Genomic DNA, 144,179 nt, shown 5'->3' on the forward strand with positions numbered 1-144,179 from the left:
GCGTCTCTAACATTTAGAGCAACGGCTCCGGGCTCAGACTTGGGGATCAGATGGGATGGTATCTGATCCTATTATGAGCTGTGTAACCTTGGAAAGCTTTTGTTACTTCCCCTCTCTAAGCTGACTTGGTTGATGCGAGGATTATTGAGAAATAGTATTGTCCATAATTATTGAGATAATCATAATTACTATTATTAATGCAAGTACTGCATTTAATTCAGTGCCTGGCTCAATCAATCACAGTTAAATAAATGGTTCAAAGTTCATAAAGGCTGATTTTTCACCCTCTTCTTGCCTGTATTACTGCCTTTGCCAGGAAACTGTTCCAAGAAATGATACGTTCAGCTACTTATTCTAAAACTCTCTTTTCCTGCCTTCAGATTCCCGACACAGACCTTCCAAGTTCTTCTAGGGCTTCGAGTAAATGGATCTCCGATTACAGAATTTCTCTGGCTTCTCCGTCCCCACCGGCACCCTCTCTGACGACACTGGTTTGTCCGTGTCCTCCGTGGTAGAGATTGGATCGCTGCCGCAGCCATCGGCACCAGCATGATGCCACTTATCACTTTGCCCGTTGCATTTATGTCACTTACGCCCATGTCTCATTCCTCCTCTGGTCAAAAATAGGAGAATACAGTCCATTGTAGAGGATATTAAACGTGCAGAAATCAAACTAGGAAATTTCAAAGTGAAATTTCAATTATCTTGAAAAAGAACAACTGCAGCGTGGATTTTTGAAGGATTAGTCAAGACTCTATAGAAAAAAAAAAGAACAACTTACACCCAAAGTAGAAAATACATGAAAACCTGCAAGATTCTGTTCTACCCATGTCTGTAGTCCAGAGTTATACACACACACACACACAATAATTTCCATTTTCAAGAAAGAAAAGAAACAGATTTTCCTATCAAGAAAATCAAGCTAATAAATGAATAAAGTAGTGAATTAATGAGAAGATTCAAAAATAAAATTTTTAAATAACTTCTAAAAAAAAGAGAAGTCAAACCACAAAATTAGAAGATGTATAAGTTAGCATTTAATAATTCAGCCAAGGAAATAAGGTAAATAATGTTCTAGAAATCTCTAGGTTGTGTATGTGCTAAAGCGTCAATTTCATCACAGTAGACAGGGCAGCCAATAATTCAAACCAAAAAGAATCTGCTTTGCATCCCCAAAGACACAGCAGAGCTAGCCCTGTGTCCGCACTCCCTTCCCCCACCTGATCCCGTTTCAAGACACCACTGGTATGTGCTTGCAGACTTCAAGCACCCAGAGAACCAAACCCACTGGATCTCAGAGCTAGCAACGTGGGTTCAGATCTCCTCACTCCCACTGCCCCCTAGCCCCAGCCCGGTCAGCTCCTTGAGTGCTACCTAAGCTGACCCTGTGAGTGATACGGCTAATGATTATGGCTAATGGGAGTGTTTATCACTGCATGTGCTGAAAGTCAAGTTCGAATGGGTCTAGTCTGGACTGCTAGGAGTGTAGGGTCTAATTCCTGCCTTAAAAGGCCATACGCTTGTGGTAATGACAAATGTCAACACACGGCAGACGGCAAAAGTGGCCGTGTCAGGTTCTGACCCATTTAACATTTTGATTAGGGATCCAGGAGAGTGTAAATGGCATGTCAATAGTATCTGCACATGGCAGCGTATGGACAGCGGGCCCTGAGAAGGTGATGCCGCAGACAGTCCCAGGGGCTCGAACAAAGGAAGAAAACCAAGAGTCAACCTGGCCGAGAGAGAGGTGAGTTAATAGGCTTAGGAAGGATGGACAAACCACAGATAATGAACGGGCTGACCGGCCAGCACTGAGGATGGAAACTCTGGGCGTGAGTCGTGTCCACACAGAGCAGAAGCTGGCTCTGTCAGATCACTGCGTGGGTCCCCAGCTCAAAGCCCCACCGGGGAGGAGAGTGTGCGCTCTCATAGTAAAAATAACTGGAATGATGAGTCTTGGTGGACGGGGGCGGGGGGAGCATGAAGACAGGAAACTCTGGAGTAGTGGGGGAGGAAAGGTCAAGGCATTCTGCAAAGGTCAAGAGTACAGAGCATACACTCCCTCTGCTTCCCTTGCTGCTCACACGCCCTGACTTTGCTTCTCAGTCACAAGGTGAATGAATGAACCTCACACGCTCACTCTCAAGTTGGCACAAGCAATGCATACGGTTTGGGGGTCCACAAATGTTAAACCAGCCTCTAGGGTTAGGCCAGGTTCTCCTCTACCTGGCTCTCAATTTCTCAAGTATAGGGCCTAACCATGAACGGAACCCCTCTAGATGAAGAAATACATCTCTGGGATTAGCTGTAAGTCTCTTTGCCCTTTATTACCAACAATTAAAGAACACCAGGCTGTCTTCTCTGGAGGTGTATGAGGACGATGCCAACAGCTATTGCAAAAACCCCAGAGAGAGAAATGGGGTGGGATGGGGTGCAGGTCTTCATGGGAGCCAGTGGCAGAGCAGCTCCCCTCTAACCTGTTTAATCGGGTCTACAGAGTTCATGGATAATTTGCTATTAACAGGTTTGAAACTCTCTGTTGTCATTGGTTTCCTGCCTTCATTCATCCTTCTTTGTCTGCAAGCCCTTCCTCAAGCAGTTAACTGCTCATTAACACCTTCACAGAAAAGGAATGAAAGTGAAAAGAGATGGGGGTAAAATGCTGAGTCGCAACTTGACCTGAGACAGAGAAATGGTTCAGTTGATATCTTAGGCATCACCTAAAATAACAATCTTATAGATCTAACTCTAGAATTGTCCTTAAAATCAAGGTAAGAAATAATGTTTCCTCCTGTTTTCCTTTCATTTTTCTTTCTCTTTTTTCTTAAATGTTTGTGTTATGACCCTTGATACTCAGAATCTTGGGATACTATCTGTCTTAATGATAATCTATCTTCCAATTTATAGAAAGGAGTACGAACAGGATGAATCTTCTCTTACTGAGGCTTTGTCTCTGTTTAAAGTAGTTTTCTATTGGAAACCTGCAGTGTTCCAATTCTTGACGGCAATGGAAGGGGGTGAAGAGACAAGGGGGACACTTTTCTGAGTCGCCAGAGAGCCTGGGGAAGTGGTTACTTCTGGGAAGACACCCAGGCCCCCGGTATCTAAGTCATCGTCACTCTGTAAATTAGGTAGTGACAGCAGGAACCCTCTAAGGGGAAACAAGAATTTAGCAGACAGGCAAAGACTCCGGTTTTGAATTAAGAAAAAGCCCAGAAGCCTCTCTCAGCCATTGGATGGGCCCAGCCTATGCCAGGAACACCTGAGATGGAGGCCCGTTCATGAAAATCACAGCTGAAGAAAGTCAGGCTTCTCCAAAGGGAAAAACCAGCCTCAGCAAGCAGCAAATACGGATACTGACGCGAAATGAGTGGGACAGGCTGGATGTGCAGATTTTAGGACCTGGGAACATGAAGATATGTAAGTTTAGCTTTGGAGCACCCCTCGTGGAGATAATAATCCTCCCTGATGAAGCCATATTGGTTTCTGTTTCCAAACCAACCCCTGACTCCTTGAGATGTCAAAAAGTCATCTCAAAATTAACATGTCCAAAATCTATTCACATTCACCACCCCCATCTCAACCGAAACCCTATCATTTCAGTTGCTCAGGTGAAAAATCTTGGAGTCTCTCCATTGACCACTGTGTCTGTCTGTCTGTCTCTCTCTCACACACACACACACACCTGCTGGCTGACCTTCCTAGTTCCCTGACATTCCCAACACTTTCACCACCAACTGGTCTCCTTCCACACTCGCCCCAGTACAGTCAATTCACTGCACAGCAGCCAGAATGATCCTTTGAAAACTTAAGTCAGATCATGTTATTTCTCTATCCAAAGACTCTCCAATGGCTTCTCATTTCATTCAGAGTAAAACTCAGAGTCTCTCCTAGGGCCTATAAGGGCCTGGCACCCTGGCCCCTCTGCTGCTTCTTCCATCTCCTCGTCCATTGAGCAAACCTTCCCCTTCCCACGGCTCCTGGCTGTTCCTACACCTCCCAGGCATGCACCATCCCTCACGCCCTCCAGATCTCTGCTTACATGCTGGCTTATTAGAGAAGCCTTCCTTTAACACCCTACATAAAATAGTCATCACCCACCCACACTCCCCATCCCATTTGCCAGACTTTACTTTTTTTCTCCAAAGCATTTCACCACCGAGTGTATCTGACTGTGTTTCTTATCTGTAGCTCCCACTACAGAATGTGACAAGTGCTTTGTTTCACTGCCGTAACCCCAGGACCCAGAACAATGATGAATGCATCACAGAAACCCAACACGTCCTTGATGAGTGAATAATACCCCCCATTGCTCTATCTATATAGTTTCCTTGCTACTTCCTTGGTGTGATTTGTTTTTGTCCGTTAAAAAGTCCTCCTGAAAAATTTCTACCTTATCCAGGCTGGTCTAATGGAACAAATGATCTGTCTACACGAGGCTTGAGGGCAGAGAAATTATCCCCTGAGAGGCCAGGCCTGGTGACAGCAGGGGCCATGCCAGGCTGCGGTCCTAGAAGGAGTGAATGGAACGGAGGCGGCGGGGCGGGGAGCAAGTCCAGAGAGAAAAACAGGAAAGGACTCAGGGCAGCTCAGAGCACCGATCTCTCCTCCCTGTGGTTTTCCTCATAAAGTTAAACCCAGAAAGAGTAAGTGACTCGCCCAAGGTCACAGACATATGTACTGGCAGAGCTGGAAACACAGACCAAACCCCTCACTGTGTCCTGGGCTTATTTCCCTCCAAAGTGCATTTGTGAAAGGAAAAAAATTATTTCTAAAAAAATTGTTAAGCTTATTTTATTTCTGGGTGTTAATTGACGAATCCATTTCAACACCAACCCTTTTATGTTCAACATGTTTTTCATCAATCTGCACAATGAAAAAGAAGGCAAGCTTCTCTCATTTGCATGTGACATAAGCCTGGGGGAAAATAGCTAATGTAGTGAATGACAGGACCATGATCAAAAAGATGATGAGCGAAAGCAATGAACCAAAACTGACAAGATAAAAATTAGCAGGAGTCTCAAAATTTAACTACAAAAACACAGGAAGGAAATGTGATGTAGCAGCAATGCTTATGAAAACTACGGGGGTGCTTCAGGCCACTGCAGAGGTTTAACCAGAGGAAGCCAACGGAGTACACAAGCCTGGGCCCCAACCCCGATTCAGGAGATTCCGATCCAACAGGCCCAGTTATCAGTATGCTTTCTAAATGTCACAGGTGATTCAGAAGTACACCCGAATTTGAGGACCACCAGTTAACAGCAAGATGAGGGTCAGTCACAAACGCAGCAGGGTCGCCAGAAACACCAAGGTCGTCTTGGGTTACATTAATATAGATAGGAATATAGACTCTAAAACAAAGGTGATCCTACTTTCTTGTACATAGATAAAACCTTTTTGTTCATTCATTCATTCATTCATAAAATTTTGATGAAGTGCCTTTGAAGAGTCAGGCACCGGGTTTACAATTAAAAGACCTAGTCCTGTGCTCACAGAGCTTACAATCTAATGGAGAAAGGCCATGCCGCGTAGCTGGTGTCCCAGGCTTTGCCAGCCTGTGGGTGCACGAGGACAATGCTACAAACATTACACTAGATTCTGATGCGCCTCGTCTCCATATGTTTGCCTCACAAGAAGTCCAACCTTTCCCTAGGATTTCTCACTCTAGGCATTTCCAACAGTCTCCAGGAGGGTTTATAACTGTCCGCAATTCACTCCCCTTTTCTTCTCACTTCTTGGTGGGAGAATAGGGACTTAAACTTAGCCCAAGGAGCCAGACTCTACAACCAACGGCTTCAGTACTAATCGCAAAGGATATTTCCAGCACAGCCAGTCTTTCATCCTTATGGTGCTGTGCCCTGTCTTTTTTTTTTAATAAAATTTATTTATTTTTGGCTGCATTGGGTCTTCGTTGCTGCACGTGGGCTTTCTCTAGTTGCGGCGAGCGGGGGCTACTCTTTGTTGCGGTGCACGGGCTTCTCATTGCGATGGCTTCTCTTGTTGTGGAGCATGGGCTCTAGGCGAACAAGCTTCAGTAGTTGTGGCACGTGGGCTCAGCAGTTGTGGCTTGCGGGCTCTAGGCGCACAGGCTTCAATAGTTGTTGTGCCCTGTCTTTGAAGTGGAGCAGAACATGCTGCTTCCCTAAGCAGGGGGAACATCGCAACACTTTCCATCGCAACACTGCCTGTGCCTCTAAGTGTCACCCCTCTCGTAAGCCACATCCAGAAACACCAGCTCCGCCCACCATAGCCTGGGGAGGTCAGGAAGGGCTCCCTACCCAGTACTATCCACCCCTCCAGGCATCTGGACCTGACACTGAGGGTCACTTGCAACTCAACTCTTCTTGTCCTTACAGCGAGTTCCTCCCAAGGGCCCCATTCTCCTCGTCTGAGCCGCCTCGGTCTGTTAGACATGTTTTTATACCCTTGGACCAAGGTGGGAGTCAGAGTCACGTACTCTCTCCCAGGGACCTCCCAGGGCCACACGTAAAGACGTGGCTGCAAACAGTCAGCCTCACTTTCCAGAATCAACTCCATCTCCCAGCCCCCTCCCAGCCAAAGGCCTGTTCAACTCCAGATACTGAAGTCAGTTCTGGGGGCCAAATTTTAAAGGGTGGTGAACAAGCTGGAGTTTTTGTGGGTTTTTTTTCAAAAGAGAATGGACAAGAAAACATGATAGGGGCTTCTCTGGTGGCGCAGTGGTTAAGAATCCACCTGCCAAGGCAAGGGACACGGGTTCGAGCCCTGGACCCGGAAGATCCCACATGCTGCGGAGCAACTAAGCCCGTGCGCCACAACTACTGAGCCTGCGCTCTAGAACCTGTGAGCCACAACTACTGAGCCCATGTGCCACAACTACTGAAGCCTGTGTGCCTAGAGCCCGTGCTCCGCAACAAGAGAAGCCACCGCAATGAGAAGCCCATGCACCACAACAAAGAGTAGACCCCGCTCGCTGCAACTAGAGAAGGCCCATGCGCAGCAATGAAGACCCAACACAGCCCCAAATAAATAAATTTATTAAAAAAATAAAAAGGTAGAGGGATTTCCCTGGCGGTCCAGTGGTTAGGACTCCACGCTTCCACTGCTGGGGACTGAGTTCAATCCCTGGTGGGGGAACTAAGATCCCACATGCCTCGTGGCACGGCCAAAAAAAAAAAAAAAATCATTAAAAAAAAAAAGGAAAGAATTAGATGTGTTAAGCCTGGTTGCTTCCGAATGTGGGTTTCTCTGAATAGCAGGAGGAAGCAAGCTTTCGGTGGATAGGTTTGCGTAAAGGTGTGTAGTCTGGATCAGCTGACTGAAGCACGGGCGGACAGCAGGAAACAAAACTGAAAGGGACAGTTAGGCCTCAGAAAGCCTAAGAAAGTCTTTTTGGGGTTTGAAGGACCCTGAGGGACTCATGGAGACTTGTGTGTGGAATCCAGACCTGCCCAGGCCTGGGCTGTGGTCCTCTGTCAGAGGACGGATTTATAAGTGCACGGCAGAGACCAGAGACAGAGCAATTGGTTAGGACACCATCAAAATGCCCGCAGTACCAGACAGGGAGCATCTGAACTAGACAAGGTGTGATGAGAACCCCCAAAAATAGGATTTGAATGTCTACGAAAGTAGATTTCAGCCCCCGAGTGGATGGCAGAAAGGAACCCAGAAGAGGAAGGAGTCGGGACTCTTTCAAGTCCAAGTCTATGGGATCAAGTAACTTAAAAATGAGAAAGAGATTTAGGTTGGGGGAAGGGAATGGGGAGGGACTGAGGTCTGTAAGTAAAGAATATTTATTCCATTTTGGACATTTTGAGCTTGAGATCCTGGTAGGCACCCAGGTGGAAATGTCTAGAAGATCATGAGAAGGTAGAAATGATGCCTATTGGAGGAGGCTAAAGTTGAGGTAAAAAACACTCAATTAAATAAGCAGGTGATCTTTGTAACCCTGGAAAGAACAACTTCAGGAGAGACTGGGGAATGAAAGGTGGATGGCAAGGTTTAGCAAAGGAAATAGTCAGAGGAAGTGGAAAAAAACAAGACAAACAATAAGATGGCCTTTTTATGATTATTAAAATTAATACCAATTTTTGTATTTCAAGGACATATAAAGAAGAAAATTTTAATTTCCCACCCCAGAGATAAACACTATAAACATCCTGACATTTTTTTATATGCATATTTTAGGGAGGTTTGTATTTTTTTATTTGGAATCATACCTTAATGCAGGTTTATTCCTGATTGTTTCATTCAAATTCTATCTGGAGTATTTTCCTGTGTAATTAGGTAGTTTTCAAATGCTGTGTTTAATTTTTTGAGTAATAGTGCACCTTTCGCCTAAACCAAAATGTATGTCAACAGCTAGGACAGTCAGGGTAGTTTCAAATCTCTTCCTGTTATACATAAAGATCCATCTTTCTTGATGTTGGAAAGAAAGATAAAGACAGGAAGTTTGCTCCAGGGTATGGCAGGTTGGGGGGAAGAGTGATTTTGAAGGATTTTGTTTTTAATGCAAAAGAAAACTGAATTTGTTTGAAGACAAAGCCAAGAGAAATTGAGACAGAACACTGAAAGAGGAAGGCTCTGGAAAAGGCGTGAGTTTAGGGGGAAGGTGATGTTTTTGAGCCCCAGCCTACAGACAACAGCCCCAGGAAGACCGTACACAATCAGGGTCAACTACTACGTGGCAACGCTTCTGTCCAGCCTCCCTGCCCTCCCCTTTGGGGGACTTGATTTCCTGCTCAGGAAACCAGGCGGTACTGGGGGAGTCATCCTCACACAGCTGCCCTCGGGGCTAGTGAGAGCACTTCCTCTGAGCCCCTCAGAGAAAAAGGCTACCTAGATTCAGGACCAAATATTCTTCTAATTATTTCGATCGGAGCAAAATAATTATGGGCCACGTTTCTTCCTCGCTTCCTGTAGGATGATCAATCCAGGCTCCAAGGGCTCAAAGCTATTTCCCTTTCCCTCATTTTCCATCCCTCCCAGGAGCCCGTGTATCAATTCCTTCCTTGCCTCTCGGCCTTCCTCTGGTCCCCTCCTGGTCTAGTCCCCATCCCAACCCAAAGGAATAATTAAGATTGCCGAATGCCACGGTCCAGGTTCAGCTCCCATGCACTTGAGCAATCCTTCCAGTTTGCTTTTGCGGCCCAGATCCCCCCACAGAGGTTTTGTTTGAGCGTCCTCATATGCTCCACTGCAAACTCTCAATATCTTTGTTCTTGAAAGCACCCAAATAGTGCTTGCCAGAAGAAAAGGAAAAGACACAAGCCTCCAAGGGGTGAACATCCCCTTTGCATTTCTGATCGTCTGAGACTATCATGCCAGGGAGTAAATGAAGCACCATTTATTAGGCTACGTGCATTGGTGTCAGGGCCAGTTTCCCTGAGACGATGCTAGGGAAACAGGAATGGGAAGAAGCAGAGCTATTCGGTGGCCACGAGCGCCCTCTAGTGTTCAATCAGAGGCCTTAACTCCCCCACGACCTGACAAGAGGAATACAACAATATGTGGATACACAATGGATATTCTCTCACAGTATCTTAATTTTTCATTGCATTACTGTTACCAAGCTAGGTCACACAAAGAAAAGCTGTCTCTGAATAATTACCAAATTATTCAGAGTGAATAAAAAAGTTTTAAAGGTACCTTGGGTCATTTAATTCACTAGCCATTAGCTCCAGTTACCATGTTTAAACACTGAGCAGAGTTACTCTACATTAGTGAGCTAACCCCAGAAAACGTTTTCACGGTGACATCCAGTACTGTCAAAATTGTAGAAAAACGGATAAACTCATACTTTGCTGGCGTCATTATATATTGGAAAAGCAACATGACAGTATGTTTAAGTATCATGAAATATAATACATTTTGATCCTGATTCCAGGAAATAATGCAACGGAATTTTTTTAATTATATAGACAGGAATGTGGACCACAACCTTATGTGCAACAGCATTTCACTATTATATTACTCAGACACTTAAAATAATGACTTTCAAACCTCTGTATGTGGTTTGATGTGAAATGAAAAGAGCAGATTATAAATTGCATTACAGTATAATTACAAATTGTAAAATGTGTATATTGTACGGATATGTACTAATACCAGCTTGGAATATAAAATAATGAGAACAGTTGTGTTAGAGGATTGATAGTCTTTTGTTTTTTGTTTTGCTTTTAATTTTTAATTTCATTTTAACTGCTTATTAACAGATATTTAGCTTAGGATAAAATTTTTAAGTCTACAGGACCCTTCCCCAGTCAGGACTAAGCTGTTAACTCTCAGCTTGTAGCTTGGGGCCAAATGATCATTTCAAGGCTTTTGCTTCTAAAGGTCAAGGACCCTATTAATTGGAGAGAAAACACAATAAACAGACAGTAAAAGAAAAGAGTATATGTATAGCTGATTCAGTATATGTATAGCTGATTCACTTTGTTATAAAGCAGAAACCAACACACCATTGTAAAGCAATTATACTCCAATAAAGATGTCTAAAAAAAAAAAAGAAAAGAATTACTAAAAACAAAACAGCCTATCAATAAAATCACACTATATGAATTGCATGGCTGTCAGGGATGATTGTAATGCTGGTCATTATTGAATGTCTAGGTGAGTGTAATGTTGATACAAATAAATTGGAATAGAATCTTAAGAAAATTACTAGAACACAAAATTATATATTCATACCTATTCATGACAGTTTAGTCACTGGTATATGTGCACACAGATCAGAGACAAATTTGAACTGCTTCATGTTAATGAAATTGTTAATGTTTACTCTTCTTTTACTCTAAAGTTCCTGTGATTCAGAATTTTTGACGACAACTAACCCTAGAGATTAAGAACACTCGGGTCAAGCACACTTGTGCTTAGTTCTGCTCCCGGCTCGGAAGACCCCATGGTCCCAGCAATTTCTGGAGAGACGCAGAGTATTTTCAAAAGCAGGGAAGCAACAGGTGATAGTCTGAAAGGCAGCCTTACAATGGCCTCTGGGAGAGCACCAGTAACATCCAGTTCAGGATTTGGGACAAAGGTAAAAATTCCAGGCAGGGTTTTGGTCTCTCCCTGAAGGTTTGATTTAAGCCCCTGGAGTGGTCATAGGACAGACTGGAAATCACAAGTCATGCTCATGCCCGTACAATCTAAACTAACGAGATACCATCCAAATAGCTCTAGATTCATGATGTGGGGATAGAGACCCAGCCCAGGGAATGTTTCAGAAACAGCCACACCATCCAAAGGCAGCACAAATAAATGTAAGGTATGTCCTCAAAGCAGGCCAGACTGTGGTTCAGGGACAAATAAATCAATTTGGCAAATAACATTAGTGTCCTCACAGATGTCTTCCTGGCTGAAATACGTATGCAAATCAATAACAGTAGAAAGATAAGGGGGGAAATGGAGCTTATTCACAATCAAAGTGAATAAAAAGCCTTCACAAAGATGAACACATTATAATTAGAAATAAACCCCTGGGGAAATAGGACTAGTTCAGCATGTAAGAATATGCATTCCACTTGCCAGTGAAAAGATTACAGTCGTGGCAAATGTAATACGTGACTATCCCTGCCAAGTGGGTTGAGTATCTGAGTGGGAGTTCCCTTTAGCTTCATGGTGTAAAATTCCATGAGGGTTATACCCAGGGGAAAATAGGGCTTTCTTTTCTTTTGCTGAAATAAATTCCTCTCTTCTACTTCAGAACCAGTGTTCAGAGTTCTAGGCTGCTTCTCTTTCCTTCCAGTTCCAGACTCCTCTCCTCTTTCCTTCTTGTGACATCCAAACCTATAAAAGTAGGGAATCCCAGACGGGAGTGTTTGGGACAGACTCCAGTCTTATGCAAGGGCCTGGATCTTTTCAAAGCTGTTTTCATTGCCCTTAAATACACCACTGAATGCTCACTTTAAATGGCTTACCTGGAAAGCTGACAGCAATGGGTGAGGGTGAGGGACCCAGTGCCAAGTGGGTAGCCCCAAGACAGAGGGGAAGTTTTATGTAGGAAGAGAAAAAGGCCTCAAGGTAGCCAGCAGAAATAAACTGGGTTAAATTACTAAATGTAGAAGAAACTGAGCAGAACTGAGCCAGACCATGTAGCAAGAGACAGGAGGTGGGGAAAAGGAAAAGATAAAAAGCAGAACTATGGAATGCTTTGCATCTGTGACTTCAAAAGTCAGAGGAATATCCAACCACGGCTGAACCGCATTGCCCACTGTTAATAGACCTGGTGCCCATCCCCCTTCTTTTGGCAGTGGCTTTCTGGTCAGAATAAAACACATTCCAAAGAAGAAAACAGTAATGTAAGTCTAGGTTCTGGGCAGACTACTTGGCTCCATCTTGGATGGAGAGGGAGTTGTTCCAGAGAGGAGTCTGGAAGAGTTTGTGCTTTGGGCAAAGAATGAACAGAAGGCTCTGATGTGTGTACTCAAGGGAGAAGTTGGACCTCTGAGGGCTACTGACTTGTTGCTCCTCCCACTGGTCAACCAGGGAATAAGTTGTGTGATTACACATCCATAACCTCTCCTAGTTCTACACATGAGCATCAGCCTGGAAGGCACCACTGTCTGGGAAATGGTGAACAATCATTCTCCCAGGGTCCTGGTTAATTGGTCTGGGTTAGAAGCAATCTATACAGGCTGCTGTTAGATTGTACTCTATTTGTTAGAAGTTAGCTTGGAGCAATCAACAAAGAAATAAACAATCAAAAAATGTTAACAGTGGCTTCAACAAATCCAGGTAAATAATCCAAATTTCAAAGTTTGCTCCACTGTGACAGGAACCCAGGTTCCTTCTATCTTGTTGCTCTACCACGTGGAGCCTTGACCTGGTGGTCCAAGACGACAGCACCTTCCTTTCAGGCAGCAAGATGAACAAAGGTTCTCAAAACCTGCTAAACAATATTTCCACTTGCATCTCCTGGGCTACAATTTAGTCACAACGTCATACCCAGCTGTGAAGGAAGTTGGGAAATGCAGTGTTTATTCCAGACAGCTATATGCCGAGCTAAAAATTGGGAGTTCTGTTACCACAGAAGATGGGGAGAACAGATATTGGGAGAAAATTAGCAGTCGGTGCCTTCCTCTCCTTGACCTTACCATTATCCAGATGGAATGGGGAAGGGAGAACAGGGAATAAACGTACAGCAGCAGGTGTATTGATTTTAGAAACATGAGTGCCCAGACAGTGAGAGGTTTGGTCCAATGTCTATTTTAATTTTAATGGCTAATGTAGACCAAGAACTGACCTTTTAGAAGAAAGGTGTCTCTTGCCTGGTTACTGCCATAGCAGCTGGAGATGAGTTAGAGGAGCTTAAAAAACAAGAGGACAGCAGGAGGGTGCTGGGAACCTAAGAAGATAGATCTTGGGCTTCCAGGAGAAGAAGAGGAACAGAGATGGAGGAGAAAAGGTACCCAGATGTCAAAAGCAACCATCATCTCCATGTATGCACCATACTTCTCTGAGTGTCTTGGGTGCGGATACCCAGTTAATTTTAAACTTCACTTCAGGCATCCTTACCTCCCAGAAGCCAGGCCTCATCTTTGAGAAACACCAACAAGGATTATCACTCTGAAAACAGAAGAGCAAGCCCAGCTTGACGGAGGCTGCCGTGGCAGGAGTCTGAGGGAGTGGCCCTGTGGCATCAAACAGCCATGGACCACACACAATCTCTTGTTCCTTTTTCTACCAATAATGTGTTGTCATCTTCCAAGAAGTCTCCTGGATTCTCTATCCTACTTTTTCCTATTTATATAAGTAGAAACGATATTTCTGCCCCCTGGCCATCTCTTAGATTCACAGGAAGGGTAAAACAGATAGTACAGAACTTGAAGCGCCTTGGAGATAAGATAATTTATTATATAGTTATAATCATATATAATAGATAATCTATAATAGCTATAATTACATAATATAAAGATTTATATCTATATTAATTATATCATATACCACATATTATATAAATGTGTGTCTATTATTAATCATATAATATATAATATAGTATGTTAATTATATTATATAATCACATAATATGTTATTATAACTACATATTATCATCACATAATTTATTGTGATTATATAATAAAATTACATGATATACTTTATTACTATATAACTATATTATATATACTATATTATATAATATAGTATTTCTACTTAAAAATAGGAAAGTTTAGAAAATACATATTATTATTTATAATATATATTTATATATAATATAAAATAGTCTCACACAATTTACATGGTTTCCACTAACCAGAGGTTTGAGAGAAAACCTGGAAGTGTAAGAGAAAACGGGCAGGCGCCAGGCGCCGACCTCCGTCCGTCCCACCCGCCAGACGCAGGGCGCCGCCTTCTCAGCCGCCATCACGGCCCAGGCGCTCGGGCTGCAAGGCGGGCTTTCCTTAGCTCAGGCTGGGCCACCCAGGAACCCCCTCACGAGCATTCTTTTCGAAAGAAGTCCTAAGCCGCTGACCTAAGTTGCCCTGCAAACGTTTATGGCCCAGACGGTGCCTTCTGTGGAGGGCACCCAACCCGGAAGAAGCCACGGGGGCAGGTTCCACTCCACGGGGGCAGGTTCCACTCTGGCGGAAGAGCCTCTGCCCGTTGCCCCAGGGGCCAGCCGGCGCATATCCCCTTCTGGTTCCTCTCACCCGGTCTCTGGGTCCGCGACGGTGCTGAGCGACCCAGTCCCCGCAGCCAGCTCTCATCCCGCCACGGCCACGGCCATGGGCCTCCGAAGACCCCCTTCCCGCTGCCTCCCCCCTCGCCCCCGCCGGCAAAGGCCGCTGCGCCCACCCTGCGCCTGCCGCCGACCCCCTTCCATCACTGCCCCCGACTTCTCTTACCTGGTGCAGCTGAGCTCGCCGCCGTCGCGGAGAAGTTCACCCAGCTTGCGTGCGGAGCGGAGAAACCACGCTATCACGTGACGTTCTTAAAGCGAGACTCTGCGGCCCGCAGCCGCTCAGCTCACTTTCCCAAGGGCTGAGGGTCTCGCGCCTCCGCATTTCCTGCCTCCCTCACCTCGGGACCTCCTCGGGGTCTCCAGCTCGCCTTTCACCAGAGCACCTCACGGTAAGAGCCAAGAGGTCACCGTCCCAGGGACTTGGTGGAGGAGGTCATGCAGAGGACGCGACTGCCGGTTGACCTGTGAGCCCGAGCGCAATGGGAGGCTTCTCACGCCCTCCCCTGTCCAGAACTTCTGAGATTCTACCGGGAGATGCCGAGATCTACTCGTCTCGCAGCAGCCCAAGGCAAACCTGTGTGTAAGTTCCCTTGCTTATTGAACCTGCCACCTTGCAATCTGCCTCTTTCTTGGTCTCTCCTTGCCCTCCGTATTCAGGTCCAGTTTCAGATTCCACCCCGGAAGCCCCTGAGGCTTTGAGTCAACAGGACCACAAGGCCCTGTAGTCACCATTTCCACCCCTGCCCTCCTCCACCCTCACATACTCCCCAAACTTGGTCCTAACAGACCCTGCCTCTGGTGCCAGAACACCTGAGACCCACACTTCCAGAGAGAGGAAGAATCCGTACACCAGATGCTTTCCGAGAAGAGAGGGGAAACCTGCAGTTGCATCTGGAACCATCAAGCCTGACCTCTCCTTCCCTCCCCACATCCTCCTTCCTAGGACCAGCAGCCACTCCTCAAAATCCCCAAGTGCGCCAAACCTTTGGATTACAAATTACAGATCCTTACTTAAACCTCATAGGTGAATAGCACAAGTACATCCCGAACACTACAGAAGAAGTTGGTTGTGTGTTTCTCTCCAAAAGCTTACAATCCAGTTGGAGAAGCAAGAGTGGCCCACATAAAATAGAGCCAGAATAAATAGCATAAGGGAGTATAACAGTTAAGCATTGCATGTAAATCAGTGTTTCTTTTTTTTTTAACATCTTTATTGGAGTATAATTGCTTTACAATGGTGTGTTAGTTTCTGCTTTATAACAAAGTGAATCAGTTATACATATGTTCCCATATCTCTTCCCTCTTGCGTCTCCCTCCCTCCCACCCTCCCTACCCCACCCCTCTAGGTGGTCACAAAGCACCGAGCTCATCTCCCTGTGCCATGCGGCTGCTTCCCACTAGCTATCTACCTTACGTTTGGTAGTGTATATATGTCCATGCCTCTCTCTCGCTTTGTCACAGTTTACCCTTCCCCCTCCCCATATCCTCAAGTCCATTCTCTAGTAAGTGTGTGTCTTTATTCCAATCAGTGTTTCTTTAGCACCCATCAGACCACCTGAAAAACTTACTAAAAACAGATTAAAACTTCTATTTATAAAAAAGTAAAATAAAAAACAAATACAAACCATCGCACACACAAAAAAATTTGTATAGTAGGTCCAGGGTAGGCTTGTGATCTTTCTAAGAAAACCCCTGGGTGATTTTGATGCTTGAGGGCCAAGGATACAGCACAGAGATATGGCACAATAAGCATCAGTCGTTAGTTAGCAGTTCTGTTGCAACAACCAAATAACAACGAAAGCTATTAAAACTATGTTTTCTCTACCACCCGGTTCTGTTACTGTACCAGTCACCACTCTTAGTAAAACCAATTACTCTATTTCAAAAAGTAGAATCAGAGACTACAGGAGAAATGCCGCTCTGTCTGGAAAATCTCAAACTCATTCCTTGACCTACAAAGCACATGAAAAGAAACAAAAAGCCCATTTTGTACCTCTGAGCATCAGGCAAAAAAATATATTCACGTTTTCTTTGGAGAAATTAATAAATTTTGTTGCTGTGGGTTGACTTAGGTATCTGGCGCAGCTGCTTTAGCTGGTACTATGAAACTCGAATATTTTGAATTTATTCAGGCCTTAGAACCTGAGAGCATCGGTAGCCACCCCACCTCCACCAAGTCTTCCTGCGACTTCAACACTTTATCAGCAGGACCCAGCTCAGCATCACTAGAGGGAGAAACATTCCGATAAAAGAAAACCATAATTTGGTTCCATCTGTATTTCCAGCTCAAACAAGTTCTTAATAAATGTTCTTTACTATAGGAATGAGAAAATTTTACTCTAAGTTGCCCAAATTATTTTTCTCTAACTGAAAGACATCTGAAAAGAGAAGAAAAAGTGAGTTCAGATTAATTTTTTAGGGAGGGTCAGATTAATTTTTTTGGTTGACCCAGTGGTAGAGGAGACTTCTGGCTTCTGTGGTCTTGATCAATCTGCTCAGCCCTCGGGGCCATCAACCTTAGAGCCAGAAACGAGGCCACCCATGCTGCCGCATACCCACCCAGCAGACTCTCCTGCGAGCTCTTAATGCCAACTGCTAGGACAGAACCTTGCAATTCAAAGATGGAAGACATTGTGGTCATCCATCGTTTCACCTTTTACCAACCTCTTTATTTTACATGTAAAGAAACAGATGCTTGGAGATTCAAGGTCGCAGAGCTAAAGCCACCTCTCCTGGAAGTGGGAAGGGCCCTCATGCCCCCTGCAGCCCAAACTCGGTGACTCCAACTTTCTCTCTTTTGGAAAGAGGGTTACAGAGATGGGAGTGGGTTTCTCTTGCCACTTAGCCTTGTGTGTTTTGAAATCATCCATTAATCCACTTGGCAGCCTTGTGATGACAATATATTTAACCCTTCCGGGGGCCCAGTAAAACTTGCTCACTAGTGGGGATAGGGCTAAATGACTTGCAGTGAGTGAAATGACTCCCCAGGGAGACAGGACGCCAGGAAGGAAACGTGCATTCGTGGGGCCACCATCTCCCTACACAGAGCCCGGAGCTAAAGGAAACAGGGAAAGCACCCGCACAAGCAAGGGATCAGGTTAAGCTTTGGTTGCAGGCTTCCTCTCTCCGGGTGTTAGGAGCCTGCAAGAAAGAGGGGGAAAAAAAGAAAGAGGGGTGTTGGGGAGAGCTCCATCTACACCCCAAAGGACTAGCAGGGCTGGGTTCGCCTAAGCGCACAGAAGAGTCTCAGCGTCCAGTGTAGCCTAGAGCCGGTCTGGGGGTCTGGGCGGTCGAGGGCTGGCAGGGCCAGGAAGGGAGGCTGGGCTGGCCTCTGGGTTCCAGTGCCAGCGGGGTGGGCAGGCGAGGAAGGGGGAGGCTCTTTCCGGCTGACTCACCTCCCCCCCTGCAGCTGCTCTCCCTCCCCACCCTGCCCTCCTCCACTCCCACCCTTTTCCCGGTCTGGGTTCAAACCTTAGCAACTAGCTCCGGCAGCTACCAACACCTGCTTACTCAAAAACCTGGCACGCCGTCAAGGGACCGGCACAGAATCTACTATTTTGACACCGCACCTTCCCGCGATGCCAAGATGCTGGAGAGAAAGAGCACAGCCCAGTGGACTGGCCCCCGGCCACGTGGCCACCTCGGACGCTCACATTTGCATCGGCTGCCTCGGCCCCCCTCCCCTCGGGCCCCGTCAGTGGGGCGCACAGAAACAGGTGGCAAGCGCGGCCCCTGGCGGATGCGCTGAGCGGCCAAGGCAGATGCAGCGTCACTCTCCTTGCAGGTTTCTTGGCATATTCCGGCCCTTTCTGAGCCAGCGGCTCACAGGAGCTTGCTTCCTGGGGCGAGATCCAGCCCCTTCAGCGTAACTGTCCAGGGTCTGGCACTCACCCCACAGGAAATGGGCACTGCGTTTTCTAGGTCATGGAAACCTCTGCCTACACCTCATTGCCTGCAGCTCCTGACGGGTCACAGAGACAGCCAGGTACAGGAGAGACCCAGATCATGGAGGCCTCGAGGAGGAAAATCATCGTCCCTGGGCAGGGCAACGGCAATAGCAAAAGGAGAATTCTGGGACCCTCTGGAATACAGGTCTCCAAATCGAACCACTTACTTGTCCCACCCTGGACCAGCCAAATGACGCTCAATTTTCACAGAGCTCTCCCCACACTCGCAACGGTTTGGATTTAAAAAAAAAAAAAAAAAAGATTTTTGTTTTCTATTGAAATGGCTATTGAGTTTTAGCTTTTAAATTTCAAATCTTCAGATCACTGGAAATTTCTGTGCATGAAATCCAGTACCTGACCTCAAGGCGCCTATGTTCTCATAAGAAAGGTGGGCAACTATAGGTAATATATGTGTAGCTGGTTCACACAGCTCCATGACACAAGAGGCATAAAAAATGCCTATTTATCTTTTAGTCAAATTAAATCTAATGAGACCCTCCTTTCCAAAAGTGATGGAAAGTCTAGCGTCCGTCATTTCAGAAGGTTCTTTTCCCTCCCTTGAGCATAAGAAACCATGGAGCTTATATGATTTAAAAAAAAAGAGGATCCTGACCATCACCCCAGGATGATATATACAGCCTTGCTCCTCGTCCAGGCTGTATGCTAGGTGTATTCAGTGACAGGCAGTTTTAATCCCTCCTTTATGCCAAGTTCAACCATGAGGGAGAGTCCGCACACAGCCCAGCAGCCGCTGCCTTTGTAGGTCTTTCCACCTCTGAGATGTTGAATTCAAGTGAGCTCAGCTCTTCCCTGTTTATGAAACTCACAAGCCTCTTTCCAGCCCTGGGGGACGTAGCCACTGCCTCCCCGTCCTTCCAGGCCTCAGCTCAAACAGCTCCTCCTGGCACTCTGTATCCCGCAGCCCTGTCATAGCCTCTTCATAGCACAGATCAGTATCAGAAACCATTTGATTTATGGACTTTTTTTCCATAACCACTTTGTTATGGTTTTCTGGGTTCTTCAGAAGAACATAAATTCCATGACAGCCGAATTTTTGCCAATCCTATTTGCTGATATATATCCAATGCCTAGAAAAGTGCCTGGCACACGCCAGTGATAAATATCTGTTGAATGAATAACTGAGTATGCCAGGTCTCCAATCTCCTCCTTTCCTTATACTATCCACCGTTCTTCTGCCAACAGACCCCCACCCCTAATGGACCTACGTCTTCAAAAACAGCATAACTCGGGTGGAAAATGCGAAAGTGTTTTTCATGCTTTCAAGCTGAGTCCACAGCAGAAGAAAAGTTAATTTTTCAATTGCTTATCACACACACATATATATACAGATACATCTTTCATGTCAGGATTATCTTAAGGGAATAGTGGATTAGGGTCTGAGCCGGACCACATCACAAAACTGATCTGATTTTCAGAATGGTGATTTGGACTTAGTTTAAGGTTATTTTTGCTTTTGTTTGCTACCTAGCTACCCAATGAGCAGTGAAGTGAATATGCACGAAAATAAGCTACGGTTGAGTCGAATACTCCTGTTGCCTCCTAATTCCTCACAGGGAGGCCCCAGAACTGAGTGGTTTCATCAGGTCAAGTCGAGTAAGGAATCCACCAAGATGGAAGAGCCCAGAATCTCAGTTTGTTGACTTTCATAGGAACTTCCTAAGCCATATGGGAAATTCCTGCCGCACAGAGGGATATATGTCTGTCCTCTATTTCTAATAGCACCAGTGGGCCAGCTTCAGGTGTGGCAGACTAGGCTTGGTCATAACCCACCATAGAAATTACGGTAGAAAATAGCTTGGTATCATCAAAATAATAATAATAATAAATTATTGGCTTATTATTTGAGTTGATGTATGGTTTAAGCAAGGAGAGTAGTGTGCTATGGAAGACAGGAAGAAGAAGATGCCTTCAAACCTAACCTATGACGTGGTTTTGTTTAAAGACTTGGAGAAGAGTAGAAATTGTGCAGAGGGGAATAACCCACAAAAGTAAGCCTGGCTCAAAAGCCGGCTGTGGGCAGGGGTTTACATTGAGAGAATAGAGCCACCTGGTGGAGAATATTGAAAACAACCAAGAATAATAAGAATCAGTGGAAAATCTGCTAGTGAAATCAAATCCCAGAAGTGGTGACTATAAGAGACCATTTATTTTCATATGTGATGAAATTGAGACCCAGGGAATTTAAGTGCTTTGCCTAAGCTGAAAGAATCAAGTAATGGCATTATTAAATGGGTCACACTTTGATATGATTTAAATCCAATATGAACCAAAAAGTGGAGATACTGTTTTGTTTTTTATAAATTTATTTATTTTATTTATTTATTTTTGGCTACATTGGGTCTTCCTTGCTGCGTGCAGGCTTTCTCTAGTTACAGCGAGCGGGAGCTACTCTTTGTTGCGGTGCGCGGGCTTCTCATTGCAGTGGCTTCTCTTGTTGCGGAGCACGGGCTCTAGGTGCATGGGCTTCAGTAGTTGCAGCACGTGGGCTCAGGAGTTGCGGCATGCAGGCCCTAGAGCACGTGGGCTTCAGTAGTTGTGACACGTGGGCTCAATAGTTGTGGCTCGCGGACTCTAGAGAGCAGGCTTAGTAGTTGTGGCACACGGGCTTTGTTGCTCTGTGGCATGTGGGATCTTCCCGGACCAGGGCTCGAACCCATGTCCCCTGCATTGGCAGGTGGATTCTTAACCACTGCGCACCAGGGAAGCCCGAGACACTGGTTTTGAAGAACCTCAGTTATCGGGGGGGTTTTGTAATCCACCCTAATACTTTTCAACTCTTGTCTCTCCCTTAAACCCAGGAATCTATAAAAGATCAATCATGATCTCTTAGTCAGTCTTGATTCTTTACCTGGTTGATCTCCGAGATCACACGCCGGATTCACGGCTATTTGTCATAACTTCACTGCCCAGCCTGAAGGACTCCCAACAGGGAGGGAAGCAGAGGCAGCAGCTTCCTTGCTGGAATGAAGATTGCTTTCTCCACACCACCTCTTATCATTTGTGGCAATAATAAGATTCCAAATAAACTTCTCTCGATGATTAGATGAGCCTATCCTACCTCAACTGCAGAAGAATTATGAAAATGTACCTTGTTCGGATTTACAGAGCTGCCTTTGGGCCTGAAACTTGCAGAATGGATCCACTGGAGACATGCTTTTGTACACATGTGAGCACAGGCTTGTTTTAACACAAGTAGAGCATGGAAGCTACTATGCAGACAGGAATAAAACACCATTACTTATTTCAGTAGAGATAGTCTCTGAGGCCCTATCTTAAGGAAAGATACAAGTAACCAAAAGAAAAAGGAAAGCTATAACACTCAGAATTTTTAGCTACAACCTGTGAAGTCCACTCAGGCTACTTAAGCAGAAAAGGAACTTGCTGAAGTATATTAGACAGCCAAGAGAATTCCTGGGAGGGGTAGAAGGCCAGGCACTGAAACTATGCGGGCAGGAACAACACCCAACCACATTGCAGAGACTTCTGGTGAACCACCTTTGCCACATGGCTCATTCCTATGGCTCTCAAGGCTGAACATTCAAAAGCTCACTATCACTTTCCCAAGAAACCAGCCATCTCTCGCCACGCTAGTCAAAAGAGCAATTCCACCATGTCGCAGAACCCCTGTGCACTCACCAAACCCATGACTAGATTATATTTCTGTTGCTGTTAGGTGTGGTATATACCTGAGTTCTGGCCAATAGTATGTAGGAAGAAAAGAAGCATACCACTTCTGGGAAGAGCCTGTAAAAACCTCCAACAAATGGTTCTCTCTGGCTTCTTCAACTGCCAGAGTTTCTGAGAGCCCACGTGGAAGTCTGCTGCGCCAAGAGCTCCGATATCAGACTTTGTTATGAGTGAGAAGCACGTGTATATTGTGTTTCAGTCCTGAGGAAAGGATTTATCTGATACAGCAGCTACTGTGACCCTAAGGATACCACTCACATTGCTCACTTCTAAATTGTCTTCTATGGGGAAAACCTAGGTTAAACTGCACCCTCACTGCAAGAAAGCCTGGGGATGCAGGTTTTCTGACATCATTCTTGTGAAAGCAGGATTCTGCATGTGGACAGTTATCAAGATGTAGAGAAAATACTTAGAGCAGTGATAAATGAAGCATGATCCCTACAGAAAGGAACAAATGGTTCACAGAAAATGAAACCTCAATGGCCAGTAAATATGTGAAAGGATTGTCAATTTTACTATTAATCATGGAAATACAGATTTATACCAAAAATAGAGTATTGCATAGCCAATAGATTGCAAAATGTTCTAAATTTTTCACAAATTGGGTGCTGATGTGGAGAATCACATTTCTCATCACCTTGGCCAAAATGTAAATTATTACAACCATTATGGAGAGCAAAACCGGACATTATATAATAATGTTGAAGTTGTACATGACAACACAACCCAGCAAGTCTGCTTCTAGACATATATCTTAGCAATGGAGTGCCTCACACCAACAGATAAATGCTGCAGCCCAGAAGTGACAAGTATTGCTTTTATTCACATACCATTAGCCAGAACTAGTCAGATGCAAGGGAAAAGGGAGAGTATTCCTCCCAAGTGTCCAGAAGGGGGAAGAAAACTGGAGATCACTTAGCACTAGAAATCTCTGCCACACTTTTTCAAAGAATGTCAATGTTGAAGCCTTTCTTGCATGAATCAGTAACAATAGCCTGACTGCAAGAGCTTCTCACAAAGCAGAGACTTGTTGTCACTGAAGGATTGCAAGAACTTTTGATTGAAACAGAACCCATAGTGGGGTTCCATAGAGGAATGGTTAGCCCTCGAGACTCTGAAACAGAACCCGTAGTGGGGTTCCATAGAGGAATGGTTAGCCCTCGAGACTCTGAAACAGAACCCGTAGTTGACCACTCTTCCTGCCTCCTGCTTCCGCTGGAACAGAAGACTCTCCACCCAGTAAGGCTGTGTGTGGAGAGTCCAGGAGCAGAGGGAGCAGGTGATCTCTCTGAAACTTAACAGAGAAACCCAAGAAACGGAGGGGAGTGTATTCATGGATAGTATTATAGAATCACAGAATATGCATATTCATGGATAGCATTATAGAATCACATATTCACAGATAATATTATAGAATCACAGACTGACCCCTAGAGTTAGAAGGGGCTTTAATTTCACACCTTCATTTAACAAATGAGACCCAGGGTTGCCGAGATCACTGATAGAAACAATCACTCTTTTGTTCGTTTTTGCTCTTCCATTGCAGCTCTTTCTCCACAGAATTCAGTCATGAGACTATGAGGCTGGCGGGGGGCGGGAGCAAACCCAAGAACAGACCTCAAATTGTGCTCAGAATCCCTTCTTCTCTGTCACTTTGCCCATTGTTTTTGAAGGAAGCATGTACACATGACTTTTTCATCCCTAAGGATGAGTTCTTTGCCAAGACGTATGTCTGCCCTCACAAAATGAACTCTCAATGGGCTCATTCACTGTCCTCCACCATGTGCACATCTGTTTGACTTTCGGAGTAGATAAAAGTTGGACTTTCAGGCTAAGACCTTTATGACATGAGAAAAATCCAACTAGCCACCAGTGAACCAACCATTCACCTCTAACTGTACCCTAATGGGAAACAAGTCTCACCTTTCAGCCAGTCATGTGTTCCTTGGGTGAAATTCTCTGGAATGCACTGGTTGGTAAAAATATTTCCCTAAATCAAAGGAATTAACCACACACACACAAAAAATCAACCAAAAAGTTATCTTGCCTACTCCCTTCTTTCCTATAACAATAGAAGATGGATTTTTATAGCTGCTTTGCAAGCTACCAGCACACAGTTTCTTTTAAATCAGAAAACATCATATTCTGAAAATTAAGCTAACAAACGTTAACATAAGATGGGTGATATTAGTTATTAACTGAAATACCCCAGTCTTATAGATTGCAATTCTATTTCTATCTCAGCCCATGGAAGGTCATCATATAAAGATAACTGAAGTAATCATCACATACTAATGATGTGCATTTATCATTGGTTGAGTTGTAGTCTACAAAACATCTAGAAAAAGGGTGGAAGAAGAATGGGTCCATCTTACTTACAAGGAACAGAACTTCATCTTACTTACAAGGAACAGAACTTCCTTCCTAGACTGTGGGTCTGTATAAAATAGGAATGACCAAGCCTTCACCGTTCCATGGCAGAATCCCCCAGATTATCCAAATCCACATTCTGACTCTGCAGATCAAGTAAACATCTGGTATTAATTTAGTTTCCTGAAAGAGGCAATATATCATAGGATTCCATTACTGAGTAACATCAGTGTAAGTGGTAGAGTAGGGAAATCTAAAAGTCCATCTCTCCGTAAAAGCAATGAATAAACTGGCAAAATTTGTCAGAATCCAGTTTTTCAGAATGCCGCAATCTAATCAGCTTACAGTAACCATTAATCAAGAAAAAAACAGCTGACCCTTGGGAAAAAGAGCTCTGTGGCACTTTTAACTTACCCTGGCCCCATCCTTGAGTGGCCCAGCTTGGCAGTGGCCTTGAAGGCAACAGCCCACATTCCCAGTACAGGTACCTAGTACTGGAGGGGGGAAGAGCAGCTTTATTCTTAAAGATTGTGGTTGTTTGTTTCGAACTGTCGGGTAGTTCCCTGAAAGACTAGCTCAAAGGACTTGCCTTTATTTCAAGAAATTCACAACTTTCCCAAGGCTGAGACTGCTACCTGGAGCCGGGAGAGTGGGTGAGGGACTCATTTGTTAAAAACATTTAAAAGAAAATATATTAGCTGATGCCACCTGGGGCAAGGAATAAACACTGGAATAAACAATAGACAAACTGAAAAGCTTAGGAGGAAAGGCTGGGGTATGAAATGCTTTGTGGAATAAGGGCTTTGAAAAGCTCCCACGTATTCCTAGGAACCTAGGAGGCTACACACATGTCCAGGGCTGGGACATGCATTCGGAAAAGACCTGAGAAAGCTCTGATCTCTCACTTCTGGCCGGTGTTCGGGCTCTGCACAAGCAGGAACTGAAGGATAAAGCAGGGCTGTAAATGCCCTGGCGGAGCGCTGAAGACATTACCCAACATACCCAGACCATCTCCAAAGAATAGGAGATGTTTGTTATGGTTCCAGACGTGAAAGACATCTCTGTAGAATCACTGGTTGATCATTAAACTAACAGCAGAGATTTCATTGGCTACAATGACGAAGAATATAGACTTTATAAAATTAGTCCATAAAAGTCACTAAACAAGCAACAGCTCCAACAAGCAGTAACAAAATACCCTAGGTAGTGGGGGAGAATCAGATTAGCAGAGTTACCATGTGCTAATATCCAAAATGTTCAGTTTTCAATTAAAACTAACAAGGTGTGAAAAGAGAGAAGAAAGCCAATAAACAGGAAATAAGGAAATTAACAGAAATTTCCCCTGAGGAAGCCCGAGTTCTGGACTTACTAGACAAAAACATTATATTAACTATTTTAGATACGCTCAAGCGGCAAAAGAAATTATACACAAAGAAATAAAGGAAACAGAATGGTATCTCGCCAGAGAATATCAGTAAATGCCTAAAAATTATAGAAAGGAACCAAACAGATATTCTGGAGGTAAAAATAAAGTACAATAATGAAATTAAAAATTCAGTATTATCAGTCATTAAGGAACTGCAACTCAAAACCACAGTGAGAAAAAAAAAAAAAAAACCACAATGAGATGCCACTTCACACCCACTAGGATGGCTGTAATTTTTTGAAACTGGGGAATTCCCTGGTGGTCCCGTGGTTAGGACTCTGCGCTCTCACCGTTGATAGCCTGGGTTCAGTCCATGGTCGGGGAACTAAGATCCCACAAGCCACGCAGTGCAGAATACAATAGGATAGAATAAAATAAAATAAAATAATTGGAACCCTTATACATTGTCAGTAGAAATGTAAGATGGTGCAGCCACTGTGGAAAACAGTTTGGTGGCTCTTCAGAAAGTTGAACAGAGCTACCATACAACCCAGCAATTCTACTCCTAGGTATTACCTAAGAGAACTGAAAAATGTATGTTGAAATAAAAACTGTACACAAGTGTTTAGAGCAGCACTATTCATAATAACCAAAAGTTTCCACCAAAAGGTGGAAACAACTCAAATATCATTAAATAAAGAATGAATAAACAAAACGTTGCATATCCATATAACGGAATATTATTCTGCCATTAAAAGGCATGAAGTGCTGAGCTGTGCTACATGATGAGCTTTGAAAACTAATGAAAGAAGCCAGACACAAAAGGCCACATATTGACATTTATGTAAAACGTCCAGAATAGGGAAATCCACAGAGACAGAAAGCCGAGTGGATGCAGGAAGCTGGTGGGAAGGGAAGACAGGAAGTGACTCTAATGGGCATGGAGTGTGTTTTTGGAGGGATGAAAATGGTCAGAGTTAGATGGTGGTGATGGTCACAAAGCCGTGTGATGTACTAAAAGCCACCGAATAGTACACATTAAAATGAATTTATGTTATGTGAATTTCATCTCAATTTGTTAAATGTGTGTGTGTGCACGTGCACACACATAGCATAGGATTAAGTTATTCAAACTGTGGTAAGTCCATAGGCTGTATTTGACACCCAGCTCTACCAGGTAGGTGAATGAAAGCAAAACACTTAACCTCTCTAAGTCTCAGTTTCCTCTGTAAAAAATGGGGATAATAATCATACCTTGCTCATAGCGTTGTTATGAGGATTAAATGAGCTAATGAAAGTAAAGAACATACCATGGGACTAGAACATAGTAAGCACTCAGTAAATAGTGCAAAACATAACTGAATGCACAGAAAATAGATACCTATACAGAGAGAGAGAGAAGAAAGAAACAGACTCCTACTGCGAAGAATGTGCTAATCAGCCCACAGGAACTTTCTTGTCTTGAAACTTTACTGGTAGGAATTTTGTAATTTATCATTCTCTTTTAGATTTGCCTAGAATGACTCAGCCCCCTTAAGGCAAAGTACTTGATAAAATGACAAACTAAAGTCATTGAATTAAAATGTCAAGATCCTGTTCATACGCACGCACACGTGCGCGCGCACACACACACCCCTGAGAGCCTGTCTGACATAGCATATTAGTTCCTTTCTAAAACAGCATCAGCAACGACTGAGGAAAGCTGTTCGTTGCAAGGGAAAGCAAACGTTGTGAATTTCCACTTTGTGCAATGCATTCACCAAAATTACAGCTCCACATAACTTGCAGCCTCTTTGCCCGTATAAATCTTTCCAAGGCCGGCTCAAATCTCACCTCGATTGAGCCTTTCTAATCACCCCAGCAGAAGATACTTCATCTTCCATTGAGCTTCTCAGAAAAAGGAAGGAAAGAAGGAAGGAAGGGAGGGAAAGAGGGACAGAAGGAGGGAGGGAGGAAAAATAAAGAAAAGGCACTAATTCAAAAATCCCAATCTCCTACCATAACCTTTGCTTTCACATCACTTTCTCAAGTTCCTCCAATCCCAAGACAAGAGTTCTTTGACCTCATCAATGTCCCCAACACACCGCGACACTTCCAAACATTTTATCCAGCGTGTCCTTCCTCATCCAGCTGCAATTCCAGGATCTAACACTGCATTTGCAAATACCTGCAACTCCTTGATCTCCTGCTTCCAAACCAAAACCCTAACTATGCATGGATCCAATACCACCCAACTCCTCTGTGCCTCAACCTGAAACACTAGTTATTGCTGGAGAAAAAAACCCAACTAAGCAGAATGGTAAAAGGTCAAATCATAGTGACCAACCTCCAACTTACACTCAACCATGCTGCAAATCTTCCTTTCTCTGCTGAGGACCTCTCCCATTTTTCATGATTACATACCCCTCCCCTCCACTAAAATTCCGACTTCCTCCTTCCCTTATACACTCAGCTGATACTCATTCTTCACACTTCATGAAGAGTACAGAGCCCTCCAAGCCAAGTCCCTCGTATTTCAGCCACCAAACCTCCATTTGCAACTACTATCTTCTTTCTCTTTCTGTTATGCAGAGGAAGTGCCTTTCCCTTCATGAAACTCATTTTTCTCCATATCTGCTCTGGACTGAATTTTCTCTCCACTCAGGGTCTGACTGTCCACCCAAGGTGTTTATAAGCCAGGTCTGAGTGATCATGGGACAGCTGACTCTGGTTTTTCCTTTTGTTTATCTTTATTATGGAAATTATCACTGATTACTTATATACTTTTTTAACAGAAGAATTTAAGAGAAAGTTATGGTCCATTGTCTTCTAAAAGTTCTGACAGGCTTGGTGATATGGTAATACCTCCCCCCCCCACCCTGCCCCCGACCACTGTCATTTGAGTCAACATTCAGCCCCCATTCCCTTTGGGGGCAGGAATAGATACTAAATTCCACCAGCCACGGAACTAGATGGGCCCAAGTCTTGAGGAGATCATATTAAGTGCTACTGAATATAGTAACTACATCTTGACAGGCTCAAGCCTCTTCCATAGCAGATATAATTGGCACTAATTTTCTAATTTACCTTACTCATAAAAACTGAGTCAGAGAGGTTACCTAATCGCCAATCTCTGAAAGAGGAGTGAATTCAAAAGGCATCTGACAGCATTTGAGGGGCTTGGGTGTGGGAGGGTTTACCTCCGGGGAGCCACTTTTCTTGTCAGTGAATCACACAGTCAAATTGTAGGAGCAAGTGACAAGAATTCGGCTAGATTCCAGCTCCCGGTGTCGGAAGGTTATTCATCAACCCTACAGCAGGAGCTGTCTGTTTGGCAAGGATGTTGCTTCTAATTAGTACTGCTCCCCGTGGGCCACCCGGCAGGACCTTTATTTTCTCCACAGTTATTAATCAGCTCTCCGGTGTTAACAAGAAGATCAGATCTAGAAGTACGTAAATTCACTCTCGATTCTTTGTCCAAGTCACTCAGCAGGCCACCTTACCAACTCACTAACGAGGTGCTGGCCAACTAACTAGCAAGCTGGGCAGCTCCTGTTCCCAATGATGACTTCCAAAATGGGATTTTTTACATTTCAAATACATAGGCCAATCCAACACACGGAAATGTATAACTTTTCGGCAACTTCCTGATAAAACTTTATCTAAACTAGGCCAAGTTAAAATTGAGTCACTAAATTACAATAAAATTGAAGAAATGCCCAGAATTGAAGGATTCAAATGGGCACAAATTCAACACCTGGGGACTTTACTGTCTGTCCCCAGAGAGGGAGCCTTCATCTGTATTCTGTTATCAAAATTTCATCCTTCTGATGTTTCTTCCTCTCATAACTTCAAAAATAGAATTTATACTCTGAAGCAAGTATTAGATCGAACCTTATGAAACTGCCAATTTTTGATGTCTTTTGACTTACGATCGTGGCAATTTCATACAGTTCAACCTAACGCACAGGCCTTTGGAGGGTTTTTGAAGGGGACTGAGTTTTTCAGGCATAAAAATAAATAATCAAAAAATAAAAATAAATAAATAAATAAATAAAATAAATAAATAATCATAGGAACAAAGTAGAGAGCCCATAAGTAAACCCATGCATATATGGTCAATTGATCTACAACAAAGGAAGCAAGAATATACAATGAGGAAAAGACCGTCTCTTCAATAAGTAGTAATGGGAAAACTGGACAACTACATGTAAAAGAATGAAATTAGCACATTTTCTCACACCATATATTGATACAAAGGAAACTCAAAATAAATTAAAGATCTTAATGTAAGACCTGGGAAACCATAAAACTCCTAGAAGAGGACATAGGCAGTAAGTCTCTTTGACATCGGTCTTAGCAATATTTTTTTAGATCTGTCTCCTCAGGTAAGGGAAACAAAAACAAAAATAAATCATTGGACCTAATCAAACTTAAAAGCTTTCACACAGCAAAGAAAACCATCAACAACATAATATCTTATATAATAGTTTGTATATATAATAGATATTATATACATATAGATTGTATACATATATAATGGATTATAATATTTATTAGGTGGATAGATTGATAGATCTGAAATAGATATAATTTTAAGATCTGATAAACCTGGGTAGTAGATACAAGAATATTTGATATACTTTTCTCCATACTTTTCTCATATTTGATAGTTTTGTAATACATTTTTAAATTAATAACTATTCACAAGAAAATGTAAAACTGATCACTGAGGATGAATTCACTGGTTTGGTCTCTGCCAACATCTGACACAGGAGAGAAAACTAGGTGTCCAGATGTTCCCCACCTGTTCTCCTCACAAAATTCCTATCATAAGTGATGTCACTAGTAAGAAAACAGCCTAGCACCTGGGATGGGGAGGAAATCAGACTTAAGATGTACCTAAGGAAGATGGATATAGTATATATTAGGGCAGAGATCCTCAATACTGTTTCCTCTACACCATATCTGAGGAAGAAAAGTCCCATTTGAGAAGCACTTCCACAAGAGTAACCCAGATATTTTTAAATAGCTAAGATTAGCTGTGGGCTGTGAGCAGCAGCATAATCTGTTGATTTGTCAGCCAGAAGTCTACGTGTTTCTCTTCCTCATATCAGAGGGAACAAAACCTTGACCTAAGGTTTGAAAAAAATAAGGCATTGACTTTAGGCATCTGACCTCCTAACCAGACTAGACCGAGAACCAGTCCTATGCCTGACCTGGGGCGTGGTTTGGGAGGGCTGGTGACGCCTTCTGGACAGCCTCTGCAGCTTCCTGACTGTTTCCTCTCTCTTTCCCTCCCACAGCTGCTCTGAGAGCCAGTCATCACCCCAAAGGGAGGCCTGGGAGTGGGGAATATTAGGGACACTGAGAAAAGACTGAGGGATTGAAAGAGGATGCCACTCCCAGTGCTGGAGCCAGTGGTTGACAATGGTGGTTGGAAGTGGGGTAGGGAGAGGTGCAGCCAGGAGAGCTGATGTTTCCATCTTTCCTCTCCCTCTCACTACCTCTTGTGCTATTCTACCAACCCTAGTCATCTACACTCCCCCAGAGCCTACCCTCTAATAGTGTGAAAAGAAAAGAAAAGAGGAGTGGCCGCAGGCAGAAAGAAGAGAAGTGAGGGGAACAGAATGGAAGGCAGTAGAGACAGGAGAGGAGGTCCCATGACTGGACCGTTGACCCAGTGAGCTGGGTCGGTGTAGGTAGGGGATTATCAGATGGGCCAGAACTAGTAGAGGATAGGGAATATACAGGGCAATTTTTCCAAAACACTAATGAAAGCTACTTTTAAAAAAGGAGATTAGATAAGCAACAAGGATTTACTGTATAGCCCAGGGAACCATATTAAATATCTTGTAATAACCTACAGTGGAAAATAATCTGAAAAAGAACATATATCTATATATGTATATATATAACTGAATCAGTTTGCTGTACACCTGAAACTAACACAACATTATAAATCAACTATACTTCAATTTTTAAAAATGGAGATTGGGAGGAATTCCCTGGTGGTCCAGTGGTTAGGACACTCCCTGCTTCCACTGCAGGGGGCACGGGCTCAATCCCTGGTCGGGGAACTAGGATCCTGCATGCCCTGTGATGCAGCCAAAAAAAAAAAAGTGGAGATTGGAATTCATACTTTACATGATGCTTATATATTTTTTTCTTTTTTTAACATCTTTATTGGAGTATAATTGCTTTACAATGGTGTGTTAGTTTCTGCTTTATAACAAAGTGAATCAGCTATAGTATACGTATAGCCCCATATCCTCTCCCTCTTGAGCCTCCCTCCCACCCTCCCTATCCCACCCCTCTAGGTCATCACAAAGCATCAAGTTGATCTCCCTGTGCTATGCATTAGCTATCTGTTTTACATTTGGTAGTGTATATATGTGCATGCCACTCTCTCACTTCGTCCCAGCTTACCCTTCCCCCAACCCCGTGTCCTCAAGTCTGTTCTCTATGTCTGCATATTTATTCCTGACCTGCCAATAGGTTCCTCAGTACCATTTTTTGAGATTCCATCTGTATGCGTTATATGCTCACATATTTTTAAGTGAAGGCAAAAGAGTCTTATTTTTTTAAAGTTTGTCTTATTGGAACTCAAAATTTTAGTTAGTAGGTGTTTCTGCTGTTCTTGAACAGGCGGTCAGTAATTTGAGGAAATCTGGCCGTTTAAGATCCTAATACTATGGGACTTCCCTGGTGGTCCAGTGGCTAAGACTCCGTGCTTCCAATGCAGGGGGAGCAGGTTCGATCCCCGGTCAGGGAACTAATATCCCACATGCTGCGTGGTGCGGACAAAAAAAAAAAAAAAGATCCTAACACTTGTTCCAGTGGGCCCTGGTCTTAATTCGATCCCACACATACCCCATATTCTGTCTGCCTAAAAAATTTTTTTTAGAAATGTTTTCTGTGGCTTCTTTGAAATCAAGGTAACCATGAAACCTCTCCATTCCTTCACTATTTTTCCCTCCTATGTCCAAGCTTCCAGGGTGAAGCAGGAGAGGAAAGCAAGAGACAAAACAATTTCAAGTTTCACATCACTATTTCTAGAAGGTAGTATTGGAATGGAGGCTGACAAGTCCCGAGATCTACAGGGTGGGTTGGCAAGCTGGACACCCATGAGAACCAGTGGTATGGTTCCAATCCAAAGACTGGCGGGCTCGAGACCCAGGAAGAAGCTGATGTTTTGGTTCAAAGGCAGTCAGGGAGAAGGAATTCTCTCTTATTTGGGGAAAGGTCAGCCCTCTTGTTCTAGTCAGACCTTCAACTGATTATGTGAGTGAGGCCCACCTGCGCTAGGGAGCGCCATCTGCTTTACTAAGCCTACTGATTTAAATGTTAATCTCACCCCAAAACACCCTCACAGAATAACGTTCGTCCAAATATCTCGGTACCCATGGCCCAGTTGAGACATAAATCTAACCATCAGAACACTTAAAGATGGAAGCCAGCCACGAGTGTGTCTTTGTCTATTTCCCACCAGTGCTGCATTTGCCCTACAGAAAATGACAGTAGATCCTTTCATTTCCATGAAACCCATTAACTAACAAATTGTGAGTCACTTTACAAATATGAAGTTAAGCAATACTGAACTAATACTAAGAAGGTCTATGTAATGAAGATTCTGACTCCATTTTTTGGGGGTTTTTTTTTGCGGTACGCGGGCCTCTCACTACCGTGGCCTCTCCTGCTGCGGAGCACAGGCTCCGGACGCGCAGGCTCAGCGGCCATGGCTCACGGGCCCAGCCGCTCCACAGCATGTGGGATCTTCCCGGACCGGGGCACGAACCCATGTCCCCTGCATCGGCAGGCAGACTTTTCAACCACTGCGCCACCAGGGAAGCCCTGACTCCATTTTTGATGTCTGACTGCTAACAGCTTTTAAGTCTCACCCCTCCCTCTCCCCCTTGTGTCCCTGGCCCTGCATAGGAGCTCTCACCCCAGCTTCACACCCTAATCATGATTCAAACTCCTTTCAAACCTGCTTGAGAGGCCGACCCTATTCTCCCATGACACCTCAATTATGTCAGTAATAAACTTTTTTATACCCTCTTGTGTATGTGAGACATCATCAGTCTCAAAATCCAATCCACACTTTGGGTGGACGTCCATGTGCCTCTGCAGGGACCATAACAGCATGTATTTAAAATGATTGATTATGTGTTTGCCACTATATGTGAATCCAGCTGTCAGCATACTACAGTAAATAATATTATCAATCTGTTTATTGTCATGATGCTTTTGGAGCTCCCAAGTTCAAAAGAATTCATTCTCCCAGTAAGATTTCCTACTTGCAAAGACTTTCCTGATGAATACGGTTTCGAGTAACTGTAGGAAGTAATTTCTCTAAGTCATGCCACTGTCCCTCTCTTGCTAGCCAGAGCGTATATAGTGGGCTATTGTATGAGAACAAAACTTGTATATGATCAATTGCTTATTCATTCATCCAGTATGTGCTCTTTGAAGGCCTGCTATAAGATAGACACTGTGCTGAGCAATGCAAATATAGTATAGAACAATATAGACAGAATCCCTGCCCTTGTGGGACTTCTACTCTAGTGAGAAGAGGTAGAAAAAATAATAATAAAGCATATAATAAGTTAGAAGATAATAAGTGCTATGCGGAAAACATACAAGAGAGTAAGGAAGATGCAAAGTCCTAGGGCAGAAATGGGGAGTTGGAAATTATTTAAAATTGTAAAACAGAGTAGTTTGGTTTCGTTACTGTTGATTAGTAAACATATTTGGTTTTCCATTTCCAGGCCCATGTTAGGATGGTACTTCCCTACCATATTAAAGTTGGCATGGCCATGTGACCTGGTTAGGCCAGCGAAGAGCAGAAATGACATGTCATTTCTGGACAGAAGCTTTAAGAATAGCGCGTGATTCTCCACATGCCCTTCCCTCTGCTGCAGCCACAGCAGAAGAACATGCTGAAAGGAAGCTCTTGTGCACCAGAATCCCCGAGTAACTCTGATGAGCAGAAGGCCCTACTCATTTGATTTAACCCAGTGGGAATAGGGGATTATTTGTTACTGGTCTATCCTAATGGATGCAAGTAGTCGGAGTAGACCTCACTGAGTGACAGATGATGGTGACGTGACAGATGATGGCAACAGTGAAAAAGATGAGGTGTCATCAGAATCTGGGTTTGTTTTTATGTATAGAAAAGAATTAAGTCCTATGTGACAGAAAATGGGGAACCAGTGACACTGGTTCTACTAGTATGTCAGAAACATCTCATGTGAAAAACAACTGTAATATAAGCAACCCTCATTCCAGTAGCAGTCTGGGGGGAAGATTATCTAGTAGGTCTACAACAGCATCAACAAACCACAAAATATTCAAAGTAGAGACTTCACTGCCCACTAACTTTGTATACTGGAGCGTTACTGCCCTCTAGTGATGAAAGAAAAAAAGGTTTAGAAAAAGCTAGACAGTGGCCACCAATGTTGCTAAGAAACATACATTTTGAAATTTTCGGTTCTCCTTCTGCCATGACAGGTTACTTCATAAGAATTTTTGATTAGGAGATACCATGAGCAATTCTTTTTTTTTTTTCTTAACATCCTTATTGGAGTATAATTGCTTTACATTGTTGTGTTAGTTGCTGCTATGTAACAAAGTGAATCAGCTGCACGTATACATATATCACCACATCCCCTCCCTCTTCCGTCTCCCTCCCTCCACCCTCCCTATCCCACTCCTCTAGGTGGTCACAAAGCACCGAGCTGATCTCCCTGTGCTCTGTGGCTGCTTCCCACTAGCTATCGATTTTATATTTGGTAGTGTATATATGTCCATGCCACTCTCTCACTTCATCTCAGGTTACCCTTACCCCTCCCCGCATCCTCAAGTCCATTCTCTATATCTGCATCTTTATTCCTGTGCTGCCCCTAGGTTCTTCAGAGCCTTTTTTTTTTTTTTTTTTTTAGATTCCATATATATGTCAGTTTTACTTCTTCTTTTCCGATTTAGATTCCTTTTATTTCTTCTTCTTCTCTGACTGCTGTGGCTAAAACCTCCAAAACTATGTTGAATAATAGTGGTGAGAGTGGGCAACCTTGCCTTGTTCCTGATCTTAGTGGAAATGGTTTCAATTTTTCACGATTGAGAATGATATTGGCTGTGGGTTTGTCATATATGGCCTTTATTATGTTGAGGTATGTTCCCTCTATGCCCACTTTCTGGAGAGTTTTTATCATAAATGGGTGTGGATTTCTGTCGAAAGCTTTTTCTGCATCTGTTGAGATGATCATATGGTTATTATCCTTCAATTTGTTAATATGGTGTATCACATTGATTGATTTACATATATTGAAGATAACTTGCATTCCTGGGATAAACCCCACTTGATCATGGTGTATGATTCTTTTAATGTGCTGCTGGATTCTGTTTGCTAGTATTCTGTTGAGGATTTTTGCATCTACGTTCATCAGTGATATTGGCCTGTAGTTTTCCTTTTTTGTAACATCTTTGTCTGGTTTTGGTATCAGGGTGATGGTGGCCTCATAGAATGAGTTTAGGAGTGTTCCTCCCTCTGCTATATTTTGGAAGAGGTTGAGAAGGATAGGTGTTAGCTCTTCTCCAAATTTTTGATACAATTCGCCTGTGAATCCATCTGGTCTTGGGCTTTTGTTTGTTGGAAGATTTTTAATCACAGTTTCAATGTCAGTGCTTGTGATTGGTCTATTTATATTTTCTATTTCTTCCTGGTTCAGTCTTGGAAGGTTGTGCTTTTCTAAGAATTTGTCCATTTCTTCCAGGTTGTCCATTTTATTGGCATAGAGTTGCTTGTAGTAATCTCTCATGATCCTCTGTATTTCTGCAGTGTCAGTTGTTACTTCTCCTTTTTCCTTTCTAATTCTATTGATTTGAGTCTTCTCCCTTTTTTTTCTTGATGAGTCTGGCTAATGGTTTATCAATTTTGTTTATCTTCTCAAAGAATCAGCTTTAATTTTATTGATCTTTGCTATCATTTCCTTCATTTCTTTTTCATTTATTTCTGATCTGATCTTTATGATTTCTTTCCTTCTGCTAACTTTGGGGGTTTTTTTGTTCTTCTTTCTCTAATTGCTTTAGGTGTAAGGTTAGGTTGTTTATTTGAGATGTTTCTTGTTTCTTCAGGTAAGATTGTATTGCTATAAGCTTCCCTCTTAGAACTGCTTTTGAGGCATCCCATAGGTTTTGGGTCGTCGTGTTTTCATTGTCATTTGTTTCTAGGTATTTTTAGATTTCTTCAGTGATCTCTTGGTTACTAAGTAGTGTATTGTTTAGCCTCCATGTGTTTGTATTTTTTACAGATTTTTTTCCTGTAATGATATCTAGTCTCATAGCATTGTGGTCGGAAAAGATACTTGATACAATTTCAATTTTCTTAAATTTACCAAGGCTTCATTTGTGACCCAAGGTATGATCTATCCTGGAGAATGTTCCATGAGCACTTGAGAAGAAAGTGTATTGTTGTTTGGGGATGGAACGTCCTATAAATATCAATTAAGTCCATCTTGTTTAATGTATCCTTTAAAAGCTTGTGTTTCCTTACTTATTTTCATTTTGGATGAGCTGTCCATTGGTTAGCTCCATTGGTTAGCTGGGGTGTTAACGTTCCCTACTATGATTGTGTTATTGTCGTTTTCCCCTTTTATGGCTGTTAGCATTTGCCTTATGTATTGAGGTGCTCCTATGTTGCGTGCATAAATATTTACAATTGTTATATCTTCTTCTTGGATTGATGCCGTGATCAATATGTAGTGTCCTTCTTTGTCTCTTGTAATAGCCTTTATTTTACAGTCTATTTCATCTGATACAAGAATTGTCACTCCAGCTTTCTTTTGATTTCCATTTGCATCGAATATCTTTTTCCATCCCCTCACTTTCAGTCTGTATGTGTCCCTAGGTCTGAAGTGGGTCTCTTGTAGGCAATATATATACGGGTCTTGTTTTGTATCCTTTCAGCCCGTTTATGTCTTTTGGTGGGAGCATTTAACCCATTTACATTTAAGGTAATTATCGATATGTTCCTATTACCATTTTCTTAATTGTTTTGGGTTTGTTATTGTAGGTCTTTCCTTCTCGTGTTTCCTGCATAGAGAAGTTCCTTTAGCATTTTTTGTAGAGCTGGTTTGGTGGCGCTGAATTCTCTTAGCTTTTGCTTGTCTGTAAAGGTTTTAATTTCTCTGTCGAATCTGAATGAGATCCTTGCTGATCATCCTGGTTGTTGGTTTTTCCCTTTCATCACTTTAAATATGTCCTGCCAAACCCTTGGCTTGCAGAGTTCCTGCTGAAAGATCAGCTGTTAACCTTATGGGGATTCCCTTGTACGTTATTTGTTGGTTTTCCCTTGCTTTTAATATTTTTTTCTTTGTATTTAATTTTTGATACTTTGATTAATATGTGTTGGTGTGCTTCTCCTTGGATTTATCCTGTATGGGACTCTCTGTGCTTCCTGGACTTGATTATTTCCTTTCCCATATTAGGGAAGTTTTCAACTATAATCTCTGCAAATATTTTCTCAGTCCCTTTCTTTTTCTCTTCTTCTGGGACCCCTATAATTTGAATGTTGGTGCGTTTAATGTTGTTCCAGAGGTCTCTGAGAGTGTCCTCAATTCTTTTCATTCTTTTTTCTTTATTCTGCTCTGCGGTAGTTATTTCCACTGTTTTATCTTCCAGGTCACTTATCTGTCTTTCTGCCTCAGTTATTCTGCTATTGATTCCTTCTAGAGAATTTTTAATTTCATTTATTGTGTTGTTCATCGTTTGTTTGCCCTTTAGTTCTTCTAGGTCTTTGTTAAACATTTCTTGTATTTTCTCCATTCTCTTGTATTTTCTCCATTCTGTTTCCAAGACTTTGGATCATCTTTATTATCATTACTCTGAATTTTTTTTCAGGTAGACTGCCTATTTCCTCTTCATTTGTTTGGTCTGGTGGGTTTTTACCTTGTTCCTTCATCTGCTGCATATTTCTGTCTTCCCATTTTGCTTCACTTACTGTGTTTGGGGTCTCCTTTTCTCTGGCTGCAGGTTTGTAGTTCCCATCGTTTTTGGTGTCTGCCCCCAGTGGGTAAGGTTGGTTCAGTGGGTTGTGTAGGCTTCCTGGTGGATGGGACTGGTGCCTGTGTTCTGGTGGGTAAGGCTGGATCTTGTCTTTCTGGTGGGCAGGACCGTGTCCGGTGGTGTGTTCTGGGGTGTCTGTGAACTCATTATCATTTTAGGCAGCCTCTCTGCTAATGGGTGGGGTTGTGTTCCTGTCTTGCCAGTTGTTTGGCATAGGGTGTCCAGCACTGGAGCTTGCTGGTCATTGAGTGGAGCTGGGTCTTAGCATTGAGACAGAGATCTCTGGCAGAGCTCTCAGCAATATTACATGGGGCCAGGAGGTCTCTGGTGGTCCAATATCCTGAACCCGGCTCTCACACCTCAGAGGCTCAGGCCTGACACCCGGCCAGAGCACCAAGACCCTGTCAGCCACACAGCATAGATAACTGTGGTAAAAATCTGCCTGGTATCTTGGATTTTTCTTTGCTGGGCAATTTATCCCATTCTGCATAGGTGTAACTAAGCTACAGGCCTCTAGTTTCAAAAATGCAGGCACTTAACAGGATCTGAAGGTGGAGTTTTCAGCCCTCTGATGTCAAAAGGTCACCAAGCCAGATACTTGCGCATGCCACCATGAGCAGTTCTATGTCAGGGAAAATACAAGCTGGCATTGCTCTCCAAAATTACCCTTAATTTTCAAGAAAGCAAGAATCCTGGGGGAATTCCCTGGCAGTCCTGTGGGCAGTGCAGCCAAAACAAAAAGAAAGGCAAGCAAGAATCCTGAAACCCATTGGTTAAGGTACAATGACTACTGTAGGTATAAGAATTAGTATCTACACAGATATAGAGAACAAAATAGTGGTTACTAGAGGAGAGAGGGGAGATAGAGGGGTAATATAGGGGTAGAGAATTAAGAGGTACAAACTATTAGGTACAAAATAAGCTACAAGGATATATTGTACAACACAGGGAATAAAACCAATATTTTATAATACCTATAAGTGGACTAAAACATATAAAAATTGTGAATCATTGGGCTTCCCTGGTGGCACAGTGGTTGAGAGTCCGCCTGCCGATGCAGGGGACGCAGGTTCGTGCCCCGGTCCGGGAAGATCCCACATGCCATGGAGTGGCTGGGCCCGTGAGCCATGGCCGCTGAGCCTGTGCGTCCGGAGCCTGTGCTCTGCGATGGGAGAGGCCACAACAGTGAGAGGCCCGCGCACCGCAAAAAAAAAAAAAAAAAAAAAAAAAATTGTGAATCACTATATTGTACATCTGTAACATATATTTTACAGCAACTATACTTCAGTAAAAGAAAATAAATAAATAAATAAAAAGAATTAGTAGTATATGTAGTGATAATAACAACACAAATCTGTTCTTGTCTTTCCTAGCAGAATAATGAAGTTTAATGAGTATAACTGGGAATTCCTGAATTTAGGTTTTTTGTGTGACCAGGAGCTAAGGCAAGACTACCACAGGAAATTACTGTTTAGGGAGAGAGAACTTCTGCATGAACCCCCTTTCCTTTGGGGAAAAAAAAGGTAAAAAAGTAACACCAATTTGTGTCAAGGCTGGTAGAAAGAAAGAATAAAACCCGTTGTTTGTTTTTATTTTTTCTGTCATTTTAATGTAAGACTGACACAGACTGCTACAGCATCTGAGATTCCACAGAGAACTACATGCTTCTGTTATTAGAAAACCTTTGCTGAAGCACTTGAACTTTACTTCTTAAAAAAATGAATACGGAGGCTTCAAGCATTTTTGTCAGCACACTGCCATTCACAATAACCTTCTAGATACTTATTTTCTACCTTTTCCTAAAAAGGTAGTTCTCACTTACCAGAACCCCACACACCACTGACAGGTTCAAAGCTCCTGAGCTCAGAAGTGATCAAAACACACAAGGAAGTATAATTAGTAGTCCAAAGTTTGGTTTAAATGTTTGAAGAACAGCAAACACCCAATAACACATACCAAATAGATTATTATCGCTTCTATGATGTAATGAATCAACAACTAAAACCACCTAAGACAGAAAATTTCTGTACTCAGTGTCTATTGGTATAAAGCCTTCATTCTTAATGCTTCTTATGGCATCACAGGTGTCAGAAATCACACAATACATTCTCAGCATTCTACAGTAGTCATCACTTTCAAAAACTATAATATACATCTGCATGTTACACAAACATGATTCTCTAGATAAGCATTTTGTCATGTCAACCCCTAGCCTCAAATAACAGAACACAAAAAGCTATACAGGACAAAACACCACAGAACTTTTGCATATTCCCTTTCCCCAGCTGTTAGCAAGGGGCACGTTTTATAAGAGAAAGTGATGAAAAATCAGAAGTTTTGCATCCAGTGTTTGATCCCAACTTTTTACTTTCTTATCGTCTTCTGGTACCACCATATCCTAGAATGAGAAGAGTAAATTTTATATTAGTTTTTTAAAATGCATTAGAATTGCTTATAAAATTACAACAGTAATACACGTTTATTGTTAGCAAATGATACGACACACGAGGGAAGAAGGAGAGAATGAGCTTGTGGACCAGGGCTGCAGGACTCAGTGCATCAACTCCCCACAAGAGCCCTTCCAGCCATCCAATCAGCATCAAGTCTGCTAAACACACACACGCTTGCTGGCAATAACTTTTAGTCAGGAAACCAAAGATGTGTTCTGTGCTGGGGCCAGCGTGGTACAGGCAAGACCCGAAGTCTGAGCCAAACAGCAGAGAGGCCAGTGGAGCCTAAGCCAGGCCCTGCTACCTCTCACGACTCCAGCGGTAAATAGAAGTAACATGGGGGAGGGTCACGGACTTTTGATGGTAAAGGTTACCTAGGCACCCCCAGCTCCCCCAAGATGCAAACATGCTAACAGACAGGTTACAAGACCACAGTGTTCCCATCTGGAAACTCAATTTTCCTCAGATCTTCCTGTAGGTTATTTGGTAATGTCTTATGATTTTCTTCACCTAAGTCCCATACATTTCTAGTTGATATATACAGTTTCTTACAATTCTTGTTTCCACTGAGAATGTGGTTCCTTTTGTCACATTATGTCCTACGTAGTTATATCTTTATATATCTTCTCAATTATTACCACCTCTTTTTCTCCCCCAAAGCAACCACTATCTTAACATGTAACACCACAGATTAGTTTTGCTTGTTTTTAAACATGTATATTTATAAAACATGAATGTTGCAATCATATTGTACATATTCTTGTGTGTCTGGCTTCTTTCTTTACATCTGATAAATTTATCCACATTATCGCATACAACTATTTACTTATTCTTACTGCTGCACAGTATTCCACTGTATGAATATTAACTCAATTTTATCTCTGCTTCTTTACAAAATTTCCTCTTAGTCACTTGCAATAAACATATTTTTGACAATGATTTAAATAATGGCTCAATACATTTTTATTGAGTTCTACCAAACTGAAAAGTTCAACCTTCTACCTAGAAAATTCCCATTTTAGAGCTTAAAGGACCCCTAGAGATTAACCAGAATTAAACATACATGGAAACCAACGTCCAGGAAGGTTTAAGTTAAAACCTTGGTTAGTGACAGACATGAATCTAAACCAAATTTCTGTTTGAGTTTTAAAGAACAGAAGTGGGAGGAAAGAATAGATCTGAATTATATTTTAATCTCAGTTAATTGTGCAACTAATATTTCTGGTGAGTATACCACATAAAACCATGACTGCTAAATGTATAGTTAATCATCTAAGTTCCAAATTGTTTCTGTACTTTACTGAATAGGAACTTCTTGATTTTTTGCTCTCACCTGACGCTGTTCTGGTTTTTGGCTCTGAGCTTGAACACGCTGAATAGCTTCCTGGGTCTCCACGAAGTGGTGAATAAGCACGCCTATTCCACGAGCTGGAGTATGAGGATGGGTAGTACCACGAGTCAGAAAAGGGTGTTGCTGCTCTATAAAGACAAAAGTGTGTCAGGCATTTTTCTTGTGACTATGATTTTTAAATACCCTCCTATTCCTAAACCATCAGAAAACAATTTTTATCAAGTGTTTTTTCCTCAGTGTTCTGGTATATTAGGATTAACATAAAATAAACACTGTTTTATATTTCTGCCATTCTTATGGTCATTGCTATGAGGAAAGAAAATGACAGGGAATAAAGGTTCTTTCTTTCTGAATTCGCATTCAAATACAATCTAAACTTAAACTACTATTTAAACTGAAGACATTCCAAAATCTGGTCACAAGCTCTTTCCACCCTTGCTTCTATCATTCTCCAACCAAACCAGAATGCCAACTGTGCCCCAAATGTTGTGTTCTTTCCTGCCTTCTCAGATGTCGAGTCAACAGTCTTGCTTCTAACTCAGATCTATAAGCATGACATGTGAAAGAAAACAACACATATGATATTGATCAAAGCACAGATGGCATTCTTTCCCATCCCCAGAGAATCTGATTTAATAGGGTAATGTCACCATAATTTATTGTCCTTAACAAAACAAATCCAGTCAAATTGTAAGTAAAACAAAGAAGCCTCTAAAGAAAGGCTGAATTAAAGAGCAGGTGAGATAAATGCAAAGCTTACCTATTGCTGCCAAACAAATATCCTAATATTCCTCCAGTTCCCAAGCCAGTCCAGAACCCTGGTCCTGAATTTTCATGTCCTTGTTGTCCAGTGAAAGCACTGCCAAAACCAGAAGTTGCACCATGCGGTCCTAAAAATAAAAATGATTATGTATTCTCTCTTAAACCATAGTCTACAGAACTAAAGATAATATGACATTTCAATTGTTTCATCTGTATGCTTTAATAATAATACTCAGGGGACTTTCCTGGTGGCACAGTGGTTAAGAATCCGCCTGCCAATGCAGGGGACCAGGGTTCGAGCCCTGGTCCAGGAAGATCCCACGTGCCAAGGAGCAACTAAGCCTGTGCACCACAACTGCTGAGCCTATGCTCTAGAGCCCGCAAGCCACAACTACTGAGCCCATGAGCCACAACTACTGAGCCCGCGAGCCACAGCTACTGAGCCTGCATGCTGCAACTACTGAAGCCCACGTGTCTAGAGCCTGTGCTCCACAACAAGAGAAGCCACCACAATGAGAAGCCTGCGCACTGCAACGAAGAGTAGTCCCCGCTGCCTGCAACTAGAGAAAGCCTGTGCACTGCAACGAAGACCCAACGCAGCCAAAAATAAAAAAATAAATTTTTAAAAAGAATAAAAATAAAAAATAATAATACTTCAACTTATAAACAAGTGTATTCAAAAAGTGTATTTATAAAATACTGGTTTAGGGCTTCCCTGGTGGCGCAGTGGTTGAGAGTCCGCCTGCCGATGCAGGGGACACGGGTTCGTGCCCCGGTCCGGGAAGATCCCAAATACCACGGAGCGGCTAGGCCCATGAGCCATGGCCGCTGAGCCTGCGCGACCGGAGCCTGTGCTCCGCAACAGGAGAGGCCACAACAGTGAGAGGCCCGCGTACCGCAAAAAATAAATAAATAAATAAATAAATAAAATAAAATAAAATACTGGTTTGTAACTAAGGAGCACCTGCCTTTCCCAAACACAAGGAAAAGGAGGGATATGTTTTTAAGGCAGGGGAGGGTGGTTTCTTCCCGTAAGGTCACATCTGCCCTGCTCCAGATCAGCTACTAGAAGACGACCCCACGTGTCAGAGCTACTTCCTTTCTACTGTGTGGACACGTCTAGAAGCTCCAGGTTGAGAGCTGTACCTGAGTGTCTAATGGAGGAATCCAAGTGGAGGATATTTGTTGGTTGGGAAGTCGGGTCTTACAAGGGACCAAAAAAAAAAAATATCTTCTGCTCAGAGGAAGTTTTTCTTAAATTGCTGTATCATATACATAAAGGGAACTGTGCTAATCCCACATGTACAGCATAATAAATCTGTATGTATGTGCCCATGCATGTAATCACTACCCACATCAGTAAAACCTTTCTAGCACGCAGAGACTCCCTCACGACAACTCCCAGTAGATACCCACCCATGTCAGAGAGAAGCCGACTCTGACTTTTCTCACCACACTTTGGTTTTACCCATTCTTGAACTTTTTATAAATAGAATCATACGGAGGTACTCTTCTGGTGTATCATTATGTCCATGAGAGTCGACCTCTACCACTGCATATATCAGTTTTGTTTTTGTTTTTTTCTAAATTTATGTATAGTAAGTAGTCCAATGTGTGAAAAAAAACACTTTGTCTCATTCGAATGTTTACAGACATTCTATATCCAGTTTTTGGCTGCTGTGAATACAGCTGCTGTGAACATTCTTGTGCAGATCTTTTTGCACACACATGCATGCATTTCTCTTAGGTATGCATCTAGGAATGAAATTGCTGGGTCATTGGATGGCGTATGTCTAGTTTCAGTAGATACTGACAGTTTTCCAAAGTGTTTTATCCTTTTAACTCCTTCCAGCAAGTTCCAGTTAACTACATCCTTGCCATTACTTGGTACTCTGTCTTTTTAATGTTAGCCATTAAGATGATTAAATGGTGGTTAATTAAGAACTCAGATTTTAATCTGCATTTTCCTGAAGACTAATGATGCTGAACACCTTTTCAAACTTTTATTGGACATCTGGATATTTTCTTTTACTATAAAATGGCTGTTCAAATCCTCTGTCCATTTTTTTAATTAGGTTGTCTGTCTTTTCTCGGATTTGTGGGAGTTCTTTATGTACTGTAAATACACGTGCTTTGTTGAAAATATGTTTTACAAATGCCTTCTCCCAGTCTGTGGCTCGCCTATTCACCCTCTTAATGTTGTCTTTGATGACTAGACATTCTTAATTTAAATAAAGTCTAATTTATCCCTCTTTTCTTTTTGGCTGGTATTTTTTGCATTCTAAGAAAGTTTTGCCTACCCTGACAAATATTTTCCTATGTTTTCTTCTGGAAATTTAATTGTTTTACTTTTATGTTGACCTCTGTAATACTCAGTGAATAAAATTTTATGTGTGTTGCGAGACAGAGTTCAAGGTAAATGCTTATTACCAAATCTGATCAAGTTTGATTGAGATGATTTGCAGTTTAATCATGCATCCTTAAAACAGTAATCACAATTAACCTTATAGAGAAACAGAACAGAAGAGGTAAAAGAAGTTGAAAGTAAAAAAATAAGACAAATCTGCTTTGGTTTCCCAATGCAACCATTTTCTATATCAGAAACCAGCACAGGATTCACTACCTGACTTCTATCCTACTTACTGCCATTGCCTAGGAAAACATACCTGTGAACTCAGACTTAAAGCCTGCAGGAGAGGGTCCTTCAGAATTGGTGAATCTCTGATAACGATGGGAATATGGAGGATACTCAGAATATGGTGGAGGAGAATCATGACCATTACTAAGGAAGAATTTATAAACTCCAAAGGCAATAGCAAGTAGCACCACGATGGTAAGCACTCCACTGATGCTACAAGATTCTCGGGAGTACAACTTATTATAATAATCAGAGAAAGAGTTAAAGCCATGGTTTTTTCCAGACTCTCTCGATTTCTTCAGGCCAAGTTCCGTGTAATCTAAGTGATACTCCAAGCCACAGGAACCTCTCAGTACATACTGGTCTTCAGAGGATTCATAGCCTTCACAGCTCACCACAGTTTTTCCAAATTTGTACGCGATATCTAAATCGGTCTTACATTCCCACTGTGAAGAAAAGTAGAAACAGGTTATTAGAAGCAAAAGATTTTTTTTTTCATTTAATATATATTATTTGGGCTAAATAGCTGTCATAAAACAGCAAAATGAAGCGAGGGAATGATAATTCAGGACGAGTATTTCTGTGCTGGGGGAGGGCAAACCAGGGGCTTCCAAGATACTGGTGATATTAACATTCTACTTAAGCTAGGTGGTGGGTACATGAGTGCTCATTTTATTACTATTCCTTATTCCTTACATATAGATGTAAAGAATTCTTTTGTACATATTAAGCATTCCCTGATTTATTAATTTTAAGCAAATTTTTTAAATGTCAACTTTTTAACCACTGTTGAAGATGCTTTCTTTAAAAATGCTTTCTTTAAAAATTTTCAACATTAAGGCTCAAATATCAGCATCATATATGAATATCTGGTAGCTGTTGATACAACCTTTTGAGAAAAACTTCCTACACAAATTCTATAAAAACCATGGTCTACCTTCCCCAAGGTCCAATCCATTAAGTAATTTTCTTAAGTTTTTTTAAAAAGACATTAAGAAAAACTGCAAAAAGAATCTATGCTAGCCTCAAAATTTTCCAGCATAAAAAAAAAAAACCCAGGTCTAGTTTGAATTCTATAACTACTTTGAGCTGAGTAGGTAATATGCTTCTCTATCAACATTAAAAAAGATATAAGCCAAAAGAGATCTGATTGGTTCTATTGCTTTTCTCTTTTTTGGACAAATTATCTTCCTCTTTCAAACTTCAGGTACACTATATCAGCTTTATTCATATATAATTCACATACTAGACACTCACCCATTTCAATGGTTTTTAGTGTATTCACAGAGCTGTGCAACCATCATCACAATCAATTTTAGAATATTTTCATCGCCCCCAAAAGAAATCTCATCTCCTTTAGCAGTCACTTCCTGTTTCCCCCCAGGTCTCTTAGCTCTAAGCAACCACCAATCTGTCTGCAAGGATTCCCCTATTCTGGACATTTCATGTAAACGGAATCATACAATACGTGGTCCTACGTGACTGGCTTCTTTCACCTGGCAGAATGTTTTCAGGGTTCACACATGTTGTAGCATAAATCAGCACTGCATTCCTTTTTATGGCTAAATAACATTCCATCGTATGGCTATACCACATTTTGTTTCTTCATTCATCAACGATGGGCGCTTGGGTTGTTTCTACTTTTTGCCTTTTATGAATAACGCTGCCACAACGTTTAGTATGTTTCTGTGTGGACACACATTTTCAAGTCTCTTGGGTACACACCTAGGAGTCGAATGACTAGGCATTCAGTAACTCTATGTTTAAACCTTTGAGAAACTGCGCGTTTTCCAAGGTGGCTGCGCCGTTTCACATCCCTAATGGCAGTGTATGAGGGTCTCTCCACATCCGCACCAACACCTGCTACTAGCCTTTCTGATCACAGGCATCCTGTTGTAGGAACTGGTGTCTTACTGTGGTTTTGATTTGTATTTCCCTGATGCTGCACACTTTTTCAGCTAATGATGCTGAACATTTTTTCACATGTTTATTGGCCATCTGCCTATCTTCTTTGGAGAAATGTCTAGTCAGATGCCTTACCCACTGTTAAATTTGGTTATATGTCTTCTTACTGAGTTGTAATAGTTCTTCATATACTCTGGACACAAGTCCCCAATCAGATATATGACTGCAAAAGCTTTCTCCTATTGTGTGTGTCCTTTTCGCTTTCTTGATGGTGTCTGTTGAAGCCTAAAAGTTTTTAATTTGGATAATGTACAATTTTTCTATTTTGTTGTTGTTGTTCTACACTGTTCCATTTTTTAAATAATTTTATTTGGAGGAAGATTTATAAGCTTGTTGATTTAGGTAAATAAACTCAATGTCTATCGGTATTTCATGTTAATTGTCATTTCCTTAATAGCATATACTAAAAGTGGCTTCTAATTATAATATTTATACTCTTGGAATTAGAAGAGGCTCTCTCCTGCTACTAAACATAAGTCAATGTATGACATCCTCTATACTTCTTTGCTCATGCCATTCACTCCCTTCTCTATCTCTTCAGCTCTAAAAATGTTATCCTTCCTTACTAACACAGTACATATAATACTTTCTTCTTCAAGTCTTTCCCAATCCCCCAAGCTGGACGTGACTTTACAATACTTTGTTGGCACCTAGATGTAATGTGAGTGCTTGTCTTATCTATTCTCCTAGGAAGAGAGTTTCTTGAGGGTTGTGACTCCATCATTCATTTTTGTATAATACTGTTTAATGTATGTTTAATGAATGACTTTTTCCCATCAAGACTGAAAAGTAATATAAAAGTAAAAGTAACTTCAGCTTTAACCTGAAGATTCTGTGATTTGGTTAGCAAGACTAGGAAAAAATGTTGTGAAATACATATCACCAAGCAAATATGAACTCTCTCCCTGAACTGCATACACTAGGCACAAAGGTTGTCTCAAACAAGAATATCACTCTGATGGAAGGGAAAACTGTCAAAGCAAGTTTCTGGCCGAATGACCAACCATCTTAAATCCTTTCTGAAAGCAGGCAGAATACGAAGTCGAAATCTATTCGTATTGATTTAAACTGAATTCACTTAAAATCTATTACATTTCTAAAGGATAACAAATTTTGGAACTTCAAGGAGGTGGTCTATCCTAAGTACAAAATGCCAAAGACCTGAAGACAATAAAGCCCACTGAAATGCTTTCACTCGTAAGTAACCACCCTCAGCTCTAAAACAACTTTTTAAAATCAAGCATTTGAAGCACAATAGGGACACGGGAACCCCACCCCCACTTACAATCTACAATTCCTTATCATCTTAACTTTATTTTTTAAGGATAGGTTGGTATTCTTTGAGGAATGACAGAGAAATGACAATCAAAAGAAATCCTCTACCCCCCACCCCCAAGTATATGAAAAGTTTTGAAAATTTACTAATGTTTTATGAGAAAGTTTTGGTATAAAGATTACAATGAATATTTCCAGGCTTTAAAATCAGTTCATTTCTTTCAGAGGATGTTCCTTTCAGAGACCGAATCACTGATTTATATTTATATATTTTAGGTAACCAGAGATTTTCTATATGTACTTCCCCAAAATACTGAATAATGTCTTAATAAACACTTCACTGAAAAGGATTCCATTTAGACTTCCATCAACATAAAGAGTATTACCTGTACATCATAACCATCCCAGCCTTTGTTCTGACACTGTATGACTTTGGGGGTATAAGAATCACATCCAGCTGTGCCTCCAACACATTTCAACTGTGGGATCGGATCCAACCTACGGGAAGTAGTATAGCGGTCATAGTGGAGGGTAAGAGCTTTTATATCCCGCAACAATACTCTGTCTGAAACAGTAAGAACACAGATAAACAGATGGTAAATATCTTGTCATATAGAAAGATTCATTCTAGTAAAACTCTTGTCATCGAAAATACTTTCAAAAGTAAGGCTCTTTCTTGCCTTTTGAGGATGACTAAGGAAGAGAAGATGGAACAGTTTCCCAAATCCCAAAGCCATCGCAACAACCTTCACGCCTTTTGCACAAAAGTCAGAAAGTCACTCCTTTAAGGTCTCCCTTCATTTCAGGATTGATGTCCCCTAAACTGCTTCTATATCGTGAGTTCCACGTAATTTTTGCAAAATCAGAACCAAAAGTTCATTAACCTGAAACGTTGTACTACTGTATGACAATTGACAATAATATCAATGGTTAATTAAAATAGCAAAACATATACATGAATGTTCCTGAAGCACACTTAATGACTTAAACGTCTGTCAACAGATGAACGGTTTAATAAAATTTTGGCCTATTCACAAAGTGGAATATTCTACAGCAGTTAAAATGAATGAACTAGAATTCATGTATCGGAATAGAAATAGTAAAAACATTTTAAGCAAAATGCAAGTTGTAGAATGTTTAGTAGGATGGCTTTACATAAACCGCGAAAACTGGCAAAACAGTACTACATATTGTTAAGGTCTATACGTGTATATACCAGTAGCGTGAAAACATGCATAGGAATAACTAAGCATCAAATTCAGAGCACCACTGAGGACAGAGGGAGAGCAGAGACTTTCGCTCTCTATCCCTAATGTTTTATTACTTTGCAGGGGGGAGGTTTGCTTGCAAATATAGTACAATGTAAAGATTCAATAAAACTGGGTGGTGAGTACGTGGGTTTTCATTGTGTACTTCTGTGGGTTTAAATATTTTAAATATTTCACAATTTTAAAAATTAAAAAGTTAAACTATTTCACAAATTAAAAATCATATTGACAAAGCAGTTTAAAAAGAAGAAGTCAAAACAAGGAAATTATGGCCGGCACTGATGTATCAATACATAAGTGAATTTTGAAGTGTTATTGGAAAATGAATAGTCTTCCTACTTATCATCCTCAGATTATGATGGAAGATACTGCGGATTGGTTCACTCAACACACATTTTGCCCTCAAACTGGTATGACTTCTTGCAAAGCTAAAAGACTCCTAAAACCTCTTGCAGCTACAAATCCCAAAAGTGATTTCGGTTCTGTCAACCGGAGGGACTTAAGCGAGATCCGGAGATCAGAGCTTAAACTCAGACTGTGCCCAGGCTAGCAGGCAGTCATGGGGGCTCAGGGTTTTCCTGACACTGTCCAGTGCTCCGTAATTAGCGTCGTGGATGCAAAAAGGCTTGATGTGAGCCATCCAGTGTTCACTGCTGCAGATGTAGCAGACATCACTTTCCACCATTTTGTTAGCACCCAATTCCCTATTAAATTAGCAAAATTTGCTGCCTCTCAAATTCCACTGAAAGTACAATAAATGAATTGTTTTGCCGATGTGAACAAACAAGGTCAGGCAAAACAGAAAAGGAGATGGTAACAGAATTTTGGAAGGTGAAAGCAGATGGACCAATAGTTAGGTGACTAGAGTCCTAAATATAAGTGAAGTGCCAGACCAGCAAGTGGGAAAACTGAGAACCAACCTGACACACATAATGGAATCCCTAAAAGCAACAGGAAACGGCAGCTCTTGAACTGGAGCTGACTAAAGTAAGCACTACAAGGTGAAAGCTGCTTGAGAAGAAGCTACATCCCTAGATGGTCTCCCAAGCTCTTTTCATTCATATACATATATACACACACATACATACACACACATATATACATACACACATACATACATATGCATATTTCACAATTTTTTTAAATCTAAAAGTAACACTTTTTCCTTTTAAAAAGAGAAATCCATTCCTCCTCCAATTTCACATTTCTGTGATAACCAAAACTAGCAGCCTGGTCAGCACCTTCTTCTTGCTCACACAAACAGATACATATACAGGGGTTGTTTTGATTTTTGTTAGTTTATTTTTATAAAATTGAATCATACAGTACACATTACTCTTCACATGCTTTTGCACTTAATCAGACATCAAGGATATTCCCTCACGTCAGCAAATACAGATCTTATTTATATTTATTTACCAAAAAAAGAGCTTAATAAATTTGACTAAGCTGAGACTTACTGGTCACCCTTCTCTCACCAAAATACAATAAAACTAGAAATATAATAATATAAAGTAATATAATAACATATAAAATGGAAAAAGACAGCTGAAAACCAGTAACAACAAAGAAAGGAAAATTGGGTTACAGCAATCAAAACATATCTGTAATTAAATCTATAATAATGTAAACAGTAACACAGAATTAGGAAAACTGATCATGTGCACAATGTATAAAAATTAATCCCTGATGGTTAAACACTTACCACAAAATGAACAACAAATTAAAAGTACTAGAAGAAAACACAAAAAGAAAGAATATGTTTATGATCCTGGGATGGGAAAGATCTTAAGACACCAAAAGCAAGACTGACCAGCAAGATAGTGACTATACTTGGCAAATCATGTTCAATCTATGAAAACCCAAGAATCCATAATAATACTTAAAGGGAAAGCCAAAAACTCACTTGTCTATACTTAAAGTGGCTACCAATTACCTCACTTTGAAAACTAGCAATTAAAGATTTTAAATTAAATGTTTATCCTGACTTTCCAGCCAGAACCATAATCTGAAATAGCCTCAGTTGATAAGGAAAATCTCAACTTTACTGAAGAATATCAATCAATAAATGCAGAAGAAGTGATAGAATTAGAAAAATCACCATCTTACAACCCCTAAATAAACAGATTCAGAAAAGGATTAATTAGTTTTAAAATCATTAAGTGAATGGATATTGGTATACTGCCAAGTAACATTACATGGAGTGCTCTCTAGTCACAAAAGGGGAAAAATGTAACTTCACAGGTGAGAAATAAGCCACTGTAATCCACTAGTCAAACTTAGCACTGCTAACGGTATAAAGATCGATATTACACCATCTCCTATGATGTAATCCTCAGAAGTATTTAATATGAATCTAATCAATCCTTTGGACCTAGCTTTAAGCTTACTAGAAATACAAGGAAGAAAAAAAAATGCTAAAACAATGTCATGAGAAAACAGAATCCAGAACGTAGGATATTCTAAAGGATAACTGGCCCAATCCCTTCAGCAAAGCAGGAGCATGAAAAAAGAGACCATTCTACATTTTCAAAAGACTAAAGGGATAATTCAGTCAGATGCAATGACTGGTCCTGGACTGGGCCCTGGTTTGAACAAACTAGTTTAGACATTTTAGGGACAACTGTGATATCTGGCTATGGAATGAGTAATTAGTTGATATTAAGAAATTAGGGTCAATTTTGTTAGATGTAATGTTATTTTTACTAGGTGGGGAAAAGTTCATTAAAAAAAGGCTTATACTGAAGGATTTAGTTATGGCCTATCATGATGCCTGTAACTTACATTAAAATATATCAACATTTAAGGGCTTCCCTGGGGGCGCAGTGGTTGAGAGTCCGCCTGCCGATGCAGGGGACACGGGTTCGTGCCCCGGTTCAGGAGGATCCCACATGCCGCGGAGCGGCTGAGCCCATGAGCCATGGCCACTGAGCCTGCGCGTGCGGAGCCTGTGCTCCACAACGGGAGAGGCCACAACAGTGAGAGCCCCGCGTACCGAAAAAAAAAAAAAGAATACATTGCTTAAATAAGCAAAAAGGATATATTGTACAGCACAAGGAAATAGAGCCATTGTTTTGTAATAACTTTAAATGGAGTATAATCTATAAAAATATTAAACTAATATGTTGTAAACATGACACTAATATTATAAGTCAATAATATGTCAATTTTTAAAAAATGGGGCTTCCCTGGTGGCGCGGTGGTTGGGAGTCCGCCTGCCGATGCAGGGGGCGCGGGTTCGTGCCTCGGTCTGGGAGGATCCCGCGTGCCATGGAGCAGCTGGGCCCGAGGGCCATGGCCACTGGGCCTGCACGTCCGGGGCCTGTGCTCCGCAACGGGAGAGGCCGCGGCAGTGAGAGGCCCATGTAACGCAAAAAAAAAAAAAAAATGCATTGTTTTACCAAATAATAAAGCTTACTATAAAATTAAAATAATCAAAATAGTATGGGATAGTAACAGAAACAGACAAGTGAACTGTGAAACAAAAGAAAGTCTAGAAATAAATCCAGATATATGTGGAAATTCAATACAAGATAAAGTGGGTTTTTTGTGTTCTAGGTGTATTTTTTTTTATCAAGCATCACCATATTTTTTTTATAAAACAAAGCACAATGGCATCCTTTACCGTTGACAAAACTCAATATTCTGCACAACTCTTTCTGCCCTGCTTAGCCTGTGTGAGGAAAGACAAATGATGCATCTCAAACCCACAAGTAATTTAAGAAGTAGAGTAAATTGGGTCTGAGTTACAATGAGTTGCAGTAGCCTCAAGTGGGATCTCGGTAATACTGTACAGAATAGTGATTCTGAGACTACTCCTTAAATGAAAGGAAACTCTTCTCCAACCAGCAAAAGCAGGCTTTTCCATTTAGTGGAAAAAGGATGTCTTCTTTAATAAATGGTTTTGTCATAACTGACTACACAGCTAGAATAAAAACCACCTGAAGCTATATAAAAATTTAATTCCACATGATCCAAATATCTAAATTTCCAAGAACTATACTAAAATAAAATATGCTATATTAAACTCAAACTACCTCCTAATAAATAAAAAATTATAACAATGAAAATGTTCAATGGTTTAAAAAATCAGAATATTATTAAACTAAATCATGGGAATAATAACAACTTGAATTTGTTGTAGCAGGGCTGAGATAATGCAAAGAACACTGAACTAAATTCCCACCACCAACTTGCTATATGACTTTGGCCAAGTCAATTTATCTGTATAGAAATGACCTGTAAAGTTAAAACAATATCAACCTTAAAATTGACTGTGAAGTTTAGATATGATTTACTAAAATTATCTGGCAGAGTACTCGACACATAATAGGTGATCAAGTATGATAAATATTATTGAGAATGTTTAAGGAGCCATATACCTATGTGTTATCATTACTATGACTCTACAGCATCTTTCCTCCCTAGAGATCCTAAAGGTTACTATGTTTTGTAATCAGAATACATATGTTGAAGCCTTAATCCCCAATGTGGTGGCATTTGGAGGCAGGGCCTTCAGGAGGTGATTAGTTTTAGATGAGCTCATGAGGATGGAGCCCCAGTGATGGGATTAGTGCCCATGTAGGAAGAGGAAGAGACCAGGGCCCCCATCCACCCACTCAATCCCACCTACCCCCACCCCGCCCCACCCCAACTCTTGTTATGTGAGAACATAACAAGAAGACAGTCATCTGCAGAGCAGGAAGAGGGCCCTCTCCAGACACCAAACATGCTCGCACCTTGATCTCAGACTTCCCAGCCTCAGAATGCAAGGAATAAATGCTGCTTACCACCCAGTCTGTGGTATTTTGTGATAGCAGCTCGAACTAAGACAAGGTCTAAGAACAAAATGCTCACAACCTTACTCCACTAGTACATCAGTCAAGGGTGACACACATTTCCCTGAAGTCCAGACTCACAAATCAAAATCCACTTGCAGGTCTTAAACTTAAGATGAACAAAACCAAACTCCCCCAAGCCTGATTCTCCCACAATCCCACATGTCAGGAAAGGGTAATTCCATCCTTCTAGTCACTCAAGATCCAAAACCTTGGAGTTATCTTTGTCTTCTCTCCTCGTCTAACCCCTATATCTAATCCCTTAGAGTATCATGTCATCTCCACCTTCAGAACAGCTGAGAAGCCCACCACTCTCACCAACTGCACTGCTTTCCCCCCCACCCCCCGCCGCCAACCATCACCACTCTCGGGACTTACTGTACAAGCAGTCCCTTCACTGGCCTCCCAGCTTCCCCCCACCCACTCTCGCTCCCACAGTCTGTTTTCCACAGAGCAGACAGAATGTGCCTTTAAAATACAGATCATATTAGGGCTTCCCTGGTGGCGCAGTGGTTGAGAGTCCGCCTGCCGATGCAGGGGACACGGGTTCGTGCCCCGGTCCGGGAAGATCCCACATGATGCGGAGCGGCTAAGCCCGTGAGCCATGGCCGCTTAGCCTGCGCGTCCGGAGCCTGTGCTCCGCAACGGGAGAGGCCACAACAGTGAGGGGCCCATGTATCGCAAAAAAAAGAAAAAGAAAAAAAAAAACAGATCATATTAAAAAAATATAGAACAGAATAGAATGGGATAGAATACAGGTCATAGCAGACCCATCCCTTCAGGGTTCTCATCAAATGTCACCTTAACAGTGACTTCTTCCCTGACTAACGTATATTTTGAAAATCCCTGCTTCTGCCTGCACACCCTGTCCTCCTTACCCTGTTTTTATCAATGTCCAAACTACTATTCACAATATGACATGCTATTTACCTGATTTGTTCATTTTCTATTTCTCCTCAATAGGTGTAAACTCCAGGGCAAAACACTGTTTTGTTCACTGCAATATTCCCAACACCCAGAAGAGTGACAAATACAAAGCAGCTCAATAAAGAATTGTGAAAATTTTTAGGTAATCTCTTTAGAACTGGTACAATTTTTTTTTTTCTGGACAAATTTTTGCTTTATGTTAGCTAAAGACAAAGTGAGTACAACCAAAGTCAAACAAAAGACAAACGAGGGACTGACTACTGCTTGATAAAACTACTTGAAAAAACTAACTCAATAAAATGCCTTCATAAAATAGTTCCTCAAAAGAAATTTAAGTCCAAGTAGTTTGTGTTTACTCTGCAAAATATTTTTGTGCCTTTTGTTCCAGAACAATAGTTTTATAGAGTAGGTAGACAAAGAGCTACCAGGAAAAGGTTCATCATTAGTTTAATTTGGCTCCGTTTTTTTATTCCCGACTCTTCATCTGTAAACCATTTTTTTTTAAAACCTCCTCTTTTTATTCAAGAATTGATTGAGGGTTCAACTAATGTTTTAATCCAGTTTTTAAATTGTAATTCTGATCAAAGTCTTCTATCTATATAAAACTTTCTAGAAATACATAAGGAAAATGTACAGACATTTAAATCCAACTTGGCTTTTTATTAATTAGTAATAAAACATCCACATCAAAGGAGTACTCAAAATCAAGTACTTACAAATAACACCTTCTCTCTCATTTTAGCATTTAAGAATAAAAAATAAGAAGCTTCAGAAATAAATCTGTTGCTTAAGTTCAAAAACACAGGCATTTCCTATCACCAAATCACGACTGCAATATGGGTACACTTTCCATGCTTTTAACATCTTTACTCCCCAAAACAAAAATGATGTTTTCATTGTTTGAAAGTCATTTTTTACATCACTCCAACTTAACAGCATGCATCATTTATTAAATGGAAAACTGTATGTATGTATGTATACATATATATACACACACATATGTATTAATTACATGGAATATTCTCGATCCCATAAAAATTCGTTAGACAATTCTAATAACATAGTGATATGAAAGAACTATTTTTCCTAGAAATCACTTATCGTGTACCATCACAAAAAAAAAATTGTTTTTAATTCAACAGGAAAAGCTGGTGTAACGCAATGAACGTCACTGTAATGGTCAGAATAAGCAGCGTGAGTTGTGATCACATAAATAGTACAGTCCATGATTCTGCTAACCTACCTCCAAGGTTTGCAGCCCTGTCCACGAAGTGTGACTCAAGGACTGCCGGTGCCATGGCAACTGCCAGGTACAGCAACAGGCAGCCATGACAAGAGTCAGCGACGATGACATCAGACAGTCTTGACAACAAAGCAAAATGCGCAGGTGAGGGTCGAGCTTTCCAGCCAGACCCAGGGGATGAGGGCTGTAGCCCGAGAAAGAAGAAGGTGGGCAAATTCTGGGAGTCCAAGCAAGGGAGAAGGGAACATTAACAACACTAGAGTAGTCCTGCCCCCCCCACTCCCCAACAGTCCACACTCGTCCAGGAGGACGTCTGGGAAGAGCAAAGAGGCCAGGTAGGGCACAGATGAACAGCGAGGAGGATGGAAATGAGGAATTAGGGTAGAAGGGCTCAAGGGGCGGCGAACAGAAATGGTGGAGCCTCTTAGCGCTGCTTGAAGGCAGCAGGAAGGGGGGAGTGAAGGCAGCACTCACCAGGGTCGCTCCAGCCCCGGGCAGAGCCCGCGATCAACAGAAGCAAAAGGAGGCTGAACAGAGCGCAGCGTCCAGCCGCTTCCGGCCCGCCGGCCGAAACCATGGCGCTCGGTGAAGATGGCGCGCGGCTGCCGGGAGCTCGCAGGTCGGAACCCTGGCTGCGGAAGGCCGCGCACCGTTAAGCACCGACGCCGGCAGCTTCCGCCGCGGAAAAAGGAAGGTCTACCGCAGGACCCCTGCTGCAGGGAAGGTCCGTGCGCCAGTCTGACGTCACTACAGCAGCAGCCCGTGGGGTAACTGGAGTGGTCGCTGCTGTCCCCGCCTCTGGAGCCCAGCGCGGCTGCGGGCGGAGTCGAGGGCGGGGTGCCGCCGTTGAGGGCGGAGCCAAGGGCGGGACGCAGAGGCTGTGGGCGGGGCCTAGGGCCACCCTCCTAAAGATTCAGCGCGAAGACTGAAACCATCACAACGCAAAATCTAAGTGTAGTCACGTTATTTACAAAACCTTAATAACCTTCCCGAGGGACGCTACTGTGCCTTACTCAACTTCACGTCTTCAGCAACTAGCATAGCGTCTGGCGCATGATTTGTGTTCCATTAGTTTGCTAAATACAGAGTGGATTTGAGAGAGGCAGCACGGAAATATATTGTCTGGTTTCAGAAGCTCAGAACATTCACATATTTCCTTCCACGTGGAGACCGTGGGAATTTACAAGATATCCGGAGGAGAAACTACCACCTAAATAAAGAACCAGCCAGGGAAAACAGTTAAGAGTGCATAGGCATTATCTTTGAGGTCTGACAGTCCTGGATTTCTCTCCTTCATTCATTCATTCCACAAATATAGGTTGAACGCCTAGTATGTGTCTGGCGCTGTTTTCAGCTTGGAGTATGCAGACAAGGTCCCTGTACTCATGGAGCTTACACTGATGAGAACTAAGATAAACAAAATTAAACAATAAATTAATAAACAAAGATAATAGTGATAAGTGCATTGATGAAAATAAAACAGGGTGATACAGTAGAGACTAGGAGCCAACTTCAGGGAAGGCCTTGCTGAGGAAGTGATTTTGAAGCTTTGAGACCTGAATGATGAGAAAATACAAAGATCGGGGGAGAGCCTTCACCGCCTGGGGAACAGTGGATGCAAATGCCCTAAGTTTCTGTTTTGAGGAACATCATTCAGTAATTTGATTAACACCTTTATCTATTTAGCACCTAACAGTACCTGCCAGGCACTGTTCTAGGCACTGGGGATACAGCAATGAATAAAACAAAACTTAGGGGTTGGGAGAGGCAAACAAAGCCAGGGCAACTGAAGCAAAGTAAGTTTGGGGAAGAGTGGAACAAGAGGAGGCATAACAGTGGTGGCTTGGAGTGGGACCAAGTGGGACTGGAATAAAGATAATAGAGAATTCTGGTCTCCACATATTAGGTTTGAGGTGACTTTTAGGAATCCAGGTAGACATGTCAAATGGACACTTGGATATACAAGTCTGAATTTCAAAGCCAAGGTAAACTTGGTAGTTATGCTATCAAAAAGAAGACAGTATTTAATGCCACAGGAAGAGATACAATTCATAGGGAGAGAATTTAGATATAGCAAAGACGGAGGCCCAGAACCAAATTAAGAGAACACTAACATTTGAACCTTGAGCAGAAGTTCCTAGAAAGAGTCTGAAAAGAAATCTCTGATGAGGTATAAGAAACAAACAGGAGAACAGTGGTATGGTAGTTGAGAGAAAGAATGGTCACCAGTGTCCATTGTTGTTGAAAGTTTGGATCAAAAAGTGACCTTTGGGGGGCTTCCCTGGTGGCGCAGTGGTTGAGTCCGCCTGCCGATGTACGGGACGCGGGTTCGTGCGCCGGTCCGGGAGGATGCCACATGCCGCAGAGCGGCTGGGCCCGTGGGCCATGGCTGCTGAGCCTGAAAGTGACCTTTGGATTTTGAAAGGTAGAGTTCACTAATTACCTTAAAAAGAGAATTTCTGTTATTTGAGATCCCATCAGTTGCCATGTACAGTTCTAGACAGTGGTGAACAAACATAAAACGTTGTACAAACTTACACTCTAGTGGGAGAGACAGCCAACAAATAATATAGTTCAGATAAATAATAAGTGCCTTCAACGAAGATGCAACACAGCCAAAAATAAATTAATTTAAAAAAAGAAAGGAAATTAGGGGACTAGCACTTCCCTCAGCCACCAGGGCTTGTGCCCCAGAAGGCTTCCTAAATGTGATCTTCACCTCCCCCACCCCTGTAAACACTGTCCCTTCCCCATGATGGATTTTCCCTTTTCTCTCCTAGTTACACACCTGTTCATCCTGCTGTTGTCCCTCCCTCGAGGAAATCTCACCTGACTAATCTAAATCAAAGACTGTCACAGGAGTATCTATCCACTTTCTTTGCAATTATCATTGTTGCAATGTTACGCTTTTTCGTGTCTGTCTCTCTCACTAAACAGTAAGTTCCTTGAGGACAGAAACCGTACCTGGTTTTGCTCACCTCAGTGTTCCCCACACATAATATCAGTAAATGTTCAATCAATTTGTAGGATTACTTAACTAAATGCATTTGTACCTCTGCTTACTTTTTTCCTAGCCCTGTTACTAAAAAAAAAAAAAAAAAAAAACTCACAGACTCCCAAGAGCTCGGATTTGTGTTAAATCCACTTGTTACTGAGTCCCGCCACTCCTCCCTCTGAAGGTGGGTCTCACCAGACCCTAGTTCTGTGTCGGAAAGCGAGAAGCCTAGTGCAGACCACCCAACTGGCCTTACTGCTCCTTTATTACAAGATAGGGAGGAGAAAGAAATGGGTGCGCTTTGAAGGACGCAAAAGGATCCCCCAAAGGCTTCACACCAGTCCTCCCAAAGGACCGCGTCGACTCGCGCTCCCTTCCCGAAGGATGGGGAGGTTGCAGGATGCGCGTTGGGGTCTGCGGGATGGAGTTTCCCTGACACTGCAGGGAACACGGGAGCTCGAGTCTCCACGGCCCGGGAACCGGGGCGGGGCCGGGAAGCCTCGCAGGTCGGCGATCCCACGGGAGCAGAGCCGGGGAGGAAGGGGTCAGCCCGAAGGCCCCCAGCCCGGCGCGCCCCCAGCGCCCCAGCGCGAGCGCGAGCCGCCGGCGGAAGTGCTGCGTCGCGCACTTCCGGGTGTTGTCTGGCCGCCGCCGCCGCGCGTCTCCGGTCTCCCGGCCGCCGCTGCCGTCGCCTCGGGTCCAGGAGGCAGGAGCGACGTCACCGCCATGGCCGGCATCAAAGGTGGGCTTGGGGCGCTGGGCGGCCAGAGGGCTGCGCGGCCGCCCCGAGAGAGGGGGAGGGGTTCCACGCAGGCCCCGCACGCCGCCTCCCGGGGCCGGGCGCGCGCCGCGGGGCCGCTGCGCTGGCGGCAGAGCCCTGACCCCCGACCCCAACCCCCGGCCTGCGCCCTCGGAGCCGAGGTGGGCGCGGCAGCCTCGGGGAAAGGACGGCGGGGTCGGCGGCTTGTCCGCCAGCCCCCACTTTCTGCTGAGCTCGGCAGCCTCGCTCCCACTCGTCGCGCCCCGTACGGAGAACGAAGTGGCCCGCGGGGTGTTCGGAGTCCCGCAGCCGCTCGGGCCATCACACATGTTTTGCAGGAGTTTGCGTCCGAGAGCGAGGCGGGCAGAGGGTGGTTTTGAGGGGGTCGCTAGAGATGCCAGTTACGGTAAATCAGTGTCATTTCCCATTTAAAGGCAAGAGTGCGGTCTTCGGGCGCTGAGCCCAACCGAGTCCCCCAGGAACGCCCTGGAAGGCCTTAGGGATGGTTCTTTCCCAAACCTCGGCGATCACATCCACGCTCAGGACCCGTACTCAGAGCTTTACGCTCCTAAAACGGATGCATTTTGATTTGCGGTGTTGGTCTGACAGGATAGACCCTGTGAGCGACCCCAAAGGGCTCCTTCCCCCTGCCCTCTCCACAGTTGCACGTTGAGGCTTTTTCACATTTCAAAGTTTTATTTAGTTGAGTTTTTTTTTTAAGGCAAAAGAGTTTTTCATTAAAACTCAATGGAAAAGTACTCGTTTATTAGTCAGTTTCCTTTAGAAATAAGGGATGTCGCATGCTTTCCAACTGTTTGGTAGTTTTGTTAGCGTGGTTAGAAGCAAATACCATTACGAACGTTTTCAACTTAATTCTTGACAACGAATTACATTGATTTCCTGACCTGAGGCTTTGTAGAAGGGGCAGGCAAGCAGGAAGTGAAGAACTTCAATAACAGTGTTTTTTATTTGCTTTAAGGACAGCTTTTGCTGAGCTGCTTCCTCAGAGTCACATTTTTACTGTTTCTTATTTGTTTGTAACGTCTGAAGACATTTCATTTCCTATAGAAAACTTTGTCAATTGACCAGCTGAGTTACTTTCCAGTCTCCTTTTGAACTCTAACAGACCTTTTAAAATCCCTGTGTGAAAGGCAGTTATGGTAGAATGCTGTTTTTTTTAGGATGTTGCCAGTTTCTCAGTTCTTTGCCAGTTTCTCAGTTCTTCTCCATTTCTTTACTGTCAATAAATGCAGGAGTCTCTCTCTCAAGAAAATAACTTTGTGATTGTGGACTTAGGTGAATATTAATCAGCAGAAAGTGTCTCAGATGGGATTGTACTTACACTTTTGGTTTCAGTAAGATTTTCTGATTGCTATGATTGTTTCAGGATGTTTTCTTCCTGTTGGCCTATCTTTATGTTGCTATGATTTAATCCACGACTTATTTCTTAAGCCATTTGCCTATTACTTTGTTATATACTGGATTTTTCTGGTAACTCCCAGGTTAGGGAACTGGTCCCTTCTCCTACTGCAGTCTCTTCATAATCACGAACTAGCACCCAGTCTTTTGAGAGTTTAGATAAATCGGGCTGTTCCATCCCCAGCCTGGAGGCTTTGGGAGTAGAAACCAGACTCATCTAAGTTTTGCCTTCTGGATGTCAAATCACTCAACTACAGCATAAAATTTTGCCTCATTGATGTGTCATCTAGGACAACCATTTATACACAAATGAGGAGTTTTGTATATAAATCAGCCTAATTGCTGATTTCATAAGACTGGAGAAACTTTACAACTTTTGAGAACACTTTTGAGCAGTTTATTTAACCCCATTGGCATTTATCTTATCCATCGTGACTGGGAGGTGAGATGTCACATAAAATTATTTTTTGATACCTGAATCTTATTTCAGTTCCTTGGGTTTTTTTTTTTTTTTTTAAGAAATCATCTTCATTAACTTTTTAAGAGTGTACCCAAAGACTTTAGACTCTTTTTTGAGGATAAGAACATAAGTAGGGACTTCCCTGGTGGCACAGTGGTTAAGAATCTGCCTGCCAATGCACGGAACACGGCTTTGAGCCCTGGTCTGGGAAGATCCCACATGCCGCGGAGCAACTAAGCCCGTGCGCCACAACTACTGAGCCTGCGCTCTAGAGCCCACGAGCCACAACTACTGAGCCCACGTGCCACAACTGCTGAAGCCCACACGCCTAGAGCCTGTGCTCCGCAACAAGAGAAGCCCGCGCACTGCAATGAAGAGTAGCCCCCACTCGCCGCAACTAGAGAAAGCCTGCGCAGCAACGAAGACCCAACGCAGCAAAAAATAAATAAAATTAAAAAAAAAAAAAAGGAACATAAGTAATTTTTCTCTGTCATAGAACAGAGTTAACTTCAGCAACCAAGTCCTAAGGCTACTTATCTCTTGGCCAAGATTATCTATCGCAAATCTGGTATGCTCTTTGAGATTTTTATGCCTGATTTAACCTTTTTTTTTTTTTTAGTCTCTTCCCCCCAATCAGAGGGCAGTTCTTGCTTGTATGCAGCTCTCCCTCCTATTTCTCATCTCTTTAAATATAGGAAGCAAAATAAGCTTACAAAATTTTGTCTTCACAAGATACAGATAACAGTAATCCAGGAAAGAAAAGTTACTTTTCACTTAACTTTTTTCTGGGTACCTGAGTTGCCTATTGAAATATATATGTATAAGTGAGCATAGGTGATCCTTTAAAATAAAAAGGTTTTATTCCGCTGGAATTCACACACAGTTGTCACAAAAAATGAACAAATAACTTCTGAATAAGTGCCTAAGTGTCTGCTTATAAAGAATGTTAGCTTTGGGCTTCCCTGGTGGCGCAGTGGTTGAGAGTCCGCCTGCCGATGCAGGGGACGCGGGTTTGTGCCCCGGTCTGGGAGGCTCACACATGCTGCGGAGCGGCTAGGCCCATGAGCCATGGCCGCTGAGCCTGCGCGTCCGGAGCCTGTGCTCCGCAACGGGAGGGGCCACAGCAGTGAGAGGCCCGCATACCGCAAAAAAAAAAAAAAAAAAGAATGTTAGCTTTAGTGTATGGGCTTTGTGGTATCTATGTTATGTCTCTGTTTCCTTTAGGAGTCTAAGGTCTATGCTGCATAAATGGCTTTTGAATAAATAAGGTGTTATTATAGTGATGAACTTAGCTGTTTGGCAGTTATATTTCACAAAGCAAAGATGGTGTTTTACTTCTTCAGCATGTCTTATAACAATTATCTTTAGTGTTCAGAGAAGTATTTGCATTTTAGATCTAGTCCAACCCTTATTTTATAGAAGAAAGAACTGATATTCAGATGACTTGGTCAGCTAGTAAGTGGCTGGTAGGAGCTGGGACCCAGTGCCTCCTGACTCTCAGTTACGGCTGTTTCTGCTCTGCTGCATTGGGCTCTCTTCTCTTTTTTCATCTCCCTCTCTCCCCTTTGCTCCCTTTCGTTCATTCTACACATGTTTATTATTGAGTGTTAAGAGCTGAGGCCTGAGCATCAGCAACAGAAGAACTCTTTCCCTGCTCTTGTGGTGTGAACAGCTTACAAGGGAAGACAAATACAAATCAGTATAACATTGCAGCTGTGATAAATGAGCACAGGGGAGGCATCCAGAGCAAAGAGGACCTCTGCACGTGCACGTCCCTCAGCCTGGAATGTTCCCCCCAGATAGCCACAAGATTGATTCACTTCTTCATTTCATATAGATCTCTGCTTAGATGTCTCCTCATCAGAGACGCTTTCCCAGCTGATGCATCTAGAATAGCACTCCCACCCCCTTACTTGATTTTTTTTTCCATAGCATTTGACATTTATTTGCTTACTTTTTTAAAAAATTTCTTTATTCTCCCACCAGAATGTAAGCATGAAAGCAAGAGCTTCGATTTCTTTACATTGTGCTGTCTCCAGTGTCAAGAACAGTGTGTGACACACAGTAGGCACTCAGTAGATATTTGTGGAATAAGTGAATAAATAAACATAATGGGAATCGGTCTAGTCAGGGGCTTTGCAAAAACTTCACTGAGGAAGAGATAACTGGGCTGTGACCTGAAGGAAAAGTAGGAGTTCGCTTGGCAGAAAGAGGCAAGGACTGGGCCAAGAATTCAAGCTCCGTGAGTGACATGGCCTTGCCTGTTCATTAACATGTCCCCAGCACCTGTTAGGTATTTGGTTCTATGTAGACATTTCTTGAATGAAATAAGTGAATGAAAAAGCATCTGAGGTAGAAGGGATAGCATGTGCAAAGGCCCTGTGGGTGAGGGAGCCGGCTGATTTCCAGGAGAGGAAAGGGGGCTGGTACAGCTGCAGTGCCAAGACCAAGGGGTGCTAGCCTGGGGTGATGTGTGTCCGAGCAAGGAAATGGGGTCAGCTTATGAGGACCTGTCTTGAACTGAACAAAACAAACGGTGAACTTGGTATTTTCCTCACTGCTTACATGGCATTCCCTTATAAACGTGAAGTTCCTCTTTTGCTGCAGATTAAAGTGCAAATGTGTCTTTTTCTTTGTGCAACTGAAAATCTAATGGCATTAAGGACTAAGTAAATGTGTTCACGGTTGACATGACCTACATCACTGATCTGAATGAAAACTAAATCTGCCTGGCTCCCATGTCATTGGGTGTCCTTGATTATGACTATCTTAATTCAGAGAAGTATATCAGTAGTTCTTAGCAGCATTTAACCCCTTGTGTTAATTTTGGTTTGTATATGTTGGATTTTGTCTTGGTAATTTGTAGACCTTTGACAGCTCTTTTGAATTTTAATGTTTTTGTTAAGGTTAGTGGACTGCATCATTAAAAAAAAAAGTAAGTTATTCTCTTAGCCACTGTAGTTGCAGAAATATAGGTTGTATAGAATTCAAAATAAATTGATCGTTTGTTTCTTTGCTTAATTCTAGGCCATTGGTTAACTATGTATATTCAAGGAAGTTGTTTCTACTCACTTATCTATGTGAAAACACTTTATAAAACATAATGCTTTGTATAAGTGTGTGTGTGTGACTTCAGAAACTATATTTCAGCTATAGAATGCATCTATTGCTTGTGATAATGTCTTAAAACAGTGATACCACCGAAGGATTGTACCTGTTATCCTGCAGATTTTCTAATGTGTAGGAACTTAGGGAAAGAAACCCAGCTATTGTTTTGCAAACGATTTAAATATCTGTAGCAGAATTAACTGACTGAGATTACTGACTACAGATATCCAGGGACACTTTTCACCTGTGCCTGTTGGGGGTGTGTGTGCAGGAAGTAGGAACTGCTCAGGAGAGGGTTTCCCATAGATGAGGCTTCTGAAGTCCAGTAAAGTTACTGCGGAGTTTCTCCACATACTACTTTTCAAAACGGTAATGATCTGAGGAGTGAGTATCATACTAATGCCTGGAGGAGCATTGATCTCGCAGACTGGGATGCTCATTTGACATGGAACCAGTAATTTGGGAATGTGGTGACGTGCTGGCGATAGGTCAGGGCTTTGAATATCAGTATCACTGTATTTTGCTTTGAAGATGCCACAAAAGACTTATTCTGAAACCAGGTAACTTCAGCTTTTGAAGATGATTCACTAATACATTTGCTTTTTTTGGTGTGTTTTGTTTGCTTTTTGCCTCTGGGATCACAGGTAATGTTCAGACTGCTAATAGTAATATTAATACAAATAGTGTTAATTTAATTTAATTACTATTTCTATTTGTTTTTTTATTATTTACTTTGCAGCTTTGATTAGTTTGTCCTTTGGAGGAGCAATTGGGCTGATGTTTTTGATGCTTGGATGTGCCCTTCCAATATACAAGTATGTAAAATTTTTGTCTTTTTGAGTGTTTAAGTGTAAAATTTTTCTACTTTTAAAATTTAAAAAAATTTTTTTTACTACAATAGAAGTAATCCTGAGAAATGGTCGTTTACCAAGGACAAACTTTAAGTCTTCACTTAAAAGGTGTTTGAAAAGATTTTAGGACAGCAGCGTGCAAAAAAGACTTTGGCTGTCCTTGACTACTGCTAAGTCTTTAATGGCAGGATAGCAACACAGTAGCCCAGCACTACTGCTTAATTTTGAGAACCAATTGATTAAATTAAATGCAAGAAAATGTAAAATGTCTTTTGAGCACAAAAACCTCTAAGCAGAGTCAAGAGCAACTGACAAAAGAAGTCATGTAAATGACTTTTGACAATTACTTTCCTTAGGACAGAGAGAATTTTTTTTAATTAATAGGATAAATTAGTAAGAAAAATACAGGGCTTCCCTGGTGGTGCAGTGGTTAAGAATCCGCCTGCCAATGCCGGGGCCACAGATTCGAGCCCTGGTTCGGGAAGATCCCACATGCCGCGGGCAACTAAGCCCATGCACCACAGCTACTGAGCCTGCGCTCTAGAGCCTGCGAGCCACAAATGCTGTACCTGCGTACCACAACTACTGAAGCCTGCACACCTAGAGCCCGTGCTCCGCAACAAGAGAAGGCACCGCAGTGAGAAGCCTGCGCACCTCAATGAAGAGTAGCCCCCGCTCACCATAACTACAGAAAGCCCGCACGCAGCACGGAAGACCCAACACAGCCAAAAATAAACAAACAAGGGCTTCCCTGGTGGCGAGTAGTTGAGAGTCCGCCTGCCGATGCAGGGGACACGGGTTCGTGCCCTGGTCCGGGAAGATCCCACATGCCGCGGAGCGGCTGGGCCCATGAGCCATGGCCGCTGAGCCTGCGCGTCCGGAGCCTGTGCTCCGCAACGGGAGAGGCCACAGCAGTGAGAGGCCCGTGTACCGCAAAAAAAAAAAAAAAGCAAACAAACAAAAAAGATATATTGTTAAATTTAAAAGTGCAGTGATTCATTCATATCTTTAAAGTTTATCTATATGGGAATATGGAAAGACCCAGATCAGTAGGAGTGGGGAAGACACAGACAGCCTTGGTTTTTCACTTTTTGTGCTTTTATAATTTTTGCACGTTTTTTCCCTTAAACTTATGTCCATTTGTAATTTTTTTTTCTCAAAATATTTAGGAAAAGATCTTTTAGGAAAAACATATAGATAAATCTTTGCTTATCATGAGTGTCTAAGTACAAGCAAATCTCCATTATGATGTGTGTTTTATTTTATGGCAGTTTTAAAAGCCATCTATTTCTTTTTAACTTTTTATTTTGAAATGACGATGGGCTCTCAAGAAGTTGCAAAAGTAGTACAGAGAAGTCCCTTATACCCTTCACACATCTTCTCCCAGTGTTAATATCTTACACAACTGTTTTATATGATCACAAACAGGAAATGACATTGGCACAATACAATAGCTAGACTGTAGACTAAAAGCCATCTATTTTTATTGTGATAAAGTTCATATTCTGACTGAAAGTCTTCAATATTACTGTCAGTTCATTTTCTGTATTTTGATTTCAGTATTTTGGGAGTTCCTAGTGACCTGTGGAAAGTTTGGGAGTGTTCCAGCTTCATGCTAAGGCAGGATGTTAGAAGTCAAGGGCATGAATCTTGAATTTTTAAAATTACTGTTAATAATTCCATTTTTCAATAATCCCTTTTTATTTATAACCTAAAATGAAAAAATATATATTTTTAATTTTGGGCTTTGATTCCAACTGTTAAAATTCATAAAGTGTTTTCTTTTAATTTGAGAAATATTTAATCATTGTATCATAACTTTAGGAATACTGTGATTCTAAATGTCCCTCTTTTCAGTGTTCAGGTTATAGCTTATTTTTAAACTGTGTTATATTTTGTACCTTCCAATATGCTTCGGTCCTTATTTTTAAAAAGAGTGGATCTTGTGTGAGGAAAATGACAAAAATAGCAAAAACTACATTAACTTATTTTTCTTTTTCTAGCCAATACTGGCCTCTCTTTGTTCTGTTTTTTTACATCCTTTCACCTATTCCATACTGCATAGCAAGAAGATTAGTGGATGATACGGATGCTATGAGTAACGCCTGTAAGGAACTGGCCATATTTCTTACAACAGGCATCGTGGTCTCAGCTTTTGGACTCCCTATTGTATTTGCTAGAGCACACCTGGTAAGTGAAAGCATTCTTCTACTAATGGTTTTACATTAGATTGTGTTCAGTTTTTCTCAGGAAAAAAGTTTTTGTTAAATGACATGAAAAAGAGATGAGAGACATAGGAGCCTAGAGGATAAGAGATAAAAATCTTACTTTTGTCGTTGTTAACTGGTGGAAATACTGGAGAGCATTGGCGGCGACAGTTGGCTTGCCAGTACTTCACTGTCAGAATTGGGCACATGGACTCGGCCAGTGCTGAACAACCACAGGCCTGCCCTGTATAGCTTAAACATGGAAGACCCGGGGAGATCCGTGTTCTCTGCAGGTGGGAAAGTACCAAAGAGTAGAAGAGGCTTCCCAGACTCACCAGTCAGATTCACTCCTGCATCTCTGGGCCGGTGGAGATGGCAGAGAAGACGGACTGGCCGCCCTTCCACATGGAGAGGGCGATGACTCCCCACCTCTTGAAAAGAATGTACACGAGTGTGTTTGCATCTCTGATATTTTAAATTTAATCTGCTCTCTAGATAAAATTTTTAGGTTCGCAAATGAAGAGTTGGAGCAAACTTCTTTGTATACAGAAAATTGTAGAATTCTGTGCTGCCTCCTCATAGCCTGGAAGTTAGGCTTGCTTTTGAATAATTATCATCTTCCATGACTTTCTGTCTCTTTAAAGGAACCAGCGATACATAAGAACAGCATTACATGTTCAGCAGCGTCAAAGTTATTATTACAAGTTGTATTTGTTTTGGATCGTGATTGGCTACAGCTAGAGCCTTGATTCACTTTTCGTTTCATTATTGTTTTTCATGTCTGTTAACTGAGCGTTTCTGTCTTCTTCTGTAGATCGAGTGGGGAGCTTGTGCACTTGTCCTCACCGGAAACACTGTCATCTTTGCAACTATCCTGGGCTTTTTCTTGGTCTTTGGCAGCAATGATGACTTCAGCTGGCAGCAGTGGTGAAAGGGATTACTGAACTCTTGTCAGATGGACTTCTTGTCATTTCTCAGCCGTCCGTGCACACAGGAGGTGGGGCAGTGATGCCGAGCAGTGGAGCGAGCCTCTTGGGGGTGTTCTAGGCACTCCTTCTCTCTTGTATTGTAAGCATACTATTTTCACAGAGACTTGCTGAAGGATTAAAAGGATTTTCTCCTTTGGAAAAGCTTGACTGATTTCACACTTATCTCTAGTATGCTTTTTGTGCTGTCCTGCTGAATTTAAATATTTATGTGTTTTCCCTGTTCAGTTTTTTTTTTTAACCAGTATGCAATGTTAAATATTTTTTAAATCTAATAACCATTTGCATTGGTTAGGAACTAGAGTTCTGCTGGCTATTACTGGGCTAAAGTACTTTTTTTTCCTTAAAATTATTTAACCTCCATTACTACACAAAGTTATAAAGATAAGTTTTTCAATCAGTCAGGATGACATCACTCCCAATTTTATGCAAACATGCAGACTATTAGCATACCTTATAGACGATATACTCAGTGCAAATATAGCTGCATTTATACCTCAGAGGGGCCAAGTATTAATGCCACGCCCTCCATAAGGATTGCTGGTTTTGCTGGAAAGCAGGTGTTTTGTGAACTGCAGATTATTTTATGGAATTGCTACAAAGGAGTGCTTTTATTCTCAATTGCTAGAAGAACTTATTGTTAAAGGCAAGAGTGTAAAAGCAGATTTTTGAGATATGGTTTTTATTTATGTTACAATTAGAGTGAGTTGCATTGTGGGAAGAAACGATATTGAAATTCCATTTTTTTGAATCCTGTTTCTATTTATAAGTGAAATTTTTAATCTTCTTTCAGACTTTCATGTTTTACATGGGTAAAGGGACACACACAGAACTACTACTGATACGGGAAAGTGTATGTTTGCATCCTACATACTAGAAAACCTTTTCCTGCCTCCTCCTTATAACTTATTTTATACATTGTATATATTAAGTAAAATCACTTTTCCAATATGGTTTAATAACACGTTAAACTAGAGGTTTTAACACACCTGGAGAGTGATTGCTCCACCGTACATTCAGAGTGCCCCAGCCCCGCAAGGCCTTGACGTGATTAACAAGTGACTTGTTAGTTATGCTGGTAATTCATGTATTAACAACTCAAGATTTAGACCACGGTAATTGTAGTTCTTATCCCCTAAGGTTATATCATATGTAATTTTTAAATATTTAAGGCAAGTTTCCTGTATACCTCTCAACTGTTTTGATTTTTATTTCACCGTAATAGATTTGCTGTTACCTTTTAAAAATGGCCTTGATTGTGTGAATTAATGCGAAGTAGCCAAATCCAGCTGTATCGCAGCTTCAGACACAAAGCTGACCAAAACGTTCCCAGTAACCAGGCGTGAGCAAATTGTAGTGGTCATTCCATCTCACGATTATCAGTACTTTTTTTCAGGAGCTAGTTTTGAAAATGTTCAAGTTGGTCTGACAGTATTTTGTTAAGGACATTTGTTTATATGTTTATTCAGTATACTTACATAAAACCTGTTCTGCCTTCAGACAAAAATGGAGTAATCATGACAACTGTCTTGTTTTATAAAGTTGATTTCTCCAAAAAATGGGAACAAATTGTGGGTTTGTTCAGCTTTTTACTAAAGATGCCTCAAGGCCACGGGCTTTATCGCCCAACTCAAGTTGTTACTTTGAGCCGTGAGATGGGAAGCAGAATAAAAATGCGTGCGTGTGGCTGTCGCATTTACACACAGGCTGAAAGCAGCTTGCAGTGTTAGGATGTGGTAGGCGTAAAGACGGAGGAGGGGCAGCCACATGTGGATTAGGCAGCTGGTGATACAGTTGGGAACTCAGTGCCTGTGATCTACTCAATTTTTTTTCTTTTTCTTTTTTTTTTTTTGCCAAAAGTACATTCTCTGGTCTTCCCCCATCCATTTTCTGTTCTAGAATGTCAGTGCAGTGCACTGCTACTGTTTCATTTACTTGGCCATAGACTCTTTTTCTGAGAGCTGCGTATTTCTTCTGTATACTAATCGCACTGGCAGCATTGTGTCTTTGACCTTGCACACTAGCTTGACATAGTGCTGTCTCTGATTTCCAGGCTAGTTACTTGAGGTCTGAATTTTCCATAGAATGTGCACTGATCCTGCATTGCCATTCTTCTATGGAAAGAGAACTTTTGATGATGAAACAATAAAGATTTTAAATATCTATTTTAGTTTGTGGGTGTTTTTGAAATGAAAATATACAACACACTTCAGTTGCTGAAGTGCATTATCCATTTTAACGATGTGATATAAAGCAAGGATGACGTTAGTTATAAGGTTAGTCTTGCAGAAGTTTCACTTCCAAAATAAAAGTGAAAACATAGTAATAAATACTACACTGAAGCTGTATGATTTTGAGCTGTAGTAAAAGGATTGGTAATCTGGGGGAGCAGAATTTTTACTGACCTTTTAGAAAAATAGCCATAGAAGGTTTTGTTGACATAAAAAGACTACTGACTGTCAAAAGTCAAGGTTGTACTTGTTCTTAAATTTTCAGAACTTTTTTTTTATGACTGCACGTTTTATTATATATTTATTATTATTCATCATTAGAGCATTTTGCTTTTTGCAGACATTTCAAACAGTTAAAGGTAAAAAAAATTCATCTGGGGCTTCCCTGGTGGCGCAGTGGTTGAGAGTCCGCCTGCCGCTGCAGGGGACACGGGTTTGTGCCCCGGTCCGGGAAGATCCCACATGCCGCAGAGCGGCTGGGCCCGTGAGCCATGGCCGCTGAGCCTGCGCGTGCGGAGCCTGTGCTCCGAAACAGGAGAGGCCACAACAGTGAGAGACCCACGTACAGCAAAAAAAAAAAAAAAAAAATTCATCTGTGTGGTACAATGTGAACAGAGAAAAGTACTGTTCTCTTATCAAACATGAATCTTGTCCCAAGTTGTCCTAATTATAATCTCATTGTATACTTAAAAAAAAATTCAAATCATAGGTTCTTAGTGTCTGCTTTAATATGATTTTGGGGGCATTGTGAAAATAATCCAGACTTTTAAAAGTAAACTCTAGAATGTTTATGTTGAATGTGACTAGTTTTATAAGTGTCAGGTAACTTTCAATCACATCAAATTTAACAAGCAGCCATGCAACATTACTATTAAGTGGTATGTACATTTTAGATCTCAGGAGGCTTTTTGATGCATAAATTGGTGGGAATTTCAAATTCATATTTCTTCTGTATAAGCCTGTATTATCTTTTCTGTCAGAAAAGATTAGGGAGCTCTTGTTTTATTGCAGGACTCCTAATTTTCATGCAGTCCCAGGGAAGAGAACATATCCTGTAAAATAAATATTCCAGACAATTAAAGCTTAACTCAAAAAGAACTATGTTTGTTTTAACTATTTTGACCTAAGTATTAAATGGATCATATACTTTTATACTTTCTTAGGATATATTAAAACATTTTGATTTTTCCTTGGTAATTTAGAGTTATCATAAATTATTTTTCCCGTTTTTTATTTTTATAATTGTTTATTGATAGTTGATGTACAATATCATATAAGTTTCAGGCGTACAATAGAGTGATTCACAATTTTTAAAGGTTATACATTTATAGTTATTATAAAATATCGGCTGTACTCCCTGTTTGTACAGTATATCCTTGTAGCTTTTTTTTTTTAACTTTTTATTTATTTTATTTTATTTATTTATTTGTTTGTTTTGGCGGTATGTGGGCCTCTCACTGCTGTGGCCTCTCCCGTTGCGGAGCACAGGCTCCGGACGCACAGGCTCAGCGGCCATGGCTCACGGGTCCAGCTGCTCTGCGGCATGTGGGATCTTCCCGGACTGGGGCACGAACCCGTGTCCCCTGCATCGGCAGGCGGACTCTCAACCACTGCGCCACCAGGGAAGCCCTAAACTTTTTATTTTATATTGGATTATACTTGATTAACGATGTTGTGATAGTTTTAGGTGTACAGCAAAGTGATTTTAGTTATACGTATACATGTATCTATTCTTTTTCAAGTTCTTTTCCCATTTAGGTTGTTATATAATATTGAGCAGAATTCCCTGTGCTATTTCCCCCTATTTTAAATGGCCCCTGACCTGTATTTTTCTGGAATTGTGTCTTTGCCAGCTTTTCTTACAACTGAGTGTTCTAACACTCCTTAACTTCTTTTATTTCTAATTTTCTAGTCAGTAATATGTTAGTAAGAATGGAATGTGGTCGGGGGAAAAAATGAGGTAACCAAGCTGACTGAATCAAGTATATAACATTTCTGTACACAATACAGCATCACTGGAGTTAACTAGGGTGTCTCCCACCTCTTACACAAATGAAATGCTTTGTGACGGAAATGGCTCTTTAAAAACTGTCACTGTTAACTGTATACAGATAAGGGGGGTGGGAGGAGCGCCAGATAGGGAGATGGCACAGTGCTGAGCAGAAGCGTTAGAGTTCAGTTTTCCAGGCTTTCATGTAGGAGTTATTCCGAGCTTAAGTTCCTCACAGACCTTTGTCTGACTTCTGAGATCTTACATCTCTCTTCACCGTCTGTTTTCAGTTGCAGAAAGTCTAGATAGAGACAGTTTTGCTGTTTATTTTTATAGGAAACTTCGTACTGTATATTTTGCTTCCAGTCTCTTGAAGATAATTTGAATTCACCCCTGGGTTTAGGACTGTAGGACTATATGCTGTAGTCACAGCAATTCAGATATTAACTCTTAATCTTGTAAATTCCAGCTGGAAGGAATAAAACAGAGAGAGTCAAAAAGTGTTTCCACAGCTGAGAAATTAAGACCATAAAACATTCCTTTTTCAATTATAGTTGCTTTCTTTTGTGTATTTAGAGGCAGCACTAAAAGGGGGAGTCAGGGATCTTATTTCAGGAGCCAGTAGAGCGGCTAATACTATGAAAGAGAAACTTTGTTGCAGTTTACAACCATAGGAACCATCAAATAGAATAAAATAGAACAAACATGAGTATTTCCATATGTGTTATAATAAGAGCATTAAGAGCATTACTACTTTATAATTTAGTTTTCCTGATTTATAGTTTGGCGGTTCATATCAGAAGTGTCTTTTTCTCTTATCAGATCAGTTATTGTTTAATATTATGTAAATATAGTGTGAAATAAGTGTCAGTGAACTTGTGTAGATTTGTGAACCGCTCCGAAATAGGACAGATGTTTTCCTGAAAGCTAGGTATACTTAACATAGAACATTTGAAAATTGTTTCTAAAAGTGTTCACAATTGAACAATTTCTTAGGATAGGACTAAGATGGATGGATTTTTATTTATTTTCGTCATGCTCCAAAACATAGGTGAGAATCAGCTCTAAAACCTAGTTATGAGTATAGTAGTGAAGAAGAGGGTGTTAGTCTCCCAAGGATTAAGGAAAGCTGGGTTTGGGAATTCCCCGGCAGTCCAGTGGTTTCACTGCCGAAGGCCCAGGTTCAAGTTCAGTCCCTGGTCGGGGAGCTAAGACCCCACAGCCACATGGCACAGCCAAAAGAAAAGAAAAGAAAAGCTGGGTTTGAGCCATACTCCGTACCTAGAAAAGTTCTTTGTTCCCAGCGGCAGTTATACACTGCGGGACCGATTCTAGGTACTGTTGGGGAACAGAAAAAGATGGGGACATGTGGTCCCTCTCTGAGCTGTCAGTCTAGTGAGCTAAGACGAGACACAAGAACGGACCAAAGGAAGCTGATTACTATACATGCCAAAGGAGAAGTTTGTGGGTTCACAGGAGGAAACGATTTGGGAAGCAAAAGTGAGGTGGAGGGAGTTTCCCGTTCTGCTCTGGCCGGTCTTCTGCTGGCAGGCAGGGTCATGGACACGAGGGTGTGTCCAGAGCAACGTCCTGGTGGCGGTTCTTCAGCTCCCTGGGGCTCGGGAGGTGGTGAGCGCACCAGCAGTGGTCGTGGGAGCTTCTTGATTCTGACACCCTCATCTCTGGGTCCCAGATACAATGGAGATGGGAGAGGTGGTGAGACTTAGGGTATATTTCAAAGGAACTGATCAGGGCTTCCCTGGTGGCGCAGTGGTTGGGAGTGCGCCTGCCAATGCAGGGGACATGGGTTCGACCCCTGGTCCGGGAAGATCCCACATGCCGCGGAGCAATTAGGCCCATGCGCCACAACTACTGAGCCTGCACTCTAGAACCCACGAGCCACAACTGCTGAAGCCCGCATGCCTGGAGCCCGTGCTCCACAACAGGAGAAGCCACTGCGCTGGGAGGCCCACGCACTGCAGCAAAGAGTAGCCCCCGCTGCAACTGGAGAAAGCCCGCGTGCAGCAACGAAGACCCAACTCAGCCAACAAATTAATTAATTAAAAATTTTTAAAAAGGAACTGATCAAGCAGATTCGCTGATGAATTGTGTGGGAGAAAGGGAGAAGTCAAGCGTGACAAGCAGGTTTTCAGTTGTCCCTGTCAGGGCCGTGGGGAGAAGATGTAATGAGGGAGAGTTGGAAAAAGACAACTGAGGTGGACACCACTTCCAAACTACTGGTTTGTCATATGTATTTGTTACCTAGAAATATCATTCGCCATGTTTAAAATCTTTACCAGACAAGAGAATACTGCTGACCTGTTGCCCTGTATCTGCTTTATAAACTGCTTGAGGGGCAACGTGGTAGCACACCATCTCGTCCTCGCAGTTACACTGTGGGCTCTGGGATCACACTGCCTGGTCTCCAGGCTCTTCCTTACACTAGATGTGTCACCTCAAGCGAGTCCTTTCTCCTTTCTGGGTCCCATTTCCACACCTGTAAAATGAGGATGATAGTAGTACCTACCTCAGGGTGGTGGTGGGGTTCAAGTGTGACGTAGAGAGAGCTCACAGTGATGGTCTTGTTCAGTGTTAGCCATTATTACTGTTTCTCTTGCCAGTTCTCTGTACTGCTAAGCAGTTCCCTCTTCTCACACAAGTAGACAAACTCTTTTTTTTTTTTTTTTTTTTTTTTTTTTTTTTGCGGTACGCGGGCCTCTCACTGTTGTGGCCTCTCCCGTTGCGGAGCACAGGCTCCGGACCCACAGGCTCAGCGGCCATGGCTCACAGGCCCAGCCGCTCCGTGGCATGTGGGATCCTCCCGGACCGGGGCACGAACCCGTGTCACCTGCATCGGCAGGCGGACTCTCAACCACTGCGCCACCAGGGAAGCCCGACAAACTGTTTTTAAAAATACATTTTAACAATCCAGTCTCTCTAGAGAATATATTACAGACACGAGTCGCTGTCAGCCTCATAGTATCTCTTGGAAATGCTGTAACCACCTTGTTCCCCGTCTGTTGAGTACTTCAGGGTAATCAAGAGGGTCTGTTGACTATCCAATAGACACTGCCTGGTGCTGTGACACGTGCTTCCAGTGCACTAAGGACACATGATCCTCCCACCCCCTACTTCTGCCTCAGAACTGAGATGTACACATTTTTTTCTAGAACAGAGAAATATCAATATATTGCCAGACTTAAAACAAGAAGGGGAAGTCACGGTGAATCTGAAACTAAGAAATCCTTGAGAAAATGAAAACATCAGGGATCAAATTGAAGAGAGAAGCTGCAGCCTGAAACACCGGTGGCAGGTGCGTGAGCGAACACTACCCTAAAAGGTGGGAGCCGTGCCGGGGAGGCACCGCGCCGGGGAGGCCCCGTACCACTGCAAGTGGTGGAACCTGGGGCCAGGACGGGCTTGGGCAACTCACGGGGATTACATGGGGCGCTGTAGTGGGAACAGCCAAGCCAGCAGGTCCACCTGCATCACATACGCACACATCCCCGTCTCACGCCCTCTAGGGTGGGGAAAACCCGTATCCTCCAGTAGCAAGAATGAGAATACCCAGTCCAGAAGACCAGCCATCAAGGTACCCTGCTTAGTGGCACATCTTTTTTGCCAGTGAAAGCACTGCCTCTCCCTTTAGGCGGGCTGCACAGGCAGGGGCAGCAGGTGGTCTACCCAGGGGATCTCAGCAAAGGGGAGGAGCTCCCAGGCAGGAATAACCGAACAGTTCAGGAGAGCCCAATGGAAGAAAACAAGTTCACAGAATTTACCACCAAGGAAACAGTTGACAGAAAAAAAGATGCTCCACGCTTACAGTTTTGAGTACTGGAGCTATCCACTGGCCCAGAAGGTCACACCGAGTGCTGTACACAACCTGGCTGATGGAGTCAAGTCACAGAACATTTTACTTTTTTTGCACCCAAACCCAATTACGATTCCCCAGGACCGAACCTTGGAGAAAACACTACTTTATTTTTCCTCAAGGCTCTTCTTCCTATAACAATAGATTTGATTCAAAGACACGTAGAATAATCTTATTACTGATAAACCTTTCTCCACAATGTGTTCTCTCCCTGTGGCATACTGTCCTGAGACAGTGAACCTAGAACCTGCTATCTGCGTGGATGGGAAGAAAGGGAAAAGTATACCGAATACTCTACATCTCATGTGATGTTTTGCATTCCCACCTGAAACGTTACGTGGCCCACCATCAGCATTTATTCATTCCACAGACTTTTGGAACCAGACACCAAGACTACAAAGTAATTGAAAAGGAAGGTGAATAGGAATTTGGGAGTAATATATACACACTATTACATGTAAAATAAACAACAAGGACCTACTGCCTAGCATTGGGAAGTCTACTCAATATTTTGTAATAACCTATATGGGAAAAGAATCTGAAAAAGAATATATATATGTATAACTGAATCACTTTGCTGTATACCTGAAACTAATACAACATTGTAAGTCAACACTACTCCAGGTACATACATCCAATACTTAAAAAAAAAAAAAATAACTTTTATCACGGAAAAGTGCAAACACCTGCATCTTCAAGGCGCCATCTGGTACTTTCTAAAGTCTGTTTCACGGGTGTATAAGGTGAAAGTTGGGGAAAGATGTCAGTTAAATTTATGCTTTCTCTTCGCTAAAACAAAAAGCAAAATACAATACACCGTGGGAAAGACGCTGTTGTAAGAATTCCACAGCAGCCAGAGAGAGGAGAGGCTCCGGACCTCCACGGCCAGCATTATGTAGGCAAGGATGAGCTGGGTGTGGGCCCAGGTGAGAGTTCTGTAGAGCACCCGCATCGGCCCGGATCTGATGAACACATTGGCAAAGGTGTGAATCAGGTAGTCGGCTTCCACCATCACAGCCCAGCAGAGGAAACCAAACACCTGTCCCGGGTGGAGTCCGTGCCACCAAGCCGAGAAGACGAACGTCTGCAACAAGGGCCAGGTCCTGCCCTGCTGGAAAACGAGGCGTCGGAGCCACCGAGCTGTGCTCTGGTTCCACTTTCTGGTGAACAGAGCTATCCTGTGGGTTGTTTCCAGCGTCCAAATGTCCGCATCAGGGATGTATCCCTCCTCACCGGGGCTCTGACCAAACTCAGATCCAAAGCCCGCTGCGTAGAGGAGGGAGTCATCCAGGAGCCAGTGGGAGTAGTAGGTGAGTTTGAGGAGCCCGGCAGTGGACCACGTGACATAGACGCACTGCAGTTGCTGGCAGTCTGTCAGTCCTGCCCCTGCGCTCACCGCCCGCCTCACCACGACCTTCAGACACTCTAGTCCCAGAATCTGCAGACCCCTCCGGGTCAGAGCCCAGAAAGAGTGCCTGGGATACAAACTGCTGGGCCCTTGAACACGAGCCTGAAATCTCTGGAAGGAACACAGGGGGCCTCCTAGGAGAGCAGGGAAAAAGAGCAAGTAGCTGAAATAGGGCAGAGCTCCCCACAGACGCTCAGACAAAGAGTTCCTGTTCCTGATGCCTCCTCCTGCTGCTGCTGCTGCCACTTTCCCCTCACGAATGTCCAGAGACAGGGATGTGACCCTCTGGGTCAAGAGCATGAGGGAAGAAAGAGTGACGCAGAACCTGAAAGAGATTTTTTTTTAATGTAAAAACACTCCACGTTTACTTTATCCCCTTGCAGTGCCTCACCCAAGACCCAATGGCAGGGACTTCCCTAGCGGTCCAGTGGCTAAGACTCCATGCTCCCAATGCAGGGGGCCCGGGTTTGATCCCTGGTCAGGAAACTAGATCCTGCATGCATGCTGCCACTAAGAGTCTGCAGGCCGCAACTAAAGATCGCACGTTCCACAACTAAGACCTAGCCCAGCCAAATAAATATTAAAAAAAAAAAAAAAAAAAAGACCCAGTGGCAAATGGGTGGCTCTGAACAATTAAGACCAATCTCATGGCCTGCAGTTCCCCCACAAAGACTCTTGGATTAATCCAGAACCACAGGCTCCTCCGAGCAGGATGGAAAGGTAAATGGAGAAATGAATCATTAGAGAGGCAAATAAATGAATGATGAGGAATATTATGGTGAAACGTTGCTTATCGTATTTCTAAGAATACCTTATAAAGATTAGGATCGAGCATCAGGGAGAAATTTGTCACAGAAGAAACAAGACCTTAGTTCTGTTTAGTCTTAGTTCTTCCTATAGACACTATAGGAAGTTGGAGATTTGGACTGTGAACCAGTCCCTGACTGCAAGATTCTGAAGGCTTTGGGATTTGGGCTGAGGAAGGGTGAGTCAAGCTAGAGGTTCAGGGTGTATCCTGAGTCATTAGCAACTTGAGCTGTGTTCTTAACCAATCACCTGACCTGTTCCTGCATCACCATCACACAGTAGAGAAGATCCTACTGACCATGGAGAAAATCAATGAAAATTACAGTGACACACTCTACAATCAGGAACACTGTCCTGTGGGGAGAAAATGGCTCTGTTTCCCAAGCGTTGCTGCTTCTGTGTCTGAGAACTTAAGGACAACTGACCTCCTTACTTGACCTATCAAACAGTAAACGAAGTAGCCACCAAATGCCACTAACCCCTGTTCAGTCAGTCCTCTTCTGTTAAGGGCTGAATGTGTCCTCCCCCACCCCAAATTCATATGTCGGGGTCCTAACCTCCAGCACCTCAGAATATGTATATTTGGGGATGGGTCTTTAAGAGGTAATTAAGGTAAAATGAGGTCATGAGGGTGGACCCTAACCCAAGATGACTGGTTTCCATATAAGAAGAGATAAGGACACAGACACACATAGAGGGAAGACCATGTGAAAGCAAAGGGAGAAGACGGTATCTACAAGCCAAGGAGAGAGGCCTCAGGAGAAGCTGAACCTGCCAACACTTTGACCTTGGACTTCCAGCCTCCAGAGGAAGTAAATGTTTGCTGTTGAAGCCACCCTGTCCGCAGTACTTTGTATGAGAGCCAGAGCAAACTAACACATCTTCCCGCTTCAGCTCAGGTTCAGCCTCCCTCCTGTGCAGCCAGATTCTTCAACTTGCTCCTCCAGCCCCTATCAGGTCCGGGCTTCTTCCTGAAATCCTAAGTCACCACTTCGCGGTCAGTACTCCCCACTCCCTATCCACCCACCATCTTGCCTCTTCTTCAGAGAAGCAGGCCCTGGAGCCTTTGGTGAAAACAGTCAGAATAAAGAATAGGATTCTGAGTGTGGGAGGGATGGCAGAGTAAGGCAACCCATGGCAGCTAGAATCAGAGAGGTGACCCCCTCGACAGGTCACCGCTCCAGTTCACCGTGCGACCATGAAGCCAGTCCAATGGTGATCACGGCGAGAGCCAGGAACAGCAGGCTTCAGGATGGCAGAGATGCCTGTTTCCCTCTAATCCTGGCGATCTCACTGGCTCAGGAAAACAACGTCCCTAGACTGTAATTAGCGCCCTATTTTTTTTCTTCCTGGATTGAGTGACTTCCCGTTTTCTGGGGGATGGAAGAGCTGAGTGTCAGTGAAAGTAAAACTCTTGCAGAGCAGGTGTGTGGGAAGGCAGCAAAGGTTTATGGTAGATTTATACCTTTCCTGTCCTACTGAAACAGCGGGGAAGCTGCCGGCTATGTGTCTAAACTACCTACACTGAGGTGTGTGTACTCTGCTTAGTCACCTGCAGGCCGGCCTCATCTGCGGGCCCTGGGACTCCTGGTTCACCCCCTTTCTCGGGCACAATGTGAATTACAGCTAGTGTCAGGCACTGTGCCATGCAGGCAGCACATGGTAGTTACTAGGAGATTAGTCATACAATGACGCTTACATTCATTCATTAACTCTAACCTAAGAGGCTTGCAAGATAGGTATTGCTATCCCCCCAACACACACTTACACACACCCTTTATTTCAGGAAAAGACATTGAGGCTGAGAGAGGTTGACTGACTCACTCAAGATCACACTGATGGGATGCGGAAGAATTTGGATTCAAAGTCCACGCCCAGGTCCTCCCCACCAGCACCCCGGTGCAAGCAAACCCTGGTGGGCTCCGTAGGAACACAGGAACGGGCTGCTTTACCTCGTGGAAGGAGCTTCTTGCAGATAATACTCCGTATAGTGCAGACCCAGGTGGCACAGCGTCTGCCAGCTCATCTGAAAGAGGAAAGTCAGCCTGTGGACGTCCTGGGGGCCCAGCGAGTAGATCAGGACCACGGTGCACAGAGCGGGGATGAAGACCAGCACAGCGAAGGAACCCATGGCGGCTACTGCCAGGGCTCCTCCTACCACCAGGAGGAACAGGTACCTGGAACACAGAACGCCTTGGAGCAGTGCGACAGATGAGTCACTTCCCATGGCAGCCCATCTGTGGAACCCAGTGGAGGTGGGCGCCCCCTCACCCCTACAGAAGTCACACTGTTGTCACTCTGCAGTATTCCTCCTGTTCTGAAGGAGAGAAACATGGAGGGTAGAGGCAGAGTCCATTTGTAAACCACTTCTGCAGGAGACAAATCTTGACTTCTGCCTCTGGGACCCTTGGCACCCCTCTTTGATGTCTGCCAGACCAGTGGGGAGACACCTGCCCCCAACAGTCCTGTGGGGACCGGTCTGGAATGTTTCCCAGTGGGGTCACACCCAGCCCTGCGCTTGCTGCCCGACCAAAGTGATGGGAATCTAGGATCCAGGATCCAGGAGGACTCTAGACATCACCTCATACAGATGAGTCTCTTCCCTTTCCACAGAGCTGCACACCCTGGCCCTCAATGCCTCCCTTTGATAAGTGTTTGAGAACTCGATTACAAAGTCTTTAAGTGTATCATTTAATAATTTTTGTCGTCTGCATACATAGTTTAGCCTATTCTCCAAATTCATACGAATAAAACCATACAGTATTTGCTTATTTGAGTAAAGCTCCTATCATTAGTATAATATTTTGTTTTTTTAATTTATTGAAGTATAGTTGATTTACAATGTTTCAGGTGTACAGCAAAGCGATTCAGTTATACGTATGTATACTCCTTTTCAGATTATTTTCTAGCATAGTTTATGATAAGATATTGAGTGTAGTTCCCTGTGCTATACAGTAGGTTCTTGTTGTCTGTTTTATATATAGTAGTGTGTATATGTTAATCCCGAACTCCAAATTTATCTCTACCCCCTCCCCAGCTATCCCTTTGGTAACCATAGTTTGTTTTCTATGTCTGTGAGTCTATTGTCTATCTCTGTTTTGTAAATAAGTTCATTTGTATCATTTTTTAGATTCTACCTGTAAGTGATACCACGAGATTTGTCTTTATATCTACCCTTAATCCTCTCTACTGTACTTTAAGTTCTCATGACTTGGTGCTTTTTGCAATGTTGTAAATACATGTTGTAAATGATGTTGTAAATACATCAGTGAAGTGGTTTGTGGAGCATGCCTCCTTTGGAAGCCAGTGGATGCCCTCTGGATCTGCAGAGGCACCAGAGTTTCCATATTATGAGGACTCAGCTCTTCTTTCCACAGTATATGGAGATTTGTTTGTTTTTTCCTTTTAACTGGTGCCTAGTTAAGAAATCTGAACAAACAGGCCAGAGAAAAAATCTGAAACAGGGACTGAGTGGTCAGGGACAGGAAAAGTGAATGAATCTCTGTGTCACAGGGTATAGATCATGGCTCCTTGGCCTGTGACGCACACGCCTTTGCAAGAATTTCTTTCTTTCTTGAGGGAGACGGCAGGTGCTTCAGTGTGTGAGGCTCTATTCCACAGGCCCTGGCCATTCCTGAGCTTCAGACTATGCTTGGGATGACTCCTCCTCTACCCGCCCAAGCCTTCGCCTCCCTGCCATCGGAAAATAGGGGAGAACACTTATTCCTTACACAGCAGAGATGAAACATGAAACAGTGCCCTTTCCCAAAGCAACTGCCCTGGGGATTTGTAAACATTATTATGTCTACACATGTACAATGCAGGATGCATGATTTTCTGGAGTGCTTATTTTATTCTGGACATTGGGCCAATAATTCTTTTATATGAAATATCTTCATTTAACCCTTAAAACAATCCCATGAGGTCGGCATTATTATTTCCATTTTACAGATGAACTCAGAGAGTTTATTCACATACACAAGGACACTCAGGAAGTGAGGGACCAGGACTCACCAGGCTAACTCCCAAAGTCAGCAATCTTAACCTATGGGAATTAGCCCTTATTTTTGCACTTGTTTTGCTTTATTGTTTGTGATTCCTTCTCAAGAGGAAACTTTTTTTTTTAACAACTGCTTCCCTCGTCTCCTAAACAGAGGTAAAGTGCCATTAACCAGTTGTGACGATGTAATAACCTGCCATAGTTTAATCGAACTCAGCCATCCTGGTTGCTAGAAACAGCTAGATTTTACTTATGAATCCCCAATATATAAAAATCCTAGTTTCCAAAATAAGTGAATTATTAAGAGGTAGAACTTCGGCAATGGATTTTCACTTTACAAAAGGATATTCCATAGAACCTTTTTTTAAAAATAGGGACTGTCTCTAATGTATTGAATTTACCAGGTATAAAAAAATCATTTTGATCAAGTTATCAAATCTCTAGTGACAATAATTTTGGATCCCACGTAGAGATAAAACTAATCGAACAAAATTTATTTTGACTTTTTTCATTTCTCTGAGAAATCATACAAAGGCATTAAAAAAATCACATAGTTGTATATTTAATAAAATTTAATTTTATTGAAAATGATAGAATACCATGAAATTAAGACTGTTCAAGAACATCTGGGGCATATGGTTGATTTATAGATGCATCTATTTGGGGAATTCCTATATCACCCCAACATCCCTCTGTCCCCCATTTATTTTCATCCTTTTCCTACTTAATGTGACCCTATCAAACTTTGGCTGAGTCAATGCAGACATGATGTCAATTTCCAGTTCCGATTCACTCTATTAGACATAATCATGATCAAGCAATCAATAATTGGTGGCAGTGATGATAACTTAAAAACAACCAGTGTAATTAGTATTTAATATTCACATCTGCACTCCAACCTGGGCTTTTTGATCTACTATAGTATTCATAGACGTAAGAGCAAAATTAGCCATCAAACCTACCTGGCATGAGTGGAAAATGAATCCATAATGCAGAGATAATTAAAGAGAAGCGCAAAAGGAAAAGCAGCCCCTTGATAAAGTGATACAGGATGGAGGAAGAACAGCTGAAGCCAATCCATCATGAACTGGAACAAAAGATACTGTCCTTTCCAGAATCCTTAACGGATGCGTTCCTGGAAATCTCAACCAGGTTCTCTTTGATCTTTTTATATGGTTTAGGAAGGCCTGGCTGAGCAAAAGGCAAACAAAAGCACTGGAGATAAGCAGTATAAAAGTTGGCTTTCTGATAAAGGGAACTCACTATAGAAACCAAAACGCATCTGGTGTTAGATTACCTAGTAAGGACATGTATGAAAAGCATTGCTTTCAGAAGTTCTGGTTTTGTTTATACACTGCAGTATTTGCCTTTCCAGTCATCTGACTTTCATATTCTTCTCACTAAGTAAATGGAAAATCTCATTTTCCAATTGTGGACAGGCAACTCACCCGACTGGGGAGGGGGAACGAACTGTGAGGAAGGGAGGCCGGTTCCCCCTCCCAGCCCTTTCCTCCTTAGGCTCTTTATACTATTCCCTTATGTTATTTCTTCTTCTTTTTTTATAGTACCTAGTCACCACCCTTTATATACCTATTTCTCGATTAGTTTATTGCCCGTCTCCCTGCTGCAATGTGAGCTCTGCAAGGGAGGAATTTGTTTTGTTTATTGCTGTACCCCACTACCTATAGAACAGTGCTGGATGCGTACGATGTACTCAGTAAGTACCTGTTAACATTTGAAAGGTTTTAAGGAAGCTAAAGTGTGGAGAGGAACATTTAAAGAGAAGCTCTTCTTTAGGGTGTGGACAAGAAATCCAAGAGACACTGCCTACAAGCAAGACAAGAACAAGAGGCCAGGGCTTCCCTGGTGGCGCAGTGGTTGAGAGTCCGCCTGCCAATGCAGGGGACACGGGTATGGCCGCTGAGCCTGCGCGTCCGGAGCCTGTGCTCCGCAACGGGAGAGGCCACAGCAGTGAGGGGCCCGCGTACCGCAAAAAAGAAAAGAACAAGAGGCCATTTCTTGATGGGTAGAGGTCTATCTACTGAGCCCAGAGCATTACAACGCCATCCCAGACCAACCACTTTTCATCTCTGAAGGCACATGCAAGAGCAAGCAGCCTTAAATAAGGAACAGGAGAGTATAGCCTGATTCAAAAGCATCTTAAGGGCAAGGACCGCCTGTTAGTGGGAGACAGCTCTGCTCAGAAGAGAAAACATGAAAGAGAGCCTCCAATTAGCTAGGGAACTCTGAGCAAATCAGTCACTTCTCTGAGACTGAACATCTTCATCTTAAAATTCTGTATAATAATGACTGTTATTCAGCAGAATTGTGTTGTCTTCAACAGAACTGTTATGAAGATTAGATAACATATGTAAAAGCATGGAGGATAAAGCTGGTTGGTTGAATGTAGTTGAAGGTAACACAATTGAATAATAAAAATGATGAGCATTATTGGGCTACCATTTTATTTATTTTTTTTTTAATAAATTTATTTATTTATTTATTTTTGGCTGTGTTGGGGGTTTTTTTTTTTGTTGCTGCTCGCGGGCTTTCTCTAGTTGCAGCGAGCGGGGGCTACTCTTCGTTGTGGTGCGCAGGCTTCTCATTGCAGTGGTTTCTCTTGTTGTGGAGCACGTGTTCTAGGTGTGCGGGCTTCAGTAGTTGTGGCTTGCGGGCTCTAGAGCACAGGCTCGGTAGTTGTGGTGCATGGGCTTAGTTGCTCTGCGGCACGTGGGATCGTCCCAAACCAGGGCTCGAAACCGTGTCCCCTGCATTGGCAGGCAGATTCTTAACCACTGCACCACCAGGGAAGTCCCTGGGCTACCATTTTATGACAGACCTGTGCTAAGCACTTGGAATAGAAGGATGACTAAGATACAGTTCCTGCCCTCAAGTAGGTCTGAATCTACTAGGGAGAAGGAAATGGCAACAAATACTTGCATTAAAGAACTATAGGTGCAGTATACCACTGGCACACTGTACTGGACAAACAAAGAAGCAATCATCAGCAGAGATAAGGAATTTTTAAAATGCAGGGGAAGTGGGGAAGGGGGAATGCTTACATTGGCTCTGGAAGGATGTTTCCAAACAGATGGATAATTTATTCCAGGCCACAGATGGCACAAAGACCTAGACAAACAGTAGAGCAATTAATGGGAGAAAAGGGCTCCCTAAGCAATGAATAAGCTCACATCGTAGTAAACATATTAAAATGCAACCACAAGCCCCATTAAATATACTTGCTAGGTTCAGAAGAATTGAGTTGCACTTAGTTTGTTAGGGAAAAGGTTATGCTTTTTGTCATTGAATTAAATATTTATTAATTCTTACTTGTACTTTCTGCATTTTGGAATCAGCATATTTTATTTGCAGGTCTCAAACATTTTATAGGTTCCCCGAAAGGCTTATAGGCCCTAGACACTGTAGCTAATATTGATAAAATGGTCCTTTTTACAAGCATGCCATGAGGGTTAATTCTGTGTCAACTCAGGCTATGCTGCCCAGCTGTTTGGTCATCACCAGTCTAACTATTGCAGCGAAGGTATTTTTAAGATGAGATTAAAATCAGATGTAAATCAGTAGACTTTTAGTAAAACATATTACCATCCAAAATGTGGGTGGTGACTTCCAAAATATGGGGGGTGACTTCCCTGGTAGTGCAGTGGTTAAGAATCCGCCTGCCAATGCAGGGGACACAGGTTCGAGCCCTGGTTTGGGAAGATCCCACGTGCCAAGGAGCAAGTAAGCCCGTGCGCCACAACTACTGAGCCTGCACTCTAGAGCCCGCGAGCCACAACTACTGGAGCCCGCGAGCCACAACTACTGGAGCCCGCGAGCCACAACTACTGAGCCCACATGCTGCCACTTCTGAAGCCCCCACGCCTAGAGCCCGTGCTCCGCAACAAGAGAAGCCACCGCAATGAGAAACCCGCGCGCCACAACGAAGAGTAGCCCCCGCTCCCCGCAACTAGAGAAAGCCCGCGCGCAGCAATGACGACCCAACACAGCCAAAAATAAATAAATAAAATAAACAAAATGTGGGTGGGCCTCATCCAATCAGCTGAAGGCCTTAAGAGCAAAGACTGAGGTTTCCCCCCTCCCACGCAGAAAGCAATTCTGCCTCATAGAAACCCTGCCTGAATTTCCCACTTGTAGATTTTGGATTTGAGACTGCAAGATCAACTTCTTCCAGCCTGGGGTTCTGCGTAACTACGTGAGCCAGTTCCTTAAAATAAACGTGCGTCTCCCACGGCTTCTGCTTCTCTGGAGAACACTAGCACCCATGCCATGGAGGTCTTTTTTTTTTTTTTAACATCTTTATTGGAGTATAATTGCTTTACAATGGTGTGTTAGTTTCTGCTGTATAACAAAGTGAATCAGCTATACATATACATATAACCCCATATCTCCTCCTTCTTGCGTCTCCCTCCCTCCCACCCTCCCTATCCCACCCCCCTAGGGGGTCACAAAGCACGGAGCTGATCTCCCTGTGCCATGCAGCTGCTTCCCACTTGTTATCTACTTTATGTTTCTTAGTGTATATAAGTCCATGCCACTCTCTCACTTCATCCCAGCTTCCCCTTCCCCCTCCCCGTGTCCTCAAGTCCATTCTCTACGTCTGTGTCCTTATTCCTGTCCTGCCCCTGGGTTCTTCAGAAACTTTTTTTTTTTTTTTAGATTCCATATATATGTGTTAGCATATGGTATTTATTTTTCTCTTTCTGACTTACTTCACTCTGTATGACAGACTCTAGGTCCATCCACCTCACTACAAATAACTCCATTTCTTTTTATGGCTGAGTAATATTCCATGGTATATATGTGCCACACCTTCTTTATCCATTCATCTGTCGATGGACACTTAGGTTGCTTCCGTGTCCTGGCTATTGTAAGTAGAGCTGCAATGAACATTGTGGTACATGACTCTGTTTGAATTATGGTTTTCTCAGGGTATATGCCCAGTAGTGGGATTGCTGGGTCATATGGTAGTTCTATTTTTAGTGTTTTAAGGAACCACCATACTGTTCTGTATAGTGGCTGTATCAATTTACATTGCCACCAACAGTGCAAGAGGGTTCCCTTTTCTCCACACCCTCTCCAGCATTTACTGTTTGTAGATTTTTTGATGATGGCCATTCTGACTGGGCCATGGAAGTCTTTCAAATTAATTTAGACAGACATTGCTTAAAAATGAATAGGTGTTTACATGCTTGGAGACAACAGGATGTTTTAAATTCATCCATATACTTAGTCAACAATTTTTTTTTGAGTATCAACTATGTGTCAGGTACTGTGGTCAGTGAGTAAAGAGTAGGGACAAACTCATATGGCCTCACTTTCATGGAACTTAGTCTTTGGGGGAGGTGGGAAAAGAAATACAGCTGGTGATGGATGCTATCCTTATCCCTTGGAGATAACCAACAGTATAGCAAGAGTGACCTATTTTTAAAAAAATTTTATTTTATATTGGACTATAGTTGATTTACAATATTTTGCTGGTTTCAGGTGTATAGCAAAGTGATTCAGTTATATATATACATATAAGAGTGACCTATTTCTGACTCAGTGGTCAGAGAGGTTTCTCTGAGAATGAAGGTCAGTTTCTCGTATCAACTGAGCTGGGCTACAGTTCTCAGTTATTCAATCAAACGCCAGTCTAGGTGATGTAGTGAAAGTATTTTGTTGATGTGATTAAATGCCATAACCAGCTGATTTTAAGGAATAGAGATTATCCTAGATAATCTGGGTGGGCTTGATTCAATCAGTTAAAAGGCCTTGGGGCAGAGCTGGAGCTTCCTGAAGAAAGTCCACCTGTAGACAGGGCTTCACTCCATGTGTCCGAGTTCCAGGCTGCCCTGAAGATTTCTCACCTGCCTAGCCAGCCCCACAATCACGCTGACCAATTCCCTGCAATAAATCTCTTAATATATTATCTCCTAGTGGTTCTGCTTCTGTGGTGGAACCCTGGCTGATACGCCCAGTATATGACATCTATCTGAGACTAGAGTCAGAAGCGGGGGCGGGGGGGGGGGGTTGGCGAGGGCAGGTGGAAGCTCTTTGGGTCTGAGATTCAGCCTGGCTTCCGGGAGAATGAAAGTGTGATTAGAGAAAGAGGAAGAGAACATGAAATTAAAGAAGAGAGAACTGGGCAGGGGCTGGATTTTAAAAGGAATGGGAAGTAAAATAACTGAATTTGGTTTTTAAAGGATGATTTCAGCTACAGGAGAGTGGCTTGGATGGGGGTGTGATTTCAGAGGTCACGGGTGGAGGGGCAGGCTACAGGGGGAGGTTAGATTAGAGAGGTGGCAGAGTAAATGATGCGAAGTGTAAGAATGAGATGTAGGAGCTGCAGAACTTGCCGGTGAATTATGTATGGAGAGGTGAGGACTGCCAAGGATGACTGTTGAGTCTCTTACTTGAGCAGCTGGGTGAATGGCGGACTCCTTTACTAGACAGAGATCAAATGACCAACTTGGATCCTCTGGAGAGAGGGCAAGGGCGTAAATCAAAAGCTCTGTTCTGGACATTTTAGGTTTCAAAGACCTTGAGGCACCCAAGTGGACAGGTGAAGTAGGCAATCGAATAATCAGCCCGGCAAGGAGGACAGAATTAGAGATATTAACCTGAGACCGACAGCAGGTAGAGGGTACTTAATTTACGGGAATAACGAGCTCACACTGAAAGGGAAAAGGGCCCAGCGTTTAGCAGTAAGATGCTTAAGGAAAGGAGACTGAGAATGAACAGTGGGTATAATGAGGTCACAATGACGTGCGTTGGATCAAACTAAACGGCTGTTTTAAATCCGAGTCCATCGATCCCCGGATTGCGCTAAAACCAGATGGTGGCCATGCACCGCCCCCTAGCACAAACCCGCTTACCCCAGCGAAGTGGAACCTTACACCAGAGCCGGCCCCGCCCTCGCTCCGCCCCCGCGAGCAGCCCCAGGCTCCGCCCCTTCCCGATCCTGCCAGGCTCTGCAATCGTTCGTAGAGATCGTCGCTTTGCCCAGGCGGTTGTGTAGATCCAACTGGAGGTCAGGCCCAAACCATGGCGGAAAAGACTCAAAAAAGGTGGGTTGCTGCCTGAGAAAAGCCTGTTCTGTCCTCTCCGCAGGGGTGGAACCTGTTCCTGGTCGCCTGTGGTGGGGACTTAGATAGTGTCTTAGATCCCGGGCGCCCGGCTTAGACGGTTCCTAAGGCCCAGACCTGGGCGTCCGCGGAGGGAGGGGACGACGGAGTAGCGGTAGAGCGGCCCGGGAAGGTATACGGAATGGGGCTGGGTTCTCGGTCCCTCCGCGACGTCTCCGGCTCTCCTCCGCCACGCGCCTGCGCGGAAGCGGTCTCGGGCGGGGCTGCGAGGGGAGGAGGGTGTTGTCCCCCGCCCCGGACACGGAGGAACTGTCCCCTTTCTTTCCGCTGCCTTCGGGGCTCCTGTAGCTGCCCTGTGTCCTCGACACACGTGGGAGTGCCGGCCGCTCCCCAATCCCTTCGTGCCTGTCGTGGGCGCTGTGTTTGTGTAGACGGGCTCCAGGGGGGCCGCGCCTGGACCAGAACTAGCTGCTTTGTAGACGCGTGGGGACAGGCCCTGGGGTTGCTTCTCCAGTGGTCTTACTGGCTGGGCACTCTGGGTGGAAAGGAGCGGCTGGGATGGGGACACGCTTAAGTTAAACTGTTTCCCACAGCAGCAGTGTTGAGCACTCTCTGGTGACTCTCTGAAAAAGAAAACCGACAAACCTTGTTTTGGGTGCCATAAATTAACATTTAGGTTTTTCTTCTCTTTAGGCAGGTAATTGTAATCTTTTCATAAGATAAAGAGGAAAGGAATATTATGCACAGTGTATAGTAGTGTGCAGTAGAGATGAAGGTGGTGTTGATTGTTGTTTTAATAGGTAGGTCTTTGGCTAAGCCTTCTGCCAACTGCCTGTTTCCCCGTCCGCCCCATCACTCCCAGGTACAGTGAGGTCTACGTGGAGATATTCGCACCACGTTTTAATTGATCTAGCGGTGAGTTTAATTATTCCTGCCTCACAAAGTGTGCTGATTGTAACACACACTGCCTGGAGCCTCTTCCTTCTGCATAAAACTGAAGACAGGGCATTTTTGAGTCTCACCTGTTCTCGCTTGCCCAGGATAAGTTAAACGTTAGATAATACTTTTTTCATTAAAAAATCATAGCGAGAGGGAGGGTGAGGGAATGGAAAACTGGGATGGGAAATCATGTCTAAAATGAGATGTTTTATAGAGGTTAATTTATTTGTCCAGGGCTTAATAAAATTGCTTTTTTAAACACACAAACCAACTTGAAAAAACATTTACAAATGTTGATACATTCAAGGGCAGCATCATTCAGCTGTCACAGAAAGAATATCCAAAATGACAGGATGTTTCCAGGAAACTTTCAGCTAACAGAAAAGAGATGACTGGTGTTAGGATAATGATGTCCCGGAAATGAACTTTGCTTCAAGACATTTAAAGTCTCTGGGTTTCAGTTTCCTCATCTAGAAAATGAGAGGTTTGGACCATTTTCTGTTTTCTACTTCATGTTACTGAAGTTTTTTCTTTCTTCTATTCAGTAGAAAGGTTTTATATTTTCTGTGGTTTCAGCAGACAAGTGACACATAGTAACCCAGATGGATCATTTTAAAATTTTATTAACTTGTTCCTTGTAGAAAGTCAGTGCCTGTTAAAATGATGGGAGCAGACATAGCTGTGTCTAATCTCAACAACATTTCTTGAAGATAGACCCAGGGATTATTAGTTTTTGGTTTGATATTCTTTTTACTTAGAGCTTTAAAAATACTTTGTGGTAGGAAGGTTTGTTCACAGAAATTTATAGAAGAAAAATTCTTGCACGTCTTTTTTTAGTTTTTCACATCAGTAAGGAAGTGGTGATATTTAAAAATATTTAAAAATATTATGCATATACCTGGAGCTCCCAGCTGTGCTGTTCCTATATAATAAAAATATTTTAAAATATTTAAAATTTTAAAAAATATTTAAAATTTTTTTAATTTTAAAAAATTTAAAATTTTTTACAAATTTTTTACAAATGCTCATCATAATCTTTCTGGTTTTTTCTTTTTTCCTAGAAATCTTTCCTTTGAAGTCCTCTGTCAACTTTGCTCTCTAAGACTGATGCACAGCTGTTATCCTGATGTTTCCCTCTGTCCTTGCACGCTGGAGCCTCTGTTTCTAGAATCTGTCTTGTCTGCTGGTTTACTTTTATTTAGCTAAGTACATCCTTCATTAGCTTCATAATAAAGAGTACATAGGAGATATTTTTTTTTAGTCCTTGCAAGTCTAAAAATGTCTTTATTTTCCTTCTGTAGTTGTTTGCTAGTTTGGCTGGATAAACAGCTCTAGGTTAAAAGTAGTTTTCACTCAGATTTCTGTAGGCTTTGTTTGCTGGTGTTGTAGTATCCAGTAGTGCTCTTAAGAAATCTGATGCCATTCCGATTATTTCTTCCCCTCCGTGTGTGACTGTCCCACCCCCCACCCCGGAAACTTTTGAGGATCTTCTCTATAGTGTTCAAAATTTTTATGATAATGGTACTTGCCCATGGGTGTTTTGCATTCACTGAGTCCTTCCTGAGTGGAGATTGATAGCCTTTGTCCTGGGGAATTTTCTTGTGTTATTCTTTCATAGTTTATTCTCCACCAATATCTCTCTTTTCTCCTTTCAATATTACTTTTATTGGGATTACTTTTATACTTCATGTATTGGTCCTCTAACCGTCTTGCCTTTTCTCTTTTTTTTTTTTTTACATTTTGTTCTACTTTCTGGGAGAGCTCTTTTTAACCTCCATCCTTCTAGTGAATTTTAAATATTAGTCATGTTTTTTATTTCTAGGACCTCTTTCTTAGACTCTGTTCCTTTTTCATAGGCTTCTGTCTTGATTTATGCAGTAGTGTCTAATTTCTCTCAATTATAAGTGTTGTGTGTTTTTAATGTTTTCTTCTACTATCTGAATTAACTGTGTTTCCTCAAACTATTTTTTTTTCCTGTTTGTTTTGGGTTTTTTCCTTCCTAGTTGGAGGCTTCCTGGATGTATCTGATAATGGCCTTCTGTCCATTCTGTCCATTGTTAAGCATGAGAACAGCACAGCTGGGAGCTCCAGGTATATGCATTAGGCTTGTCCTCTGATGTGTTTCAGGGTAGAGCAAGTCAGGCAGGAAGCTGAGCTTTTCATTGAAGAACTCAGGATGTCTGGTAGTTTCTGTAGAAAAGAATCATCTTATCTCCTTGCTGCCTGAAATTCTGTATGGGGCCAGGAAGGCACATGGGGAAGGGGTGCTGGTGGTCTCACTGTTGCTCGGCCCGTCATTGTCACCTGGCTTTGGCTTGATATCTTAAGTGCAGCGCCTCATGGAGGGGCCAGTCATCACCCGGCTGTGCCCCTGAGGATGGGGACGGGGGCAGACATCTGACTGCTTGGTTGCCTCACTTTTTTCCCCTTCCCTAGTGCCTGGTGCCCCCAAGCTAAGCCTCTCAGTGACTCTCTTCCTGCTGCTTACAGGCTTCTGAAAGTCTTGACATCTTTCATCTGCTGTTACCTCCTCTCCCTTGCTCTTTGGGAGTAGTACTTCTTTTATTCCTTTACTGTTGTTTTAGTGGTATTTTGAAAGGAGAGATAAGTTATCCATGTAGACCAGGGGTGGGCTAACTTTTTCTGTAAAAAGCTAGTGTTACCTTGTTTTTATTGTTAAGGAGTACATAGTGTTCCAGTAAGCTGGTGGCAATATTTTATTTCATTACCTCTCCCTTTTTATGGCTATCAAGGTTATTAACAATGTTTCACTGTTCTGAATAATATTATAATGACCAATTTGTGCATATATTTTCCTCCTATTGAATTCTTGATGATAGAACTCCAGAAATAGATTTCCTAGATCACACATTATGAATATTTTTATGATTCCTGATGCATATTGGTACAGTAATTTCAAAGAGGTGTCCTGATACTGCCACCAGAAATGTCCTAGTGTCTCAGTTAAATTACAGCTGCATCATCATTGGATAGCTGTCATTAAAGGAAAAACAAAACACCTCATCACCCTGAACAAACTAATATGAGATAAGAAATGGACCAGAATATAGCCATATTGAATATTCCAAGTATTCACATTTATCTCATAACACAGCCTTTCATTTCTTCCCTCCATTGACTTGTGTCATGTTTCTGCTAGTACGATATCAAGCATCCTGGGTGTAATATGACACAGAACAGTTATGAACAGTGGTCTAGAAATATTCTAACCCATGCCATTGTGAATATGGTGTAATCAGGTTATATTTGTGATAGCAGTTTATTTATTTGGAGACTGAAAGTAATGAGAAGTAATGCTAATGAAAAATAATCATTTTTTCCTTGGTTAAAGAGGATTGTTGCTGAAGCGGTGGGAGAAATGATTTGAAGAACAGAAAAACTGGTCTTAAAGGGAGACTAAGGAGTCTAAAATTCATTAAATGATACTTACAAGTTACATGAAAGTATTTTTAGATAAAGGGGGAGACACTTTTAGGGATTATGATTTGAGGGGGACTTTTTCAGGAAAGTGGATAAAGTTTCACCCTGATTATGGAAACATATCCAGGACTTCTTTAGTACCTGGCCTTAAGAAAATTTGATCAGCTATTGATTGATTGATTGGATAGGTAATGTATTTGTGTGATTCAAAATGCAAACAATTTAAAAAATGATATATAATGACAAAAATCTTCCATCTACCTTTGTGTCCCTGCTATCTAGCTCCTCTCTCTGAAGGCAGTGAGTCTTGATTGTTTCTTACCTGTTCTTCCAGAGATAGTTTGGAAATATTCAAGAAAATACAAATATTAAGCAGTTACACACTAGTACTACTGTACACATTGCACCAGTTGTAAATGACGCTCAAAAGTCATTTCAGAAAAGCTGAATGTGCTAAACACTTAAGTATTTTATTAGAATGGTAAGGTTGTCTTGTTTAAGTTCATGTTACATATAATGAAAATTTTCAGTCATCAAGGAGGACAAATTTTAAAAACATATGAATCTGTTTCAGAGTAAAACATTTGAAAAAATAAAACTTTGCAATAATATTTTTTAAAATCAAAGAAGTATCCAAAAAAGACATGAAACACAAATAGAAAGTACCATTAAATTTGTTTATAGTATCTACTGTATGTTAAAAATAAGTAAGTAGGGACTTCCCTGGTGGCACAGTGGTTAAGAACCCGCCTGCCAATGCAGGGGACACGGGTTCGAGCCCTGGTCCGGGAAGATCCCACATGCCACAGAGCAACTAAGCCTGTGTGCCACAACTACTGAGCCTGCGCTCTAGAGCCTGCAAGCCACGACTACTGAGCCCGAGTGCCACAACTACTGAAGCCCGCACGCCTAGAGAGAGCCCATGCCCCGCAACAAGAGAATCCACTGCTATGAGAAGCCTGCACACCGCAGTGAAGAGTAGCCCCCGCTCACAGCAACTAGAGAAAGCCCGCGCTCAGCAGCGAAGACCCAACGCAGCCAAAGATAGATAAATAATTAATTAAAAATAAATCAATAAATAAGCAAGTATTTTCATACATGAATATTTATAGAACTTAATGATATTGATATGAGTGAATCATTGCACTCTAGATTTCTAGTCCTTGCTGGTGGTGATACAAATATTTAAATATAAATATGATATTTACTGAAATGAGAAAACAATTTTTGGAAAAATTTATAAATCAAGGCTGTAACATGCAAGTCAAGAAAACTTCAACTGTTGTATACCAGGTTTTAGTAATTTACTTGAAATGCAAAGTTCATGTCTTAGAAGAAACTTTGATAGGTTTTGTTTATCTTGTAGAGCTAGAACATGGCAAGGATGTCTGGTTTCAACACTCTTCTACTTAATATCATACTGGAAGTCTTAGCCAGGACAATAAGGGAAGAAAAAGAAATAATATGAATACAAATTGGAAAAGAAGAAATAAAACTGTCCATATCCACAGATAACAAAATTGTTTACATGAAACTGGTTTACATGGAAAATCCCAGAGAATCTATAAAACTACTTGAACTAAGTGGGTTTAGCAAGGTTGCAAGATACAAGGTCAATATACAAAATTATTGTATTCCTATAAACTTGCAATGAACAGCTAGAAATCAAAATTTTGAAAAATCCACACAGATATAAAATAGAAATATCTAAAATGGTATTGTTATTTCATAGAAACTGAGAGCAGATTTAACACCATGAATAATATCATTACTACTAAGAAAAATTATTAATGACTACGAGTTACTTAATGATTATCAGTTTAATGGGGAAGTCATTTGGTACAGTTCTTCATGTCAGCTCATGGCTCAGCTATGGTAGCATTTAGCTAGATTCAGCTGTGTCCAACAAAAGATCACAGCAGAATATCAAAAACATTAATAAATTATTTGGAAATTATTAATTTTTTGAATAATTTGCACTACAGTTTATATCACTTGATCAGCAGTTTTATCATATACATAGAGAATAAATAGGAATATTTATAAATTTTAAATTTCTACATTGATTTCTATATTAATATTACATTGCTGCATTGTTAAATATTTTGAATGAACATTCGTTTTCCTCTTCTTTTTTTTTTTTTTTTTTTTTTTGCGGTACGCGGGCCTCTCACTGTTGTGGCCTCTCCCGTCGCGGAGCACAGGCTCTGGACGCACAGGCTCAGCGGCCATGGCTCACGGGCCCAGCCGCTCCGCGGCATGTGGGATGTGGGATCTTCCCGGACCGGGGCACGAACCCACGTCCCCTGCATCGGCAGGCGGACTCTCAACCTCTGCGCCACCAGGGAAGCCCTCTTTTTCCTCTTCTTAACCAAAATACTGGCATGTTACTGTCCATCTCTGGCTTTGATTTTGTTGACTTAACAATGTAGCTTGGAGATCATTCCAACTCTTTACATACAGGATTATTCATTCTTTATTATGCTGTATATTAGTTCATAGTATACCATAATTTATTAACAGTTCCCTACTAATGAATAGCTAGATTGTTTTGAGCTTTTTGCTATTTAGAAACAATGTTGGTGTTAAAAGAGTCCAAAGCCTCTTTTCCTCTCAAGCATTTTAAGAACGCATGATAAATAATTTTAGCTCAGGATGGTGTGCCACCTGAGAAGTTTATAATATATTAAATCTTACAGTTTATTTTTCATTTTTCCCTCAGTTTGTTTTAACCTTTTTCTCATTGCAGTGTCAAGATAGCTTCTATAACAGTATTTTTAAACTTCACACATGATGAATGTTACCTTTTTTTCCTGCAGTGTGAAGATTGCACCTGGAGCAGTTGTGTGTGTAGAGAGTGAAATCAAGGGTGATGTAACTATAGGTAAGAAAATAGCCTATTAGTGTTGTTTCTCAAGAATTGTGATTTATTTCAGTGCTTTACAATTCATTAGGTATTATTTTCTATGTTTGACTGATGCCCTAATTTTATTGAGAAACAGTGTATTTCTCTAAGTGTTTAATATTTCTAAAAGAATTTAGTGTGATAGAGTTTATATTTAAACTCATGTCTGATAAACTAACAAGGCAATATAATAAAGTCATTTATTTGAGAGACAGCTATTGTGTACCTACTACGTGCCAGGCACTGTGCTAGCAGTAGGGACCCAGCAGTGAACACAGCAGACAAAGGTACTGCCTTCACAGAGCTTACATTCTATTAAGAGTATAAACCACAGAGTCTGACAGACTTGGGGTAGCATCCTCGCTCTTAACCTGCTGAGTTACCTCTGGCATGTCACTTAACCTGTCTCATTTTCCCCATCTGTGTAATTGTATGTATCAGAATTAGGTTCAACTGCTTGTAGTGGTGGCTTACACGCTCAAAGGTTTACTCCCTTATGTAAAAAGCCCAGGGGTAGGCAATTCAGGGCCTGTCAGTTGATTGTCTGGGAACTCCAGCCTTGCAGGCCAGGATGTGATGGCTAGAGCACGAAGAGTGATCTCGGATAAGAAAGGGGAGGAGCGGAGACAAAGGGTGTACCTCCCAGTGCATCAGCTCCCCTTAAATAGTCTTCCTGAAAGTTCCACACGGTCTTTTGCCTTGGTCTCGGTCTCGTGGACACACTTAGCTACAGAGAAGGCTGGGAGATGTAGTCTGAGCTGGACACGTTGCTGCCCCCTTATTGGGTTCTGTTACTAGGCAAAAGGGAAGAATGGATGTTCAGTGGTAGTTAGCAGCTTTCGTCACAGGCAAAATAGGAGTGCCTCCCTCAGAGGTTTTTTTTTTACCTTATAGGTTTTTGAAGAATTAAAAATAAAAGAATATTTGTGGGGCTTCCCTGGTGGCGCAGTGGTTGAGAGTCCGCCTGTCGATGCAGGGGACGTGGGTTCGTGCCCCGGTCCGGGAAGATCCCACATGCCGCGGAGCGGCTGGGCCCGTGAGCCATGGCTGCTGAGCCTGTGCGTCCGGAGCCTGTGCTCCGCGACGGGAGAGGCCGCGACAGTGAGAGGCCTCACATACCGCAAACAAACAAACAAACAAATAAATAAATAAATATTTGTGAAAGTCATTGCCCAATACCTAACAGATAGTAAGCACTCAATAAACATTGGCTAATCACAGTGTAAAATCAGTGTAGCCTTGTTAGAGGTGAAGTCCAACATTTAAATCAAATGAACAATTTAACATGAGGCAACTTGCTTATATGAACATGATTAAATTCCCCCAAATGCACATTTTAGCACATTCTAGTTCTTTTACATGTGTTTTCACTGGACATGGTGCCCTGGTAGCTTTATTAACGCGAGCCCATCTTTACTAGCCACTGTGTGTTGCTGGAGTAGAGCTTTCAGGGAATTAAGTACACTTGCAGAGAGAAGATACGCCTTGTTCCCTTATACTAACAGTATCTGTAAAAGAAAAAAAATTTTTTTTTAATTTCAGTAAGTCTAAGCCTCCAGCCACTTCAGGCATCATGTCTTATAAAACCAGTTAAGATTGTGGCTGTATTGGGGACTTCCCTGGTGGTCCAGTGGTTAAGACTCTGCACTCCCAATGCAGGAGGCCTGGGTTCGATCCCTGGTCAGGGAATTAGACCCCACATGCATGCCACAACTAAGAGTTCGCATGCCACAACTAAGGAGCCGGCAAGCCGCAACTAAGGAGCCCGTGAACCACAACTAAGGAGCCCGCCTGCCGCAACTAAGACCCAGCATAACCAAATAAATAAATAAAGGAAATACAGCATTAAATTACTAAAAAGATCATGCCAGTATTATGGAACATCATTAGGAATTTGCCAGGTTGGATTTATTTAATTATAATATTTTAAATTGACAGAATTTCAAAGTTTAGGTGATGACTCTTTCTTTCCAGTGCTGTATTAACTCTTTGTTAACTCTTAAACCACTTGCAAACTTTTTATGAGGAGAAATTATGATGGTCACATGTTTATCAAAATGTTCCTCTGCATCTTGCCTTTTTTTTTTTTGGCCTCATGTGGGCTCTTAGTTCCCCAGCCAGGGATTGAACCTGAGCCCCCTGCATTGGGAGCACGGAGTCTTAACCACTGGACCGCCAGGGAAGTCCCTCCTCTGCATTTTTATTCTAGTATTTTTATGGTTTTCTTCATGATTCAAGGAATAACATCTAATAGTAGCCCACAAGGTGTTCTGTAATTAGAAGGAAAATAAGATTATAATACTTACTTTCCCTCTCATTTCTACTTCTTCCTCACTTTAAACAATAAGTGTTCAGTATCTACTGTATAGTAGATATATAGATGGTATAAATGTCTCTACAGGCATAAATGTACGCACAGGTATACATATATGTTTGTGTGTGTTTGTGTGTGTGTTTCAGATTTGAAATAACAGGTCCTGTCCTTGCAAAGCATCCCTAGAATAGCAGTAAAGGCTTTATCCTGTGAAAAGGAGAGCTGGACCACTACATAGGACTGGGACCTGGGGGTTTCAGGAATCAGCACTCGCTTTTCTGTTCCCCCTCTGTCTTTTGTTCCTTTGTGCTTCTCCCCTTTGTTTATCCCTTTTATCCTCCTACCTTCTGTAAATGTTGAAATTATGTAAAGAAATACAGTATTTAAATCTACTTTCCATGTAAGCTCATTACCATCTGATCATGCACAACTTTGATGGTTAAAATATAAAATGATTGTTCAACACAGATTTTCAGTGACAGATTGTAGCATAAGAAATGGTAATTTTTTTAAAACTAGGGATTTGAAGTTTATCATAGAATGGATCTAAGTTAATACTCGTTGGGTTTATTTTTGACCCAGTTTTTTAGAACAAGAAAATTTGCTCACGTTACAGAAACATCTCAATTTTTGAAATTAAGGAAAGGGGCTTCCCTGGCGGTCCAGTGGTTGGGAGTTTGCCTTCCAGAGCTGGGGACACGCGTTCGATCCCTGGTTGGGGAACTAGGATCCCACAGGCCTCGCGGCAATTAGGCCCATGCGCCGCAACTCTTGAGCCCGTGCCCAAACTAGAGAGAAGCCCATGTGCTGCAGCTAAGGCCTGATGCAGCCCAAAAATATAAATAAATAAATATTTAAAAAGAAAATTAAGGAAAAAATTCAGAAGTGATATAGTTACCCAGTGTTCTATGTTACACAATTCTTATCTCATTTTCATTGTGCCTGTTTCTTATCTCTAATTTTATATATAAATATCGAAATTTTCCAGTATTGGTATTTAGTCATTTCTATCATGTTATATTTGGTATAAAATTATCTCTTATCTTTTGATACTATTAATTCATTTTTCTGATGTAATACATCAGATTAAAAAAGCTCCTGGGAGATATAAAGTTAAATCAAAGCTGAGAGTAGAGATAAGTTATCTGATTAAACCTCACTCTCCCTACCATGTTGTGTTTTTTTATTTTTAGTGTTGTGTTTTTTTTTGGGGGGGGGTGGAATTTTCTTCTTAGGGAAACTTTTATTTTCTTATTTATTTTTAATAATTTCTATTGGAGTATAGTTGATTTACAATGTTGTGTTAGTTTCTGCTGTATAGCAAAGTGAATCAGTTATACATATACATCTATCCACTCTTTTTTAGATTCTTTTCCCATATAGGTCATTACAGAGTACTGAGTAGAGCTCCCTGTGCTATACAGTAGGTCCTTATTAGTTGTCTATTTTATATATAGTGGTATGTATATGTCAGTTCTGACCTCCCAGTTTATCCCTCCCCTTCCCTTTTCCCCCTGGTAACTGTTTGTTTTCTACATCTGTGATTCTATTTCTGTTTTGTAAGTAAGTTCATTTGTACCATTTTTTTAGATTCCACATATAAGCAATATATGATATTTGTTTTTGTCTGAATTACTTCACTTAGTATGATAATCTCTAGGTCCTTCCATGTTGCTGCAAATGGCATTATCTCATTCTTTCTTATGGCTGAGTAATATTCCATTGTATATATATATACCACATCTTCTTTATCCATTCCTCTGTCAATGGACTATTTTTCAACTTACGCTGTTTTTGTTTTTGCTTAATTTATCAGAACAACTAATGTAAGTCATCTGTTACAGTATGAGATTTGAGCACTTAATAAGCTCTGTTTTCTTGCTTAAGTGGCAATGAATTTAAGTGTAGTTTAATTAATAGATTTTTCAGGATGTTTTACATAACTTATTCCCTTATCAGTTTTACTCTTACCAAATTATTCCATTCTGAAGTATTTGAGGAGGAAAGTAATTTCTTCCTTTGCTATATTTCAGTTAGTAGAACTTTAAACCTGATCTTCTGTTTTCCTAGAAAATCAGGTATTTGGTTTATCAAAGTAACTAGTCCGAAGCTTTGAAGTATTGTCCTTAACCAGAAACCCTATGGCTGTGGCTCTGCAGGAACCTGACCGTTTCGTTAGAGGCAGCTAGGAAACAGACCTTGGGAAAAATAACAGCACTCTCGTTAATTATAATTTGGGTAAATAAGGTTTCATAGTATGAAGCCTGTTTTTAATTAGTTTGCCTTGATTCATGGGCCATGCATTATTTCCTGAAAATTTTTTTTGAAAGCTGAAAAACATTTCAGAAAGGTGGCTCTGAGCACAGTCCTGTAGTCCTGTTACAGGGTGAAGGCAGACTCCTGGGGTTAGGACAGGGCTTGGTGGGACATCGTAATGTGAAGGCAGAACTGAGTATAGTGGCAAAGCTTTGTGATGGAAGCACTTTGTCCCACTTATTCTGTCGTTCTTTCCATTAGAGTTTTTAATATAAGCTTCCCTTTTATTGTAGAAATCTTTTTTTAATTGAGGTAACATTGGTTTATAACATTATGTAAGTTTCATATGTACATTATATGGAAATCTTTTTCACTAAAGCAGAACAGTGGCTTTGACTTGAGAAATTCATTGAATATAAAGCAGTTCTTAAAGATACTTCAGCTTACAGGTCAAAGGAATTGTTTTCATTTTCAAAAGAGACCTTGTGGCTTTTGGAGCTATTTATTGACATATGAAAATGTCCACAAAGATTGCTTTCTGTGGCAAAGATAGACAAGAAAAATGCCCTTTACTAAATGAGGGGAATGGAAATTTGATGCAAGGAATGTCTTTCTGGCTGGGTTGCGTCAAGCCTGGCCAACCATTTAGAAAAATAATTCATCAGCTAGTGAGGCAGCTCCGACTCTAGACACACTTATCCAAACAAGGAGATAAGCCAAATAGGGTTTCAGCACATTTGGTAAGAAAATATACAAACTGCCCCGCCAGAAAGAGCGCCAAGAAAGTTCACAGCAGCCTTTTAAAAAAAAACTTTCCATGGTGACAGATTTTTATTGTTAAAGCATTTTAACCTCAAGACCCTTCAGCTTGGTTTGAATTCAGACCCATTCTAGGTAAAAATGCTTCTTGCGTGCAGAAAAGTATGGAGCAGACTGTGCTCACATTCCAGTGTCTTGGACTAGTGCTCAGGTTGCCGGGCTGTCTGGTGACGACCTCCAGCGCTGCGCAGAGACAAAGCCTCACTCACCTAAGTCAGAAGGTTCCTTTAAGGAGTTCACCAAATTTAAGTCTTAGCAGTCACATGTCCTGCGGTTCATATACACATACTAACCTCTCTAGTCTCTGCCCAAAAAAGACCTACAAGAGGTTAAGGGAAGCTATTCAGTTTATTGTCACCCATGACCTTGTTGTTAACATCACAACTTGAAGTAGATAGTTTTCACGTTTCAAGTCATTTCAGCCCTGAACTCCAAGACTTGTAGTTTGGCAGTGTGGCCACCAGGTGGAGGTGTTGTCCTAAACACAGGTCTCACAGCAGCTGCTCACAGGTCTCATATAATGCTTTATATCCCAGGGCAAGGCCATCAGATTTATAACCACTTTTCCAGTTACTTACTAACAAACTTATTAATAATGATAAAAACAATAACAATAATAAACACCTGGCTAAAATAGCCCCAGCATTATTTTTAAATATTGTGTAAGAAGACATGGGATTTGGGATTATTTAATTTTTAAAAATTTGTGCTCATCTCTTTGGGTTTCTTTTGTATAATTAACATGTATTATATTATTTTTGAAAGGGAGATGAAAATACCAATTATTTTCAAAGCTGGACTCTAGAGGAGCTTTTAAAGGAGCACAGGTCCCAGTGGTACTTTTGTCTTATTAGCCCTCTCTCAGGTAGCTTCTTGCAAGGCTGCTTGTTGTCAAAAGCTGCAGCCTGAGTACCAGCAGAATATCTAGTGCCTCTGGCTGCTTATCTAGCTGTGGCAAAGGATCTGCTTTCTGTCACAGCCATGACGATCTCTTCCTCCTGTCAGATTTTTAATGCTAGCAATGGAAAATTATTCATTTTATTAATTATTAATCTTTTTCACTATCTTACAGTATGGTGAAGCATTTTCCTCCCTGGTTAAAAAGAGGTTTTACCCCAGTACCTGAGTATCAGGGAAGTAAAGCACTCCCTTTTCTTCTGTTTCTCAGACCAGAAGGAGTTATTTTGTTTACTGTGATAAAGTTCTTAGCTCTTAGTGTCAGGTTATGATGAACTTCCCATTTTGAAGAACTATGATCTCCTTTTCAAACATTATTTTGTATAATCCACACTTCAGCCCAGTGAGGTAGGTTATCATACTCATCTTTTTATAGATGAGAAAACTGAGGCATTTGAGAGATTAAGCACATAGCCTTTAAGTGATAAAGGCCAGAGCCTGGACTTTCTAGACAAGGGGCGGGGTGCTAGCTGGGGCTTTAATTATAAAGAACCTAAAATAGATCGTGTCCCTTTATCATGGAATATTTTGACATAAAATGTAAATCTGGTATTGTGCAAACTACAGATTTAAATTGGTTCACATGGCTGGAAGACCTGTAAGAAATTTCTCATTTCAAAGGAATCCAGTGTTTGTTTCAGAAATGTTTTAGCACCTCTCCCCAAAAGTGTTAACTTCTAAATGCCCCTTATTAAGGGATTGGTTAAATAAATTATGGTATATTCATATGATGTGAAATAATAATCAACCATTAAAAAGAATAGCCAGCTAGATACTTATATGGAAAAATCACCATGACTTATTAGGTGAAAAAGCAAATTGCAGAATAAGTACTATTCCTTGTTTTTTTGGAAAAGTATGTACTTATAATTTGTATTTTTTCTCCTTTATTTTTTAACTTTCTAATGAAATATATTTTATATACAGTGATATTTACAGATTTTAAGTATATAGTAGTACTTAAGTCTGGAATAATATACTCCAAATTTTTAAGAATAGTTATCTCTAGGGAATGGGATTAGCAAGAGGAGAGAGGATCTTTCACTTTTGGCTTTGATTGAGGTTTTTCTAATGAGTATGTATTCCTTTTATGTGTGTGTGTGTGTGTGTGTGTGTTTAGCAAAGGAAAAAGGCACACGTGGTCACAGTCACAGTCGCCTTGAGAAGCTTCCCGGGGATCTCAGTGATCCCGTCTTCTATTCTGAAATCTCCTATCCTGAACAGGAGAATTCGCCAGGGAAATTGTACTTTAGAAGCTGAGAATTTGGGGAGCCAGAGGTGACAGAAATAACAAAGCCACTCTCTGTGCATCCTTTGACTTGGGCCCCACCCTCTTTATCAATCCTGAGCTCTTCATTGTTAGGGGAAAAAAATAAGCTGCACCGAGATTCCTTCCAGTTTCTGGGCACCTGGAATGCCTCCTTATTTTAATACATTTTTGAGCAAGCATGTTAAGTATTCCCAATTTTTAAGATAAACAAGCTCAAAAGGGCAAATATAGCACACATTCCTTTTTGTTTCCCTGTAACATACAGCCCTGCCTGTCACAAGCAGATAATGATTACTGAATAAATTAACAAGTTATTAATATACTTTATTAAAACAATAGAATACTGAATTTCATGGACAGTGCCATCTATCTGACTCCCCTCCTACTTTCTGTCAGCACTTCTGCCCACCCTCTCTTACTTTGAGAGTCAGTTACTTCCTGTCCGCTTGTTTACAGATAAAAATGGCCTTGGTATGGGTGGGTGGGTGGGCGGGTGTTGGAGAGAGCGGCTGCCGGGAGAGATTCTGTTTTCTCACTAGTGGTTTCATTATCACCCAAATGCTAGGCGTATAGGGAGGGGATGTTACCGGATTTAGGCAGTGCAGTGCCTCCTTCACCCTGACCCGCCAATGGGCTTGATGAGAGCCCTTCCTGCCCCTCGACTTGAGGTTGGAGTCACTGCCTCAGGTCTCTATCAGAGTCGTAGGACTCCAGTAACCATGCTTGGCTCCTTCCTCTGCCTGCCGTTACCCCTTTCACCTGGTTAAAATCACATCCTAGACCAGTAGGGATGGTGACAGAGTAACAAAGCTAACAAAGTAACAAAGTAACAAAGAGTAACAAAGTTAACAAAGTTAGTAACAAAGACTAACAAAGTTAGTCTCCATATTTTCTAACTCTCATCTTGCCCATATTTCCTCTTAATCCCTTAATAAAAGGACTAATTTTGGGCTTCCGTGGTGGCGCAGTGGTTAAGAATCCGCCTGCCAATGAAGGGGACACGGGTTCGAGCCCTGGTCCAGGAAGATCCCACATGCCGCGGAGCAGCTAAGCCCGTGCGCCACAACTACCGTGCCTGTGCTCTAGAGCCCGCGAGCCACAACTACTGAAGCCCGCGCGCCTACAGCCCGTGCTCCACAACAAGAGAAGCCACCACAATGAGAAGCCCACGCACTGCAACAAGGAGTAGTCCCCGCTCGCTGCAACTAGAGAAAGCCTGCGCGCAGCAACGAAGACCCAACACAGCCAAAAATAAATTAATTAATTAAAATAAATAAATTAATTAGCTAATTAAAAGGACTAATTCTGTAATGCACTAGCATAAGAAAGCACCACCATAAGCAAAGAGAGCCTTACCTTTATGAGGGAAAGGAAGGAAAGGAATTAATTTTTATTGGTGGCTACGTGTCAGAATACTATGTCTACAAACATTATTTCATCTAATTCTTAAAACAGCCCTGCAAGACTGTTATTATCACCGCCCCCATTTCACCACTGAGATAACAGAGGCTTCAGAACAGAGGGTGAGCCAGGGCTGTCCGGCTCCAAAGCGTGTGCTGTCTCCACTCACCTCGGCTTGAGATTTGGCACGAATGGCAGTGATAACATTTGTAACGTGCCTAGTGTGGTGCCTGGCACCTACTTTAGGAAACGTTCCTCCCAACAGCGTCCTTGGAAGCGCAGCCTTCAACAGTACTTTCTTTTCACCATACTTTTAACAGGACCCAGGACAGTGATCCACCCTAAAGCACGCATCATCGCGGAAGCCGGGCCCATAGTGATCGGCGAAGGGAACCTCATAGAAGAACAGGCGCTCATCATAAATGCGTGAGTGAGACTCTTACAGATGCTCGAATCAGGTGCCACAGAGCGTTTCCATTCATTTCAGCCCCATCTCTAGGGACCTTTTACAGCTGACATCTGGAAAGCCCACTATTTGAGAACTAGGGAAACACTAAGCATCTTTTTCTTTTTTAAAATAATTAATTAATTTTTAGCATCTTTATTGGGGTATAATTGCTTTACAATGGTGTGTTAGTTTCTGCTTTATAACAAAGTGAATCAGCTATACATATACATATATCCCCATATCTCCTCCCTCTTGCGTCTCCCTCCCTCCCACCCTCCCTATCTCACCCCTCTAGGTCGTTGCAAAGCACCGACCTGATCTCCCTGTGCTATACAGCTGCTTCCCACTAGCTAGCTATTTTACATTTGGTAGTGTATATATGTCCATGCCACTCTCTCACTTCATCCCAGCTTCCCGTTCCCCCTCCCCGTGTCCTCAAGTCCATTCTCTACGTCTGTGTCTTTATTCTTGTCTTGCCCCTAGGTTCTTCAGAACCTTTTTTGTTTTGTTTTTTTAGATTCCATATATATGTGTTAGCACACGGTATTTGTTTTTCTCTTTCTGACTTACTTCACTCTGTATGGCAGACTGTGTCCATCCACCTCACTACAAATAACTCAATTTCATTCCTTTTTATGGCTGAGTAATATTCCATTGTATATATGTGCCACATCTTCTTTATCCATTCATCTTAAGCATCTGTTTCAACACAAGTAATTAGTAAATGAGGAAGGCAAAGACCAGAGGGGTAAAGAGACTTGTCCAAGGTGAGATAGCTCGTAGGTGGATGACTAGAATCTCCGAGTCTTGGTCTGATAATCTTCCCCTTACGTATGACAGCCTCTTCTGTTCCTGAAGCGAACATTTCCTGAGGACACCCCCAGTGGCCCAGTGCTGTGCTCACTGCCTCAGATAGTCTTTTAGTTGGATGTCTTGGTTCTGGCTGCAATGTTATTTCTCATACCCAGACATGTGAACTTAAATCTGATATATATTTTCATATGCTTTGAGGGGTAACACTCAGAATTATATTTGAAAAATTGGGGGTTCTAGAGGCAATTTTTAAACTTTATAAAATATTAGAACATGTACATGATCTTAGTGAACTAGACTATAATACCTGTGAAATTTTTATAAGCATTTGTAAAGCTTTCTAGGTAAAATTTTGGCAGGAAATTCAAGCTTATACCTAATTTATAGCAACAGTGTGTGGAATTTTTAATAAAGACCTTGGGAAAATACTTAACTGTGACAAAGAGATTGATTTCTCTTAATGCTTACTTAGGATTTGGGAGTTTCTTACTATATTAAGCAGTTTCTTTTTAAAATATATTTTGGCACTTTTAGTGTAAGTCAATTAACAAGTTATATTCTGCAGTAACTCAGCTGTCAGAGATAAAGCACTGTTTTTAAATGGCTTTTTCCTCTTAGACCACAAACATCTTATGTTCTAAATGTTTCAGCTATCCACCTAACAGCATAAAATGATTATTTTATGTGAATATCTGTTTACATTTCACAATCTTGAATGATTATTAAGAAAGGGAATTTTTCAATTTAGGCATGATTTTGATTCCATTTCAACAAGCCGAAAAGTCCTAGCCAGCATCTTTTCTACCTTGTCCTGGGAAAGGCACGCTGGGCTTTGAGTTTAAAAAATAAACAAAGAAAAAATAAATAAATAAATAAATAAATAAAAGAAAGGCTGACCTTCTGTACACACCTATGACTTCTTTACATTTCAGTAGTTCTTTTTCAACTCAGAATAAAGTCTTCTGCAGCATAGAGGATAAATAATTCACTTGGATTAAGAAATTACTTACATCGTTACATATATTAAGCTTGATGGAGGTAAAATTGAGAGAACGAACCCAAATTCCAAAACAGCAGAATTGCTTACTGCACTGTTAACTTGTTGATAATTTGTCTCTCCTTTTTATAGTCACCCTGAAAATATCACTCCTGATGCTGAAGATCCAGAGCCCAAACCTATGGTCATTGGCACCAATAATGTGTTTGAAGTTGGCTGTTGTATCCTTTGCCATAATTTAAGATAAATCGTTTCCAGCTGTCTTTTGGTACCTAAATCTCCTTTGTAGAAATTGTTGTAATTTATCTATCAAATACTTACATTTTATATATATATAATTATTTTTTAACACATAATGTAATTGTATGTAATATATGTTATATATTATGTAATTTATATTATGTGTATATATAAACATATATAAACTATGTTTTTAGGACTAGGCCATCCAGCTCTTTGAAAGGACTTATTTACAGTATAATCCCCTCTGTTCCATTGAATAACCCGAGTAAAAGAAGTATGCTGTTTTCAGGTGTGCATGCATGCACACACAAACTCACACTCACCTTTAGGAGCCATCTTGCTCCTGTTGCTACATCTTGTTGGTAGGTACAGTGACTGAGCGGCAGTAGACATGAAATAGAGTAATCTTGGCTTCAGTCCTGGTTTAAGAACCACACTCTGTCCATTTGATTCCTATATAGTTTTAGGTTGACAGTATGTTGTCTGATACAAGGAAATGGTGGATGGAGATGAAAATATTTCATTCTTTGCATTTTTCCCCCCAAGTGTCACCAGTGTCTTTGCTGATTTCATACTCTAAAAAGATAGTAAAATCTTTTCAAGATGTCAGCGAAACCTTATTTTATAATAGAAACTACTTGAAGGAGAAAATCTAAAGGTTTAACAATAGCAAAATATTTAAATAAATTAAACTGCAAGCATAAAATGGACCACTAGAACCATTAAGCAGTCATTTACAATTATGTTTTTAAAGATTTTTGATGGTATGGGATAAGGCTTGCAAATGGAAGTGAACCGAATAAAGCGAGCTACAGACGTTTATACGGTTTGATTTTGTACAGTTTGATTTCCAGTTATATAAAGGGAATTATACATATTTACATAAAGATATATCAAGCCATTAACAGTGCTACCCTTAAGTGATTGGGTGTTAGTTTTCATTTCCTTAAAACAATTGTGAAAATATGTTACTCATAAAATCGGGGTATAAGGTGCTCATTTCTTTAAAAATATAGAAGACATTTATTTATACTTGAGATATTTCTATATAAAGATTAAAACTTTACTTGCAGACTGCCCTGGGCAAGGAGTTCTGGCCAGGCCAGCCTGCGTGGCCCCTCCCATGCCTCTGTCTCTGCCCCAGTGCAGGATAAGGACAGAGTGAATTAGTAGGGAAGAAAGATGAACATATTCACAATGTCTACTTAACTCTGGCTTACAGATTCCCAAGCCATGAAAATAGGAGATAATAATGTTATTGAATCAAAAGGTAAGTTATGTTTGGAACTTTATTGTGAAAACTGATTACCTCCTTTCTCTTTGTGGTGTTCCAGAAAACAACCTAAGTACAGACCACGGCAAAGCGGTGTGCTTGGAAGGAAGGCGTGGTTGGAAGTGGGCTAACACAGCTATGAGATGAATTCTTTGCCTTTAAGGAACCTAATCTAGTAATGTGTTTCATACATTAATTTAAAATTCTAGCTATGTACATTTAAATCAGGATTGAGTTAAACCATAAACTTCAGGTGAAAGATTTGAAAAAGATTTCTCCTAAAAACTAGTGTCTGACTTCCCTGGTGGCTCAATGGTTAAGAATTGCCTACCAGTGCAGGGGACACAGGTTCGAGCCCTGGTCCGGGAAGATCCCACATGCCGCTGAGCACCTAAGCCCATGCACCACAACTACTGAGCCTGTGCTCTAGAGCCTGTGAGCCACAACTACTGAGCCCACATGCCACAACTACTAAAGCATGCGTGCCTAGAGCCCATGCTCCACAACAAGAGAAGCCACTGCAATGAGAAGGCCATGCACCACGGCAAAGAGTAGCCCCTGCTCGCCACAACTAGAGAAAGCCCACGCGCAGCAACGAAAACCGACCGCAGCCAAAAATAAATAAATAAATAAATGATTTTTTAAAACCAAAAAAAACTTCCTTCCTTCCTTTAAAAAAAAATTCGTTTCTCTAGCAGTTGACTTTCTTGAATTTCAGGACTGCTTTCCCCTAGCCCATCAGAAACAAATGTAAGCTACTTTATCATAGGTGGGGCAATGCCGGGGCCGTGTAAGTCACCATCACTGCTGGGAAGCAGCTCCAAGAGCTTGTCCAGAAAGAACTGGAGTGATAAGACTTTTTTAGAATAGTGCCTCTCCTTTCTTGGTCTTGACTGGCATGAAAGAAAATGTTTTCTTAAAAAAAAAAAAAAAATTAGGCTTTTTGTTAATCTGCATAATGGTTTTTATTTAATTTGGATTACCAATTATGATGATGATGATTCCCACTGTCATTTTCTATTTATTGTATACTTACTATGTGTCAAACCTGTGCTTGACACTTTACATTTACTATCTCATTTATTCCTTACAGCAAACTATGAAGTGGGATGGTCTCCATTTTATAGATGAACTTGCTCAGAGAATTTACAGTGACTTGCCCAAGATTGCACAGATAGCAGCAGAGCTCTGCTTTGAATGCTCTTGATACTAGTCTGGTGCCTGCCTCTGCGCTGTACAAACTCTGGACTAAAGTGATTTCTTAATATTTTTTTAAGGGCAGTTTGTATTTTTAGACTTGCATCATCTTAGGAAAAAAAATAGTGTTCTAGTCATTGAATGTCTTACATGGTAGTTCTCTCTGTGTCTTTCCTGCAGCGTATGTAGGCAGAAACGTAATATTGACAAGTGGTTGCATCATCGGGGCCTGCTGCAACCTGAACACGTTTGAAGTCATCCCTGAGAACACAGTGATTTATGGCGCAGATTGCCTTCGTCGGGTGCAGACTGAGCGACCACAGGTACTAGAACCTCTCTTTTAAAAAGAGTCTTTTCCAGGGCTGCTAATTTTCCCAAAATACCACATAATTGTTTTAATGGGGCAGCAAGTCAGCTGTTTAAAAAGCAAATAATTAAAATAAAACATGAGAGAAACGTTCCTAAAACTATAATTTCTTTGTAATTATTGAGTCCTTAATATCAGAAATATGTCCAAAGATGACAATGACACATTGATTATGGGAAAAGAAAATCCAGGGATATTATTCCTAGTCTTATGTATTTTCACTGGAGGTGCATCACCAAGCCTTACAAACTATATGGATTTGCTCCTAAAAATACCAACCTTCGAGGGTAAGGAATGAACCTACCAAATTTATACTGAATAGCCAACTTGGGTTCATCTATTAGTTTACTAACATAGATGCCTTGAAAATAAGCACAGCTTGTGAGTATGCAGGTATATTTAGATATTTTCCTGTCTTATGAGAAATTGTCCCCTCCTAATAAGCAAGAATAATGGGAAGTATGTATTGGGAGTTTCACATTAGAGTAGGAGATAAGTAAGATAGGGCATTTGGAACTTCCTTTGGACAGAAGATATTCTGATTGAAGTTTGGAGCCTCACTGTTTGGCACACTCAGTATATTACCCACCCTCCTTCCCTTTCCCCAAAGAAAGTATTTTTCAAGACATTTAGCACTTTTGCTTCTTAGCCATATTTTATCAGAAATTAAAATTCCAGTTCTTTCTGGGTTATTGTAATGCTGTAATGTTTGGCTTTTATTATTATTACTATTATTATAAGCAGGTATTACCTCTATAGACCAAAAAGGAAATAAGAACAACTCCAGTATTTTTTCACTATCTTTCTGCATAACAGCAAAACAATTGAAGAGGGAGAAATGAAGCTGGAGTTGGGTTAAGGGAGATTAGAATTAAGTGAGCAGGAATATCTGAAGTTTAATACATAATGGTGTGTATGCAGCTCTGTTTTCCATTATCTTGCTGATCGTAAGGATCATGTAGAGGTCCTTATTACAGAGGATTCACCCAGACTTTTGGAAACAAAGTTCTTAGGGCAAGGGCCTAAAAGTCCGTAATTTTCACAAGTACTCCCAGTGAGATTTACAGTGAGGGAAGTTTGAGCAAAGCTGGTATATGAAGAGTGAAGATCAGGTGAGTGTCACAGCTGTGTGCTCTGAAGGTCGTGTAGAAAGCAGTGTACTCGGGGTATTTTACTTGTGTTGTCCACTATAATTGGAACTTTTTCAATTCTTAGAGGCCAAGGTGAAATCTACGAAAGCAAGGTTGAAAACTGATTAACATATATTTTTATATGTAAAATTTTTTGGCTTTTTCTTATTACCAAACTTAACGTATGTTCATTGTAAATTGAAAAAACAGAAGCAAAAATAAGTCAGTGAATGGGATCCACTGCAGGGGCACAGGTTCGATCCCTGGATCCCTGGTCAGGGAACCAAGATCCTGCATGCTGCACAGCAGGGCCAAAAAAAAAAAGTCTGAAAATCACCTGTAATCCCATGACATGGTGATAATCATCTCTACCTGATACTCTTTGCTTTCTGCTGGTCAGTTCTTAATTCTCTTATCTTTTTAGCCTCAGACACTACAGCTGGATTTCCTGATGAAAATCTTGCCAAACTACCATCACCTAAAGAAGACTATGAAAGGAAGCTCAACTCCAGTTAAGAACTAAGAACAATATATGACATCAAGATAACATTTGTCTTTGACCACTGTCTTTTGAAAGAGCCACAGTGTTTATGCACTCTTAGCAGTCCGCAGAATAATATGTGTTGACTTTATCTTGTAAAATTGAGTTAGAGAGGAAAGAAATGGGTTTTCATTGTAACTGTCCGCTATAATTTATATAAAATGTATTATTTTCTGATGTCCTTGTCCCATTTCTGATAATTTACAGATTTCTTATTTTGTGTTGTTTTGTTATGTAAAATGTTGGCCATGAATTTTAGTTATATAAAAGACTACCCATGATAAGAAAGAACATATTGTTATGTATTTATATTCTAACATTTACTAAACTAAATAAAAATGTTGATGACAGGACTTTCAGTGAATATACTTTAATCAATTTTTCTACTTGCATCAACTCTCCCAAAATAGCTCTTTTAATTTTTATTGTGTACTAGCTATATATTAAAGCTAATGTGGATTTGTAGCTGTTTAAAATTTCAGTGAAATTCCAGCAGCTATTGAATTAATTTAGACTTCATTTTGTTTCCAAGAAAAAGATTTGGGTTTTTTTTCAGTAAAACAAAAGTAATCAGGGAAAGATGTATTCAGTAGAATACAAAATCAAAAAGAATGGTGTCTGATGAAAATGACAAGTAAAATGACCATTGAGTGGTATTCTTAGGTTTCTGAGAACAATGAAACTAGAAGAGATTTTGATATATTTATAAATGTATGAAATTATTTTGGCATATTACTAATCACTAATTATCGACCTTGTCATAATTCTATTTACCTAATTACATAATGGGCAAAATATTGAGGATTTTATTGTAATTCCAAGTTTTTTTAATAATTCAAGTGCATACATTTAATGGGACATACTTTTTAACTTTTGAATCAGTAGATGTTGATTAATACTAAGACATTAAATGCTAAAATATTTTCTCTTGAAACTTTTTTTTTCATTGAAGTATAGTTGATTTACAATGTTATGTTAGTTTCAGGTATACAGCAAAGTGATTCAGTCATACGTATATATGTATTCTTTTTCAGATTCTTTTCCATTGTAAATTATTACAAGATTAATTTTTAATTGTGGATAGTAAAAAACTATTTTTGAATTTCTGAAACTGACTGGTACAAATTAGCCTTTGTTCCAGTTGTGAACGACTTGATTTTGGTAAGAATATTCATGGCTCAAGTTAGAAAACTGTACTACTACATATAGTGGTTTGAAAAATGAGAACATCACATAAATGTCCTGTTTTTGATAACTGCTCTTTATTCATTTTTCAACCCCTGGTGATCAACTTAGGATTTTGTTGATCATGAAAATTTCTAGATAAAAGATCAGAAATTACAAAACTGCCCTTGAAATGCTGTACCAGTTCTGAAATATTATCTCTGGACAGGCTCTGATATGCTAATAAATGCCCTGTGCTCCAAACTATACAGGTAGTATGTGAAGACAGCAGTGAGATCCCTCCTGAGGACTTGGTAATAAGATATCCCCAGAGAGTCAAACTAGTTTAATCATCATGTGAGAAGAGCCTCAACGTTTCCCAGGTACACTGTGGCTTTTAATCACTATTAACTCATTTGAGGAAAGAAAATGTCAATTTACCAAGAGTTTAGAGAAACAAAAGTGACAGTGTGAATATAGTGTTAACCCACGGAGGGGAGGTGCTGAATCCAAAGATGTGAGCCATTCAGTGACCAGAGGTGTTCTCTACTTCCCATAGTATCAGTTTATGAAGACTTGCTGTGGCTGGGGAAGAGCATACCTCAAGACTTGCCACTTTGTCCTCTAACTGCAAGCTTAACTGAGCCACCTTCTGATTGCCGATATGGACTCTAAGCTGTCATTCAGGAAAAGGGGGAGCTCTGTATGAGAGCATCAGAATTCCATTCTGCACATAGTAAACTTAGATGAAGCTTTCTGATTTATACATCAGTATCATGTGAATTTAGTTTGTGTAGTTCTGCCTCCATGTCCGTCAGTTTAGTCTGTGAGTTTTGAATATTCTAATAAAATAGTTTATGATCCTTCAGGACAGAGAATCAAAGCCCAGACAGTTTATTGCAGTCTTTACTCTTTGGGGCTTCTCCATAGCCAGGCCCCCAGCCTTCTCCTGGTGACAGTCTCTGTCTCACTGAGACCGCATTCAATACTCAAACTTCAGCACAGATATTCTAGGCAATTATGCTAAGTGGTAGGACAAACCCTGACATGCTGATGACATAAAAAGTAGCAACTAAGCAGGGAGAAGAAAGAAACCATTTTATCGTCGCAGTTTGGTGATAGTTCTTGGGTCAAGATGATGGGTTTTCACCAGGTGGTGTCAGGTCTAGAAAGGGTACTTCTTACCCTGCTGTCTTCCTCATCCATTAACACACACTGTAGGGGTTTATCTATGCAGTGTAGAAAATTACCCTAAAATATAGCAGCTTAGAACAACAGATGTGTATTATCTTCTTGCGTGGTTTCTTCAGGTCAAATCTAGGAGCGGCTCAGCTGGTGGTCCTGGCTCAGTGCCCCTCAGGTTTCACTGAAGCCAGACTGCAGTCATCTGAAGGCTCAACTGGGTCTGGAAGGTCCACTTCCAAGGTGGCTGCCTCACATGGCCGTCGGCAGGAGGCCTCAGCTCTGCACACGTTGAGCCTCTCCACATGGCTACCGAGTGTCCTCGTGATGGGGCAGCTGTCTTCCCTCAGCTTCCTTCAGCTTCTCCCAGATCCAAGCGAGGAAAGACCTAGTCTCTAACGTTGCACACCACCACTTCCATTGCATTTTATCTGCTAGAAGCAGGTCCCTAAGTCCATCTCACACTCAAGGGGGGGTGATTAGGTCCTACCATTTGAAGGGAGGAGCATCCAAGAACTTCTGTTCATGTTCTAAAGCTGCCAGCATACACACGCATCATTCCCACCTGGGTTCCTCCCTAGTACACCATCAGCATCTCTTAGGGGCCCCCATGCTGTGGGGAAGCTTTAGGAAGGACTGCTGTTTATTGATGGGCACACACATGACATCATTCAAGATCTTCATCTCATAACTATAAACCCTGTCTTTTTTTTTTTTTTTTTTTTTTTTTTTCAGTACGCGGGCCTCTCACTGTTGTGGTCTCTCCCGTTGCGGAGCACAGGCTCCGGACGCGCAGGCTCAGCGGCCATGGCTCACGGGCCCAGCTGCTCCGCGGCATGTGGGATATTCCCGGACCGGGGCACAAACCCATGTCCCCTGCATCAGCAGGCGGACTCTCAACCACTGCGCCACCAGGGAAGCCCAAACCCTGTCTTCTTAGACATTTAGATTACCTGTCCTAAATTTAGCATACATTTCATTAAGCATCTGTTTAACTTGTCTAGGCTTAATAGAAATTATTAATAAAAATCTTGAAGGATAAGGATGTTGAATGAGAGAATGTTGAAAATCATACAGAAATGCTAAAGTATGTACTTAGTAAACTCACTGACATTTTAAAAATTTGCATGTATTTGTTAAACTTGTATAGAACCTATTACATGCCAGGCACTGTTTAAAGCAGTTTACACATAACTTATTAACTACACATTAACTTACTTAATACTCTTAATCAGGTAGGTAATCTTATTACCATTATTTTGCAGATGTGGAAATTGAGGCACAGAGAGGTTTAGTAATCATCCACGGTCACTCAGCTGGTAAGTGGCATTTCAGCTCCGGAGTTCATAACCTTAACCCCTTTCAATGCTGCCATTTGGAAGACTGGTTAAACCTTTTAGGATAGAGATTCCATAGCTTGGTGAGCTTCCTAAATACTAGTTAGGAAAACAGCTATGGATTTGTCTTGCTTAGTTTTTGTTTCTCTTAAAGTTTTTAAACCGCATGAGACAAAACAATAGGAAAATTTCAAAAGAATTGTTTGGTCTTCCCACTGAATTCAGTAAGAATTACCCAAAGAGGGATTCTCATGATAAGGCTACAGGTCATTCTGTCCAAAACTTTGAACTACTTCTGCTTATTATTACTAATTAAGTGTGGTGGTAAATTGTGGTGGTATTTTTATTGTTGTTTTTACTTACAAAAGTAATATAATTTCATTTTAGACATTAAGAGGATAGAGAGGAAATACTTCTAATTTCATGGCCCACCCTAAAGCACCACCACTTTTATCATTTTAGTGTCTACTTCTTAGTGTGCAATCCAACCGCTAATGAAGGTAAATGAAGATAATTTAATCTTAGAACTTTATAATTCCACTGCAGGCCTGCTGTTTTATCACAGAAGGGAAACAGCATCATTTTTTCTGCTTTTGGCTAGCAATTGGGTTCTCCTAGAGAATTTTATTATCCTTAGTAATCCAATCTATATTAAGGCTACTTTAAACATATTTTATTAAACATAAACTAGAAACAGTTCCTCGCCTGCCCCCTTCAAAGGGAGATATATTTTAACATTTTAGAGAATTTACCAGGAGTAGAACCAGTGACGCTACACACATCCAAACGGGGGTTCGGGCACGGCATCTCCCTCAGAGAAGCATTGCTGGTCCCACCAGGGACCTAGCAAAGAAAGGTTTCTCAAATCTTTGTTAGCATCCCTCACAAAAGAGTTTCCACACTAACTTCATGTGAGTTTGAGGGCTAAGGCTCTGAATTTAGATGTTCTGTTTCTTAAACCAACTCCACTTTCCTGTGATTCAGACCTTTGACCCAGTCTCTGTTCTCTGTGAAAAATAGGACTGGTGCTCAAGGCCCATCCACTTTTTTTTTTTTTTTTTGCAGTACGTGGGCCTCTCACTGTCATGGCCTCTCCTGTTGCGGAGCACAGGCTCTGGACGCGCAGGCTCAGCGGCCATGGCTCACGGGCCCAGCCGCTCTGCGGCATGTGCGATCTTACTGGACCGGGGCATGAACCCGCGTTCCCTGCATCGGCAGGCGGACTCTCAACCACTGCGCCACCAGGGAAGCCCGATATATTTTTTAATAGGGGAAAGAATGACCCACACCTGATCCCATATGCTGTCAGCCTTTATATTTTAACTTTATCATAATGCAGTAAGAAAAATTAGAAAGCTCTTTACTGAATTATAAATAAATTATTAAAGTGTGTTTGTGCTGGATGACAAAAAATCAAGTGCAGTTGAGTTTTGAATATTGAAATAAGAAGGGGGAAAAGTCATGCTGTAAATGACATTTTGCTTAAATCACCTTCCTCTTTCTGCAGTATACAAGGGCCCCTTCCCTATATTTCAAGCTTTGCATAAAAGAAGAGCCGTATTAGATCAGGGGCAAGCATCCATCCCCACTTCATCCTTCTGAGTAGATCCTCAAATTTTGTTCAGTTGTCTACCCAATCCACAAGTAAACCTCAGTCAGTCGGTGCCAATGCGTGTTTGCCCTTTCCCTGGTCCACAATTGCACATGTAACTTAAATTTGCTTAATTCAAGCCCAGGGAAGGACTTAAGAGTTGGGGAGGAGATTTTCCTTCTGCCACAGGATGTGTATAGGGGAATAGGCTGCCTCTTTGCTGCTGGCAGCCACCTTACCACCATGAGGGGAGGCAGCAGAATGGAAAGATAGGTGCTCCAAGACATGGCTGAGCCTAACCTTAGAGCCTACCTAACCCTGAACTTGTTAGGGGAGACATTTTCTCATTGTCTTAGCTGGGGTTTCTATTGCAGAAAATACAAAATTTTTCAAGAAATTTTGCCTCAATTTTTTTTTTCTTTCTTTTTTTTTTTTTTTTTGTGGTGAAGCAAGGTACAGCATTTATTTGCAGGACACAAAGCAAGGAGAATGGGCAACATATGCTCAAAACACCTGAACTCCCTGATGCTTTGGAGCAAGGGTTTGTTTAAGGCAGCATTAGGAGCGAGGGTCACAGGTCATCAGCTCATGGACATTCTCCTGGTTGGTTGGTGGTGAGGTAACAGGGTGATGTTTTGGAAATCTTAATCATCAGTCTTCTGGTTCCAACCAGTCTGGGGTCTGCATGCTTGTGGTCAGCATGTAGTCAACATCCTCCACTGGATGGGGGTCTTAGTTTCTTAGTTTACGTCTGAAGCAAGTTCCTGAAGCAACACCCCCCTGTGTACTGCGGACAGCAGGCAGGACATGGTGGCAGTCTTCCCGCCTCAATTTTTTGGTGGCCTGCTTTGCTCGTGTAGTTAGCACAAGCCTGGTTCATCTGTTGAGCAACCCAGCACTGCCTGCTGCTGCATGGGTGGCAGATTGAAGAGGGGCAAGAATGAATAAACAGGGCAGAAAAGAAACTTTGTTAACAAGAGATGATGGTAGCTTGGGATGTAGCAATAAAGGTATGGACAAATGGAAAAACTAAAGAGAGATTTATGAGAAAAGTGTATGATTCTGTGGTCTTTAATACATTCACAGAGTAATACAATCATCATGACTAATTTTTTTTTTTTAACATTTTCATCATTCCAAAAAGAAAACCCCACACCCATTAGCAGTCCTTCCTCCTTCCTTCTCACCTCTGGCCACCACTAATCAACTTGCAGTCTCTGTGGATTTGCCTGTTCTAGACATTTTATGTAAATGGAATCATGTAATATGTGGTCTTCTGTGACTGGCTTCTTTCACTTAGCATAATGTTTTTAAGGTTCGTGTAAGTAATAGCACGTATCAGTACTTCATTCCTTTTGATGGCTGAATAATATTCCAGTATATGGGTATACCTTATTTTGTTTATCTGTTCATCAGTTGATGGACATTTGGGTTGCTTCTAGTTTTTTTTTTTTTTTTTTTTTCCTATTATGAATAATGCTGGTATGAATATTTATGCACAAGTTTTTTTGTGTGACAAGTTTTTATTTCTCTTATACATACCTGGGAGTGGAGAAGAATTGCTGGTAACTCTATGTTTAACTTTTTGAGGAACTACCAAACTGTATTCCAAAGTGGTTGCACCATTTTACCTTCCCACCAGCAACGAATGAGGATTCCAATTTTTCCACATCCTCACTAACACTTGTTAATATTTGTCTGTTTTATTTTAGCCATCCTAGTGGGTGTGAAGTAGTGGTATCTTATGGTTTTGATTTGCATTTCTTTGATGACTAATGATGTTTGGGGCACAGATCATGGCTTGCATGCAAAAAGTATTTTAGTAATTGAAAAAAGTATTTTCAATATTATAGAGTGGTTTGTTTTGGTTTTGGTTTATTTGGTTTTTTTGGCCGGGCCACATGACATGTGAGATCTTAGTTCTGCAAACAGGGATTGAACCCTAGCCCCTAGCATTGGAAGTGTGGAGTCTTAACCACCAGACCACCAGGGAAGTCCCATTATAAAATATTTTGATAAAATATACATCCAATAATTTAACAGATAATAATAACTGCATTGAACAGTACTAATTGAGCCATCAGGTAATGAATTAAAGTAATTTTACAGAGAAACACGGGTTTTATCCCTCAGAAAGAGGCTTATACTCGAATTGGGAGGTATAATGAAGCTTATACTCGAATTGGGAGGTATAATGAAAATAACACCTATATATGCACATTTATTAAGGCTCAAATCAAAACACTAATTAACTTGTGGTCCATGGATTATATGCAAACTGTGGGTTTTTTCCTAAAAAGATGGTCACGGTCCATAACTTCTGTGAATTTCTTAAAGAATTCTAACCACTACCACCCCCGCAAAAGCTAAGAATGACTGCTCTAAAATTTTCATTGGGGAAAAAATGACTAATGCATTCTTAATGTCTGCTTCCATTAACATTTCTTTCTCAATGTTAGTTACTGGTTAAGTTATGCATTTTGCTTTGGTTACCATTTTTTTCTAGTCAAGGCTTTCTGGGTCACAAGATAAAGATATCACTTCACACTAGTTTAAGGGAAAAAGACTTTATGGAAGGCTCTCGATGTGGCTAATGGAATCCAAGGGCATCCAGCCTGGCTGGGACCAACACAGGACTGGCCCAGGAAGCCGGCAGCCAGCTTCCCTCGCTCGAGTTCTCTCAAATTATCTGCTCTGCTGATCTCTCAGCGAAGCAACCACCACTGCTCATGCGTGCCCCTGACCCGGCGTGCCTGCCCTCACTCCCTAGTGTCCGCGTCCTCCGTTCACTGCCCTGCAGGAATGACTAAATAGTGCCTCACAGCCCCAATTCAAAACTCTCAGGATTGAGACTCTTGTTAGTCCCACTGCTAATCCCATCAGCTCTAGCCAGGAAGGCAGCATCCTGTGGAGCAAGTGTGACGCTGCCCCTGGAAAGGGGAGCAGAGGCGGAGAGACACCCCATCTGTGTCTCCCGCTCCACTCAACTGAACATGAACTTGCTTGTCCGTATGCCTGAACTTCAGGAACTTTTCATTTATATGAGTCTTTAGAATCTGAAATGAAATACTCTCATTTCCTATGGAGATGATAATTAAGAGAGAAAACTTATTGATCTTTTAGATCAAAATCTCCATTATGTTATCTTTATTGCAAACCAAGCCTTGAGGGATTTGTGTCACTTCCCATGTTACAGTTTCAGATCCTGGCCACCATCACCACCACTGCCACACACACCCACATACTCACTAGCTAAAAAGACAGATGCCTCCTTGAATATTTAGCTTAAAAGTTGTCACGGTTGGCCTGTTGATTGATATCAACCATCTGAAGAGGTGAATCCCAACCTGCAGTGCTGCATATATATTTTATTTCACAAACTCTCTCCTGTTTCCAAGAGTGCTGTGAGATTTGTATGTTTTTCTTAATGAATTTAAATGAATATTGCTTTGAGAATTAAGTTTGACCATTTTCCAGTACCCAGTAGGCTAATAATGGACGTGGAAGCCCCCATGGGGAATCTGTTCAATTGGACGAACGCAGGAGACCCACCCCGTTATCCACCATTCACAGTAGTGGTGGCTGCCGACATTCCCTTCAGCTTCTGATTCCAGCCAGAGTCTTGCTGTCATGGACTTCACAGGAGGGTCATCATCCCCCCCCCCCCCATTAGTGAGGAAGTCTGGAAACCATCAGCTTGTTACCTGAAAACTGGGTTTGCCTCTTTTTGGGCATCGAGCCAAAAGACACAACCAAGCCACAGATCAGGAGAAGGAAGGGTTTATTATTACTTGCAGCAAGTAAGGGGAACACTGGGGATCTTACCCAAAGCAGTGTCTCTCTGAACCACAAAATTGGGGAAGCTTTAAGCTAAGTGTACATGCATATTCATGAAGGGGCTTGAGCAGAGGAGAATTCAGCACAGAATTGGGGCAGAGGTCAACGGAGTCCAAGCTTCGGTTGATTGACGTCAGGAGTGTCAGGTCATTCCCTCCTCTACCTGCGGGGGAGCCTTCGTTCCTGCAGAACTCAAAGACATTATTATGTATATCCCTTGAGGAAGAACTAGGACTCTGCTTCATCGTTTCACTATTGTTTGACCGCCTTTTCTCTGTTCCTATATTCCTTTGTTCCCTTAGCATCATTAATTACTGAGACATGTTCAAGGGCGAGCACTGTGGCCAGACTTAGATCCCAAAATGGCTTCTTCTCATGTCAGGAAAGCCCCCTAACCTATCTGCTTACAAGCTCATAGGTCCTCTACCTTGGCTGTTCGTCAGCCCCCCAGGCCAGACCTCATAGTCTCTGAAAAATTTAAAAGCTTTCCAGGTGACACACAGCCCCCAAGTTTGAAGACTGTTACATTTGATGGAATTTTCAGACAAATGTGTGGCATAAATTGCAAAACAAGGGTAGGGTTGTTTTTTCTGTTTTGTTTTCCCGTATTTCAGTTTCATTATAAATATGTCTCATTCAGTACATAAAATTTTGGGGGAAAAAAACCATATACAACCCCAAAATAAGGAGAAAACCACTGGTACCATTTAATCGTATTTTCTACTAATGTTTCCTATCCATATATTTTATATAACTAAGGCCCCAGTGTAAATACACAAAGACTATTTGGTTTTATTTTGTACTACTTGACACTGTAAGGAAGCATTTTCCAGGCAAGGCAGGCAGTATGGTTATCAGAAAATTAGAAGTAAAAATCCTCCCATCACTTTAAGGTCCATCCCTCCCACCCACCTTAGCCTCACTAGGTCAAAACAAGAACTCGCCACAGTTAAAACACAAAAACAGGTAGTCAAGACTTGACTGGTTTTACCTCAGAACCTACCGGATAAGGGCTCTTTTAATAACAAAGCTTCCATTTGGGGATACTGAACTGCCTTCCCCTTCAGAGTCTATGGGCCACTTGCTTTGATGTGCAGTTCCCTTTAAACCTTGCTTGTTAGGCACCTGGAAATTCCTGAGACGATCTTTAAGTCAACAATACAGATTTCTGAGCCTCGACCAGACCTGATGTCCCCTCCCTGCCTCCCCGAAGCCTCTTCCAAAGGCAGTCTGCCTGGGGTGATAATGGGATCCCAGCCCCAGAGGGAGCGCCCATCCCGACTTACCACCACCCAAGTGCCAGAAGGGAGCTGCCAGCTGGAGGTGGCTTTTCCTGCCCTTGAGTGAAGGTGTTCGTTGACCCCCTCAGACTTCTGACAGCTCCCTCAAAAACTGCTTGCCAAGGCCAGGAGTCCTTGTCAATGGGCACCTGTCCTCTCTGGAAATCTGTAAATTCTCTTTGAATAGTTTATATTTCAATTAGGTTACTGTGCATAATTACGGAGGGTGACTCACGGAGAAATGAAACAGCTTAGAGAAATGATCACATCTATACTATATTTATATGCACACACGTAGACTGTCCATAAAGTACAAGTGTAAAGATTATGTGTACGTGAAAAAATACTATAAAGGAGAGCGAGCCAGACTTCATTCTAGATGACAATCACCCCACCTGTCCCTTATGATCCATGGGCAGGTGTGGAAATGACACACCCTCCCTCTGAAGCCCCACCAGACAGTACAGATCTTTTTCAACTTACAGAAGGGTTACCTCCTGACACACCCATCATAAGTTGAAAATACCGTAAGTTGGAAATGCATTTAATACACCTAACCTACAGAACGTCATAGCTTTGCCTAGCCTACATTAAACATGCTCAGAACACTTACATTAGCTTACTGTTGGGCAAAATCATCTAACACAAAGCCTACTTTATAATAAAGTGTTGAATATCTCATGTCATTTATTGAATACTGTACTGAAAGTGGAAAACAGGATGGTTGTCTGGGTCCAGAATGACTGTCAGTGTATTGACTGTTTACCCTCATGATCGCAGGGCTGACCCGAAGCTGAGACTCGCTGCCACTGCCCAGTGTCACCGGAGAGCATGCCGCCAGCCCAGGAAAAGATTAAACTTCAAAATCGAAGTACGGTTTCTGCTCACTGCCTATCACTTTCACGCCATCCTAAAGTCGAAAAATTGTAAGTCAAACTAAGCTGGGGACCATATTCTGTACTTGGTAGCAGAGGAAAGGCCTTTGCCCCTGCAGAGCCCAAGTCAAGGCTTTCCAACTTTGCGTAAAATACTGCTGTCTTACAAAGTAAACGTGAGCAGAGTAGTTTAACAAGAATGGCTGTTGTCTTTCAGGTAAACCATAGATTCTTTAGAAGTTGAGACAAACTAAAGCCTTCACGATCAATCACTCTCTAAAAAAATCATTCCAAAAATGTACTTCATTCATCAGAATGCTGCCTTTTTCCAAAAGAAATTTGAAGTGGGTTAAGGTAAAGAATGTGTACACATTAAGATTAACAAAGTAGGGGGGCTTCCCTAGTGGCGCAGTGGTTGAGAATCTGCCTGCTAATGCAGGGGACACGGGTTCGAGCCCTGGTCTGGGAGGATCCCACATGCCGCGGAGCAACTAGGCCCGTAAGCCACAACTACTGAGCCTGCGCGTCTGGAGCCTGTGCTCCGCAACGAGAGAGGCCGCGATAAGTGAGAGGCCCGCGCGCCACGAGGAAGAGTGGCCCCCGCTTGCCACAACTAGAGAAAGCCCTTGCACAGAAACAAAGACCCAACACAGCAAAAATAAATTAATTAATTAATACCCTGTCTTGAAAAACCTCACAGAGACCCACAGAGTTACCCTATTTTAAAAAAAAAAAAAAAAGATTAACAAAGTAGGGACTTCCCTGGTGGCACATTGGTTAAGAATCCGCCTGCCAATACAGGGGACACGGGTTTGAGCCCTGGTCCAGGAAGATCCCACATGCCGCGGAGCAACTAAGCCCGTGCGCCACAACTACTGAGCCTGTGCTCTAGAGCCCACAAGCTACAACTACTGAGCCCGTGTACCACAACTACTGAAGCCCGCGTGCCTAGAGCCCGTGCTCCGCAACAGGAGAAGCCACCGCAATAAGACACCCACGTGCCACAACGAAGAGTAGCCCCCACTCGCCACAACTAGAGAAAGCCCGTGTGCAGCAATGAAGACCCAACGTAGCCAAAAAAAAAAAAAAAAAGATTAACAAAGTAGACATGAACAGAGCAAGTGGGAAAATGAGGCGAAGCAGACATCTTAACCCCGAGAACTAGCTAACCACTGTGACTGCCGGTCAGACTTGGCTTCAAGAGCAAGTATACAAGGCAGTTAGCAGGAAACCTGGAACGTGATAAGGGCTAATAAGTCATAGACAGTATTATTATAATTCATAACCAGTATTACATTTCTCAAATACCCGTTTTATTTCATCTCATGAAGTTGCAGCTACATTCATTTTTAAGGCTTTAAAATAATTTTGGAACAAGATGCCATTGGATTGGAATCTTCTGGTACAGTGCAGCACCAAGCTTGCTCTTCTAACTCAGGATCATCTGAGCCTTGCATTTCAGCAATTAAAAAAGAATGATTGGGAACTCCCTGGCAGTCCAGTGGTTGGAACTCCATGCTTCCCTGCAGGGAGCACGAGTTTGATCCTTGGCCGGGGAACTAAGATTCCACCAGCCAAGCAGCACGGCCAAAAAAAAAAAAAAAGAAAGATTAAACTAGCAATGTCCTTTTCCCATACGTTTAGCTCTTCCATCTCTGACTGGAAAATTTGGAGGCAACAAGGTCCCCAGTATTTTGGTCTGCAAAACATCTCTGTGATTCTTGGTAGCCATGACAAATAAGAAAAAAGAGTAACTTCCATTGTTCCCATCACATATAATGGAAGGTTTCAACTATAATAAGACTCTCAAGAAATATTTCTAGTGCAGGTCAGAGAGACACAGAATCGAACCAAACAGGATTTTTCTGTTATCTGTCATCTGGATCTGAGATGCTGCCCTCAAGAACCAACTTGTATAGCCAACGGCCCTAGTGCAGTCCCTGCGAGTCTCCCAGAAATGCCTCATGTCGGGGTCTGGAGTGAGTGTCGCACTTTATACAGCAGACGGTGGCTGGCACCAGTGGCACCATTGCAGACATTAGGAAAACTAGTTGATTCCACCTGGGCACAAAGGCCAAGTCTCTCTTCATATGCCTTCTATAGCTCTTCCTTTTTGCCTTCTGCCAAATCCTTAGGTGAGTCCATCCTGTTTCACCTGAGATGATACCAGAAGGAGGTTTATAAAAGCATTACCTCTCCCCAGGTACCTAGCACAGTGCATGGTGCACACTCAGTAAGTAAATGAATGAGAACCAAACAACATCCAAACAAAAATGACCCTAATAGTTTCCAGTTCAGTCCAGAAAAACAAAACAACCCCACGGCATTTAAAGAAGAGAATGAGTTATCAAATAAAATTGTCAAAATGAGACCCCCTAGATTTCACCACATAGGCAGCCTCCTGCCTCAGTCAGACCTACCTGATGCCCCTTCATCTCTATGATCATCCACCTCTCCTCATCTGATCAGAAACTGTCATCAGCTATTACTATTTAGCAATTCTGTCTTAATGAGATTAAGAAGATTGGGGGTGAGAGGAGGGACAGCAGATGGAATATATTCTATTTTCTGAATTGATAAGAGAAAGGCAATGTAGACATGGTCAATTTCCATCATTAATCAAATTGAAAATACTAATTTCCTGAAAAGAAAATTTGTGGGTTCGATGTCTCTTTACTTTTTCTCAAAAAATCTGCATTTGGTCCCAACCCACCAAGTTGAATGTAATTTTCTTGGATTTATCTCAGGCGAAAGACTACCCTATCTCGCTTCGTTCACAGTTAAGAACCTCTAAAAGCTACCTCCTGTCTATTGGAATTTTTATTTAACCAAAGGAATAAGCATTAATACTAATATATGTGTTGTTTACACTGTGATTATGCAAAGCGGAGAAAGTAAAAGAACAATTTGACTTGTAGAGTCTTTACATCATTGTTAAATTCTCCAACCCTGTCCCATCACATCCCCACACTAAAAATCTTCAGAGGTGATTATCAAACTTCATACATGTATTTTAAAAAGTTTGTTTGCATTTATAGAACATGATTCCACCTGTGATGTGAGCCTAGATACACAAACCCTATTTCACTATTAGGATTTTTGTTTGTTTCTTTAAGTAAAATTTCCAGCTGACACATGGTAGATGTTAGAGGTGCTTAACCATGAGGGCAGCAGCTGGTGGCCAGGATTAGAACGCGCCACGCTGGTCTTCAGAGAGCGAGGGGAGAGCCTTTTTCCCCTGACTGCTGAGCGGCAGGACCTCCATCAATCAGCCCAACACCCAATCTCTCAGCTTACAATCGACAGATTCTTAAGAACTTTTTTCTTGCTTTTCTCCTGGAATGTTCCTACCCCAAGATCAAAGCCACGCTCAGAAATATCGTTACATGCTATCTACGCTGATTTTTTTTTTTTTTTTCAGTGCAAAGCAAGGAAGAGTGGCGTTGGCCCAGTAGTCCAGAAGCTCTCATCCAAGAGATGAGTGAAGGGAGGTTCTAAGACCCTCCTTGTTTTACCTCTGATCCCAGAGGCTTGAACCCCCAAAGGTCAAGATGGTGGCCTCCCTTAGAGCCGTGAAGGATGGGCCCAGAGCAAACTAAGCTGGGCCTGGATACAGAGAAGTTAGTACACGGGTCAGGGCACGACAGTCCAGGTTGCTAGGGCTGACACCCCGTCCCCCGCCCTCCTCCCCACCCCGCCCGCCCCATTCCCCTTCTCCCGCTCTGCCAGCCTCCCCTCACTGGCTTCACTGGTTTTACTTGCCCTTTAGCCAGCCCAGTCCGTCCCACAGCAGACTCCCAGCCTCTGCCCTCTCCTCGTCCTCTTCATACCCGTTTCCACTGGCACCTCCTCCTCGACTGCTCTGTCCGGGGCCCTCCGTGAGTCATCTCACCCATGCCCCTGGCTTCAGCTGCCTCCAGTCTGCTAATTGTGGCCCGGATTTCCAACCTGGCTATCGCCTGATATCCAAGCTCCGGCCGTCTTCTAGAGAGCATCACCCGATGGCCTCCTAGCCCTGCATTCAACGTGAGCTTCCACCTGACCAGCCTCCCAGAGGTGCCTCACGTGGGGGGTCTGGAGTGAGTCCCACTTGATTCCGTCCCAGTTTATACAGTGGCTGCCACCAGTGGCACTATTGCAGACGTTAGGAAAACTAGCAGATTCCATCTGGGCGCGAAGAGCAAGCCTCTCTTCATGTGCCTCCTGTAGGTCCTGCTTGTACCTTCTGCCGAATCCCCAGGCAGCTGCCTCCTTAGAGTCACCTGAGATGATACCCGCTTATGAAGCATTACCTCTTCTCAGGTATCCAAGTGCATGGCTTCAAGGACCTGTTCTCCCAAACTAGCAAACTTTCTGTCATGCGCTATTCCTTCCTACACAGTCACCAGCCAGCCCAGCTCAATCCTAAGTATTTCGAGACACTGTCCCTTTCTCTCCGTCCCACCCACCGCCTGAAGCAGGCTTCATCACCTTCATCCTGTAACGGCTTCCAGATTGCTTTTCATCACTCCCCCGTCTCTAGTCATCTTCCCAAAACACAGAATCCACCACGCCTCCACATGTTCGATGACTTCCAGTCTCCAGCCACACCCCGTGTCTCCCGGCCCCAGCACCCCACCCCCCTGCATGCCGTCAGTCACACTGTCTCCTCAGCTCAGAATGCTCTTGTCTCTGCCTGTCAAACACCCACTCACCATCGAAAAACCCAGTTCATCACAAGCACCCCCAGTCCCTTGGGCAGAGTCAACAGCTCCATGGGCCCGTGGACCTACCTCCTGGAGCTCAGGGCTGTTCCCCTCCTCACTCACTACCTACCCGACTCCCAAGTGCGATGCTTCAACGGGCCAGGTGCTCAAAAATGCCCGCTGCCTTTGATTCCACCAGAAAAAGAAAGCTGGAGTCACAGATCGGTTTCCTAACAGTCTCATTACATTGTCATTCTCTCCTGTCCTCACAACAGATACTGTTTACATGAGAATCTAATCTGCTGGATATTTATTGAAGAGATTTCTAGAAGCAAAGAACAAGCTCTTATGAGGAAACTCTCACCATGGAAGCCTGTTCGGGTGGTAACAGACACCAGCCGCCCCCCGGGAGGGGTCAGTCTTTACCTGGATAACCCGGAGCATGGCAGGGGAGGGCAATGAAGGGAGGAAGAAGGAAAATTTGTTTCCATTAAAAGGTACCGGTGCTGTAAAAACTCCAGGGTTAGAACCCCTATCCCCGTAACAGCATAAGAACTCCTCATATGTGTCTAGGTGTACAATTCTATTAGACCGATAGAGAAGTAATGGACTTAATAAACTGCAAAGAGCAAATGACACTACGTGATGATCAGATAAGGACTCTGGGGGTGGGCAGGCTGGGCTGACTCTGATCTGCCCCCTCTCTGATCGGTCTCTCCGCCTCCCCGACTGCCGGCTTCCCCACTGTTTAAGGGGAGCCTGGCAGAGGCTGGATCACGGAAGGCCATGGAAGGCTGGGGAAGGGCTGGAGCGGGCAGAGAGGCCAGTGAGGAAGAGACGGAAATGTCATTTGGCTTGTGGGACAGCAGGATAATGTGGCACCTTCTCTCCATCGCTTTCTCCCCTGCTGGAATCTGGGCTCTGGTTGCCTCTCTCCTGGACTGCTTTCCCTGGTGACTAAGCTCAGTGTCCCACCGCCACCTGTGCTCGCCATCACTCTGGTCGCCAGGCTGCCACCAGAGCAGTGTCTCCAAGGGGCTAATGTAACCTTGTCTCTCCCTTGCTTCCCAGGGCCCTCTGCTATTACAGGATTAACCCACGTGCTTCCCAGTCGTAATCCCTGCCGCTCTTCACCTCCCAACCCTGTTGATGGGTCTCGGCAAGTCAACTGTTGCCTCTGTGTACTGACTGGCTCTGCCCTTCTCTTTGCTTGGAATCTCCTTTTCAGGATTTAGGCCATGTGTCTTGTCTTCAAGGAAGATGTAGATACACTGTTGACCTAAAACAAATAGAGTGCCGATATTTCTCCAACAAAGATGGGTTTATTTGGGATCAGCAAGGAATTGTGGAGGGGAGCAAGACGCCACCCCAAAATGCCTCTTCGTCAGGCAGATTATTTCAAGCTGAGAACAGTCAAGGGCCCCAAAGCTCAGAACCTTTGACCTTCTCCCTAACTGCCTAAAGGAGTTTGCATAGCGGGCCTGTTCCCGGAACAGAGCTGTCACCAGAGACATCAGCAGAGAGTATGGGCTCGAGTGGTGGGGGAAATGCCTAGAGACCCGAGTCCACGCTGGGTCCCACTGTCTCTGCAGGCCCAGAAAACATTTATTTACTAAACATTTGCTTTTCCATCTCCATGTGCATTGCCTTCCTCCCCTTTGAAGTCCCAAACCACTACCCCTAACATCCTTTTTTGGCTTTAGCTGAAGATGGTACTTAAGGTGAGGGCTTGGGTCATTTTCATGAGTTACTCAGTTTTCCTGGGTCTCTCCCATGTATACATGTTACTGGACTTCTGTTTGATTTTCTCTTGTTAATCTGTCTCATGTGCATTTAATTCTTAGCCAGAAGAACCTAGAGGGGCAGAGGAAAATTTCTTACTCCCCAGCAATTGCAGTTTGGGGTCTGCAGCCATGGTGAGCCAGGGGCAAGGGAAGGAGATTGCTTTTATGGGGCAGGGAGGAGAGAAGTTGGGGAGCTACAGTAAACAAAGAGTCTATGGCTTTTCATTGGCTGAGTGCTAACCAGGAAAGGAGTCTTTCTTCTTCCTGGTGGGCTCTGCTGTCATCACAGACCCTGAGATCTCCCCTTTCTGGTCTCCCAACTCCATTTAAAATAAATTGAGGGGGACTTCCCTGGCGGTTCAGTGGTTAAGACTCCAAGCTTCCACTGCAGGGGGCACGGGTTAGCTCCCTGGTCCGGGAACTATGATCCCACATGGCACACAGTGCCGCCAAAGAAAAAAGGAAATAAAAGAAATTGAGGTTTCTGTTTATTAATTTTTACAACATCGACACACACAGACACACTCAGACACACATATAGACACTCTCAGACACACATATAGACACACACAGAGACACACACACACAGCCCATACTGCACCATACTGTAAGACTGGGCTAAATCCCTTCCCCGGGCTCTCCTAGCACCCAACCTCTGTCACTGAACTGACCAGCTTTTACTGACAAATCTGTCCTCCTATCTCGATGATAAACCCTTCAGGGTCAAAGACCATGTCCTTCGCAACTTTAGCACCCTGCTTTCCCCACGCTCTATCTGGTTCAGAGTGGGCCGTCAATCAAGCTTTGCTAACTGAACCCAACCATAATTCAAGGCAGGCTGGAGGGACTGGGAAACGGAATGGCTTCCAGGGTGACCGAATGTAAAATTGATTCCCCTCTCCGAATCCCTGGGCAGACTGCAACCTTTCACAGCAATGGACAGTATCACATACCCTCACCCTTCAAGTCTTATCCTTGCCCCTTAAAGCACACATAAAAATTGGACTCCTTGGGCTTCCCTGGTGGCGCAGTGGTTGAGAGTCCGCCTACCGTTGCAGGGGACACGGGTTCGTGCCCCAGTCCGGGAAGATCCCGCGTGCCGCGGAGCGGCTGGGCCTGTGGGCCGTGGCCGCTGAGCCTGCGCGTCCGGAGCCTGTGCTCCGCGACGGGAGAGGCCGCAGCAGTGAGAGGCCCACGTGCCGGAAAAAAAAAAAAAAAAAAAAAATTGGACTCCTAAAACTCAGCCATTCGCTGTTGAATTCAAGGCCTTTCCCCAATTTGAGATATTCCACAGAAGAAATCGAGCCATTTCTAGGTAGCCGAAAGGAAACAGAAAAGAGACTGACTTAAAGCTTCATTCAGCTCTCACGTCGTTTCCTATTCATCTCCTACATTAAAACCTTTTGAACGCGGAAGCTACATCTGATTACTCTTCCTGTTTCCCACAGCTCCTAGCAGGATGCTTTGGATATGAATGGCAAAGCACTGGAGGAGAAGACAGGATAGGATGGACGTGGGCCCTTTGGATTTGCCAGAGGAAAAAAATAACGTGTAACTTGGAAATGTAATAAAACCTTCAAAAGTACGTACCACAACCTATGTCCATTGCAGGAACTCGGCTGTGTTTCTATCCATTCCACGCAGTTTATGCACCTGAGTCGTCTGCTCACCTGTGTCACATCACGGCCACGAGCACAGGCTTTGGGACCACACAGCTCTGGGCGGAATCCCAATTCTGTCACCCACCAGCTCTCCACCCTGGGGCTCAGGGTCCTCACCTGTAAAGAGACGATGACACACCTCACAGGGAGGGTCCAGCACTCAACTCGGTGCCAGGCACATAGGATGTGCTCTATAAACAGTCGCTATTTGATTGTTGTGGTTGTTATTGTTATGTGGGTCCTCAGTATATTTGAAATGAGAGCAGGGATTCTAAATTAGAGCAGGACACTATTCAAATATTGGTAGAGGTTTGGCAGTTTGGAGAGGTATAATGGGAGAGATCACACCTGAATATATGTAGAGACAAACAACAAATTAGTTAAGAAACTTGTTAAAACCTAAGATCGGCACTAAGCAGGGTGCTTCCTTGGCAAAACAGGGCAGGTGGGGAGGAGGGGGGTCCAGCTCGGCCCGCCACGTGGAAAAGGACAGGGAAGGCATGTCCGGCCACTGACAGAGTCTCGGGTCTCAAACCTCATTTAGGTCCCTGGTGGCAGCAAGTTCCCACCTGGAGAGGGGGAAGCAGCCCAGGAAATCCAGGGATCAGGCGGTCCTGAGTCTGGATCTTAGATGCCCTGTCCAGAATTACACCTGGAGCCACACAGATGCCCTGTCCGGTGGTGATGAAGCCCTGGGCTTCTCTGAGGCTCTGGACACCCCATGGGATTGGCCGCCAAGCACAGCTGGGACCACGATGTGAGCCCAGGGGTCAGCTGGGGGTCCAGGGTCCCTAAACCCACAGGTATGGGGGGTGGTGCTTAAACTCTGTAATCCTTTCCTGCCTGAGCGCCAAAGGAACCTGCACTGAGGGGTGAGCATCAGTGAAGCCAGCGGTCCCAGCTCTGAGCAGCTGGTGGAGAAAGAGTCAGGAATATGGGATGCAAGCCACATGTCCTGCCGAACTCAAATAGGTTGAATTATCCATCGTCAATGTTGGTCGACTTTTTTCCACCCAGAAGCGTCTTTGTACCAAGGTACAGTTACCTAGCCCGCTGACAGGCACATACCATTAACTTGCAGATATTTTTATTTATTTATTTTTATTTTTTTAATTAAAAAAAATTTTATTTATTTATTTTGGCTGTACCTCACAGCTTGTGGGATCTTAGTTCCCCAACCAGGGATTGAACCCGGGCCCTCGGCAGTGAGAGCGCAGAGTCCTAACCACTGGACCGCCAAGGCATTCCCTGCAGATATTTTATAATAACATCATCCATCATTTACATGGTGCCTTGCAGACTCCAAAGCACTTCCATAAAAACTGGGCTCACTCATTCCTTAGAATAACCTGTGAGGTAGAAAGGGAGGTGATTTTTATCACCTCAGAGAGATTTTGATGCCTGAGAGAATTTGAGAAGATGTCATACAACACTTGACTTGGGTCTTGGAAGGAGGAATAGAAGTTTGCCGAGCATAACTGAAAGGTTGCTTCTTTCGAAGGTTGCCAGCTCGTCTGCCCAGCCATTTTAATGCTGGGCTGAGAGCAGGGGCGACGTACTGCTTCCAGTAGAATATCCTCGTGGGACCAGTGCCCTGGGACTCGCGTGTGACCTCCAATCTCAGTTTTAATGTAACTCTTCCAAAGCAATTAAAAATACTTTACCCACAGATTGACGTTGAATTCCCTTCCCTGCACCCAATTAAAAAATAATGATAACAGTCTTATTAGATCTAAAATAAGCCCAGATTAGAAACAGCCTGTTTAAAAATCAATAAACTTTTCTTAATCCCTGCAGTGGAAAAAGAAAGAGGCTCCTCTCTGTCTTCCCTAAAAAGTCAGTATTTACACAAAGTGTTGCGTTGCCGGATTCAGAGACGCAGAGGTGCCCGAGCGTTCACCCAGCTGCCGGCACCCCCTGAATCCTGCGAGACTTATTTGGCTATAACTAATCTTGGCTCTAGGCTTGCTTACATTTTTGGGTGACCCTTTTGCCTGGAATGTTTCTCAGTGTTCTCATTAGCGCTGTCTTCCCAGCCCTGGACCTCGCTCTCCTTTTGTTGCTGTTACTGTCTGTCCTGCCATTAGTAATCTTGACTGCTCCCAGCAGCCAGGCCTGGCGTGTTCCCCATCACGCTGACACTGTTCCTGCACCAGACCCGGGCCCGACTCCTGCTCTCTAACCCTGTCCTCACAGCCAAGCACCTCTGCCGCCCTTCCTGTGTATTTACAGTTGGATTTGTTGTTGTTGTTGTCCTTTTTCTAATTATAAAATATATTTTATGCTTCTTATAGAGAACTATAAAGAAAGATATTAAGAAAACCCTCATGATCTATGCTCAGAGTCAGACACTGCTATTTTTCTAGCATAATCCTTATTTAAAATATATTTTATTCTATGTTTCATTCAGAAAGTAATACAGGGAGTTCCCTGGCAGTCTAGTGGTTAGGATTGGGCACTCTCACTGCCGTGGCCCAGGTTCAGTCCTTGGTCAGGGAACGAAGATCCTGCAAGCCGTGTGGGACAGCCAAAATAAAAACCAAGCAACAAATAATAAATTAAAAAATAAAATAAAAATATTTTATTTCATTTTTATATAAATTTAAAAATATATAAAAATAAAATAAATAAATAAATATTTTATTTTTATATAAATAAAAAAATACTTTTTTTTAAAGTAATATATCTCTTGATATGATGTGATGAGAATGGCACTTAACTTTTGTGGTCTTTTCCCCCAAAATTCATAACCTCAGTCTAGTCATGAGGGTAGACTTCAGACAAACCCAAACTGAGGGACACTCTACAGAATATCTGACCGGGACTCCTCAAAACCGTCAAGATCATCAAAAACAAGGAAAGCCTAGCCTAACAGTCTAGAGGAGCCTAGGGAAACATGATCATTAAACGTAATGCGGTGTCCTGGATGGGCTCCTGGAAAAGGAAAATGACATTAGATTAAAAACTTTAAAAATCCCATAAAGGAATGGACGCTCATTAATAAAAATGGTTAATTGTGACAAATAAGTTAATAATAGAGGAAACTGGGTACTTGACATATGGGAACTCTCTGCATTATCTTTGTAGCTTTTCTGTAAATCTGAACCTATTTTCAAACTTAAAGTTTATTTTTTTTCTTCCAGTTTTACTGAGATATAATTGACATTCAGCACTATAAAAGTTTAAGGTGTACAGCATAATGATTTGACTTACATATGTCATGAAATAATTATCACAGTAAGTTTAGTGAACATCCATCAACTCATATAGATACAAAAGAAAAAGAAAATGTTTTTTCCTTGTGATGAGAACTCAGGATGCACTCTCCTAACAATGTTCGTATAGAACAACTTTCATATATAACATACAGCAGGGTTAATTATATTAATCATATAGTACATTACATCCCTAGTACTTATTTATCATATAGCTGGAAGTCTGTACCTTTTGATCATTTTCATCCATGTTTTGGGAAAAAAAATTCAGACAACATGGAAGTGTGTAAAACAAAAGGCAATAGCTCCCTGCTTCCATCTCCTCACCTCATGGTTGGCACCAGCCTTATTTTCTGGAAGTACTTCCTCTTTATTGCACAGTTGAGCTCACGCCGCAGTGCAGTTCTGGATCCTGGCTTTGTTGTTTAGCGTTACAGCATGAGCATTTTCCCATGTCCTTAAGAACTCTTCTTAAAGACAATTTTATAGGTTGTGTGACATTCATTGCACTGTTTTCTTGCCTAAGGTAGCTGTGATCCAGCCCTTATGTTTCCAGGAGATTTGCTTTCATTACCCATGTTTTAGAGTTTCCTCGTGCAAAGAACTGCTCCCTGCTTTCTCCAAGCAACAAGGAAGACAGCAAAATCTTCATCCAGACTCTCCTGGGACCTTCAGAAAACTTGTTTAGTCCAACATGTTTCAGCAGAGTTCGGGTTTCAAGACTTTCTTTTTCACAATCTCTTCTTTTGCCTTTATTTCTCACAATTTATAATCCACTGGGGATAACCCAGGCACTGTCATGGCTGATGACTATAATGTGGACTGTTTGGGCATTAATGTACGGGATTGAAGAGCATCCCTCCCAAATTCAGACCCACCTGGAACCCCAGAACAAGACCTCATTTCAAAGCAGGGTCTTTGCAGATGCAATTCGGTAAGATGAGGTCATACTAGAATCAGGTGTGCCCTAAATCCAATCCTGTCGTCCTTGTAAGAAAGCCACGTGAAGACAAAGATACACAGAGAGGAGAATGCCACGTGAGGGCGGAGACAGATTGGAGGGATGCGTCTACGAGCCAAGGAACGCCAGGGACTGCTGGCAGCCGCTGGGAGAGAGGCCTGGACAGATGCTCCCCGGAGACCCCATGAAGGAACGAACCCTGCTGACACCTTCATTTGGGACTTCTAGTCTCCGCAACGGTAAGAGAGTAAATTTCTGTTGTTTTAACCACCCAGGTGCTGGTGTTTGTTACGGCAGTGCTTGCAACTAATTACAGGAAGCTGTGGTCTCAGAGGGCCACGGGTATGGGCAGAGCTCTGGCACTCGAGTAGGGGGAAGGGACAGTGGCTCTCGCTGTGAGGGGCAGTGAGGTATTTGGTGGCCGGGGGGAGAGAGAGAGAGCCACAGAGATCACAGGTGTCAGGCATTGAGCAAAGTTCGAATTGAAACACAGGTGTTTTGTGTCATTTCCTTTCTCCACCATCCTCCCCACCTGATGGCCATTTCTTTCTGGTCAGACAGAAAGAGGCCCACAGAAATCCCTTTCCTCCCTTATATCTGCATCCATTATTTTTCTAGAAGATGTAAGTAGCTGTCTGCCAGAATATGCCTTAAATATCAATACACAAGGCCTCCAGGTGCAAACCGTTTCATTTCAAAGCTTTGGCCACAGCAAGATAAATTACTTCAGCACTTCGTTGCTTATACGTTATTTATAGTGAATTTGGTTTGACAGCACACGCACGCCTTAACCGTGATCGCCCTATGGATTCTCCACTTTTTCGAAATTGAGCTTATATTACTCTCATAAAGAAAATATTTTTATAAAACCTCCTTTAAAAGAGTGGTGTTGTATCTGCCATAAAACACTGATTGCTGATGGAGAGATTCTCCTCAGATAAGAGGCTGAGGCTCAAGGTTGGCGGGGAAAATGTGAGCGGGATGTTGTCACCAACTTTTCAATGTGCAGACCTGGGGACCTCTCAGGGGTCCAGGGAGTGACTGTCTTTATGGGGCTAGGAGCTGCCAGGAGGTCCTGAGGTGGGTGTGTGGTGAGGAATAAGTTCCTCCTGAAGGGCTGGGGTAGCGGTGGTGCTGGAGCGCAGAGTCTTGAAGGAGTTTGATGACTTTTCCTACAACTATGGGGTCAGAATGGCAGGAGGAAATACATCTCAGTCTCTCCCTGGGCTGCTGTGAATGAAAACGCGGAGGGAGAGGGAGGTTTGTGGGCAGGAGAGAAAGTTCCTGTGGTTCGCCGCAGGAAGGCGGGCCACACCTGCCGAGAGGCACCTTCGTGTCCTCTGAAGGTCCCAGCTTCATTTTACGTGTTGGTCATCAACTGCTGTGTCACTTCGAAACTGTCTTAACACAACGATGCACGTTCCTTACCTCGGAGTTAATGTGGGTAAGGACTTCAGGAGAGGAGTAGTGGTTGCTCGCCAGGCCCGGACCCAGAAGCCCCCCCCTCAGGCCTGATTCTCTCCTACACCTTCCCGACCCTCTGAGTGTCCATGGGGTGAGGTAGCTAGGGGCTATGGAGGCCCACCCGGGGCAATGCTAGCTTCAGATGCAAATCCACAGCCTTCCCAGCTCTGCAGCCTCATTGCGCTGAGCCCTTGGAAGGCTCAAGGGGCCTCCTCCCCGACCCCAAGCCCCCAGCTGTCCCCCCAGCCCCACTGCTCGCTAGGCCTCAGGGCAGAGATAGACACTTTGCTCTAGGCAGAAGTCCATCGTCCTCATTACCGGTCACTCTGAATCTTTAGAGTCGATTCTGCCAGTCTTCTGCATCAGGGGGCTGCCAGCCCGAAGTGGGGAGCCTCTCGCCGCCGTGGGGAGGGAGGTGAGGGATGTGGCCCGGTGTTGGGGCCACAGAGCCAGTGATGAGCTGAAGGCCTGGCCGAGCCGGTGGGGCAGGCTCGGACCCCAGCGAGCCCGGCCCAGGAACGGTCTGGGAGGACGCAAAAGGAGCGGGACATAGACCTGGAGGACTTATCCTGGCCTTGCTTCCCGCCCAGGTCTGAAAGCCTGGCCTCGGGAACGAGGGCCGACAGCTCCTTCCCCTCCTTTTTCTAGCAGCTGGAAGCAAGGAAAAGCACCTTTTCCGTGCACAGAGATGCACGGCCGTCAAAACAGATTGCAACACTTTGCTGGCAGAAAACTAAGGCCCCTTTCTGCTGGAACCGCCAGCTCTTTGTAGCTTAATTCACTTAACTCCTACATGAGCTCCCCTGACGCAAACAAACAACAACCAACCCACAAAAAGCAGCTCTGCACAGTCCGCTCAGGGAAGGCCACCCTCTTGCCTCCAGTACTGCTGGGCGTCCCGACGGCAACCTGGGGAGGACGCAGGTGCCCCGGTTAGACCTGCCCACTCGGGGCGGAGGATGGGAGTGGCTAGTTACCAGTTCATCAAGTATTTTAAAAATCATCTCAGACACCGGCTCTTTTGTCATCTGCAGTAGCCAGGACAAGAGTTATAAGGAAAGTGTGAGAGAATTGCTAGGAATGGGGAGAGCCTACCATGTACCATCTTCCCTTCAAGGCTTAACCTTGCCCTCCTCCCCCCACCCCTCCAGGTACAGACCCTCTCCTAAGGCCCTCCTCCTTCACCTCTCCAGTCCTGTGGTTTCCTAGACACTTTTTATCTGGGCCAGTCATTCCAATGGTTAGTCATATGTTGTGTTAGAGATCTGTAGTGGCTTACAAAAACGTAAAGAAGATTTTTAAAACTCAGGTATGATATTGGCACAGAGAAAAGCACAGTCTTATCCAGTTGCTAAAAGGGGGCCAGAAAGTTTCTCTAAGTCTCTTTCCGGAGGCCGAAGTTAAAGGGCAAAGGATCATTGCAGGGACTGCACAGCGTCTTTAGGTGCAATCTAACTGGTTTTTAGGAATAGAACATATTCTCTCAACACTGAGAACGGAGAAAAATCTCCCCAGCGGGTCAAGCCAAAGACCTCGGTGTACCGTCTCATCCGAGAAAATGGCTCATCTCTTACGACAGTGGGGGGTCTTGTTTGCTTGCTTGTTTGTTTTGGCCGCGTTGGGTCTCCGCCGCTGCGCGCGCGGGCTTCCTCTAGTTGCGGTGAGCGGGGCTGCTCTTCGTTGTGGTGCACACAGTGTGCGGTTTTTGGTTTGGTTGTGGTTCTTTTTTTTTTTTTTTAAAATCAAAATCACAAGTTGGCTCAAATAACTTACTCCTTTGGTAGAAATGAGAAAAGCGTAAGTCGATGCAAATGGACAAGAAAGAATTACAGAAGGAAGCAGAGGGTGCAAGAGGCTTTTTTTTTTTTTTCCATAAGAACAGATTGTTTTACTAAACCGTCAGCTGTTGTCCCTCCTTCCCAGTTGGGGGCTGTGACGGGGCCCTTGCTGCCGCCTTCCTGCATTTGCTCCTTAGCCCCCCGCACCATTTCCCTGGGTGTTGCTAGGTTTCTTGTCCCTGTGCTCCAGGTTAGGGGGTCCTCTGGGGTCTGACTGTCACCAGCCCCTTCCTCTCCCTCCTCTATACATAAGACCTTAGGAAAGAGTATGCTGGCCTCTGGTTCCGGAACTTCCACGCCCTTGTTTTGTCTTGCTCTCTTGTAGCAGCTGGTGCACGTTCTGCAGCTTCAATGTGCAGAAACTCCTGCTGGGCTCCAGCCAGGGTAGTCACACGCTCAAAAAGGGGGTCCAGCTGGGCCATCAGACTGTTCAGGTGTTGCTCTGTCTGGGCCAGCTGTTGTGTCAGCTGGGCCAGCTGTTGAAGAGGCATTTTTTATAAACTTAAGAGCAAGGGACAGAAACGCTAAAAAAAGAAACCTAAAATTTCCACACCAGGAGCCATGTCTAAAGTTTGCTCCATCCCCACTACAGCACCCATCACACTGAATGGTCCAGAGTAGTTCCAAAAGGTTATTTATCACAAGGTGTTAGCCCTCTAATTTGTAACTTTCAATATTTAACAACTGCTTCATCTCTTCTTCCCTGGAGTCACAGCCTGCGCTAGGCTGCAGTGTTCCAAACGGCCAGCAGGCGTCGCCAGCTAACACGATTCTGAGCAGCCAGAAAACGCAAAGTTCATTCTCTCTGCTTGAAAACTTTCCATGGAGCCTTAATGTGGGCAGTGTAAAGTCCAAATTCCTATCCAGGACACCCCAGGCCCTTCAGATTTAATCCAATTCACTTTTTATGGCTTTAGTTCTTACCAATTCAGGCACCCATTCAATCAATCAGGAAAGGCTTATTGAACACTTGTTTTTTTATCAGGTGCTTTTCTGGGACGTGGAAATAAAAAGATAACAGAGATTTCATCTCTGCTCTGGAGAAGCTCACTGCCTACCCCACCTAGGAAAACAGTTTAGGGCTAAGCTGCTATGTTGAAGAGACATATATCTACACTCACGTACACACACACAGTGGCTTAAAGAAAATTAAATTTATTTATTTCTCACACCAGAAACCAGAGTGGTCCAGACTGGTCAGCTGGGGATCTGGCCGCTTCCCATCTCGTTGTGCGTCATCATCCGTAGGATGTTGTCCTTAGTTGCACTGTCAAAGCTGGGTCATGACCATATCCAAGCTTCAGCCTGGGAAAGGGGAAGAGAAAAAGAGGAGGGCAGGCAATTTCCTTTTAAGCAGGAAACACAGAAGCTGCACCTACCCTTTGATTCACATTCCAGGGCAGGGACCTAGTCATGTGGCCACATCTAGCTGCAAGGAAGGCTGGGAAGTGTAGTCTTTATCTAGGCAGCAGCGTGCCCAGCTAGCAATGAGTTGCAACTACCAGTCTGGTCAGAAAGCATCTCTTTTTTGCATACAACCTAACTTTACTTTTAATGGATTCGAGAAACAATTTTTGTGTCTTCTACATTGCTGTCAATGGTAATTGCACTGTCAGGGTTTAGGGATGCCGGTTCATAGAAATTGGTGGTGACTAATAGCAATTTACTATGCACATTTCATATTTGTGAGACGTATCTATCACTGCCCATCAGAGATGATAAAATCTTATCACAATGACAACTGAGTTGATAAAACTCAGTGAAATGCAACTTAGAATCCAGTTAATTTTTTACTCATGAGAATATGACATTTGAGTCGGCTTCTTGAGGCTGGCCAGGTGGGAAAGGAGGAAGAACATTCTAGAATGTGACTAGCATCTGTAGAGGCCTGTAGTCATGGCAAGGCCAGCTCTATTGGTACGTTGGTTATTAGGTGCGGCTATGTGTGTGGGGAAGGAAGACAGGAGAGAAACTGGGAAAATAGAGTAGAATAAGATTGTGCTAA

At 42.4% G+C, this 144,179-nt stretch overlaps 4 protein-coding genes across 4 annotated transcripts; 2 read left to right on the forward strand and 2 right to left on the reverse strand.

The window, feature by feature from the left end:
* Positions 1–40,664: 40,664 nt before the first annotated feature.
* On the reverse strand, positions 40,665–58,622 carry SARAF (store-operated calcium entry associated regulatory factor). Its single transcript, XM_030832430.3, has 6 exons — positions 58,283–58,622; positions 49,919–50,097; positions 46,321–46,738; positions 43,653–43,782; positions 42,875–43,020; positions 40,665–41,489 (listed from the first exon to the last, which is right to left on the reverse strand). The coding sequence occupies exons 1-6, from the start codon at positions 58,383–58,385 to the stop codon at positions 41,464–41,466; spliced, it is 1,002 nt and encodes a 333-aa protein (XP_030688290.1). The 5' UTR covers positions 58,386–58,622; the 3' UTR covers positions 40,665–41,463.
* A 2,771-nt stretch (positions 58,623–61,393) lies between these two features.
* LEPROTL1 (leptin receptor overlapping transcript like 1) lies at positions 61,394–72,757 on the forward strand. The gene is made up of 4 exons (XM_030832452.2): positions 61,394–61,545; positions 67,290–67,365; positions 69,405–69,591; positions 70,423–72,757. Exons 1-4 carry the CDS (start codon positions 61,530–61,532, stop codon positions 70,537–70,539), a joined length of 396 nt encoding a protein of 131 aa, XP_030688312.1. The 5' UTR covers positions 61,394–61,529; the 3' UTR covers positions 70,540–72,757.
* A 6,692-nt stretch (positions 72,758–79,449) lies between these two features.
* Positions 79,450–86,014, reverse strand: MBOAT4 (membrane bound O-acyltransferase domain containing 4). The gene is made up of 3 exons (XM_030884130.2): positions 85,864–86,014; positions 82,854–83,078; positions 79,450–80,419 (listed from the first exon to the last, which is right to left on the reverse strand). The coding sequence occupies exons 1-3, from the start codon at positions 85,983–85,985 to the stop codon at positions 79,450–79,452; spliced, it is 1,317 nt and encodes a 438-aa protein (XP_030739990.2). The 5' UTR covers positions 85,986–86,014.
* A 5,837-nt stretch (positions 86,015–91,851) lies between these two features.
* On the forward strand, positions 91,852–115,653 carry DCTN6 (dynactin subunit 6). Its single transcript, XM_030832460.2, has 7 exons — positions 91,852–91,971; positions 99,189–99,253; positions 108,612–108,717; positions 110,682–110,770; positions 112,015–112,062; positions 113,443–113,585; positions 115,184–115,653. The coding sequence occupies exons 1-7, from the start codon at positions 91,949–91,951 to the stop codon at positions 115,280–115,282; spliced, it is 573 nt and encodes a 190-aa protein (XP_030688320.1). The 5' UTR covers positions 91,852–91,948; the 3' UTR covers positions 115,283–115,653.
* Positions 115,654–144,179: the final 28,526 nt, after the last annotated feature.

This window comes from Globicephala melas, chromosome 21, assembly GCF_963455315.2.
Source record: "Globicephala melas chromosome 21, mGloMel1.2, whole genome shotgun sequence".
NCBI lineage: Eukaryota > Metazoa > Chordata > Mammalia > Artiodactyla > Delphinidae > Globicephala > Globicephala melas.

Excerpts from the sequence above, each read along its gene's own strand:
- SARAF (XM_030832430.3), bottom strand. The coding sequence starts at position 58,385 with ATGGTTTCGGCCGGCGGGCCGGAAGCGGCTGGACGCTGCGCTCTGTTC. Across the intron at positions 50,098-58,282 it reads CCGGGGCTGGAGCGACCCTG|ACAGAGTATTGTTGCGGGAT; the intron begins GTGAGTGCTGCC and ends TTACTGTTTCAG. Across the intron at positions 43,783-46,320 it reads CTTTAAGTCTGAGTTCACAG|GACCGCATGGTGCAACTTCT; the intron begins GTATGTTTTCCT and ends TTTTATTTTTAG.
- LEPROTL1 (XM_030832452.2), top strand. Across the intron at positions 67,366-69,404 it reads TGTGCCCTTCCAATATACAA|CCAATACTGGCCTCTCTTTG; the intron begins GTATGTAAAATT and ends TTCTTTTTCTAG. Across the intron at positions 69,592-70,422 it reads TATTTGCTAGAGCACACCTG|ATCGAGTGGGGAGCTTGTGC; the intron begins GTAAGTGAAAGC and ends CTTCTTCTGTAG.
- MBOAT4 (XM_030884130.2), bottom strand. The coding sequence starts at position 85,985 with ATGATGGATTGGCTTCAGCTGTTCTTCCTCCATCCTGTATCACTTTAT. Across the intron at positions 83,079-85,863 it reads TCATTTTCCACTCATGCCAG|GTACCTGTTCCTCCTGGTGG; the intron begins GTAGGTTTGATG and ends TCTGTGTTCCAG. Across the intron at positions 80,420-82,853 it reads CAAGAAGCTCCTTCCACGAG|GTTCTGCGTCACTCTTTCTT; the intron begins GTAAAGCAGCCC and ends AATCTCTTTCAG.
- DCTN6 (XM_030832460.2), top strand. The coding sequence starts at position 91,949 with ATGGCGGAAAAGACTCAAAAAAG. Across the intron at positions 110,771-112,014 it reads TGTGTTTGAAGTTGGCTGTT|ATTCCCAAGCCATGAAAATA; the intron begins GTATCCTTTGCC and ends TCTGGCTTACAG. Across the intron at positions 112,063-113,442 it reads TAATGTTATTGAATCAAAAG|CGTATGTAGGCAGAAACGTA; the intron begins GTAAGTTATGTT and ends TCTTTCCTGCAG.